This window comes from Tenrec ecaudatus, chromosome 4, assembly GCF_050624435.1.
Source record: "Tenrec ecaudatus isolate mTenEca1 chromosome 4, mTenEca1.hap1, whole genome shotgun sequence".
In the NCBI taxonomy this organism is placed as follows: domain Eukaryota; kingdom Metazoa; phylum Chordata; class Mammalia; order Afrosoricida; family Tenrecidae; genus Tenrec; species Tenrec ecaudatus.
Genome location: NC_134533.1, coordinates 67,161,655 through 67,305,833, shown reverse-complemented (window position 1 = coordinate 67,305,833; position 144,179 = coordinate 67,161,655). Strand labels below are relative to the sequence as shown.

The following is a 144,179-nucleotide window of genomic DNA, read 5'->3' as shown; positions in this document are numbered from 1 at the left end:
AATAATTTTTATGTTGTATGTGGCCATTTATTTCTTGGCTATTTAGTTATATGTAATTTGTAATGATTATAAGAATATTAGTTTCTTCATAATTGTAACTTAAAATACTCTTAGAACAAAATAATATAAGGTATCCTATTTTTTCTTAGTTTTCAAAATTGTGTTGGTTTTCTATGAAATTTTGTATTTTCTTTTTTAATTTTAATCATTTTATTAGGGGCTCATACAACACTTATCACAATCCATACATCAATTGTGTAAAGCACATTTGCAATTCATTGCCCTCATAATTCTCAAAACATTTGCTCTCTACTTAAGCCCCTGGCATCAGGTCCTCATTTTTTCCCCTCCCTCCCCGCTCCTCCCTTCCTCATAATTTATAAATTATTATTTTGTTATATCTTGCCCTGTACAACGTCTCCCTTCACCCAATTTTCTGTTGTCCATTCCCCAGGGAGGAGGTCACATGTAGATCCTTGTAATCACTTCTCTCTTTCCAACCCACACTCGCTCTTCCCTTCCAGTGTCACCATTCACACCCTTGGCCCTGGAGGGTTCATCTGTCCTGGATTCCCTGTGTTTCTGGTTCCTATCTGTACCAGTGTACATCTTCTGGTCTAGTCAGAATTTCAAGGTAGAATTCGGATCATGATAGTGGGGTTGGGTGCGGAGGAAGAATTAGGAACTAGAGAAAAGTTGTATTTTTCATCATTGCACTTTGTCTGGCTCATCTCATCCCCTAGACCCATCTGCAAGGGGATCGCCAGTGGCTGCCAAATGGGCTTGAGTCTCCACTAGGCTCTCCCCACCTCATTCACTATGGTAAGATTTTTTTTTCTGATGATGCCTTATACGTGATCCCTTCGACACCTCGTGATCACACAGGCTGGTGTGCTTTTTCCATGTGGACTAGCTGCTTCTGAGCTAACTGTCCACTTGTTTACCCTGAAGCTTTTATGACCCCAGACACTATATCTTTTGATAGCCTGGAACCATCAGCTTTCTTCACCACATTTGCTTATTCACCCGCTTTGTCTTCAGCGGTTGTTTCGGGAAGGTGAGCATCATAGAATGCCAATTTAATAAAAGAAAATAGTCTTGCATTGAGGGAGTACTTGAGTGGAGGCCAAATGTTCTTCCGCTACCTTAATACTAAACCTATAAATATAGACAGACATATAGATCTATTTCCCCATCCTCATATATAAATATATTTGCTTATGTACATGTCTTTATCTAGACCTATATAAATGCCTCCCAGCTCTTTCCTCGATTTCCCTTGACTTTCCTCCTGTCCCACTATCATGCTCAGTCCCCACCAAGGTTTTAGAAATTCCTCTTGGTTACATTACCCTTGATCATGCCTTAGCAGGCCTCCCACACCCATCTCACCACCAATTTAGATCACTTGTTGTTCCCTTGTTCCTACGTTTGGTAACACCACTTCTTTTCCCCTTACCTCCCCTATTCCATGTCCCACTTGAACTGTTGGTCCTGTTGTTTTCTCATACAGATTGTCCATCCAGCCTATCTTATTTAGACATACCTGTGGAGATAATAACATGCACACAAAAAAGACAGAGCAAAACCAAGCAACAATATACAACAAAACAATAACAAACCACTGACAAAAAAACAAACAAAAACATTACAAAACACAAGAAAGAAGCACTTGTAGTTAGTTCAAGGATTGTTTGTTGGCCTTTAGGAGGGTTTTCCAGTCCAGTCTGTTGGGGAACCATGCCCTGGCCCCAAAGTCCACCTTCAGCATTCCCTGGGGACCTTGCCGCTCCATTCCCTTGCTTTTCCACTGCACTTCCCCAGTGCATTGCCCTGGTGTGGCGGGTTCAGATTGGGCGCAATTCCCACACAGTGTCTTCGATGCTGTCCCCCGCAGCGCCATGGGTCAGTGAGGGGCGTCATGTCTCCTAGTAGGGCTGGCCATATGGTACTCTCTTTGGACAGGCCGCTCTAATTGAGGTCATCGTTGTCAAGGCCTGGTGGGCCAGGATGTGCGCCACTGTCTCCTCCTCCCACTTCATCTGCTCCCATATGCTCTGATCAGATATGTCACTCTCCCGGAGCTGCAGATACAATACAGTTCTTTGAAATAAATTCTTCTGTGGGGAGGGGCAGGCATCTACTTAGTATTTGAGACTGGGGCTAGCCCCCAGACCTCTCCACTGGTTCCCTACTCCATGCCGGAATGTTGCATTCATACCTTGGAGCGCTGGGTTGTAGTCTGGTCCCTCTTTCCATGTGGAGATATAAACAATACCCTCCCCGGGGTGGGTTAACGCCCCCTGTGACCCCGCTACTCATTTCTTCCTTATTTTCATCATTTTGTATTTTCATATACATTTTATAGGCATATGTGACACTTATAAAAAATTTAATTTTATCTTGATTTTGTTGAATATATAACTAATTTAAAGAGAATAGTGTGCCATGAAATATTTAAAATTTCAAAATGTAATCTAAAATTTTTCTCAATTTATTATGGCATTATTCTATGAAATCTTTATACTGTTCTATATAGGTTTTAGTATACTTCTCCTGTCTATATTATCTTATAGTTATTAAAGAAAATTTAGTAATGAACATCTTATTTTGAATTTTTTATTAGATAATTTTATTGTGGACTCATACAACTTTTGTCACAATCCACACATACATCCATTGTGTCAAGTACTCCTGTACATTTGTTTCCTTTGTCATTCTCAAGGCCCTGGTATCCATTCCTCTTTTTCCCTTCCTCCCCACTATCCTCCCCCCACACCCATGACCCCTTGATAATTATAAATTATTATTATTTTGTCATATTTTACGTCATCCAATGTCCCCCTACACCCACTTCTCCACTGTCCATCCTCCAGGGAGGAGATTATATGTAGATCCTTGTAATCAGTTCACCCCTTCTCCCCGACCTTCTCTCCTCCCTTCTGGCATCGCCATTTTCACCACTGATCCTGAGGGGTTCATCTCTCCTGGATTCCCTGTGTTTTCAGTTCCTATCTGTCCCAATGTACATCCTCTGGTTTAGCTGGGTTTTTGTCGTGTTTTCTTTTTAAAAAAATAATTTTATTGGGGGCTCATACAACTCATCACAATCCATCCATCCATCCATTGTGTCAAGCACATTTGCACATATGTTGCAATAATCATTCTCAAAACATTTGCTTTCTACTTGAGCCCTTGGTATCAACTCCTCATTTTCACCCAACTCTCCCATCCCCCATGAACCCTTGATAATTTATAAATTATTGTAAGGTAGAATTGGTATCATGATAGTGGTGGGATAGGGACAGCGAAGAGGGTGTAGGAGGTCTGGCAGGGCTGGATCAAGGACAATGTAGCCAAGAGGAATTCCTGGAACTCAAATGAAAGCTGAACATGATAGTGGGACAAGAAAAAGTAAAAAGAAACAGAGGAAATAACTAGGAGGCAAAGGGCATATACAGAGATCTAAATACAAGCATATACGTATATAAACATATTTATATATGACAAGGGGGAATAGACCTATGTACATATATTTATAGGTTTATTATTGAGAAACAGATGGACAGTGGGCCCCTACAAGTACTCCCTCAATGCAAGCACACTGTGTTCTAATAATTCAGCAGTCTGAGATGCTCAGTTTCCCAACATGATTGCTTTACAACAAAGCAAACGTGGTGAAGAAAGTTGATGGTGCCCGGCTATCAAAAGTTATAGAGATCCTAAAGGTTTGAAGATGAACAGGTGGTCATCTAGCTGAGAAACAATAAAGCCACCATGGAAGAATCACACCAGCTGTTGTGATAACAGGGTGTTGAAACATACAACTTTCCTATAGTTCTTACTTTGATTTTAAGTTGTTTTCTTACCCATGAAATGAAACCTTCCTAATGAGTTTTTGAGAGATTGAGGAAATCCTGACATATCCTCTGAAAGCACTGCTATTCCAGCTGATCCTGACAGAAGCTGGTATGCAACATTGTAAATTGGTCTTTTCCAGTTAGAAAAGACTACTGTATCAAATAATCATCATGTAATAGCTTAATCTTTCATTAAATTTTGACAGTTCTCATGGTATCTTTGTTGGAAGGAGATATTCTCAGGATCTTTCTATCTCGGTAACGATTAAATTTTAGGTCACCAAGAATATCTTTTTGATTCACACTCAGTAGCCATTGGTTAGGCTAAAATTATAGAATAATATTTTAAAATTTTGGTGACGTCTCCAATCCACTGAGATGCTTCCTTTTTTTATTCACACATAAGCATTTTCATATTGTTTATTGGATTCAGAAATAATTGACTTTAGTAATAATACTAGACAAAGTAATACAATTATTAATTTGAGATAATAAAAATTTTATTTATAACAATTGTAAGTTGACTTTGAGCCACTTGTTTCAGGAAATAGAGGCTCCCTCTGCATATGGTGTTTATAGAATGACTGCTAGTGATACACCATTATTATTTTCCTTTCTTAACTTTCAGTTTAATTTGGTTCTGATATTTTTGACAATACACAATTATTTTCTGTGTTTTAATTTTGAAAATATTATTGCTTGGAGGTTTTTAACTTGAATGTCTTGTTGTTAATGACTAGTATATTGAAACACATGTTACTTTTTGCATATTGAGCTTGATTTAATATATTTTATACGCAACTTTCTATATTTTCTTGTATTCTTTAGGATGTTCTATGTTGATGATCACATAATATTTTAATAAAAACAGTATACCTATTAGTTTCCAATGTGATCGCTATTTTATTGCTTTGTTGAAATTAACGGGACCTCCAATATAATGTTGAATAATATAACAGAAGACACTCTTCACTTGTTCTTCAATTGGCAAAAGCCTTCCCCCACAGCATCCTACATCTCTACAGGATTTGATATGCCAGTGGTTACTGACCAAAGACACACGATGAACTTTGAACTAAAGCTATTTTTTTCTAGTCATCTTCCAGCCAAATAGTACACTAATTTATAAATGAATCAATATTATTAATGACTGGAGTAGCTCTTTGAACACTTAAAGACATGGGGAACATTTCCCCAAATCAAGGATAAGAAGTCAAGGAAGAGAACAGAACTAGATTAGTGGAAACAGAAACAAATAGGATGGAAATAATCAGATTTTTATTTGTAGATTATACTTAGTTTTATTGTTGTTATTAGGTGATGTTGACTCAGCTACGCCTCATTGTAATTCCATGTACAACAGAAGAAACACCACCTGGTCCTGTAACCTCATCACAATTGCTGTTTTCTGTGAGATCTTGGTTGCAGCACTACGTCAATCATCTCATGATGGGTCTTCCTCTTTCACTGACCTTCAACTTTACCAAGCATGGTGTCTTTTTCCTGGGACTAGTACTTTCTTATGTACAAAGATAAAGTCTCACCATACTTGCTTCCTAGTAACATTCTAGCTGCACTTCTTTCAAAACAGATTTGTTTGTTCTCCTGGAAGACCCTGGTACTTGCAAAATTCTTCACTAACGTCTTCAATCAAATATATCAATTCTTCTTTGGTCGTCATATTCACTGTTTGATTTTCACATGCATATGAGATTGGAAATACTATGTATGACCTGGGGCAGGCATACCTTATTCCTTAAAGTGACATCTTTGTTCTTCAGTGCTTGACAGAGGTCTTTGGTAACACATTTGTCCAATGCAATACGTCATTTAATTTCTGGTCAGCTTTAATGAATACTGACTCCAGAATTAAATAAAATTCTGAAAACTTTGGTCTTTTCTCAGTTCATCATGGTGTCTACTGATGCAGTCTGTAAAAATTGTATGAAATGGCACCAACCAATTTACATAGAATAGTTGAAATCAAATCTGCTGTGCGGTATGAGCTTCATGTAAAACACAATAAAATGAAGAATATTATTGTTTAAAGTATTGGGCATGATTTCATCACATTCAAAATATATATCACAGGTACATTTTGAAAGGAAAGGAGAAGTCTGAATAGAAGGTAGGGAGACAGTGAACAGTAAGTTGGAGGGAAGCGTTTTAAGAGATGCAGCAACTTACCCATAGCTCAGTGTGCTAGAGACTTTGAAATATTCATTGTACTGATCCACCCCAATAACATTGTTAACTTTATAAAAATAATCAAAAGAAAATTAAAATGGGAAGAGTGATGCTGGAGGAAACTCAAATATCAATTGTAGTAATAAGAAACTAATTAAGTTATATAAACATATTTAAGTAGACCTGAAGTTATACAGGGACACTTGATTTAAATGGGCTTTACATGTTTTCAAACGTGGTCACAAGAAATACCTTGGCTTATGCAATAAAACTTGGGTGTAAGATGTAATTTTCAGTAGAAAAGAAATGGAGAAGAAAAAGTGGACAAGGCGTGGATATTTCTAGAAGTGTAGCAATTATTCAGGGCATTCAGTTGTGTGGATAAACCCATGAGGGCTGCCATTAAACCTTATGAGTCTCTCAGGGTTTAGTCCAGTGGATGGGAACATCAATCCATGTCCTTAACCCCTCCTCCTTTCCACACCCCCATTAGGAAACATTAAAACAGGGCTGGCAGTTTGCTTCTCCTATTTGAGCTCAGGAAATGAAACCTGGGTCCCTGAATGCCAGAAACCTTGCTGTAAGTGTACTGGATGATGACTACACTGCCGTGTGCTCTGTTAGACATCTGTAAAGAGGGCAGTGTCCGGATTGTAGAGATAGAAAGCAGTGTGACAAACTATAGGCAAATACGTCACACTGTGATATTGACAAAGGATCCTAAGAGCTGCCAAATCTCTTCCATTCCATGGCTTTACCAGTGTGCTGTTACAGAATTCACAAGTAGGAGGAAGAAAGACAGAACAAAACATGAGGAACTGAGACTGGACTTTCAGGAGGAAAATAATTTGATGACTGGAAAGCATATGAAGATCTGCAAATATAGCTCAGGCATCTGGTGAGAACAAAGGGAGCTCGTGACCACCATTGTGGACTTAATTTTACAATTAACAAGTGCACTCCCAGGATGTGGGGTCACTAGCTTCTGTAACAACACTCTCTCTATGCCTCTTACCTGGCACTCAGGTAGATATTACATTCCACATGCCACCCCACCATGACGGTAAGTCTCACATTTCAGTGCTCATCTCTAAGGTTATATATGCTACTTATGACTTATTTACAGCAAGAAAAAAGTTTACCCCATTAGAGTCAGTTTTCTGTAATTGAGAGTAAATGAGAATAAGAGTGCACGATTGATGCCTACTGGTTTGGTTGGGTTGTCGGTAAGCATTGGGAAGTTTCAGCAAAGTTTTGGAATTGATATTCCATGGGAGAAAGCTGGGACTGTCTATTTCCATATGATTAACACTCTTGGAAGCGGTATGGAACACTTCTCTGTCTGAATCAGAGCTGCTATGAGTCAAAATCACTTCCACGGCAGTGGATGGTTCGTGGACTGACTGTCCTAAATGTATGTCACCACATTTAGTGTAATCTTCCTCAGTTAATACATTCCTTTCTCACTTCATTTCCCCCTTGAAATTTATCAACATTTAGCAGATTTTTTTTGTATTGTGAACATGCCTGATCACGTTCAATGAGTAATAAGTTGACTGATCACTTGCATGTATTGAAAACAATTTTATTAAAAAGTCTAGAGAAGGACGCTTGTTCACCTTCAAACCTTTAATACCCCAGACACTATCTAGCTCAGAAGCAAAAAAGCCCACATGGAAGAAGCACACCAGCTAGTGCGATCACGAGGTGCCAAAGAGACCAGGTATAAGGCATCATGCAAAAAAAAAAGATTTATATATATGTATATGTATATGTGTGTGTGTATATATGTGGATATATATGTGTATGTATGTGTGTGTGTGTGTGTGTATACCATATTGAATGAAGGGGGAAGTGCAGAGTGGAGACCCAAGGCCCAAGTGTCGGCCACTGGAGATACCCTCACAGAGGGGTTTAGGAGAGGAGATGGGTCAGTCAGGGTGCGAGGTAGTACTGATGATGAACACAGCTTTTCCCCCAGATCCTGGATGCTTCCTCCCCCCAACTACCATGATCCAAATTTTACCTTGCAGGACTGGATAGGGCAGAGGTTGTACACTGGTGCATATGGGAGCTGGAGGCACAGAGAATCCAGGGTGGACGTTACCTTCAGGACCAAGGGTGTTAGGGGCGATGCTGGGAGAGTGGTGGGTGAGTGGTTTGGAAAGGGGGAACGATTACAAGGATCCACAGGTGACCTCCACCTTGGGAGATGGACGGCAGAGAAGGGGGCGAAGGGAGACTCCGGATAGGGCAAGATATGACAAAATAACAATCTGTAAATTACCAAGGGCACATGAGGGAGGGGGGAGAGGGGAGGGAGGGGGAAAAAAAGAGGACCTGATGCAAAGGGCTTAAGTGGAGAACAAATGCTTTGAGAATGATTGGGGCAGGGAATGTGCGGATATGCTTTATACAATTGATGTATGTATATGTATGGATTGTGATAAGAGTTGTATGAGCCCCTAATAAAATATAAAAAAAGAAAGAAAATGATTAGGGCAAAGAATGTACAGCTGTGCTTTATACAATTGATGTGTGTATATGTATGGATTGTGATAAGAGTTGTATGAGCCCCTAATAAAATGTTTAAAACAAAAACAAAAAAAAGACTAGAGAAGAATTAAATAACAGAACCCGATTCTTTACAGAATCACAAATATTCCTAAATAAATGGCTTTGGAACTTACAAATGACAAAATGTGCAATTTTTATGGTTTTGGTCCCAGAAGACCTTTTAAAGAATGTATAATAGGCCAAGGTTTGAGAAAGTTTATATGCCATTTAAATTGGGAAGTTATTACATTTTAATATTTACTCTCATCAATAACTGTTTTGAATCATTTCTTGAACCCTCCAGTGTCACCTCTTCTCTTTTCTGTCTAGTTTTCTTGGGAAGCTTTACTGTAGTCTATTAATCATTGATTGTAATTTAATGGATGTTTATATATCAGTTCAAAATCTGTTTCAAATTTTTATAAATACCTATCTTTTAGTTAGAACCAATGAAACCAAATGGCCAAATCTTTGGACGGATGGAATTGAAGACATTGGTGTCCATATGGCTTGGCTGCTCAATCTTCCATTTTTCTATATCCTTTATTTTCACATTGAGCTGCAAACTCTAAGGCTGGCAGCTGAAAACCAATTGTTGCTCTGAAAGAAAAAGAGGAAGCTGTCTTCACACATGAAGATTTATTCTTGTTGGAGCTTTTATGAAGTCACCTTTCGGAAGAGTTGACTAGCTGTCAGTAAGTGTGGTTATTGTTTTCGAGTGATTTGTGGTCTGGGAACGAGTCTTCATCTCTGTACATTGCTATTGTTCATTCTCTTGCCTCCGAGGAGTGCCTTTCCTCCAAGAAATTTGTAATATATCTTGAATTTCAACTGGTTACTCTGCTATTTTTAGCTCACAGCTGAATGTGAGAATTTTAGCTGCTAGAATTATCAGAAATATCAGAGAGCTTTGACAAAGAAAAGTCAATATAACCTAAACTTGAAATTTTTTCCTCAAGTCTTTATCAGTCTAGCCAAATTTATATGATACAACTTACATAATACAGGTACATAAATACCTTTTGCTTTTCATATCAATTTGTTGGCATCTGAGTATTTGCTGGTCCAAATTGACATTTCTTAGTTCAAGAGGATTTGGATCAATAGATTACTAGAGAAGAGCAGAAATTAAGGTAATGCAGAGATTCATCAAACTGATTAAAATTCAATTCCCAAGTAAAAGGAAACATCTAATTTTTGGTCAACAGGTCTTAGAGGGAAGTCCCAGAAAAGCCAGCAAGTGATGTCTTAAGCAGGTGGTTTTGCTGACTATAAACACAGTCTGCTTGCCACGTAACCTGAATATTATTGTAACATGGTGCTGGTGGGTGTTTTCTTTGAAGTGATGTGTATATATGAATTTTTATCATCATTATTTGTGAGATGGATAATATGATCACAGAGATCAACCAAAATAAAAACAAATATACAGATTGATGATGAAGAGTGAAATTTGAAGAGGCAGAGCTGAACTGAGTGAAAGACATCTTTGTCTGTATCAGAAGACCCCAGGATATCATGTTCATTTCCAATTTTACTGTCTTCATGCCCTCTGTGTTGACTCTAGTAGGAATCCCAGGGCTGGAGTCTGTGCAGTGCTGGATTGGGATCCCATTCTTTGCCATGTATCTCACTGCAATGATTGGAAACTTCTTGCTGCTGACTGTCATAAAATCAGAACGCAGCCTCCATGAGCCTATGTACATCTTCCTCGGCATGCTCGGAACCACCGATATTGGACTTGCTACAAGCATTATACCCAAGATGCTTGGAGTGTTCTGGTTTCATATGCCAGAAATTTATTTTGACTCTTGCTTGCTTCAAATGTGGTTTATACACACTTTTCAGTGCATTGAGTCAGGCATCCTGCTTGCTATGGCTTTCGATCGTTACATTGCCATCTGTTACCCTCTGAGGCATGCCACCATCTTAACCTTCCGGCTGGTCATCCAAATAGGTACTGCAGTAACTCTCAGGGCTGCTGCCCTCGTCACCCCCTGCATAATACTGATAAAGAGCCGCCTTAAATATTATCACACAACTGTTATCTCGCACTCCTACTGTGAGCATATGGCGATTGTGAAGCTTGCTGCAGGAAATATTTGGATCAACAAGATCTGTGGTTTATTTGTAGCCTTTGCAGTTGCAGGATTTGACGTCATATTCATTTCCTTGTCCTATATCCAGATATTGACCACCGTTTTACGTCTGCCCCAGAAGGCAGCTAGGTTTAAAGCATTTGATACTTGTGTCACCCACATTTGTGTCTTCCTCCAGTTCTATCTCCTAGCCTTCTTCTCCTTCTTTACACACAGGTTTGGTTCCCATATCCCCCCTTATATCCACATTCTCTTTTCCAGCATTTACTTGCTGGTCCCTCCATTTCTTAATCCACTTGTCTATGGTTTAAAGACAAGACAGATACGCAGTCATGTAGTGAAAATGTTGAATGTTTAACAACTAGGCTCATTAATATGTTCACAATTTCTTTCAGCAATAATAATCATCTGTCAATAAATTCATAAAAAACTTTTACATTATCTGTGATGCTTGGGTTTTCTATTTAATTAGCTCTTGAAATGTATCAGCATCAAATGTGTTTTCCAGACCAACATAACTAATGACTATTCCTCAAATATATGTGGATTGTCCCTGAGTGATGAAAGTTAGGGGTGTAAAAAGAGGTAGCAACATAATAAATGCACACATGGTTCCAGTCTCCTCTTACATTTTTAGTTCCTGGATAAGTTTCTTCCTCCAAGTATTCTTCATCACAAAGATCCATGAATCTCCCTCAATGCAAGAACTCTTTATTCTAATAACCTGGCATTCCATGATACTCACCTTCCCAACACGATTGCTGAAGACAGAAATGGGTGCATAAGCAAATGTGGTGAAGAAATATGGTGTTACCTGGCTATCAAAATGTCTTACAGGCTTGAAGATAAACAAGCAGCCATCTAGCTGATAAGCAACAAAGCCCACATGGAAGAAGCACACCAGCCTGTGTGATCATGAGGTACCTATTAGATTAGGTGTCAGGCATCAAATCCTAGAACAAAATATCATATTGATGTAAATGAGTGGGAGGGAGCAGTGAAGACCAAAATCCCATCTGCAGAGAATTGGACAATCCCTCACAGAAGGGTTACCAGAAACAGACAAGCAAGTAAGTTTGCAGTACAATACCAACAAATCAAACAATTTCCTCTAATTTTTTAATGCTTCCTCTCCTCCACTATCATGACCCCAATTCTACTTTACAAATCCAGTTAGACCATATGCTGTACACTGGTACAGATCAGAGCTCACAACACAGAGAATACAGGACAGATAAACTCCTCAGGACCAATAATGAGAGTAGTGATATCAAGAGGGTAGGAAGAATGTGGGGGGAGAAGTGGGGAATAATCAATTATAACCCCCACCCAACCCCAGGGAGACAAACAACAGAAACATGGTTGAAGGGAGATAGCGGTCAGTGTAAGACATGAAAAAAATAGAAATTTATAAATTATCAAGGGTTCTTGAAGGAAGGAGGGTGGGGCAGGGAAGAAAGAAACGAGGAGTTGATACTAAGGGCACAAGTAGAAATAAAATGTCTTCAAAATGATGATGCCAACATTTGTACAAATGGGCTTGGCATAGATGTATGTGTGGATTGTGATAAGAATTGTAAAAGCCCCCAATAAAATCATTAAAATTTCTTGAATTATGCATCCTTTATATTTAAATTAAATGCACCCAAAGTACTTGTTCTGAGTACTTGTTCTGGAGCTCAGAAGACAAGTTGCTAATATGATTTCTTTCTTTGTTATTAATATCTCAATCATTTTGGAAAAAAGCAGATAAATGTTGTCTTTAATATATTCTTATTCCTATATGCTTTATTAATCTGATGAGAAATATAAAGTATAAACATTTAGAAGCATTTCCACAGTTATTCAAGAACTTCAAACACACAATGTCTGAACAATCAGTTGTTCTGTCTTTGACATCAATATTGTTTTATCCTACCTCTAATGTTTAATTGCTTATCTAATTCAACAAATGTTATCAGATGCCTACAATATTATAGATATTATGCTAGAGATTCATGATCTCTGGTATATCCTATTCAATACCCTTAGTTAATGAGTTTGTGGATATTAGTTCCTGAGAGAGAGAAAAAATAATGTAGAGGCATGCACAAGATGTGGGATATACAAAGACTAATTCACTGGTTTCAAACTGAGAGTAATATTCCATGGTGTGGATATACCAGAGAATTTTTTATCCATTCTTATACTGATGGGAATTTGGCTGTTTGTTGCTTTTTGCTATAGGAAACTGTGCTGTACTAATCAGGGACAGACTAAGTTTGCTCGTGTTCTACAGTTTTTAATCTTTTGGCATAAGCCTGACTTTTTTTCTTTATTAAAATTTAAGATTTAATTTAAATACAATAAAATTTATTCTAAAGTGCCCAAGTCATTGCATCACTTGATCCACCAGCTTCAAGCTCAAGCTGCAATCTATAGCAATCAAATTACATTATAGTGTAACTGAAAACTATGGTGTAATCAATATGACAAGTAAGCTTAATCATTACTGTCATGGTTATTGTCTCTGCCCACAATTTGTTTTTGTTACTTCCAGAAAGCTATGTGACAGAATGGGATAGAATATTTTCATTATTGTCATAAGTAGAAAAATATCAGATAAGGAACAGTTGATAAGTAAAGAACTGTTGTTTTGTAGTTACTATCAATTTGACCCGGACTCATAGTGATCTCATGTATTACAAAAGGAAAGTGATTTGAACTGAGCACTCTGTACTGCTGTGTGGACTAACCAGTTTTATATATTCCTTCTTGCTGTATAAATCTATGTATCTATCTATCTAAAATCATAAGTGTCCTGGTTTTGTTTCTTTAGAGAGCCATGCCTAACACAACTACATTAAATATAGCATATGTAAGAGGCTGAGGTTCTGAAATATATACACTATTCTTTAAATAACAGCATGCTTTTGGAAACCTATAACAAATGTTTGATATCAATAGAATCACAGTGTTATAGAATATTGTTGTTGAATGGCTTTGTGTCAATTTCAACTCAAAGCAGCTCCATGAGATACAATGCAACTGCTCTGTAGGGCTTTCTTAGCTATAAATTTTTATGGCAATAAAACTCAGGGTCTTTTCCCTGTGGTGCTAATAGGTGGATTCAAAAAGCCCATTTTTGGTTAGCAACAACATGCAACATTTTCACCACCAGCTTTCCTGACGGATATGAATGTTCGTAGGTATTGTTCTTAAGTTCAAGCTAAGATTTAGGGCGGGCCCCCAAACCATTCCTAGATCTATGCTTTTGTTTTCTTTCTTTCATTTTAATTTAATCTTATGTGTTATATCTTTCCATAATGTAATCACATCAAACAGAATTGTACAATTGCTTCCATCATCGGTCACCAAACATATTTTTTCATTCCTGGACTCCTTGACATCATCCCCACTCTCTCAAATTCTGCCCCCACCCCCAAACCCTTGTTCAATTTTCTTTCCCTATAGGTTCAATGTCCTTGGTTTTCATTAACTAACAAACAAACAAAAATTACCTGTAATCAAAAGGGGGTCTTCCAATCGTGTTTAGGGAGTTACACCCTAATATGAATAATTATAAGCAAAACATAACTGAATGTCTATCACAAGATTTCCAGAATAATACATATCTTAATATAGCATACAGGGCATTGATGTAGCCTTGAAGAAGACCTGTGTTTCCATCAACCTGCAGTACACCATTCTTGGTACTGCTGTCTTCTACTTCCTCAGGCACCATCTATTTGCTAAATAAGCCGTCAGGTCCCAAGGGAGTCTGATGTAGAGTCCAGTTCACCCAGTGGAGTTTCTGCACGGGTCTCAGCAATGCAGCTTCTAGAGCATGCCGTGCACCCAAAGATACAGAGTTCAATGTCTCAGCAGTCCAACACACCCGCCCTGGGTTTCTGGGGCTCCCTCAGTTGCCCTAGTTCAATATAGCCCAGCTGCTGCACACCACTAAAGACACTCCCCACTAATGTCTCCCAAAGCATCCTCACTCATTCCTCCCCTGACCTGGAGGGCAGCCTCTCTTTCTTCCCCACAACAGACAAGCACTTACATTCCCCAAACGTGACAGTTCCCTCTCCCCTCTCCTGTGCAGCCCGCCCCATCAATAAGCCTCATCCCTCTGTCAGGGCGGCCTTCCTTGCTCCATATCCACATGACAACCACTCAGCAACCCCCTTCCCTCTCCAAACCATTTGATCGCAGCTGTCTTGAGGAGTCCTCTAGCCACGTGAGCTACACTGTACTTTCCAGGATCAGGTGGTGTGTGGTTTATTGGCACTAGTCCGGCTCTTTACAAGGCTGTCTGATCCTCAGCTAGAAAGCCTGCAGCCTGCAAGTTCAAGTAATGTATGTACTGTATGTATGCAACAGCTGTGTGGGAAAGCAGATCTCAATGTAACCTCAAGCTCTAGCAACACAATCCACAATCCACAGGTTGGCTTGGCCATAGGTAGTGTAACACACAGGTTGAGGCAGAGAACTAGCATGCTGTTCTGATCACCAGAGAGCAAGAGAGACAGGAGTGAGCCTTACAGTTCTATTTATCTCTTTGCCCTCCAATCAGTGACCTGATTTATCCCACAGGTTCCTACAGGTCAGGTTGGCACAACAAACCTAACTATCACAGTAATCAATCTATTTCCCTGTTTTATGTACATCTCTGTAGCTACCAGCTGAAAGGTTGGCAGCTTGAATCCACCCAAAGGTGCCTTAAAAGAACAGCCTGGTAATCTTATTCTGAAAGGCCATAATCATGAGAGACATCAGTTCTATTTCCATGCAGTTCAACTTTGCAATGTGTAGGGTCCCTATGAGATGGAACTGACTCCGTGCAAAGAGCTTTCTCTTTAGGAATTTACCTGTGTGGGTAGCCAACCTACTTTGAATCATTTACAGACTTTTCTCAAATAAATGTCCCATCTAGAGCTAATTGAAGAGCCATCGTGACTCAGCGCTTAAAGCACATGGCTGCTAACTAAAAGGTCAGTGATTAAACACCACGAATTTACTTGGTAATAAGGCAGAGCAATTTGCTTCCATAACAATTTACAGCCTTGAAAACTCCTTGGGGAAATTCTAGGCACAGGTCAGCTCTGAGTTGGAATTGACTAGAGGGCACACAAGAACAAAATGGCCGATTTTAAGCTATGATTAAATAGAATTGGGAAGAGATGCAAAGAATTAGCTCTTTAAGAAAGTATGAGTTGACACAAGCACCTCACTGAATTCATTTCTCGGTTGTTGTTGATAAAGTCCATCTTGTCACCTCCCCCAGAGGGAGGTCCCATTTAATGTAAAACTAAATGAAGAATTGCTCAGTCTTGCTCCATTCTCACAATTGTTGCCATACTTTTTTTGTATTGGACAACTCTCTTTTACTTTCCTTTTTCAAAAAAAAACCCCCCTTTATTAGAAGTTCTTAAATATACAATTACAATCCATAGTTCCATTAGATCAATCAAAGTTGTAAAATTGCTTCCATACTCATTTTCAATACATTTTCCTTCTTCTTGAACTCCTTGGTAAACCCCTTCCCCAGCCCTACCGCCGCCATCTTCCCATGCCCCCAGGGAACCACTACTCCCATTACTGTTTCTGAGGGGTATATCTATCTTGGATTCCATGCATCGAAAAATCTGAATTGTGCCAATGTACATACGCAGGTTGAGCAAAATTAGTGAGGTTTCACTAAGGCCATCATGGGAGGAGGAAATTTTAAAGAACTAGAGGAGAGTTATGTGTTTTATCATTGCTCTACTGTACCCTGGATATATCGTACCTCTGTGTGCCCCTTCATGAGGGACTGTCTAATTGTCTTACAGGTGCCATTGGGTCTCCACTTTGCCTTTGCTCCTTCACATACATTTTATTGCTTGTTTTCTAACTTCTGATATCTATTCCCGTCAACACCTCATTAATCATACAGGTTGGTATGCTCCTTCCATGTGGGTTGTAGTACTTCCTTGCTAGATGGCCGCTTGTTTAACTTCAAGCCTTTAAGACCCAAGATGCTATATCTTTTCACAGCAGACATCATAAGCTTTCTTCACCACATATGCTTATGTCTTAAGCAATCTTGTCAAGAAGGTGAGTATCATACATTACCACATTATTAGAATAAACAATACTTGTACTGAAGTAGGATATAAATAGAGGCACAAGTGTCCATCTTCTTCATATATATACACACACAAACATAAATACATATATTTTAATATATATTTATGCCTATATATAATTTTTACTTCTTTGTTGTTCTTTTTATTTCTTTTTTATTTCCCCCATCCCCACTATCATGTTCACCCATCATTAACCTTTCAACAGTTCCTCATGGGTATGTCTCAATTGATCAAAAGTCACCACGGACCCTACACGTTCCTCTTGATCAAGTTTAGATCCCTTGCTATTCCCCTGGCCCTGGCATTGTGGCTCACCATTCCCCTCCCTCATCTCCTCCTTTCACATGACCTCTCCCACCTCTCACGCCCCCATTGATCCCATTGCTGTCTCCTTGGTATTGCTTGTCCTGGTTATGTTATATAGATAGTGATAATACAAACTAACAAACAGATAAATACTTCCTCGTCTAACTGCTTAACTTTGTGAGCAGCCTGCAACCGGTTTAAATGAGGAACCAAGTACTGTCCCCAAATCAGAAGTCAAATTTTGGGATTCCTCCAAGACAATTGTTGCTATTCTTGAGCCTATTGCAGCCACTGTCTCCATCCACCTCATTGAGAGTCTTCCTCTTGTTATTCTTCATTCATAAGCTATTATGTTTTTCTAAGGCTGTATATAATTCTATGTAAGTTTAATAAAAACTGCTATATTAAAATTTTGAAGGTCTATTTTAGTTATTTTATTTGGGCTCATACAACTCTTATCACAATCCATACACATATCAATTTGTAAATAGCAATTTTGTACATTCATTTCCTTCATCATTCTCAAAACATTTGCTCTCTATTTCAACCATTGGCAACAGCTCCTCATTTTTCCCCTCTCCCGCATGAACCATTGATAATTTATAAATTATTATGTTGTCATATCTTACACTGTCTGATGTCTCCCTTCACCCACATTTCTGTTGTCCCTCCCCCAGGGAGGAGGTTATATGTAGTTCCTTGTAATTGCTTCCCCATTCTACCCCACCCACCCTCTACCCTCCCTGTATTGCTACTCAGACCACTGATCCTGAAGTGATAACTGTCCTGGATTCCCTGTGTTTCCACTTCTTCTCCGTACCAGTGTACATCCTCTGGTCTACCCAGATTTGTAAGGCAGAATTGGATCATGATTGGGAGAGGAGGGGGAGGAAGACCCTAGGAACTAGAGGAAGTTGTATGTTTCATCTTTGCTACACTGCATCTTGACTGGCTTGTCTACTTCCCATGATCCTTCTGTAAGGGAATGTCCAGTTCCTTACAGATGGGTCTTGACTCATCTCCAATCTGCACTCCCCCTCCTTCACAATGATTTGGTTTTCTAATAAGATAAATGATTTTGCTTTATCTTTTTAAGAAGTCCTGTGTCTGTTTAAAATGACAGTCTGTGGTATAATAGGTGTAAAATAAATTATTTTAAAGGAGTGTGAGAAAAAATGTGGAAAGTGTAATTTTTAACTCAGAACCAACGGCACAGGACAAAGGAGTCTGATTCATGCGTTCTTTTAGCTGCAATGATCATGGTCAAACTTTTTTTTTCTTGTATTATGCTGAATATAGGCAAATAATTTACTGTATATTTTAAATGAAAACTTTAAATACATTTTCTAATTATATCTGTTCCAAAAATTTCAGTTACATGCTAAGAGGGGGCAGTGGATATAGGCGTTGTGATTGATATTATAATTTTTGAAAATATATATCAGTATACCAGAAGCCCGAAAATGGTAGATGATCTTTGGGGAGAGCTTGTTAAGATACAAGAATGATTTGTGTCACCCAAGATCATGTGGAAAAAGAGATAAGTTACAGATGATTGAGACCCTGGGATGCAGTCAGCCCTTTTATGGATAAATAAGAAACAGTTTTACTGAAATCAAGTTACACATGTGCTCCTTTTGTATTCTGTCAGCTTCTGTCTATCTGATCTATAAGAATATCTCATTATACCTTTATGAGCCCTGATGGCTTATTATTATGGTAAATCAATGTCAGTAATTTGTTCTGTGGTAAGGTGGGACACTGTAATCTCTGAGGTGTTTTAAGAAGGAAGCAAATTTTGAATTCTAGTTTGCTTATCACAGGTGGACCTAATGAGTATCAGGGAATGATGAAAATTAATCCCAGAAGAACGTCACAGACTCCAAAACACTCGTTTTTGATTGCCTGAAACATCCAAGGAAGGAAAATCACACTTTATGATGTATACCTACATTTGCATTGGTAATCCCTGGTAAATCTTTGAGATAAGGATTTTGCGCTTAATGTGAGAAAATATTTTATTGGTTCTCTGTTGTTTGGTTCATTGCTCTTGGTCTATCTCAACTCCAGATGACCTCACGATTGCAAAATAGAACTGTTTGAGGAAGGTTTTAAGATTCTAAACTTTAAAAACCTGATAACTCAGTCTGTCTTTCTTGGAGCCTATCAGACTCCAAACATATCAGCTAGAATTTGAACATTTGACCATTTGTACCCTGTAGATTTCATCAATAATTCATACTCCATGTAAGCCAATATGATATCAGGTGGCAAAAAAACAACAGAATCCTACAGTAGCTCCTACAGTAGTTCAACTTCAGGAAAGACTGTGTCTCATATTATTTTATGCCCCTGCAGAATAATTCTAGGACATGTAATATAATCCTGGGTGATAAATATTAAAGGTAAGTTGAAAAATAATAAGACATTTAGAAAATGATATCCGAGTTAATAAATTAATGAAAAGATCATTTTTAAAAGGCTCAGAAATTTCACAAGCTTCAGCTAAAATGACTCAGAGGAAAAATAATTGTCTCATCAAATATATGGTTATATCTTAGAATGAAGAACACACATTTTTTATTAACAGCTGGCATTATTAACCAATTAATCCATCTCATGATCACTATATTATTGAAATGGATTATTTTATTTAGTTAAAAAATCATCCTGTAATGTATTTAGCTCTATCTTATTTTACCAGTATACTTGTAACCTTATTTTACTAATGAGGACATCGATGCCCATTGCAGTTTTATAACTGGTTTAAGAAAATACAAATCGTGACAATGGCAGTTCCAGGATTTCAACTCTGTCTGGCTTGAGACTTGTATCATGAACCAATAGAATCCATGACCGATGACTATCACTGGATCTTCCTGAGAAAAAAAGAGGAAGGCCATTGGGATTCCATGTAGAGTTTCCAGTCTGACATGTGCAGCTGCCTGTAAGGGGCAGACATTCACAGAATAACAGAGTTCTGTGTCACTAGAGTGTCTGAGACAGAGGCTGCATGATAAATATTACAGATGGTAAAAAGAGAAGAGACTTTAATTTTGCACATAGTGCACATTGGCTGCCCTTTAAAATCTGTAAGATAGTTATTATGAGAATCATAGTGGAGTTGCAGGCAGCTCTACTCCCTTAGATTTCATTGGTATAAAGAAGATGAAAATGTCCAGGCTACTTGTCATGACTCATTTATTTCAAAGTTTGAATAGAGTGTTCCTCCACCTTGTAAATATATATATGTGTGTGTCTCCACAATTTTCCCCCCTATTTGATATTTGTCACTCAGTTCTAAGATCCTCAGTCCAAGAAGAATCTGTCTCACATCTCAATTTCTTTCAGTCTAAGTCACTTCACCCACAGATTTGAGTCTTTGCGAATCCTCCAGTGTCGCCCCACAACCACCCATTGCTGTAGGCGCACTCCCTCCCCAGAGCACCTGGATAGGATTGCGGAGACTGTGACTCTTTTTAGGAGAGAAAGCTTCATCTTTCCCACCAAAGAAGCTATGGGTTTAACCCACAGCCCCAAGCAGACTCCTTGATATTGCTGTATTGTTTCATAAGATAGCCTTACACACATCTCAACAGCTTTCTAACAAGTTCCCTAAAATCTGGTCTTGATGTCCTTTACACCATCTACCTGATCACATTTGTTAATATATTTCCTTCCTTTGTAGACATTTGGTATGGCTTAAGTGATGCATTATAATTATAGACTCCGTGCCTTTGGCTGTATCCTCTTTCAGAGGGTGTTCTCTCCAGTACTAATGGTCTGGATGAGGATGCGATTAAGACCTGACTTTAGTAGAAGATGTGAACAAATCACACCCTTTATGTCCTGAGGGACTTCTTTAAGAATGCAAGAACAGAAGGTGTGGCTTTGGACTCCACCCTTTGTTTTCCTGAGATGGTGTATAAATGCTGTGTCAACCTTACAGTTCTGACACACCACCTGAAAAGCCACAATTCTATTTCCTGTTTGAACCTGATAGAAGCAAAGAGACCTGTGACTTTTGCATATTTTTGACTTTTGGCTCCAACCCTGCATTTTTTGCTTGGTTCTGTGTGACATTAGGATTTCAGACTGAACAGAAAACAACCTCGTGAGACACATCCGTAAAGCTTTGTGAGTGTCTATGGGGCATTATACAAAATCCAGAGATATAAGGGAATTTTCTCTAGGAGGAGTAAGGGGTGGGATGTGGGCAGAATAGTATGTTGGAAGATTTGGACATTTGGGAAACTAATCTCCAATTGCTTGGGAATAATCTATATTAATTCCTGTAACACAAATTATTACCACACTCTTTCCACAAATTTGTGATTTTTTTGGCTTAGAAAAGCAACTTAATACACAGTTTCCTTTAATTTTCTTTCATGGCTAGAGGGTTAACAGAATAGCACTTAGCCCTTTGTCACTAGGATTTTCCGCTACATAGAACGGCAAAATTGGGTTTCCAAGGCTGCAAATCTCTACAGAGCAAACAGCTACATCGTTCATTTGTGGAACATTTGATGACTTGGAATGACTGACCCATCAGTTAACAGATGAGTGCTTAAGCAATGTGCCACCAGGGCATGTCTCCTTTCACTAAAGGGACAACAACCCATGCATTCCTATCCAACTGAGTTTTCTGCCCCTATGAGGTGTCCTGTGGCATCGTGGGTCATGCATGGAGGAGCTCACTGAAAAGAAGGTGTTAGAATCCCCCAGCAATTGAGCAGGAGAATGGAAACACTGTCTTCTCCCTTAGAGATTAAAGTCTCAGAGACGCAAGGCAGTAATCTTACTCTCCAGGAACACGCTGAGTCAGAATTGGCTCACTGGCAGTGGGGTTGGGTTGTTTGATAGAGGCCACAAGATACAGGGGGCAGGAACCAACTACTGTTTAAAAGCCCATCATGACACACCTTCCTCGAGGTGACAATTTGAGATGATACAGATCCTTTGAACATCACAAGTTCGATGAGTACTACTGGCACCCAGTGAGCAGGGCCATAAACAAAATCAAACAAAAGCCTGCTATTGAATAGGTACCAAGCAATGCCAAGTAGTTTGTAAATCACAAATGATCTGTCTAGCCTCAAATGCCAATCATTTAGAAGATGAGAAAAATCTTTCCTCATATAATATCAGTTAGGTTTCCAGGAATTGAACATGGAAAAATACTTGGAAGAAAAATATTGTTTTCTTCTCATCTTTTAGGCTGCAGTATAATTTAAAAGTGTATAAAGGAGAGTCTAAAATGGTCTGTTAGACTGAAGACATGGTTTTCTATTTATTATTCAGGTGGTTTCTTCCTGGAGTCCTGTCTGAGCTTTCATTTTCTGAGTATGTACCGACATGCCCCTATGGCGGGTCTGCTTGTGTGCTGTCCCTCACGTGTTCTCCAGGCATACGATTGCTCTGGATGCTGCAACACAGAGTGCAAGCCTCACAACTGTGAAAATGGAGCATCCGGCATAGGGTCTTTATGACTTTTAGCCCGAGGAAAGCATTCAGTTTAGCAAAATGTTATTCTAATGAAGTCACCTAGGTTGTTAATAATGTATGGATGCTATGCTATTGGAAGGTGGTAAGTCCTCAGGTAACTATCGTGTAATGTACAAATGCCACAGGTGCATATGAAATCTATTGGAGGAAATGCAAAGCACAACTGAGAGAAGTTTACTTATTCTTCTCTTCTGATTTTGATTCCATTGGATATTTTATCACATTCGATGAGTTCTTTATATATAGTCTAGGTTTATTGTAATTCTTAAAGCATATTAACTCTTTATAAAATTACTTATCCTAATTCTAAGTGGTAGATATTACAGATTAAAATTCTGGTTCCCCAAAGTATATATTACCTTTGCAAATCAGACATCTCAGTATTATATTATTAACTTCCATTTTTGACCTGATCTAACTATCCTGTGTTCTAAATCCTAACTTCTATCATATCAATAAGGCAGAATTAGAGGTAGTTTTTAGTCATGTGGGATATAATATTTAAGAACAAGTTGTATCTCCAGTCATTCTCTTATAAGAAATGAAAGAGGCCAAACAATGGAGCAGATAATGAGGGAGCTCAGTACCTCAAGAAAGAAGATCAGTCTTGGGACTTGTGTTGAGAACTGCCTACCTCCAAGGGAATATTGATGTCAAGACACATGTAGATTCTCAAGAAATGCTAGGCCCACAGATGTTGAAAGTAGTCAAAGACATTTCCTCAAATCCAACAGAGAGAGAGGAAAGCTTTATTTTTTGAGCTGACACACTGAGGTATATATTCTAAATTTTGAGAGAATAATTTTATATTTGTTAGAACAATAATTTCATGATATTTCTGTAATAGTTCTAGATAACTATGATAGGGAATAAAAATAATATAACTAATGCTTAAAGGGCATGAGATGAATAACATCTGCCAGGACAGTTATTATGGCAGAAAAGGGCCATCAAATAGATTTTATTTTGATCATTAAAAGTGCCTAAAGGTACAATATGAACCCAGACTTCTGGCTGCTCAATGTCATTTTGGAAAGAAAATAGAAAACTAGAAGAATCTTTGGGGAATAAGAAATAATTTGCTCACAATCTAATTAAATTATTTGTGTCTAAAATAAATTATTCTCTTTTATTTTTTAACACCCTCAAGTCTTCACAGGGTTTAGTGAATGAAACAGCAATATCAAGATTTGATTCTACTGACCAAATCACCATGTTCACAATCAATGGCTCAGTCTTCATGCCCCCTGTGCTAACACTAATTGGAATCCCTGGCTTGGAGTCAGTACAGTGTTGGATTGGCATTCCATTTTCTGTCATGTACATCATTGCTGTGGTTGGGAATTCCATCATCATAGCTTTAATCAAATGTGAAAGCAGCCTCCATAAACCCATGTACATATTCTTGGCTATGTTGGGGGCCACAGATATGGGCCTTAGCACTTGCATTCTTCCCAAAATGCTGGGCATTTTCTGGTTTCATTTGCCAGAAATTTATTTTGAAGCCTGTCTGCTGCAAATGTGGCTTATTCATTCATTTCAGGCCATTGAATCTGGTATCCTACTTGCCATGGCCCTTGACCGTTACGTGGCCATTTGTGACCCATTGAGACATTCCACCATCTTCTCACAACAGCTACTGACTCAAATAGGAGTTGGCGTGGCACTCAGGGCTGCCGTTCTTGTAGCACCATCCATAGTGCTCATCAAATGTCGTCTCACGCTGTACAAAACGACAATTATCGCTCACTCTTACTGTGAGCATATGGCCCTTGTGAAGCTCGCCGTGGAAGATATCCGAGTCAATAAGGTTTATGGCTTATTTGTTGCCTTCAGCATCCTAGGCTTTGACATCATCTTCATCACCTTATCCTATGTTCAGATCTTCATCACTGTCTTTGAACTGCCCCAGAAGGAGGCAAGACTCAAAGCCTTCAACACATGCATTGCCCACATTTGTGTCTTCCTTCAGTTCTACCTTCTTGCGTTCTTTTCTTTCTTCACACATCGGTTTGGTTCGCACGTACCACCTTATGTTCATATTCTTTTGTCAAATCTTTACCTACTAGTTCCACCATTTCTCAACCCGATAGTGTATGGGATGAAGACAAGAGAAATCCGTGACCATGTCCTGAAAATGTTTTCTTCTAAAAGCACTTCTTGATCACCAGTGTGCCTTTAGGAAAAATAATTTTTTCTAAGGAATAATCTATTCATAGAGAAAAGGCATACCTTCCACAACTATGCACTTTGGGGAAAAATGATTTGAACTAAATCTCAGGTGCCTTTCATTCAAGGAGACATTGAAGATGTCATCATATACCCAATGCTCTTTCTTGTATAAGCTAATCACGAATAGAAGTCCTCTATGATAGAATTCACTACCATATTGTTCTCATTTTGGCCTGTCCCTATATACCAGTAGTTACTTATCACTTAGTTCTATATTGAAAAGAAAACTGTAACACAGAAGTAGCATATTCGTAGAAGTAAAGTAACATATTCATAGAAGTAGCATAATGTAGAAGCAACATATTCAGCAGAAAATAGAAAAAAGATGAGAATTTATTATTTCATTTTATTAATTTATTGAAACTGTTTAATAAAAATATCACAATTACTGCAACAATGTTTTCTACTTTTCTTCATATATAATTAATGTAAACATCAGTAAAATAAGTTTTATAAAGGTAATATTAATATAACAATTTCCAGGTGAATAAAATAATCATTACTACCTTTCAAAACTAGAAGTTACTGCATAGTGCAAACAGTTAAGCACTGGGTACTAAAAAAAAAAACGGAAATTCAAACCCATGCAGAAGCACCCCAGAACAAAGGCATGGAAATTTACTTCTGAAAAGCCACATACTTGAAAAGCCTATTGGACGTGGTTTCACTCTGACACACACAAAGGGTGTTACCATGAGTTTAAAGTTGATTCAAAGACTACTGGTATCTGGTTTGAGTACCAGAAAGCATATAAGTTTACTATTATTTCTGAAACTCCTGGCTTCTCCGGAGATAATTACTATATCATTTCCTTGAATTTCACCGTGTAACCTTGCTAACCTTGCATCAGTAAACTTAGTAGATTGTTCGGTTTATGAATTTATATAATTGGTTCCATGCAACTTAAGTTTGTTTTCTTTCTATTTAGTTATATTAGTGATGTAAGTTTATTCATTGTTAATGATTAATAATGTGCCATGGTACAGATATACATTTAATATTTATGTAATCAACCACAGTTTGTTTACTTTATGTATTGTTCTCTGGCAGTCTATGCAATTATGTCAAACCATGTCTTAATACCAGTATTATCCTCACTTGATGAGAAAATAAACTGCATTCTATCAGTAAATTTATGTGACTTAGTTAGCTTTATGTTGTCATATCTATATAACTAAATAGTATATGTCATATCCATATAACTAAATAGTATTAAAAACAGTTACCAGCATTCCATACCATATAATTTTCTTACATAATGATGTCAGGACTAGACTTCATTGAGACGCTGATTACATGAGTATCAGAATAGAAAAATATTATATAGACTTTTCAATAACTGATTTTTAAAAATTAATTTTTGAGAATTCTGGTAATATTTTGGACACCAGTTGAGTGTGTTACAGATTTTCCCTACTCAGCTTCTAATTTTTTCAGTAATATCGACATCATCACAAGTACACTCTTAATAAAATGAAAAAGCAAACCATAGACTACGAAATCAGGCATAAGGAAAATATCAGTCAAATTACACGACTTGAATTTAAATTTTCTATATATTTATATACTCGTAATTGTGTATATTCACCTACATATTTATATCTACATATGCTGTAGATATTCATATAGGTGTAATATATATATATTTATATTAATATCCAATTTCCTACATATAAAATTTATATATGTGTTTAAAAATACAATAATAAAATTAAAAATTTAAAATATAGCTCAAGTTAAAAACTCAATAATAAACTTAAAATTAAAAATTAAGCTCATTGTTATTGCATTAAGGCCAACCCCCTTTATTTCCTGTAGAAGTGAGTGATCTATGTGTTATAATTTTTAAAGGTGCTCATCACAAGATTATTTTGTTCCATATTTTGACAGGTGAGCTTGAATTACTGATGTTATGATTTCTCTTCTGGGTGTAAATCATTTTTATCAGCCAGTGACCTTAAAATTTCAACAACCAAGTGAAAATGAGCAAAATTATTGATCAGATATTTTATGAAAGATAAATTACTAAGACACCCAACAAGAACAAATACATTATTTTGGTGAATGAAACAATCTGAATACCTCATACATATTTTATGACTCCATTTATGTGATGTTTTACAACAGGAAAATCTCGTCTATAATGGAGGAAATGTCGATTTTCCACTAGAGAGTGATAAGTAGCAGACATTGACTGAAAACACCCCTGAAGGAAAAACTTTGTGGAGTAGTGGGAATGTTCTGTATCTTCATAGAATTCTAGGGGACATAGCTGCATTGCACATCAAAGTAGAAGATCAAGATTGACACATTTCACAGCTATAAATCATTCTTCAGAATCAATGCGTACACTCCAATTTGGAATCCCAGATATTATATTTGATTTTCCCAATTAGGTTAGTTAGCATCTGGGACTGGCCTAGTTATTTCTAGGTTAGCCTCAAATTATTTCTTCCAGTTCATGCTTGTTGATGTCTGAGCTCATTTTTCAGATAGTTTTTCAATAATCAGTTTTCCTTAAGAAAATGATGAGGTTTGACACATGGCAACAATTTCAATAATGCTCATTCACTACAGCAAACTTATGTCTGTAGAGTGAAGCCATGCAACAAAAAACAAAGAAAATAGGAAATGCTGTTGGTCTAAAGATGCCAATTATTGGGTGAGGTAGTTTATTGTGAAAACCTACTCAATAAACACATGTGGGGTTAATTGAAGGGTGGAGGGATAAATGGCTCCGTGAGCCTCGGTTTTCTAGTTCTCGGGTCTCCTGCTTTCTGATGGTCAGACCAGGGTGCAGCTGCCTGAGCCGTTTCCCTGCTTCAGCTTTCGAGGTTCACTTCCTGCAAGACATCCCCAAGGAGAAGCCACATGGACATACCATGATGCAACCCTGGGTGCTGAAGCAGCCGTGTGGAGACTCTGTCAGAGCTGAGATGCTTATAAGTTCACTGATTCGGCTTTCCTCCTGCAGTCAGCAACATAGTGTGTGTTTTGTGAGATGGGGGAGGACTTTTTGGATTGTTGTCAGACATAGGGATTAATGTTTTACTTGTGGGCTTGCGCAGCACTGGGTTGGGATGTTTTCTTGATGTGCACTTAACCTTTATATAAAACTTTTTCATATATATATATATATATATATGAGTTTCTGTGGATTTGTTTCTCTAACGTTCCCATACTAACACATTGGTCAACCTCAGAAACAAGAGATTTGAACCAAAATAAATTTTCTTCAGAATTTATTACCTTCAGATAACTGTCAACTGCTTCTTCTTAACCTGGACTGTTTCAGCTTTAAACCCAAAGCAGTCTTTCAGTCCCTTTAATCTGGAACATGTGTGTTTAAGGTAACATCCAGTTTACTTAGTGGGGTTTCCAAATGGAATCTTTCTGATGTGACTTATGAAAACTGGTATACTCTTAGAAAAGCCAAAATCTCAAACCAAAGCGGTCTATAGTATGAGGGTTAGGTTGCAAAGGTTGGAATATAAATTATGTCAAAAATACATGCTAAGCCTTCTACTATAAAGTGGCTTCTCCCATGGAGCATCTATGTGAGGGATATTAAGCATTTTCCCCAGAGTGGCTGCCCTTTCCTTCTTACCAAACCACATTCTCTGAGATTGACAAGTCCCTCCCATTGTGGATTCAGTCACTTAAGTTTCCAATATGTATAACTGAACAGTCTATGTGTTTTAGTCTAAAAATCTCTCATATAAATTTATATATTTATAAGCTCTCATATATATTATTTATATAAAGGAATATTTATATATATATATATTCCTCCCTCACTAGTATTTAAAATTCTATACCATTGGCTAGATTAATTATATTATTATTAGAATCATCAAATACATTATGGAGATTACTTATATATTTCTGAAGAATTTGGACAAATTGACTTTAAAGTGGACCAAGGATAAATTTCAGTATTAGGTTTACATATGAATTTGGAATATGTAACCATAGGCCCTACTCTAAGAACAAGTCATTCTTATGATGTAGCTCTGCTTGATACTCTCCCTCATAAAGTGATTGTTGAAGATATGGGTGCTGTAGGAAACCAGATGGGCCTGTTTATCAGAAAGAATAGGGTCTACATTCCTAAAGTCTTGTCTTAAAGGAAGCAACCATCTAAAGCAGATGTTAGCTAAGTTCATACAGAAGGCAATGCACCAGCCAGTGTGATCTACCATTTGTCAATGATAAAATTCATTGTCCATTAATTATTCTCAAAATATGGTTTTTTGTTTTTCATTTTAATCATAGCCTTTTGCATTTTAATAATGAATCCATGATCAAAAAAGAAGTGTATTCGAGGCAACATTCTGAGTGTTCAGCTTTTAGAAATTCATTTAAAGATTTCTCGTGTCGATTAAATCTCCCTTGAATTCCCTTTGACCAAAGATGTGAGAATTGTGTGCTCCAACAGAACCTATCCCCTTGAAAATCCCAGGGAGAGGAAATCGCCCTTACTGGTTTACCTGGGTGTGTTCTTGATGGATATCACTAATAGTGGGGAGGGGGTGTGGAGGTGTCTGGAAATCACAAACATGCATATCTGCAAAAATTATTCCAATTAATCCTCACATATTTGTCATTCAAGAAGGTGTATAATGAATAATTAATTATGCAACACTAAGAGCAATAACAACTTGTATACATTGTTGAGACATAAAATGATATTACTCTTAAAAAAGCAACCTCCATAATTGATTAAAGAGATAAAGAAACTTTTTAATGATAATATCTCAAAGTATTAATATATTCTTTCATTTTTAAGTTATGTCTTTAAACATAGAACATTTTCTGTAGTATCCTTTAGCTCTAAATATTATAGATAATCGAGGATGGGGGTGAATGACTTTAGGGAATTTCACAGGACCATGTGTGACATCAATATTCTCAAGCTGCTCAATATCTGTTATTCTGGTACATCCCACTTTTTAAGATCTATTTTTTTATTTTATAGAAGACCTTGGTGAAGTAGTGATTACTAGTTGGGGTAATAACTGCAAGGTCAGCAGTTTGAAACCACCAGCTGCTCCCAGGAAGAAAAACAAGGTTTCTCCTCTCCTAAAGAGTTACTTCTCCGAAACTCACAGGGTTATTTCTACTCTGTCCTACTCGGTTGCTATGAGAACAGGGGGTCCCTTCTGTATTTTGATGATTTTCAAAAATTAATTTGCCTGTGTTTCAAGTTTATCCTAAAATACTTATTGATGTACAAATATAAAATCAGAAATACCAACATTAGCCACAAAGCCATTATGTGATGCAAACAACTATATGGTGCAAAGTATTGGATAATTTGCATCAGAAAGAATGTAAGAATTAAATGGAGATTGAAAAGAAAAAAATTACAAAAACTTTTTTTATAGAAAGCACAAATGGTTACCAAATATTAATTGAGAAAATAATCAAACTGCAACTTTACTTTTGGGAATTAAGTATTATAGTTGAAAACCGTCTGGACAGAAATATTGACTTGCAATTAGAAACTACCTACTTTACATATCAGGGGTGCAGTCATTTTTGTCTTATGCAGCTTTTTGTTATCAACACCTTCGGAGGACTTTGTTATCTGAATGCTGAAGTGTGATCCATGTTGAGAGCTGCAGTGTTTAAGATAAAAGTCCTTACCACTTTCAGTGAGCAAGGTTGTGTCATTTGCATACCAGATTCAAGAGTCTCCGCTATCCATAATGTGTTCTTCTGACGGTAGAGTTTGAGATACATATGCTTAGTATATAGATTGGGAAAATGTGGGGGAAAGGAAACAGTCAAGACACGCACCTTTCCTGATTTTAAATCAGGCATTATCTTCATATTTTGTTTGAATGGCTGACTCATTCTACATACCGTTTGCACATGTGTACAGCTAAGTGTTATGAAATACGTATTCTTCTCAAATTTAACTTTAATTTGTTATAATCCCACCATTACAATGCTTCTGACTAGTCAATATAAGACAGGTAGACATTTTCTATTACTCTCTGCTTTCAGTCAAGATTCATCTGACATGAGCAATGATATCCCTTATACCATTTCCTCTTCAAAATCGGGACTGGATGTCTGGCAGCCCCTTGACGTATTGCTGCAACAATTTTTAAATAATCTATAGCAAAATTTTACTTGCTTTTGATACTAGTGGTAGTATTTAATACATTCTACATTTTATTGCTTGGATCACTTCTCTTGGGAATAGTCACAAATATGGATCTCTTCCAATTGTGCCATCAAGCGGCTTTCTTCCAAATTTCTGGCATAGAGGAGAAAGCACTTCTAATCCTTTATCCATTTATTGAAACTCTCAACTGGTTCTTCCAATTACTCAAACATTATTTATTGCCAGTACTATAGCTTGAAATTCTTCCTACACTATGATTCATTCTCAAACATTGTCCACCTTCTGAAATGGTTGAAAAAGGACTGACTTATCTTGGTGTGGTGACTCTAGATATTCCTGTCATTTTTATTTTCTGGATGCTTTCGGCATCCTTCAACATCTTCCTCATAAGTCCTTCGATATGTCAACTTACGGCTTGAATTTCTTTTTCAACTTGTTGAGCAAGCTCTTCCCTAACACCTGTGCTAATTAAAAAGATCATGATGAATACAAGTCAAACTGTTCCTGAAGTTGTCAATTATTTTATTTTATTTGGATGCACAAGCAATGTACATGAATGTGGCAGTCAAGAAATCAAAGGGTTTAATTATGTTGGTAAAATCTGCCAAAGGCCTATTAAAAGTGTTAAAGGGCAACTGGGTCACTTTGAGGTCTAAGACACAGTTAATCAAATCCTTGGTGTTTTCCATTGCCCAAACTTGGGCAAAATCTAGATAATGAATAAAGAAAATGGAAAAAATAGAATTAATGCATTTAAACTATAATGTTGGAGAACAACATTGAATATATCAGAGACTTCATGAAGAACAAACAAATCTGGTGTAAGAGAGGAACACTACAATGTTTTTGAGCCTGAGGATGGCAAAACTTTTTCTGGCATATTTTAAATATGCTATCGAGAGGGACCTGCTCTTAGAGAAGGACATCATCTTTAGTAAAATACGGATGTCATAATATCAAATAATTAAAATATTCAAATTATTATATGATGGCAATACAAAAATTAATAACAGAAATAAAATGATCATGTCTGAAAGTTCCAGTATAATAATCTGAGAATTTAGTAGGTGCCATGACAAAGCGCCTGCAACTTGTGTGACCCAAATGAAGCTTGAACCAAAGCACTCTTTTTGAGTTTTGCTGGGCACACACCACACCACTTCCACCACCACCACCTCCACCACCACCACCAACACCACCATCACTATCACCACTACCACCACCTCCACCACCACCACCATCACCACCACCTCCACCACCACCACCACCACTATCACCACTACCACCGCCTCCACCACCACCACCACCACCACCACCACCTCCACCACCTCCACCACCATCATCACCACCACCTCCACCACCACCACCACACCACCACCATCTCCAGTCAAGAAAGTCTGTCTCTGAGCAAATATTACTGGTTCCAAGAAGTAAGTGCTAAAATCATCCATATGCAGAATCCTGCACCATATAAAAAAAGGTTGGAGTGGAAAATGACCAAGAGAAGAGTAATAGAGATATATGTGCATTATACTAGTGAAACTTATAAAAATATGAAATCAAAGAGCTAGTGAAAGAGAAAATAACATTAAGTGAAAATGCTAAGTATTATTTTGCTGACGGGGAGGAAAAAGGTTCTCCTAGAGATAAAGTATAAGCATGCCTCTCTTTGTCATTTTTAGGGGTGTCGATTAGGAGTCCTCAAGTTGGTTTCCACTCATGGTGATCCTATAAACAACAAACAAAACCCTGCCTGGTCCTGCCCCATCCTCACAATCGTTTTAATGTTTGAGTCCACTTTGCAGCCACTGTGTCAATCCATCTTGTCAAGGGTCTTCCTCTTTGGGGCCATCGTCTACTTTACTAAGCATGATATTCTTTTCCAGGAACTGATCTCTCTCAAAGCATATCCAAAGTATGTGAGACAAATCTGTGCTCCTTGCTTTTAAGGAGCATTCTGACCATACATCTTCCACAACAGATTTTTTTTGGGGGTGGGGGGGGAGTCGATGATAATTCCTTATTCTTTGCCAGCACCATGATTTCATGCTCTTATTGTTCTTTGGTCTTTATTTTTCAATGTCAAACTTTCACATGCATAGGAGGCGATTGAAAATATGATGGTGTCTTAGTCCTTAAGGTAGCATCCTTGCTCTACAGAACGTTAAAGGCAGTCACCAAATACAATATACCCTTTGATCTCTTGACTGCTGATTCCATGAGAATTGATTGGTCATCCAAGCAAAACAAGTTCTTTGGCCGTGTCAACCCTTTCTCCCTTTCATTTGACAGGTCCAGTGATGAGGGATTGGGTTTTCTTTATATTGAGCTATAATGCATGGGGAAGGCTGCAACCCTTCATGTTCATCAGCAGATGTTTCATGTCCTCACTATCAGCATTTCGCAGGTCGTTAATAAGTCTTCCACCCATTCTGATGCTACGTTCTTCTTCTTCTAATTCAGATTGTCTGATCATTGCACAACATACCGCTTGAATAAGTCTGCTGAGAGCTACAACCCTGACACACTTTTGTCTTGATTTTTGCAGTATTTTCTTGCTCTATTTGTATAACTGCTTCTTGATCCACGAACAGGTTATTATCTTTAACATATACTTGAGCAAGGTAAGTCCCGACATTTTCTATAGAACCACTCCTATTGAGGTCAAAGAGCAATGGAGATGCTTACACTTGTTCTAGGCTGCACTCCATGATGAACACCATCTAAGAAGAAATACATTGGACTCACTAAGAACAAGGAAAGCTTTGTCCTTATAAGTCTTAGTTAAGAGCCTTCATTTTTAGAATGCTCTTCCTCAAAATGAATGCTGATGCTATAAATGACAGAAATGCATTCTTCAAAATGTTTTATTATGGCATTAATGACATATTTGAATTAATCTTTATGTGTTTTTGTAATGCAGGGAATTATTTAATATTGTTCTTCTAGCTATAGGCTTTGTTACTCCCATCAAATGAGTTTGTTTTCCAGATGGGTCTGGGTAAAATTAACTGTGTACAATTGGCTATCTAGAAGTAGAAATAGAGACAACATTTCCAGCAAGAGTGGAAGCAGAAGTGAAGTGAGTCTTTTGGACCTTGAGATAACAGTTTATTCAGCCGCTTGATCCAGGAGAAAACTGTGCTACAAAGGGATGGCAAAGGAGGAACAGCTGTTCACTGGGCAAGTAAAGTAGAGCATTTCTGAGCAAGAAGCTGTCTTGTGCAGTGGTATGCCTCTGGGACCTCAATGGAGGGCTGAGATGCTGACCATGAAAAAGAGTACCTTTGACTTGAGATTTATAGTTGCTTGGAGTTGCCTCAAGGCAGAGGCCAGAACAAAAAGCGGAGAGTTAGAGAGAGTGGCCTGCCTGCCAGCATAGCGGAGGCAACATTATCCTGATCGAACAACTCTGTCCTGGGCATTGCTTCCCTGAACTGTGTAACCTGTTAAAGTACTCCACAAAACCCATAACCATGAGTTCTGCCTGTGAATTCTGTGTGACCATTGCCGTGACTTGAAAAATGCAACTGAAAAGTAGAGAGTGCTGTGGAGGAGCAGGTAGTGCTGGAACAGGTAAAGAAGGTTGGAGGCTGGGGGCAGGTCTAACCTTCTCCTCATAAGAATTGGTCTTGGGCAGCTGATGCTGATGATGTTTATTCCTCTTGGTGGAACTGCGGTAGGTAAGTGCCTTCCCCCGTCTCTAATAATCATAAAGATAACTAACATGCAATATGAAGTTTAAAATTATAAAAGTAGCATAAATATAATTTCCTAAATAATCAGTAAAACTATTCAAGTTAGTTTGCCCAAAGTATAAAGATTATGAATTAATCCTATTTGTAGATGATAAAATTTTAAATGAACAAATAAAAGTCCCAAACCTGTGTATTTTCATTAGAATCTATATTAAATATATTAAGGCGTAGGAAAACTTAGATTAAACTACAAATTAAATGTTATTAATACTAAAGAAATCCTTAAGATTAAGGACTTGTTGAAAATGTCTATCACTACCTTTTTATAGGAAGGAATAATCCCTTTCATTCCCTCTCTTTATATAATGTTTTATTGATTTTTAATTGGGAGTAATACATATACCATATCATTGCATAGTTAAATCACATCAAGCAGTATTTCAAAATTGCTATCACAATCAGTTTCCAAACCTTCATTCCTTCTTGAACTCCTTGACCAGCCCTATTCCCCACCCCATACTACCACCATTCGACGCCGCCCTGAGACCCATATTCCACTTGCTGTCCCTATGGGTTCATCAATCCTGTCTTTCACATACCAAAAGAGATAAAACCTACTATTTCTAAGTGGGTAATACATCAACTCTGATTAACTCATTTCCTTTCCCCTCATAGTTTTTGAAGCTTACTATTGCCCTGACCTTTTACCCTCTTCCAACTTTTAACACGCTGTCTCCTTTTCATCACAGAAGTGCCATCTAAAAGTTATTTGGGGTCTTCAGGGATGGCCAGGAGTAACATAAGAAAGGGGAATTATATATATGACTTCCCTTTCCTGAAACAGCCTGAAATAATGCTTTAATATTTTTCAGGCATTAGCTAGAGCCCAGTTCTACACATCCCCCGGTGCCCCTTGCTGCGGGGTTTACTGTTATGGTGTGAGAAGGAAAGGGATTCTAATGTCTGGTGCCCTGAGAGACACTATATCTTTATTTGACTGAGAGAACATCCTTCAATATTGGCCAAACTAGGAGAGGAATCAAGTCCCATGACAATTGATGAACAATATAATCTTGAGAAAAGGTGACTGATCCTCTGTTCACAGCGTACATGTCTGCAGCTGGGAGTAGTCTCTCAGGATTTTCCAGAGCTGATGAAATTCTGATCAAAAGGGGAAATTATGGACAAAACACGAACCAGAAAAGAGAATGAAATTCCCTTCCACCTGTGAAACACACAACTGCTGCTTCTCAATTCTGAGTGAGTGCAGACTTTGAAATGGGACCCAAATCAGGTGCAGGTGAAATGATAAATTTTGCAGTGAAAGCACATGTAAAGCTCATACGATTAGACATAGAAAAACTCAAAATCATAAACATAAGAGAACTAATTATTTTTTTGTGGAGTCTGCTATGAAATTCTCGGGATGTTAATTCAGGAGCAGATGTGATGGACCAGACAGTCTGCCTGGGAAGCCTCCCTGGTGAAAGGCAGTTACTTCGTTGTCAGGAGAAAGAAAAGGATAAAAAAGTGCGAGAACCTTCAATCCTTGTGCTTTTAAATCTGAAAATATGGGAGAGGACCCTAAGTATTTGTGGAAAAATTCAACTATCTTTAATTCTGTTCTTCTGAGACCTTCGTGAAGCTCTATCGCATGGTCAGAAAGGAGAAGCATTGCTTGACAGGAAGCTTTAGCTCAATTTAATTGAGGTCCTTCTGGAGATGAAAATGAATAGAGGTGTAGGCATGGAAAATCTATAGGACTACTTATAGCAGATGTCAGGAGTTACAGTACAATATTGTGTTTAAGGAGAAGGATTTGGTTGAAACATCTCCAAAGTTTTCAGTTTTGAAATTCATAGGAATTCAGGTCATTGGGAGTGAGAAATCCTAGTGTAATGTTGTGGATGATGATTTGTGGAGAATATTTTAGATATAGTTAAAACAAAACCACATAAGGGTCCTATAGGTATGCTTGAGTTAGATGTAAATAATTAATCAATTAGGTAATCATCTATGTTTTAATATTTTAAAAGTAAGTTTTCATTGATACATACTTTAATGAAACCTGCCAATTAATTTTATCTTTATGCTAGTACATAGGTCTACTAGAAAGTACTAAATATTTGTATCACAATTAAAATATGATTTGGAACTATTTCCTAGAGGAATCCCAGTCTTCATATCTTTTGTGTCGCTTTTCCCATAAGCCATGAATTTATAACTTCCTACTTTTCTTCTACCGTAGGTAGAGTTGATATCTAGATAAAGATTCTCCATTGAGACAGATTTCCAATGGGGATTCACACTTCCCAAACCATTCACCTATCCTTAACCTCTACAAAGGTATCATGGAGCACTATCGTTTTCACTGTTCTGGAAGAAACAGATCAGTTCTCCTCTTCTGAAAGATGTATAATTGAGTTCACTTAACTTTAACAACTACCGAAAATATCTTAGCTCTGTTCTGGCACTCCATCTTTATAGAAAAAGACATGTCTGAGGACCTTGAATATAAAGACAGTCATTGAAGCCCGTGTCTCTTGATTCTGACCTACTTGGGTAGGACACCAGAATTATATACAACTCAATACTTCTGAAAATGTGGTATAGCTATGTGGCATGAACATTCTTTGTGAGGAGAGGGGATTTTCATGGGAGTCACAGCCCTGGAAACAGGCGTTCTACTAACTAACTTACATCAGTGAAGTGCTGATTTATGGTCCGGTGAAATTACTAGAAAGGTGGGGATAAAAGCATGGGGGAGTTTAAAATTAAAGCTCTATCTCTTAAGTCTGGTTCTTGAATAATATTTTTCCTTCATTTCCATGAACAGGTTAGAAACAGAAAGAAAGTGGAACGAGAGAGTAAAGAGAACACCACTAAACACGCTGATCACATTGATATCATCAAAGAGATCTTTTCCAATATTATTTTTACATAACTTAAATTACTAAGTGTATGTAGGTAACCTTGCCAAAGTAAACACTAGTGAAACTTTAAGTAGTCTCCATAATTATATGATCTCATTCATTAAAACAATGAAGAAATATTGATGTTTATTCTGCTAATTCTGTTCTCAAATTAACTTTGTGATTCAGTCAGAATAGGATATACACCATCACAGAGTATCATATATTTTACACATTTTCCCTAAAGAAGATCCCTGGATTGCCATGCCTATTCCCAATGACACTGCAATTATGGCGCCTATACTGACATTTGTAGGAATACCTGGCCTAGAATCTGTGCAGTGTTGGATTGGGATTCCATTCTATGCTATGTATCTCATTGCTTTGATTGGAAATACTCTACTTGTGATCATCATCAAATCTGAACGCACCCTCCATGAGCCCATGTACATCTTCTTGGCCATGCTAGGTGCCACAGACATTGCTCTGAGCACCAGTCTTGTACCCAAGATGCTTGGAATTTTCTGGTTTCATTTGCCAGATATCTATTTTGATGCATGTCTCCTTCAGATGTGGCTCATCCACACATTTCAGGGCATTGAATCAGGTGTCTTGCTGGCCATGGCTCTCGACCGCTATGTGGCTATCTGTCACCCCCTTAGACATGCTACCATATTCACTCCTCTATTCGTGACGCATATTGGAATTGGGATGACATTGCAGCCTGCCATCCTCGTAATCCCATGCCTTCTGCTCATAAAGTGTCGCCTGAAGCTATACCTAACCAAAATAATATCCCATACTTACTGTGAACGCATGGCTGTTTTGAAGCTTGCCACTGAAGATATTTTTATCAATAAGTTCTATGGTCTCTTTGGTGCTTTCATTGTTGGTGGGTTTGACTTCATTTCAATCACCCTTTCCTATATCCAGATATTTATCACGGTTGCTCACCTGCCCCAAAGAAAGGCTCGTCTTAAGGCATTCAATACATGTATTCCCCACATGTGTGTCTTCTCCCAGTTCTACCTCCTTGCTTTCTTCTCTTTTTTTACTCACAGATCTGGATCTCATATCCCATCACACATACATATTACTTTATCCATTCTTTATCTAGTAGTTCCACCTTTCTTCAACCCTTTGGTCTATGGGGTGAAGACCAAGCAGATTAGAGATCAGGTAACAAAAATGTTCTGTTCCAAAGTCCAGGTTTGACATTTCATTGAAATTGTCCCATCTATGATTTAAATGGCTCATCTAGTGACCCTATGTGATCTGACTCTCCCATCAGTATTGGTGGGTATAACTATGATATTAAATATTAAATGAATCAAAGCATTTTAAGGAATTCTAAAGGCAATTGACTTCTGAATGATAAAAACAGTGATACCTGTTAAATTTTACTGACATGTAAGCAGTAATAAGATTCTAAACAATGGTTTTCTAAATTTACGTTTTATGTTATTCCTGCATTATAAAACAATAACCAAAAGAAAGGTTTGTACGTCTCAAAAAATACTAAGTAGATATTTTACAGGCTGGGGTCATTGCTATATTGCTTTCCTAATGATTTTTCTTTTAATTTGAAGAAAATTAATATTATTTGCCTTAAGTTTCTTGAATAAACTTCATTTGTAAGACTCTCATATTTGAGGACAAGTACACTAGTTATTGCCAAAATACTTTTGGGGGCCAAAAATATTCTATAGAAAATACAGATATAAACTTGCTATGGAAAGTCTTTGAGAATGCATTTCTTCTCGGGCACTGTGGAGGATGTATGACTTCTGAAGTCAAACAGAGCTGTTCTCAAAACTTTATTTTACCTCCTGGATATGCTGTGCCTTTGGAAAACAGTTTATGGACAAAATTCAGTGTTCTCTACTCTGAAGTATGGATAAAATAAAATAAGCCTTATAAGGAAACAGAATTAGTGTTTACTGTAAATCATTGTCAAAGATTTGTATAATTTTTCCCATTGGACTTCATGACTTACAGTAATTCAATATGGATAAAATATTATCACTGCCATTATCCCTATAGTTGTTCCCATCATGAAAATCACCATGCTTGAGGAAAAGTTTGATATAAATATTAGGCCTCTACTTTTATATCGTTTACTAATGTCACCATTGGATATTTCACAAAAAATATAAATTGAAGATTTTTTTTACTGACATATTCTTTGGCAAATTTTATAAAAAGGTATTTCATGTTCAATTAGAAGTAGTTTAAATTCTGTAGTATTAACAGATGCAGTGAAATATATATCTTTATTTCCATGTTTGTGTATTTCTTCATTTGTGTGAGTATTGTCCATTTTTATTGTACTTTCTATTGGAATATTTTATTTATTGTCATACTACATGCGATTATATTTGTAGTTACAGAATAAATAAACGTTATATTGTTTTCTAGTATATCACAAAAAGCATTTACCTAGGGTTATATATAATATTACCCTACAAAAAATCAAAGTTCATAAATAATTTAGTACTGGAACAGTGAGCTTTAAAACCACAAAATGCATCATAATTTCTCTAGGAATATCTCTGGTATACCTGATACTTCTCACAATTTTTGCATTTCATGTATAAAGACAACATGTGTAAAGCTGGTATTATTGTTTTCCAAGTAAATATTTGGGAAAATTTACCTATTTGGCCTAGGGTAGAAAGAAGTACATATAATATAAACTTTTTTTTAAAATTTACTTTACTAATTCAACTTTAGGCAAGTTTTGACATAGGGTATATTTAAGCTTTTAGGTTAAATTTATTACTTGGATGTGATTTATCATAAATAAACTGGGGTTTAAATGTGAACATACACTAGGCAGGGAAAAAAGAGTAAGCCAAAATACATTACTATAAAGTCATAGAAAGCTTTATTAAACAAACATCAAAATATATAGCAATTGCTCCATCTAGGTGTGTACTCTCCTGAAATAAGGATTTCTAGCTCTTACCCTTCTTGAAGAATTCCATACTCTTCAATTTATACCATTTCCAAATGACATTTTGACATTCTTATGGATTCAAGTCTTGTTCCTTTTAAACGTTGATTATGGGGAGCAAAAATATATCCAACAGGGCAAGATTGGGCCTGTTGTGTGGATAGGCTAATTCTTCCTAATGAAATTATTATAGGTCCGAACTTGGTCCCCTGGAAGAATGAGCAGAAGCATTGTCATGAAGAAATTAGAAAATTCTCAGAGTATTATTCCTGGCTTTTTGCTCACCAATGCAGGTCTCAATTTAAAACAAAAAGAGAAAGCCTGCTTCTTCTTAAGACGTTCCCGTGGTTGTCCTAATAAAAAATCTACCTGGACGGTCCGAAGGAATTTTAAAAGGATATACCATAACTTTCTAAATGGACCACTCTGCCTTAAATTCCACTGGCCTGAAAGAGGCCCACAGAACCCACTGTTTGATTGGATCTTGCTCTCTGGAAGGAATGGGTCAATTGGATGGGAGTTTACTGCTAGCGGGGGGTTAAAGGCAGTTTGAAACAAAAAGGAGGTCCTCCCTCGTGTGAAAGTGGCTTACTACAGTAGTATGCATCAGTACTTCATGTCTTTTCAGAGTTCCATTGGATGGATAAACTGGGGTCGTCTCTTGCTTCTAATTGAATTGTGATCAATCTAAACTTCTCCACCATCTCTCTTCTGTCTACATTTGAAAAAGGATTCCAAATGGTCAGAAAGAGCATCAGACAAATAGAGGGAATTCCAATATTTTATGCCTCACACATTTCATTACAATTTCATTCTCATTCTATGGAAGTTATCACACATACATAGTCAAAAGCTATTCAACTTTTATTTCTAACTCTGCTATATATTTCAAAATAAAATACATTGTTTCTGGTTTCCTCATGAAAACATGGCATAATAAGACTTTCTGCTAAAGATTTGTTTTCTCTACTTCCTATTATTTGTCCAAATCTTATTTGTCCATTTTGTAATTATAGATTAAATTATTTTTATTAATAAACTATCAACTCATTTATAAGGAGAATGATAAAAGATTGAGATTTTCAAGGATTTCACTTTATTTGGATGTACAATTAACATTCATGGAATTCCATTTAAAAAATTCATTTATATAATATGTATGATACAGCTGGACAATGAATGAGAAAGAATTGATGCAGTGTATCTGTGGTGTTGGTGAAGAATACTGACAATACCAAGGACTTCCAGAAGACCAAAAAAAATCTCTTTGAAGGAAGTTTACTGAGGATACTCTGTGGAAATGAGAAAGGTGATGCTTCTCTCATGCACTTTGGATATGTTGTAAGGAGAAGCCAGTCCCTGGAAAAGGACATCATTCTTGCTAAAGTAAGGGGTGAATTGAAAAAGAAGATGATCCTTTATGACATACTTTGACATACTGGCGACAATACTAAGCTTAATCTTCTCCAAAAATGTGAGGATGGCATAGAACAGGGTGGCGTTTTCCTTTTGTCTTATACATGAGGACGCTGTGAGTGGGAGCCAACTCAGTAGGAATGACAAAATCCACAGCTCTTTTCTTAGTCCTCCTCTCTTTTCAGATACTGCTGGTTCTTACAGAATTACCTGATATTTGGGACCTAAACAGGTTGTTAAATGAGGAGTCATCACTCTAGAAGTTCCAAAGTTTCCTACCACATGGAGACTTTATCACCAACATAATAAGTCATATTATTTACCCAAAAAAAGGGGGAGACCCCTCCGATATTCTACTGGATTTTTATTGAATAATACCTAAGAACATTCAAATCATCAGGGGAACTGGTGGTGCAAAGGTTACACTCAGTTACTAACCAAAATTTGACAGTTTACTTCTACCTAGCCACTCTACCAGATAAATAACCTTAGTTTTATTTCCTAAACAATGGTAGCTATGAAAACTTAGAACACAGTTCTGCTAACTCCCATGGTGCTGCTCTGAGTTGACATGGACACGGTGGCCCAACAGCAACCTTCTAGTACATTGTGATTTTATTTTTTTTTTGGTATTCAAACTTTTTTTCCCTTCAATTTTCCAAATGCATGCTGGAACGTGAAGAATACGGGATACATTTCAGAACCTCAGACCTCACTTCAGTCTCTTATGTACTGTAAGTTCAAAGAAATCAGTCCTAGAAAATTTTGTTGCGTGTGTGTGTAGTTACTAGCTGAAAGATTGACAGTTTGAACGTACACATAGATTTCTAAGAATAGCCTGGTAATCTGCTCTTGAAAGGTCATAATCATGAGAGACCCATGACACTCGGTTCTACTCGGTCCCTGTGAGATGGATTTGACTAAAGGGCAAAGAACGTTCTGTTTTGGTTATTACCTGAGAGGGTAGCCACCCTCCTTTAAATCATTTACAGACTTTCCTAAAGTAAAGACTCCATCCAGGGCTAATTGAAGAGCCACGATGTCTCAGTGCTTAAAGTACTTGGCTTCTAACCAAAAGTTCAGCCATCCCAAACCACCAAACTCCACTTCGAAAAAAGACTTGGAAGTTTGCTTGCATAAAAATGCACATCTTTGAAACCGCTTTGGGGCACTTCTATGCACAGGCTCACTATGAGTTGGAATGGAGCAGAGAGCAGATGTTAAGCTGGGAACATGAGGTCACTAAACAGAATTGGGAAGAAATGCAAAAAGTCAACTGTTCTCAGAGTATGAGTTGATGGAAGCACATTGCTACCCTCACTCCTAGGTTGTGGCTGTTAGGCCCATTTTGTCAGCTCCCCTGCAGAGTGACCCCGTGTACAACAGAAGGAAACATTGCCCAGTACTGCTCCATCTGCGTAATTTTTGCTACGTTTGACCCAATGATTGTAGACACTGTCTCCATCCATATTGTTGAGGGTCTTCCTCATTTTAATCTTTACTTCTATTTCATTATTTTCAAATCCATTAATGAGAATGCAGAAGATCTAATGTTTAAGCCCCAAACCAAGGGCACAGGACAAAAGAGCATAATTCTTACTGAAATCACCTTTTGTTTTTTCCCGACAGATCCAAGTAATTGTTCTTGTCAGACATTTTCTTGCATTATGCTGAATTTAAGAGAATAATTTACTTCAGTTTACTTTTTCCATCAAAACCTTACATTCCTTTTCTAAATAAACACAGTCTGACAACACTAGTTTCCAGTAAGCAGGACAGTTGATATAGACATTGTGATTGTTATTATAATTTTTAAAAATATGTATTAGTTTCTCAGAAGTCTGAACATAACAGGGAGACTTTGGGGAGAGCTTGTTGAGGAAGAGCTGAGTAATCACAGCTCAAGTAGATGAAGCTCAGAGAGTAACAGGTGACTGAGGCCCTGGGGTGTACTTTTCAAAGCCAGCCCCCTTATGGATAACCCAGAAATCAATGCTTATCTTGCTGATGTTAAATTACATTAATGCTTATTTTGTTTTTCTGTCAGTATGTTTACACTGCTTTGTGTGAACATCTAAATAGGCCTTTATAAACCCTGATTACTTATTCGTTTTATAAATAAATGTCAATGACTTCTTCTTTGTTATATTCAGACACTGTCAGCTATGAGGTATTTTGAAAGGAAACTGTTCCCATTATACCATGGGGATGCAACGGAAAGCAGGGATGGGGACAAGCTCAGGGTTGCAGGGCATCCAGTCTGTGGGCTAGAGAGGTCAGACATCCTGATAGAGAGCCTGTCGGGTGCCCTTGAACCCTACACCATCCTCTCTAGGCATGTACCTTGAAGATCACTTCGCTGGAGGGCACCTCACATCACCTGGGATCAAATTGTTAAGGGAGGGAAAGGGGATGTTGTCTACTAAGTGGCTGTTATGCCAAGCTCTAATGAGGTGCCTCTGGACAGGTAGACACCCACGGGGATGAGGGATACTGATGGGAAAGTCAAATTAGGAGACGGGAAAGGGAACAAGTAATTTTGGGGGAAGGCAAATTCACGGCTGTTGGTAGGGAAATGGAAGGACTGAGCACTAGGTGAGGGAAGAATGGCTGAAAATGCTTTGGGGAACCCTAAAAAGGGGAGGAGTGTCCTTGGTGGTATGCTGTGAATGGGACACATTGACCTGGGCTTCTGCCTACATCCTGGGGATCCAGGCCAGGTGCCGTGGCATGCTGGGACATTGAATCCTGGATCTTCATGGTGTATGGCATGCTTCAGAGGCTGCATCAGTGAGAGTCAATGTAGAAACTCCACTGGGTGAACTGGACTCTTCCACAGACATACGTGTAAGCTGAGAGTTAAGACTAAAAATTCCTATAATCTGAGGAAGCAGAAGACAGAAGTATCAAAACCATTTAGCTGTTGTTAGGTAGATAATCGTGGTCTTGCTACATCTATGGCCTCTATGCTGTATTAAGATATATATTATTCCAGAAAACTTGTGACTATATTCTCAATGAATATTATTGTAAATTTTCCCTGACAGCAAATTTCCTTTGTTTGTGTAAACCGCATCCAGCCATGGAATATTTACAAATATACATTTGAATAATTCAGTTACTGCAATATAAAATTAACCTACATAGGCCCAATATCCCTCTCTTAACAGGGTTTTGAACATTCGTACCAGGGGCCAATCAATGGCAATATTAAGGAAAGATCTTTATGCTGCAGGGAGAGGATCAAAAGGACTCTCGACCATAGCAACGTTTTGAAAGGGAGCCCAAGGCAGATGAATGATAGTCGATCCAGGGATGGGATTGGGGCTTCCACTAGCTTCTAGCTTCAGTTTTAGAACAATTAGTTCTTACATCATGGCCCACTCGATACTCACGCTTAGGATGGAAACACAGAAGGTACCAGCACTACAGCAAAGTGTGGTGAAGAAATTAGATGGTGCCTGGCTATCAGATAAAATAGCATCTGGGGTCTTGAGGGCTTGTTTCCAAACAAGCAATCATCTAAGTGAGATGTAAACTAAGTGTGTTAGTTGGGTACACAAGAGAAACAAATCCATGGACACACATATGTGGATAAGAACAAGATTTACATGCAAGAGGAATTGAACATTGAGAAAACATCCCAACCCAGGCCAGCCCAAGGCCATAAGTCTGATATTAAACAATATGTCTGATAGCAATCTATAAAGTCCTCTTCAGGTTCATGAAACACATGCAATGAAGCCAGATGCAGGCTGATCACAAGCCAGTGGGTAGAAAATCTTTGAGTCCAGTGGCATTGAAAGCATCTCAGCACTGGCAGAGGTCTCGCTGTGGCTTCTCTGACTTCCAAGGGCTGGTTGCATTCATGTGGCTTGTTTCCTACAATGTCTCCCAGGGAGTAGCAGTGAGAGAATGGTGTCTTCCACCTCCCAGGAGGTAGTAAGAGATTCCCAGCATTCTCAGAAGGCCATGCCTACACAGAAGTCTCATTGGCTATCTCCAGATTGATAGCCTATACTTCACCCCTACACTCTTAATCCTTAAATTGACACCAGATTAGGTGACCACTACACTAAATCCACATGGAAAAAGAATACCAACACTGGTCACCAAAGGATTGTAAAACATACAATCTGAAGTCAAAGTAGGGACTAGTCAGAGCCTAGCGTGCGCGTAACTGGTTTGCTGAAGGCTCTGGGTGACTGTGGGATCCCAAGACAACCTCATGGAATCTACTTAGGAAATTAACCTCCGGTGAGTTCCCTGTATCCATAATGGAGCAATGGGATGGTTACCAGAGTGCATGGAGAGATGTCTACAGAGGATCAAAATGATAATCCCACTTGAATGGTTAAAACTTTGCCAGTGGGTCCCCCTCGGATGAATGTTAGGACTGATATAGCTTTCAAACGTGTTCTGCATTTTTTGTTTGTCCTTATAGCGGTTTATCTCGAAGGTGTTTTTCCATTGGCGTGATCCTTGAACTTTTGTTATATGATTTTCTGTATTTCATTATATGAAGTTGATGAAGGATTGATGATCCTATAGAGACAGCAAGTAGAATAGGGGTTCTTGGGGTTACAGTGGTGGGATGAGTTTTCTTCTCCTATGAAGATTCACAGTGTCTAATTCTGGACCCAATCTAAGAAAAATTATTTCTAATGACTGACATAGCCATGCTCGATGCTCATCCTCATGAAGAGATCACTGAAGATGTGGATGCAAAGTGTAGTGAAGAAAACCAGATGGTGAACGACTATCAGAAAGAATAGTGTCTGGAGTCAAAAAAAACTGGTCTTAAAACAAGCAGTTATCTAAGTGAGGCACTGATTAGGTACACATAGAAAAAACACAATAGCCTGGGTGACCCAAGAATTGTAAATAATAATATCCAAATCTGAAGGACGGACTGGTATCAGAGTTTAAATTGAGAAGACCTAGATTGCAGAAAGCTCTGGCTGACAGTGGAAGATGAAAATCCCTCTGCAAGGTCCTCACATGAATTAGCCCTCTGGTGAATCCCCTCTGACAGCCGTCCAAGGACAGGTGTAGCACTGCTATCAGTAGGAGAGCGAGAAGTCGACTATGGCGGCTCTAGTTAGATTACAATGTGAGGCTTTGTCATTTGATCTCACCTTTGACCCATTCTCAAGTTATTCCAAATTTTAATATTTTCTACTTTATTTGATTGAGGTTTTTCTCTATTTTGTTCAGTCACTAGTGTTGGATTTTTGGTTTGTTAGCCTCCTGTCTATGTTTTGTATGATTTGTATGTATTCTATGATTGATTATTAAATCCAGGAGAGGTAGACTTTTAGAGAACGTAACTGGATTGATCGTTGCTTAGGAGCATGGTAGGGAAGAATGGGGAAAATGGCGAGTTAAAATGAGTACATGAAGGAAATGTTCTGAAATTAATTGTGGTGATGATTGTGTAAATCTTCTTAATATTTTTATACATTAGATTGGATGATTCCTTCAAGCCCTTAGAACCAAGATGCTATATCATTTGATAGCCGGGCACCATCAGTTTTCTTCACCACATTTGCTTATTCACCCGCTTGGTCTTCAGATGTTGTGTCAGGAAGGTGAGAATAATACAATGACAATTTAATAGAAGTAAGTATTCTCCCATTGAAGGAGTACTTGAGTGGAAGCCAATGTCCTTCTGCTACCTTAATACTAAATCTATAAATATATGTACATAGATCTATTTCCCCATCCACTTACATAAATATATTTGCGTATGTGCACGTCTTTTTCTAGACCTATATAATTGCCCATTGCCTCCCAGCTCTTTCCTCTATTTCCTTTGACTTTCCTCCTGTCCCACTATCATGCTCAGTCCTCACAAAGGTTTCAGCAATTCCCCTTTGTTACATTACCATTGATCGTGTCCTAAAAGTCCTCCCACACCCTCCTCACCACCAATTTGGATCACTTGTTTTCCCCTTGTTCTTGGGTTTATTAACCCTACTACCTTTTCCCCCACCTCCTCCTCTCCCTTGTTCCCCCCGTAACTGTCAGCCCTGTTGTTTTCTCCTTCATATTTTTCATCCAGCCTATCTTATTTAGACAGACCTGTGGAGATAATAACATGCACAAAAACAAGACAGAGCAAAACCAAGCAACAATATACAACAAAACAATAACAAACCAATGACAAAAACATTACAAAACACAACAAGAAGGACGTACTTGTAGTTAGTTCAAGGATTGTTTGTTGGCCTTTAGGAGTGTTTTCCAGTCCAGTCTGTTGGGGCACCATGCCCTGACCCCAAAGTCCACCTTCAGCATTCCCTGAGGACATCACCACTCCATTCCCTTGCTATTCTATTTCACCCCCTTAGTGTTTTGCCATGGTGTGGTGGGATCAGATCAGGGGCAATTCCCACAATGTGTCTCCGGTGTTATCCCTTATAGGGCTATGGGTCAGTGAGGGGCATAATGGCTCATAGTGGGGCTGTCCATGTGGCCCTCTCTGTGGACTGGCTGTTCTAATCAGGAACATCGTCCTCATGGCTTGGTGGGCCACGATGTGCTTCACTCTCTCCTCGTCCCCCTTCCTCTGCACCCATGTGCTTTGATCAGATATGTCCGTCTCCCAGAGCTGTAGATTCAATGCCATTCTTTGAAATCATTTCTTCTGGGAGTAGGGGCAGTTGACCATATAGTTTGGATTGGGGCCGGCCCCTCAGACTTCTCCACTGGTTCCCTACTCCATGCCCCATGTTGCATTCACATCTTGGAGCACTGGGTTGAAGTCTGGTCGCTCTTTCCCTGTGGAGATATAATCAATATGCTCCCGTTGGGTGGGTGAGTGCCCTGTGCCCTGCTACCCATTTCTTTGTCATTATTATATTTTTCCCCTTTCCAAATCTCATTTTAATTTGTCCACCATGTGTATGCCTGTATTTGGTCTGGTCCCTGCCATATGACCTTGTCCTCACCCCAGTAATGTTTGTATACAGTAGCTTTTTCCCTATGCCCCCTTTGCATTTTTTTTAAGCTTACCTAAACTGACTCATGTTGTACTTGTCCTTTTGTGCTTGGCTTACTTCGCTTAACATGATTTTCTCCAGTTCTTCCCATGCAGTGATATGCTTCATACGTTCATCTAGCCCAGAAGCAACAAAGCCCACATGGAAGAAGCACAGCAGGCTGTGTGATCACAAGGTGCCGAAGAGATCAGTTATCTGGCATCAAATAAAAAAAATCATATCATTGTGTGCTCACCTACATGATATGATCACTGAAGACAATGGGTGCATAAGCAAATGTGGCAAAGAATGCTGATGGTTCCCGGCTATCAAAAGATATAGCTCCTGGAACTTTAAAGGCTTGAAGGTAAACACATCGCCATCTAGCTCAGAAGCAACAAAGCCCACATGGAAGGAAGCACACCAGCCAGTGTGATCATGAGGTGTTGAAGGGATCAGGTATTAAGCATCATCAGAACAAAAAAATCTTACCATAGTATATGAGGTGGGGAGTGCGGAGTAGAGACCCAAAGCCTATTTATAGACTACTGGACATCCCCTTAGAGAAGGGATTCAGGGAGGAGATGAGCCAGTCAGGGTGCAATGTAGCAACGATGAAAAATACAACTTTCCTCTAATTCTTAAATGCATCCTCCCTTGCCTCCCCTTACTGTCATGATCCCAATTCTACCTTGAAAGTCTGTCTAGCCCAGAGGAGGGACACTGGTACATATAGGAACTGAACACACAAGGAATCCAGGGCGAATGATCCTTTCAGGACCAGTGGTGTGAGTGGTGATACTGGGATGGTAGAAGGAGGGTGGGTTGGAAAGGGGAAACCGATTACAAGGATCTACATATGACCTCCTCCCTGTGGGACGGAAAACAGAAAAGTAGGTGAAGGGAGACATTGGACAGGGCAAGATATGACAAAATAATAATTTCTAAATTATCAAGGGTTCATGGGTGAGGCGAGAGCGGGGAGGGAGGGGAAAAAGGAGGACCTGATGCTGCCAGGGGCTTAAGCAGAGTGCAAATGTTTTGAGAATGATGAGGGCAATGACTGTAAAAATGTGCTTTACACAATTGATGTATGTATGGATCAGGATAAGACTTGTACTAGCCCCTAATAAAACATTTTTAATTGTATGATATATGATATATATGCAATAAAACTATTTTAAAAAGTAAATGTGAAATTGAAGTTAATTTATGAGTATATGTATTTTAAATGTGATTATATTTTTTGCGTGTGTGACACTTGTTTTTTTCTAATTACACTTACAGATGAAAGCTAATATTGAATCATTAAAGAATGGACTGGACCAAAAGTCAACAAAACTATGTTCTCTGGGCCAAAGCTATCCCACTGCCTGTTTTTATTAATTGTTTTATTTGGTCACGGCCATACTCATTCAACAAAGTCTGAAATATTTACTATTTTAGTCTTAATGGATACAATTTGCTAGCCCCTGTACTGCATTCCCTTTGTAGGAGCAAGAAGATTCTTGGGATGGAACAAATGTGAGTAGGGTTGGAAGAGCAAGGTATCTGTTTAATGTGTAGAAAATGTATTATTTTTATTCTCATATAATATGAACAAAATGGGTTGAATCAAGTGCATGGAAATTTTGTTTCTCCTGTCTTTTTATATGTGTATTTGAACTTCTGAACCCGAGCAGTAACTAAGAAGATGGTCAAATGGCAATAGTCACCTGGTTTGTGTACAGCTGGTCATTGGTTTATGGTGTTCTATGTTTAGTTTTGTTTTCCTTTTTAACCAAGTGATTGTTTACATTTTTATTTTTTCACAAAAGTAAAAAACTGAAGTAAAAAATAAAGGTTGGCAGTGTCAGAAACTCACAGGGGCAGTTCTACCCTGTCCTATATGAGGGTAAATCATAAAGTATCATAGAAGCCTTTATTAAACCACAAACTCAAACTTTAAAGTTATCATTTCTCAACATATCCTCCATTTAGGTCTACGCACTTCTGAAGGTAGTATTTCCATCGCTTTAGCTCTTCCCAGAATTATTGTACAATTTTCAATTTATAGTACACCAGAATGATGGTTTAGGCATTGTCAAGGCACTTAAATTTGATTTCTTCTGCATAACCTTTGAATATGGGGAAGAAAAAGATGTCTTAAAGGGGCAATAGCATTACTATAGGTGGTTGGGGTCTGGAACAGCAATGAAATTCTCATAGCATTGCCCTTACTAACTGTAGATAGTCAACCAGTGCATTATAGTGATAATGAAACAATTCTTCAGTATAAATTTTCAGAACTTCTTCTCACCATGTAGCTCTTAATTCTCTTAAAACTACTTCATAATAAGCTTCTGTGGGAAAAAAATGAATTAAAAAGAAAAGAGCTATTGTGATCATCCTGTGTCCTTCAAGAAATCTGCTAGCATCATTCTTTTGAGGTCCCCCAAGGCAGTTATCATATTTCTCTGTTGACCACATTGTCTGTAATGTAACTGGTCCAGAGGATCTCCTTGGTAGTCAGTTCTTTCAGTGGACATTTTTGAAGGCACCCCAATGAGCCTGTCAAGTACATCTCTGAGAGAGTTTGTCTGAAGTCATCCACTGATAGCCAAGAAATACTTCGAATTTTTATACGTGGAGCAAATCCTGGCAAGTAAAAATTGGAGCCCTATTATCAATATTTTTTGCCCATCCTTGTATTTTATATAACACAAAAACAGTTTTTAAAAAGAGAAAGTGTATGTCACATATACACTAAATTTTCTAAAATTAAATGAGAGTGAATTATTTTGTGAAATCATTTGTTTACTGTTTTACATTTGCACATGCACATATGGATGTATATATATACATATATGTGGATGCATCTACATATATACACACATACCTGGGTATGTCAACCACAGTGAGAATCTTTGTCCCTGTCTTGGCTAGTATCCAGCTAAATGTTTTGAGAATAAACATTGTAATTTCCCCTTGAGGGATCTTGCCCCACTCCACTCAGCTGAGCTCATCTAAGCAGAGGGAGCATCTATACCTATAAGCCATTTGGGAGGAGACAGCAATAAAGGTGACTGAGGTGCTTCTTCTCAGCATCCTTGGGGAGGACTCTGGGCTCAGCCGCATGCCCAATGTATACTGACTGATGTGGGCTTGCGCTACCTTGGTAAGTTGACTGTGCGCATCTCTTTTCAGTACTGTTTTCCTCACTTTGGTCGCCTGAAGTTAGTCATGGTGGGCATATTTAAACCGCAGAAACTGACAAGTTTGACATAGCAGGATATTTCTATTTAGAGAATCAATTGTTAAACATTTAATAACATAACTTTGGTTATACCTTACCGAAAAATATGGCCTAAAAATGGGAAGATGATTTCTTCCTTAGCCATCATCTCTATTCCACAACCCTATCACTGTCTTCTCACTTTAGCACCCAAATCTCTGCTGTGGATGAGTGAAATGATAATGTCAATGAATTTATTCTCCGAAAAAGCTCTCTAGCCCCATTTCCCACTTTCATCATCACTATTGCTTTGTGAAATCCTAATGGATTTGGTGTTATTCTCAGCCCTTCAGGTAATAGGAACATACTTTGATCCCCTTACAAAAGTGATAGACACTGTTTTTATCTTCCGTCCTAGCAAGTAGAGAAGGACTAACTGATAAAAGGAGCCTTAAGCATCTCACAAATTACTTTCATGGTTTAAACTATTGCCTTCATTTTAGTCTCATCATGTATTGAACACTTACTATGCTAAAAATATAATGATAATCCATTTACATATACTTATATTTTCTTATTTCACAGTTAATGTAGTTATACAAAACCCTAATATCTCAGATAATTTAAGGGGCCCCTCCAAGATCACAAATCCATGGTAAGAATTGATGTTTATTTCTAACTGCTGTAGTTCCATTGCTTTGCTACTGATTTTCTTCTTATAAAAACTATACAGGTAACCAAATCCCATCATCCTCATAAAACCATGACATCTGTGCTTGTTATCAGTGCCTTTCACTATCAAAAAGGGTTACGTTTTAAATCTCTATCAATTCCGTCTGAATTTGGCATGTAGCCTCACCAGCAATACTCTTCTACGCATCTCATTTATCTAGCTTCATCTTCATGAACTTGTTTTACATCGACCCTTAACCCAGAAATGTTTTCTTTCCCTTTTCTAAAGAAAATGTCTTAAATATGACTTCCAGGAACTCAGAGATTGATAATAGAAACTGATATTTTTGTCCCTCCTTTCCTATATGCGTCCCAGTGTCTTCTGATGAAGGGCCATGAGACCTTTTAACATTTCTATGGAGTTTACACCTGCAACGTTCACTCTTGTTGGCATTCCAGGCCTGGAGGCAGAGCATATCTGGATCGCTGTCCCCTTCTGCCTAATGTACAGTATCATCTTCCTGGGAAATGGCATGATTCTTCACATCATCCGAACTGACTCTGCTTTGCACCAACCCATGTACTTCTTTCTTGCCATGCTGGCTTTTGTTGAGTTAGGTGTCTCCATCTCCACCTTGCCCACAGTGTTAGGCATCTTCCTTTTGGGCATTACTAAGGTTAGTTTTGATGGTTGTCTGCTCCAGATGTTTTCCATGCACTCGTTCACCCTCATGGAGTCAGGTGTGCTTCTGGCCATGTCTGTCGATCGCTTTGTGGCCATTTACAGCCCTCTACGCTACACAACCATCTTGACAATCCCCCGCATCATGGGAATGGGTGCCGCTATTGCCCTGAGAAGTGTGATGCTCATGCTCCCGCTGCCCATTCTCTTGAAGCGTCTGCCTTTCTGTGGCCACAACGTCCTCACGCACTCGTATTGCCTCCACTCAGATTTGATTAAATTGCCTTGTGGAGACACTCGCCTTAATAGCATCCTGGGTCTGTTTGTTATTACCTTCACCTCTGGGCCAGACTCACTACTCATTATGGTTTCATATGTGCTAATTCTTCACACAGTACTGAGAATAGCTTTTGGCACAGGGAGGTGGAGGGCACTCAGTACATGTGTGTCACACATTTGTGCGGTTCTAGTGTACTACGTGCCCCTGGTCAGCCTCTCCCTGCTACACCGCTTTGGACGACACTCACCCCCACTCCTGAAGACTGTTATGGCTAATGCCTATCTTTTTTTCCCACCTGTAATCAATCCCGTCGTCTATAGCATCAAAACCAAAGAAATCCGCAGTAGCATCGTTCGCGCACTATCCAGAAGGAGGAATAGGGTTTAGCTGAGACAGCTATCCTAAGAAACAGTAACTTGGATCAGACTGAATATCCGGATTTGCATTTCATGGAAAAGGTGTGTGTGTGGGGGGGGGGTGCGGGGGGGCAAGAGGTAACCTATACCACAATGCCATTTTTAGTAAGGAGTCTTGGTGGTGTACTGGCTGGGCATTGAGCTGCGGTCCAGGTGGTTGGCAGTTTGAAACTACCACCAGCGCTGCAGGAGGAAGACTGGGCTTGCTACAGCTAACAGTTACCTACTGTCAGAAACCACAGGGAGTCACTAAGAGTCAGCACTGGCTCCATGGAAGTGAGTTTGGAAAAGCTTCAGCAGATGGAAAAACAACAGAGCACCAGCTCCTCCTCCTCTCACCCATTAGAATGGAGCATGCCATTACTGTGAGGGGAATCCAGAAGAACATATGTCATTTGTCTCAAGTCTTTTAATATTTAGCTCTCACATTCCTTCCGTGAAATGCAAAACAATCTCTGGGGTGGTTTTTCCCCCAACAACATGTGATTTAGTAAGTGAAAAGACTCCAGACACAAATGAATAGATATCATATTGTTTCATTTATATGAAATTATAGAGTAAATATGAACTAATCTGAGATAGAAATAGTCAGAACAGTGGTTATTTTTCAGGATACAGAGGTAGGAGAATGGGAAGGAAAAGGAGCAAATTTATGGAAAGGTGAAAATGCTCTGTGTTATGTTAGGTGAATAAATTACATGATTATATTGATTTGTCGAGTTGGTTTATCTGTAATCTCTTCATCTCAATGTATGTGAATACTAGATAAGTGTTCTAAATGATAACAGCAATTCGTGGGATCGGGTTCTGTGTAAAACAATAGACTGTAGAAAACTGGCATGTCAATAGTTGTTGAAGCTAGACGGTGGACACAGGGACATTCATTACACTGCTCTGTCTGCTTTGTATATGTTAACCAGTATGTATAATAAAAATCAACAGAAAGTTCTAGAAATGGATTTGATGCCTGCCTTGGTAGAATATGTACCATGCATAGAATTTATATAATTTGGTCAGGAAAATGTTCTGACCTTGACAAGAAACCAAGGAGCCCTTATGCAGTTGGCTGAACCACAAAGATGGCGGCTCAGACTCACCAGCCACTCCATGAGAAGCTGAAGCGATCTGCTCCCTTAGAGATTTAGTCAGAACCAACTTGATTAAAATGAATTTGGATTTGGGGGTGTTAGGAAATGTAATAACTCAATGATAAGAAAAAAGTTGGTCTGAGCACCCACTGAAGGGTGCAGAACTAAAGTCTTGGAAAGAATTTGGAACTCTCCCCTCTCCTCCGTAAAATAAACAGCTCCCTGACCAAAAAAAAAAAAAAGATCGTTGTGTGTCATCAAGTGAATTCTCACGCACACTGACCCTAAGTGATCTGAAAAACACCAGTGTCCTAATCGGATCATGAGGTTGATTCAAGACTAGACATGTGCTTTTAATGTGCAATCATTCTCTAACTACTAATAATGTTTAGTCTTTCACCCTGTGCTACATCTCACTGTGTGTCCTTTTTTATTTAAGTGAAATAACTCTTCAAACCCTTGGCATACTTTCACAAAATATTGTATTTTATCCAGAGTTGCTAATATATTTGTACTAGGAGGCTTTTAAAAGTTTATGGAAAAATGAAATTAAGCAGTAATGACATTTTTCTAAAAGAATTTTGAGTTTTATATATCTGGATATAAGCAATTTACATATTAATTGCACACACATTTTCTCCAAGCCTATGACTTTAATTATATTTCTTGAATAAAATACTGGGATGTATAGATGTGTTTAATTTTGATGAGATTCAATTTATGTATTTTGTATATTTCTAAGAAATCTTCACATAATGAAAGGTCATAATAGTTCTAACATTTAACAATTAAAAGCATGAGTTATCATAATAATGTTTTAATCCATTTAAAATTAATTTTGGGGTATGATTCCAAGAAATAATATTTTTAAAATATGAATACTAGCCACTCTTCCAACTTATAAAAATCGCTCTTCTTTTTCAATTAAATTGCCTTGAAAATTTTTTAGAATAATTTTTATGTTGTATGTGGCCATTTATTTCTTGGCTATTTAGTTATATGTAATTTGTAATGATTATAAGAATATTAGTTTCTTCATAATTGTAACTTAAAATAGTCTTAGAACAAAATAATATAAGGTATCCTATTTTTTCTTAGTTTCAAAATTGTGTTGGTTTTCTATGAAATTTTGTATTTTCTTTTTTTAATTTTAATCATTTTATTAGGGGCTCATACAACACTTATCACAATCCATACATCAATTGTGTAAAGCACATTTGCAATTCATTGCCCTCATAATTCTCAAAACATTTGCTCTCCACTTAAGCACCTAGCATCAGGTCCTCCTTTTTTCCCCTCCCTCCCCACTCCTCCCTTCCTCATAATTTATAAATTATTATTTTGTTATATCTTGCCCTGTACAACGTCTCCCTTCACCCAATTTTCTGTTGTCCGTTCCCCAGGGAGGAGGTCACATGTAGATCCTTGTAATCACTTCTCTCTTTCCAATCCACACTCGCTCTTCCCTCCCAGTGTCACCATTCACACCCTTGGCCCTGGAGGGTTCATCCGTCCTGGATTCCCTGTGTTTCTGGTTCCTATCTGTACCAGTGTACATCTTCTGGTCTAGTCAGAATTTCAAGGTAGAATTCGGATCATGATAGTGGGGCTGGGTGCGGAGGAAGAATTAGGAACTTGAGGAAAGTTGTATTTTTCATCATTGCACTTTGTCTGGCTCATCTCATCCCCTAGACCCATCTGCAAGGGGATCGCCAGTGGCTGCCAAATGGGCTTGCGTCTCCACTAGGCTCTCCCCACCTCATTCACTATGGTAAGATTTTTTTTTTCTGATGATGCCTTATACGTGATCCCTTCGACACCTCGTGATCACACAGGCTGGTGTGCTTTTTCCATGTGGACTTAGCTGCTTCTGAGCTAACTGTCCACTTGTTTACCCTGAAGCTTTTATGACCCCAGACACTATATCTTTTGATAGCCTGGAACCATCAGCTTTCTTCACCACATTTGCTTATTCACCCACTTTGTCTTCAGAGGTTGTTTCGGGAAGGTGAGCATCATAGAATGCCAATTTAATAAAAGAAAATAGTCTTGCATTGAGGGAGTACTTGAGTGAAGGCCAAATGTTCTTCCGCTACCTTAATACTAAACCTATAAATATAGACAGACATATAGATCTATTTCCCCATCCTCATATATAAATATATTTGCTTATGTACATGTCTTTATCTAGACTTATATAAATGCCTCCCAGCTCTTTCCTCGATTTCCCTTGACTTTCCTCCTGTCCCACTATCATGCTCAGTCCCCACCAAGGTTTTAGCAATTCCTCTTGGTTACATTACCCTTGATCATGCCTTAGCAGGCCTCCCACACCCATCTCACCACCAATTTAGATCACTTGTTGTTCCCTTGTTCCTACGTTTGGTAACACCACTTCCTTTCCCCTTACCTCCCCTATTCCATGTCCCACTTGAACTGTTGGTCCTGTTGTTTTCTCATACAGATTGTCCATCCAGCCTATCTTATTTAGACATACCTGTGGAGATAATAACATGCACACAAAAAAGACAGAGCAAAACCAAGCAACAATATACAACAAAACAATAACAAACCACTGACAAAAAAACAAACAAAAACATTACAAAACACAAGAAAGAAGCACTTGTAGTTAGTTCAAGGATTGTTTGTTGGCCTTTAGGAGGGTTTTCCAGTCCAGTCTGTTGGGGAACCATGCCCTGGCCCCAAAGTCCACCTTCAGCATTCCCTGGGGACCTTGCCGCTCCATTCCCTTGCTTTTCCACTGCACTTCCCCAGTGCATTGCCCTGGTGTGGCGGGTTCAGATTGGGCGCAATTCCCACACAGTGTCTTCGATGCTGTCCCCCGCAGCGCCATGGGTCAGTGAGGGGGCGTCATGTCTCCTAGTAGGGCTGGCCATATGGTACTCTCTTTGGACAGGCCGCTCTAATTGAGGTCATCGTTGTCAAGGCCTGGTGGGCCAGGATGTGCGCCACTGTCTCCTTCTCCCACTTCATCTGCTCCCATATGCTCTGATCAGATATGTCACTCTCCCGGAGCTGCAGATACAATACAGTTCTTTGAAATAAATTCTTCTGTGGGGAGGGGCAGGCATCTACTTAGTATTTGAGACTGGGGCTAGCCCCCAGACCTCTCCACTGGTTCCCTACTCCATGCCAGAATGTTGCATTCATACCTTGGAGCGCTGGGTTGTAGTCTGGTCCCTCTTTCCATGTGGAGATATAAACAATACCCTCCCCGGGGTGGGTTAACGCCCCCTGTGACCCCGCTACTCATTTCTTCCTTATTTTCATCATTTTGTATTTTCATATACATTTTATAGGCATATGTGACACTTATAAAAAATTTAATTTTATCTTGATTTTGTTGAATATATAACTAATTTAAAGAGAATAGTGTGCCATGAAATATTTAAAATTTCAAAATGTAATCTAAAATTTTTCTCAATTTATTATGGCATTATTCTATGAAATCTTTATACTGTTCTATATAGGTTTTAGTATACTTCTCCTGTCTATATTATCTTATAGTTATTAAAGAAAATTTAGTAATGAACATCTTATTTTGAATTTTTTATTAGATAATTTTATTGTGGACTCATACAACTTTTGTCACAATCCACACATACATCCATTGTGTCAAGTACTCCTGTACATTTGTTTCCTTTGTCATTCTCAAGGCCCTGGTATCCATTCCTCTTTTTCCCTTCCTCCCCACTATCCTCCCCCCACACCCATGACCCCTTGATAATTATAAATTATTATTATTTTGTCATATTTTACGTCATCCAATGTCCCCCTACACCCACTTCTCCACTGTCCATCCTCCAGGGAGGAGATTATATGTAGATCCTTGTAATCAGTTCACCCCTTCTCCCCGACCTTCTCTCCTCCCTTCTGGCATCGTCATTTTCACCACTGATCCTGAGGGGTTCATCTCTCCTGGATTCCCTGTGTTTTCAGTTCCTATCTGTCCCAATGTACATCCTCTGGTTTAGCTGGGTTTTTGTCTTGTTTTCTTTTAAAAAAAATAATTTTATTGGGGGCTCATACAACTCATCACAATCCATCCATCCATCCATTGTGTCAAGCACATTTGCACATATGTTGCAATAATCATTCTCAAAACATTTGCTTTCTACTTGAGCCCTTGGTATCAACTCCTCATTTTCACCCAACTCTCCCATCCCCCATGAACCCTTGATAATTTATAAATTATTGTAAGGTAGAATTGGTATCATGATAGTGGTGGGATAGGGACAGCGAAGAGGGTGTAGGAGGTCTGGCAGGGCTGGATCAAGGACAATGTAGCCAAGAGGAATTCCTGGAACTCAAATGAAAGCTGAACATGATAGTGGGACAAGAAAAAGTAAAAAGAAACAGAGGAAATAACTAGGAGGCAAAGGGCATATACAGAGATCTAAATACAAGCATATACGTATATAAACATATTTATATATGACAAGGGGGAATAGACCTATGTACATATATTTATAGGTTTATTATTGAGAAACAGATGGACAGTGGGCCCCTACAAGTACTCCCTCAATGCAAGCACACTGTGTTCTAATAATTCAGCAGTCTGAGATGCTCAGTTTCCCAACATGATTGCTTTACAACAAAGCAAACGTGGTGAAGAAAGTTGTTGGTGCCCGGCTATCAAAAGTTATAGAAATCCTAAAGGTTTGAAGATGAACAGGTGGTCATCTAGCTGAGAAACAATAAAGCCACCATGGAAGAATCACACCAGCTGTTGTGATAACAGGGTGTTGAAACATACAACTTTCCTATAGTTCTTACTTTGATTTTAAGTTGTTTTCTTACCCATGAAATGAAACCTTCCTAATGAGTTTTTGAGAGATTGAGGAAATCCTGACATATCCTCTGAAAGCACTGCTATTCCAGCTGATCCTGACAGAAGCTGGTATGCAACATTGTAAATTTGTCTTTTCCAGTTAGAAAAGACTACTGTATCAAATAATCATCATGTAATAGCTTAATCTTTCATTAAATGTTGACAGTTCTCATGGTATCTTTGGTGGAAGGAGATATTCTCAGGATCTTTCTATCTCGGTAACGATTAAATTTTAGGTCACCAAGAATATCTTTTTGATTCACACTCAGTAGCCATTGGTTAGGCTAAAATTCTAGAATAATATTTTAAAATTTTGGTGACGTCTCCAATCCACTGAGATGCTCCCTTTTTTTATTCACACATAAGCATTTTCATATTGTTTATTGGATTCAGAAATAATAGTCTTTAGTAATAGTACTAGACAAAGTAATACAATTATTAATTTGAGTTAATAAAAATTTTATTTATAACAATTGTAAGTCGACTTTGAGCCACTTGTTTCTAGAAATAAAGGCTCCCTCTGCATATGGTGTTTATAGAATGACTGCTAGTGATACACCATTATTATTTTCCTTTCTTAACTTTCAGTTTAATTTGGTTCTGATATTTTTGACAATACACAATTATTTTCTGTGTTTTAATTTTGAAAATATTATTGCTTGGAGGTTTTTAACTTGAATGTCTTGTTGTTAATGACTAGTATATTGAAACACAAGTTACTTTTTGCATATTGAGCTTGATTTAATATATTTTATATGCGACTTTCTGTATTTTCTTGTATTCTTTAGGATGTTCTATGTTGATGATCACATAATATTTTAATAAAAACAGTATACCTATTAGTTTCCAATGTGATCACTATTTTATTGCTTTGTGGAATTTAACGGGACCTCCAATATAATGTTGAATAATATAACAGAAGACACTCTTCACTTGTTCTTCAATTGGCAAAAGCCTTCCCCCACAGCATCCTACATCTCTACAGGATTTGATATGCCAGTGGTTACTGACCAAAGACACACGATGAACTTTGAACTAAAGCTATTTTTTTCTAGTCATCTTCCAGCCAAATAGTACACTAATTTATAAATGAATCAATATTATTAAAGACTGGAGTAGCTCTTTGAACACTTAAATACATGGGGAACATTTCCCCAAATCAAGTATAAGAAGTCAAGGAAGAGAACAGAACTAGAGTAGTGGAAACAGAAACAAATAGGATGGAAATAATCAGATTTTTATTTGTAGATTATACTTAGTTTTATTGTTGTTATTAGGTGATGTTGACTCAGCTACGCCTCATTGTAATTCCATGTACAACAGAAGAAACACCACCTGTTCCTGTAACCTCATCACAATTGCTGTTTGCTGTGAGATCTTGGTTGCAGCACTACGTCAATCATCTCATGATGGGTCTTCCTCTTTCACTGACCTTCAACTTTACCAAGCATGGTGTCTTTTTCCTGGGACTAGTACTTTCTTATGTACAAAGATAAAGTCTCACCATACTTGCTTCCTAGTAACATTCTAGCTGCACTTCTTTCAAAACAGATTTGTTTGTTCTCCTGGAAGACCCTGGTACTTGCAAAATTCTTCACTAACGTCTTCAATCAAATATATCAATTCTTCTTTGGTCGTCATATTCACTGTTTGATTTTCACATGCATATGAGATTGGAAATACTATGTATGACCTGGGGCAGGCATACCTTATTCCTTAAAGTGACATCTTTGTTCTTCAGTGCTTGACAGAGGTCTTTGGTAACACATTTGTCCAATGCAATACGTCATTTAATTTCTGGTCAGCTTTAATGAATACTGACTAAAGAATTAAATAAAATTCTGAAAACTTTGGTCTTTTCTCAGTTCATCATGGTGTCTACTGATGCAGTCTGTAAAAATTGTATGAAATGGCACCAACCAATTTACATAGAATAGTTGAAATCAAATCTGCTGTGCGGTATGAGCTTCATGTAAAACACAATAAAATGAAGAATATTATTGTTTAAAGTATTGGGCATGATTTCATCACATTCAAAATATATATCACAGGTACATTTTGAAAGGAAAGGAGAAGTCTGAATAGAAGGTAGGGAGACAGTGAACAGTAAGTTGGAGGGAAGCATTTTAAGAGATGCAGCAATTTACCCATAGCTCAGTGTGCTAGAGACTTTGAAATATTCATTGTACTGATCCACCCCAATAACATTGTTAACTTTATAAAAATAATCAAAAGAAAATTAAAATGGGAAGAGTGATGCTGGAGGAAACTCAAATATCAATTGTAGTAATAAGAAACTAATTAAGTTATATAAACATATTTAAGTAGACCTGAAGTTATACAGGGACACTTGATTTAAATGGGCTTTACATGTTTTCAAACGTGGTCACAAGAAATACCTTGGCTTATGCAATAAAACTTGGGTGTAAGATGTAATTTTCAGTAGAAAAGAAATGGAGAAGAAAAAGTGGACAAGGCGTGGATATTTCTAGAAGTGTAGCAATTATTCAGGGCATTCAGTTGTGTGGATAAACCCATGAGGGCTGCCATTAAACCTTATGAGTCTCTCAGGGTTTAGTCCAGTGGATGGGAACATCAATCCATGTCCTTAACCCCTCCTCCTTTCCACACCCCCATTAGGAAACATTAAAACAGGGCTGGCAGTTTGCTTCTCCTATTTGAGCTCAGGAAATGAAACCTGGGTCCCTGAATGCCAGAAACCTTGCTGTAAGTGTACTGGATGATGACTACACTGCCGTGTGCTCTGTTAGACATCTGTAAAGAGGGCAGTGTCCGGATTGTAGAGATAGAAAGCAGTGTGACAAACTATAGGCAAATACGTCACACTGTGATATTGACAAAGGATCCTAAGAGCTGCCAAATCTCTTCCATTCCATGGCTTTACCAGTGTGCTGTTACAGAATTCACAAGTAGGAGGAAGAAAGACAGAACAAAACATGAGGAACTGAGACTGGACTTTCAGGAGGAAAATAATTTGATGACTGGAAAGCATATGAAGATCTGCAAATATAGCTCAGGCATCTGGTGAGAACAAAGGGAGCTCGTGACCACCATTGTGGACTTAATTTTACAATTAACAAGTGCACTCCCAGGATGTGGGGTCACTAGCTTCTGTAACAACACTCTCTCTATGCCTCTTACCTGGCACTCAGGTAGATATTACATTCCACATGCCACCCCACCATGACGGTAAGTCTCACATTTCAGTGCTCATCTCTAAGGTTATATATGCTACTTATGACTTATTTACAGCAAGAAAAAAGTTTACCCCATTAGAGTCAGTTTTCTGTAATTGAGAGTAAATGAGAATAAGAGTGCACGATTGATGCCTACTGGTTTGGTTGGGTTGTCGGTAAGCATTGGGAAGTTTCAGCAAAGTTTTGGAATTGATATTCCATGGGAGAAAGCTGGGACTGTCTATTTCCATATGATTAACACTCTTGGAAGCGGTATGGAACACTTCTCTGTCTGAATCAGAGCTGCTATGAGTCAAAATCACTTCCACGGCAGTGGATGGTTCGTGGACTGACTGTCCTAAATGTATGTCACCACATTTAGTGTAATCTTCCTCAGTTAATACATTCCTTTCTCACTTCATTTCCCCCTTGAAATTTATCAACATTTAGCAGATTTTTTTTGTATTGTGAACATGCCTGATCACGTTCAATGAGTAATAAGTTGACTGATCACTTGCATGTATTGAAAACAATTTTATTAAAAAGTCTAGAGAAGGACGCTTGTTCACCTTCAAACCTTTAATACCCCAGACACTATCTAGCTCAGAAGCAAAAAAGCCCACATGGAAGAAGCACACCAGCTAGTGTGATCACGAGGTGCCAAAGAGACCAGGTATAAGGCATCATGCAAAAAAAAAAGATTTATATATATGTATATGTATATGTGTGTGTGTATATATGTGGATATATATGTGTATGTATGTGTGTGTGTGTGTGTGTATACCATATTGAATGAAGGGGGAAGTGCAGAGTGGAGACCCAAGGCCCAAGTGTCGGCCACTGGAGATACCCTCACAGAGGGGTTTAGGAGAGGAGATGGGTCAGTCAGGGTGCGAGGTAGTACTGATGATGAACACAGCTTTTCCCCCAGATCCTGGATGCTTCCTCCCCCCAACTACCATGATCCAAATTTTACCTTGCAGGACTGGATAGGGCAGAGGTTGTACACTGGTGCATATGGGAGCTGGAGGCACAGAGAATCCAGGGTGGACGTTACCTTCAGGACCAAGGGTGTTAGGGGCGATGCTGGGAGAGTGGTGGGTGAGTGGTTTGGAAAGGGGGAACGATTACAAGGATCCACAGGTGACCTCCACCTTGGGAGATGGACGGCAGAGAAGGGGGCGAAGGGAGACTCCGGATAGGGCAAGATATGACAAAATAACAATCTATAAATTACCAAGGGCACATGAGGGAGGGGGGAGAGTGGAGGGAGGGGGAAAAAAAGAGGACCTGATGCAAAGGGCTTAAGTGGAGAACAAATGCTTTGAGAATGATTGGGGCAGGGAATGTGCGGATATGCTTTATACAATTGATGTATGTATATATATGGATTGTGATAAGAGTTGTATGAGCCCCTAATAAAATATAAAAAAAGAAAGAAAATGATTAGGGCAAAGAATGTACAGCTGTGCTTTATACAATTGATGTGTGTATATGTATGGATTGTGATAAGAGTTGTATGAGCCCCTAATAAAATGTTTAAAACAAAAACAAAAAAAAGACTAGAGAAGAATTAAATAACAGAACCCGATTCTTTACAGAATCACAAATATTCCTAAATAAATGGCTTTGGAACTTACAAATGACAAAATGTGCAATTTTTATGGTTTTGGTCCCAGAAGACCTTTTAAAGAATGTATAATAGGCCAAGGTTTGAGAAAGTTTATATGCCATTTAAATTGGGAAGTTATTACATTTTAATATTTACTCTCATCAATAACTGTTTTGAATCATTTCTTGAACCCTCCAGTGTCAGCTCTTCTCTTTTCTGTCTAGTTTTCTTGGGAAGCTTTACTGTAGTCTATTAATCATTGATTGTAATTTAATGGATGTTTATATATCAGTTCAAAATCTGTTTCAAATTTTTATAAATACCTATCTTTTAGTTAGAACCAATGAAACCAAATGGCCAAATCTTTGGACGGATGGAATTGAAGACATTGGTGTCCATATGGCTTGGCTGCTCAATCTTCCATTTTTCTATATCCTTTATTTTCACATTGAGCTGCAAACTCTAAGGCTGGCAGCTGAAAACCAATTGTTGCTCTGAAAGAAAAAGAGGAAGCAGTCTTCACACATGAAGATTTATTCTTGTTGGAGCTTTTATGAAGTCACCTTTCGGAAGAGTTGACTAGCTGTCAGTAAGTGTGGTTATTGTTTTCGAGTGATTTGTGGTCTGGGAACGAGTCTTCATCTCTGTACATTGCTATTGTTCATTCTCTTGCCTCCGAGGAGTGCCTTTCCTCCAAGAAATTTGTAATATATCTTGAATTTCAACTGGTTACTCTGCTATTTTTAGCTCACAGCTGAATGTGAGAATTTTAGCTGCTAGAATTATCAGAAATATCAGAGAGCTTTGACAAAGAAAAGTCAATATAACCTAAACTTGAAATTTTTTCCTCAAGTCTTTATCAGTCTAGCCAAATTTATATGATACAACTTACATAATACAGGTACATAAATACCTTTTGCTTTTCATATCAATTTGTTGGCATCTGAGTATTTGCTGGTCCAAATTGACATTTCTTAGTTCAAGAGGATTTGGATCAATAGATTACTAGAGAAGAGCAGAAATTAAGGTAATGCAGAGATTCATCAAACTGATTAAATTTCAATTCCCAAGTAAAAGGAAACATCTAATTTTTGGTCAACAGGTCTTAGAGGGAAGTCCCAGAAAAGCCAGCAAGTGATGTCTTAAGCAGGTGGTTTTGCTGACTATAAACACAGTCTGCTTGCCATGTAACCTGAATATTATTGTAACATGGTGCTGGTGGGTGTTTTCTTTGAAGTGATGTGTATATATGAATTTTTATCATCATTATTTGTGAGATGGATAATATGATCACAGAGATCAACCAAAATAAAAACAAATATACAGATTGATGATGAAGAGTGAAATTTGAAGAGGCAGAGCTGAACTGAGTGAAAGACATCTTTGTCTGTATCAGAAGACCCCAGGATATCATGTTCATTTCCAATTTTACTGTCTTCATGCCCTCTGTGTTGACTCTAGTAGGAATCCCAGGGCTGGAGTCTGTGCAGTGCTGGATTGGGATCCCATTCTTTGCCATGTATCTCACTGCAATGATTGGAAACTTCTTGCTGCTGACTGTCATAAAATCAGAACGCAGCCTCCATGAGCCTATGTACATCTTCCTCGGCATGCTCGGAACCACGGATATTGGACTTGCTACAAGCATTATACCCAAGATGCTTGGAGTGTTTTGGTTTCATATGCCAGAAATTTATTTTGACTCTTGCTTGCTTCAAATGTGGTTTATACACACTTTTCAGTGCATTGAGTCAGGCATCCTGCTTGCTATGGCTTTCGATCGTTACATTGCCATCTGTTACCCTCTGAGGCATGCCACCATCTTAACCTTCCGGCTGGTCATCCAAATAGGTACTGCAGTAACTCTCAGGGCTGCTGCCCTCGTCACCCCCTGCATAATACTGATAAAGAGCCGCCTTAAATATTATCACACAACTGTTATCTCGCACTCCTACTGTGAGCATATGGCGATTGTGAAGCTTGCTGCAGGAAATATTTGGATCAACAAGATCTGTGGTTTATTTGTAGCCTTTGCAGTTGCAGGATTTGACGTCATATTCATTTCCTTGTCCTATATCCAGATATTGACCACCGTTTTACGTCTGCCCCAGAAGGCAGCTAGGTTTAAAGCATTTGATACTTGTGTCACCCACATTTGTGTCTTCCTCCAGTTCTATCTCCTAGCCTTCTTCTCCTTCTTTACACACAGGTTTGGTTCCCATATCCCCCCTTATATCCACATTCTCTTTTCCAGCATTTACTTGCTGGTCCCTCCATTTCTTAATCCACTTGTCTATGGTTTAAAGACAAGACAGATACGCAGTCATGTAGTGAAAATGTTGAATGTTTAACAACTAGGCTCATTAATATGTTCACAATTTCTTTCAGCAATAATAATCATCTGTCAATAAATTCATAAAAAACTTTTACATTATCTGTGATGCTTGGGTTTTCTATTTAATTAGCTCTTGAAATGTATCAGCATCAAATGTGTTTTCCAGACCAACATAACTAATGACTATTCCTCAAATATATGTGGATTGTCCCTGAGTGATGAAAGTTAGGGGTGTAAAAAGAGGTAGCAACATAATAAATGCACACATGGTTCCAGTCTCGTCTTACATTTTTAGTTCCTGGATAAGTTTCTTCCTCCAAGTATTCTTCATCACAAAGATCCATGAATCTCCCTCAATGCAAGAACTCTTTATTCTAATAACCTGGCATTCCATGATACTCACCTTCCCAACACGATTGCTGAAGACAGAAATGGGTGCATAAGCAAATGTGGTGAAGAAATATGGTGTTACCTGGCTATCAAAATGTCTTACAGGCTTGAAGATAAACAAGCAGCCATCTAGCTGATAAGCAACAAAGCCCACATGGAAGAAGCACACCAGCCTGTGTGATCATGAGGTACCTATTAGATTAGGTGTCAGGCATCAAATCCTAGAACAAAATATCATATTGATGTAAATGAGTGGGAGGGAGCAGTGAAGACCAAAATCCCATCTGCAGAGAATTGGACAATCCCTCACAGAAGGGTTACCAGAAACAGACAAGCAAGTAAGTTTGCAGTACAATACCAACAAATCAAACAATTTCCTCTAATTTTTTAATGCTTCCTCTCCTCCACTATCATGACCCCAATTCTACTTTACAAATCCAGTTAGACCATATCCTGTACACTGGTACAGATCAGAGCTCACAACACAGAGAATACAGGACAGATAAACTCCTCAGGACCAATAATGAGAGTAGTGATATCAAGAGGGTAGGAAGAATGTGGGGGGAGAAGTGGGGAATAATCAATTATAACCCCCACCCAACCCCAGGGAGACAAACAACAGAAACATGGTTGAAGGGAGATAGCGGTCAGTGTAAGACATGAAAAAAATAGAAATTTATAAATTATCAAGGGTTCTTGAAGGAAGGAGGGTGGGGCAGGGAAGAAAGAAACGAGGAGTTGATACTAAGGGCACAAGTAGAAATAAAATGTCTTCAAAATGATGATGCCAACATTTGTACAAATGGGCTTGGCATAGATGTATGTGTGGATTGTGATAAGAATTGTAAAAGCCCCCAATAAAATCATTAAAATTTATTGAATTATGCATCCTTTATATTTAAATTAAATGCACCCAAAGTACTTGTTCTGAGTACTTGTTCTGGAGCTCAGAAGACAAGTTGCTAATATGATTTCTTTCTTTGTTATTAATATCTCAATCATTTTGGAAAAAAGCAGATAAATGTTGTCTTTAATATATTCTTATTCCTATATGCTTTATTAATCTGATGAGAAATATAAAGTATAAACATTTAGAAGCATTTCCACAGTTATTCAAGAACTTCAAACACACAATGTCTGAACAATCAGTTGTTCTGTCTTTGACATCAATATTGTTTTATCCTACCTCTAATGTTTAATTGCTTATCTAATTCAACAAATTTTATCAGATGCCTACAATATTATAGATATTATGCTAGAGATTCATGATCTCTGGTATATCCTATTCAATACCCTTAGTTAATGAGTTTGTGGATATTAGTTCCTGAGAGAGAGAAAAAATAATGTAGAGGCATGCACAAGATGTGGGATATACAAAGACTAATTCACTGGTTTCAAACTGAGAGTAGTATTCCATGGTGTGGATATACCAGAGAATTTTTTATCCATTCTTATACTGATGGGAATTTGGCTGTTTGTTGCTTTTTGCTATAGGAAACTGTGCTGTACTAATCAGGGACAGACTAAGTTTGCTCGTGTTCTACAGTTTTTAATCTTTTGGCATAACCCTGACTTGTTTTCTTTATTAAAATTTAAGATTTAATTTAAATACAATAAAATTTATTCTAAAGTGCCCAAGTCATTGCATCACTTGATCCACCAGCTTCAAGCTCAAGCTGCAATCTATAGCAATCAAATTACATTATAGTGTAACTGAAAACTATGGTGTAATCAATATGACAAGTAAGCTTAATCATTACTGTCATGGTTATTGTCTCTGCCCACAATTTGTTTTTGTTACTTCCAGAAAGCTATGTGACAGAATGGGATAGAATATTTTCATTATTGTCATAAGTAGAAAAATATCAGATAAGGAACAGTTGATAAGTAAAGAACTGTTGTTTTGTAGTTACTATCAATTTGACCCGGACTCATAGTGATCTCATGTACTACAAAAGGAAAGTGATTTGAACTGAGCACTCTGTACTGCTGTGTGGACTAACCAGTTTTATATATTCCTTCTTGCTGTATAAATCTATGTATCTATCTATCTAAAAGCATAAGTGTCCTGGTTTTGTTTCTTTAGAGAGCCATGCCTAACACAACTACATTAAATATAGCATATGTAAGAGGCTGAGGTTCTGAAATATATACACTATTCTTTAAATAACAACATGCTTTTGGAAACCTATAACAAATGTTTGATATCAATAGAATCACAGTGTTATAGAATATTGTTGTTGAATGGCTTTGTGTCAATTTCAACTCAAAGCAGCTCCATGAGATACAATGCAACTGCTCTGTAGGGCTTTATTAGCTATAAATTTTTATGGCAATAAAACTCAGGGTCTTTTCCCTGTGGTGCTAATAGGTGGATTCAAAAAGCCCATTTTTGGTTAGCAACAACATGCAACATTTTCACCACCAGCTTTCCTGACGGATATGAATGTTCGTAGGTATTGTTCTTAAGTTCGAGCTAAGATTTAGGGCGGGCCCCCAAACCATTCCTAGATCTATGCTTTTGTTTTCTTTCTTTCATTTTAATTTAATCTTATGTGTTATATCTTTCCAAAATGTAATCACATCAAACAGAATTGTACAATTGCTTCCATCATCGGTCACCAAACATATTTTTTCATTCCTGGACTCCTTGACATCATCCCCACTCTCTCAAATTCTGCCCCCACCCCCAAACCCTTGTTCAATTTTCTTTCCCTATAGGTTCAATGTCCTTGGTTTTCATTAACTAACAAACAAACAAAAATTACCTGTAATCAAAAGGGGGTCTTCCAATCGTGTTTAGGGAGTTACACCCTAATATGAATAATTATAAGCAAAACATAACTGAATGTCTATCACAAGATTTCCAGAATAATACATATCTTAATATAGCATACAGGGCATTGATGTAGCCTTGAAGAAGACCTGTGTTTCCATCAACCTGCAGTACACCATTCTTGGTACTGCTGTCTTCTACTTCCTCAGGCACCATCTATTTGCTAAATAAGCCGTCAGGTCCCAAGGGAGTCTGATGTAGAGTCCAGTTCACCCAGTGGAGTTTCTGCACGGGTCTCAGCAATGCAGCTTCTAGAGCATGCCGTGCACCCAAAGATACAGAGTTCAATGTCTCAGCAGTCCAACACACCCGCCCTGGGTTTCTGGGGCTCCCTCAGTTGCCCTAGTTCAATATAGCCCAGCTGCTGCACACCACTAAAGACACTCCCCACTAATGTCTCCCAAAGCATCCTCACTCATTCCTCCCCTGACCTGGAGGGCAGCCTCTCTTTCTTCCCCACAACAGACAAGCACTTACATTCCCCAAACGTGACAGTTCCCTCTCCCCTCTCCTGTGCAGCCCGCCCCATCAATAAGCCTCATCCCTCTGTCAGGGCGGCCTTCCTTGCTCCATATCCACATGACAACCACTCAGCAACCCCCTTCCCTCTCCAAACCATTTGATCGCAGCTGTCTTGAGGAGTCCTCTAGCCACGTGAGCTACACTGTACTTTCCAGGATCAGGTGGTGTGTGGTTTATTGGCACTACTCCGGCTCTTTACAAGGCTGTCTGATCCTCAGCTAGAAAGCCTGCAGCCTGCAAGTTCAAGTAATGTATGTACTGTATGTATGCAACAGCTGTGTGGGAAAGCAGATCTCAATGTAACCTCAAGCTCTAGCAACACAATCCACAATCCACAGGTTGGCTTGGCCATAGGTAGTGTAACACACAGGTTGAGGCAGAGAACTAGCATGCTGTTCTGATCACCAGAGAGCAAGAGAGACAGGAGTGAGCCTTACAGTTCTATTTATCTCTTTGCCCTCCAATCAGTGACCTGATTTATCCCACAGGTTCCTACAGGTCAGGTTGGCACAACAAACCTAACTATCACAGTAATCAATCTATTTCCCTGTTTTATGTACATCTCTGTAGCTACCAGCTGAAAGGTTGGCAGCTTGAATCCACCCAAAGGTGCCTTAAAAGAACAGCCTGGTAATCTTATTCTGAAAGGCCATAATCATGAGAGACATCAGTTCTATTTCCATGCAGTTCAACTTTGCAATGTGTAGGGTCCCTATGAGATGGAACTGACTCCGTGCAAAGAGCTTTCTCTTTAGGAATTTACCTGTGTGGGTAGCCAACCTACTTTGAATCATTTACAGACTTTTCTCAAATAAATGTCCCATCTAGAGCTAATTGAAGAGCCATCGTGACTCAGCGCTTAAAGCACATGGCTGCTAACTAAAAGGTCAGTGATTAAACACCACGAATTTACTTGGTAATAAGGCAGAGCAATTTGCTTCCATAACAATTTACAGCCTTGAAAACTCCTTGGGGAAATTCTAGGCACAGGTCAGCTCTGAGTTGGAATTGACTAGAGGGCACACAAGAACAAAATGGCCGATTTTAAGCTATGATTAAATAGAATTGGGAAGAGATGCAAAGAATTAGCTCTTTAAGAAAGTATGAGTTGACACAAGCACCTCACTGAATTCATTTCTCGGTTGTTGTTGATAAAGTCCATCTTGTCACCTCCCCCAGAGGGAGGTCCCATTTAATGTAAAACTAAATGAAGAATTGCTCAGTCTTGCTCCATTCTCACAATTGTTGCCATACTTTTTTTGTATTGGACAACTCTCTTTTACTTTCCTTTTTCAAAAAAAAACCCCCCTTTATTAGAAGTTCTTAAATATACAATTACAATCCATAGTTCCATTAGATCAATCAAAGTTGTAAAATTGCTTCCATACTCATTTTCAATACATTTTCCTTCTTCTTGAACTCCTTGGTAAACCCCTTCCCCAGCCCTACCGCCGCCATCTTCCCATGCCCCCAGGGAACCACTACTCCCATTACTGTTTCTGAGGGGTATATCTATCTTGGATTCCATGCATCGAAAAATCTGAATTGTGCCAATGTACATACGCAGGTTGAGCAAAATTAGTGAGGTTTCACTAAGGCCATCATGGGAGGAGGAAATTTTAAAGAACTAGAGGAGAGTTATGTGTTTTATCATTGCTCTACTGTACCCTGGATATATCGTACCTCTGTGTGCCCCTTCATGAGGGACTGTCTAATTGTCTTACAGGTGCCATTGGGTCTCCACTTTGCCTTTGCTCCTTCACATACATTTTATTGCTTGTTTTCTAACTTCTGATATCTATTCCCGTCAACACCTCATTAATCATACAGGTTGGTATGCTCCTTCCATGTGGGTTGTAGTACTTCCTTGCTAGATGGCCGCTTGTTTAACTTCAAGCCTTTAAGACCCAAGATGCTATATCTTTTCACAGCAGACATCATAAGCTTTCTTCACCACATATGCTTATGTCTTAAGCAATCTTGTCAAGAAGGTGAGTATCATACATTACCACATTATTAGAATAAACAATACTTGTACTGAAGTAGGATATAAATAGAGGCACAAGTGTCCATCTTCTTCATATATATACACACACAAACATAAATACATATATTTTAATATATATTTATGCCTATATATAATTTTTACTTCTTTGTTGTTCTTTTTATTTCTTTTTTATTTCCCCCATCCCCACTATCATGTTCACCCATCATTAACCTTTCAACAGTTCCTCATGGGTATGTCTCAATTGATCAAAAGTCACCACGGACCCTACACGTTCCTCTTGATCAAGTTTAGATCCCTTGCTATTCCCCTGGCCCTGGCATTGTGGCTCACCATTCCCCTCCCTCATCTCCTCCTTTCACATGACCTCTCCCACCTCTCACGCCCCCCATTGATCCCATTGCTGTCTCCTTGGTATTGCTTGTCCTGGTTATGTTATATAGATAGTGATAATACAAACTAACAAACAGATAAATACTTCCTCGTCTAACTGCTTAACTTTGTGAGCAGCCTGCAACCGGTTTAAATGAGGAACCAAGTACTGTCCCCAAATCAGAAGTCAAATTTTGGGATTCCTCCAAGACAATTGTTGCTATTCTTGAGCCTATTGCAGCCACTGTCTCCATCCACCTCATTGAGAGTCTTCCTCTTGTTATTCTTCATTCATAAGCTATTATGTTTTTCTAAGGCTGTATATAATTCTATGTAAGTTTAATAAAAACTGCTATATTAAAATTTTGAAGGTCTATTTTAGTTATTTTATTTGGGCTCATACAACTCTTATCACATTCCATACACATATCAATTTGTAAATAGCAATTTTGTACATTCATTTCCTTCATCATTCTCAAAACATTTGCTCTCTATTTCAACCATTGGCAACAGCTCCTCATTTTTCCCCTCTCCCGCATGAACCATTGATAATTTATAAATTATTATGTTGTCATATCTTACACTGTCTGATGTCTCCCTTCACCCACATTTCTGTTGTCCGTCCCCCAGGGAGGAGGTTATATGTAGTTCCTTGTAATTGGTTCCCCATTCTACCCCACCCACCCTCTACCCTCCCTGTATTGCTACTCAGACCACTGATCCTGAAGTGATAACTGTCCTGGATTCCCTGTGTTTCCACTTCTTCTCCGTACCAGTGTACATCCTCTGGTCTACCCAGATTTGTAAGGCAGAATTGGATCATGATTGGGAGAGGAGGGGGAGGAAGACCCTAGGAACTAGAGGAAGTTGTATGTTTCATCTTTGCTACACTGCATCTTGACTGGCTTGTCTACTTCCCATGATCCTTCTGTAAGGGAATGTCCAGTTCCTTACAGATGGGTTTTGACTCATCTCCAATCTGCACTCCCCCTCCTTCACAATGATTTGGTTTTCTAATAAGATAAATGATTTTGCTTTATCTTTTTAAGAAGTCCTGTGTCTGTTTAAAATGACAGTCTGTGGTATAATAGGTGTAAAATAAATTATTTTAAAGGAGTGTGAGAAAAAATGTGGAAAGTGTAATTTTTAACTCAGAACCAACGGCACAGGACAAAGGAGTCTGATTCATGCGTTCTTTTAGCTGCAATGATCATGGTCAAACTTTTTTTTTCTTGTATTATGCTGAATATAGGCAAATAATTTACTGTATATTGTAAATGAAAACTTTAAATACATTTTCTAATTATATCTGTTCCAAAAATTTCAGTTACATGCTAAGAGGGGGCAGTGGATATAGGCGTTGTGATTGATATTATAATTTTTGAAAATACATATCAGTATACCAGAAGCCCGAAAATGGTAGATGCTCTTTGGGGAGAGCTTGTTAAGATACAAGAATGATTTGTGTCACCCAAGATCATGTGGAAAAAGAGATAAGTTACAGATGATTGAGACCCTCGGATGCAGTCAGCCCTTTTATGGATAAATAAGAAACAGTTTTACTGAAATCAAGTTACACATGTGCTCCTTTTGTATTCTGTCAGCTTCTGTGTATCTGATCTATAAGAATATCTCATTATACCTTTATGAGCCCTGATGGCTTATTATTATGGTAAATCAATGTCAGTAATTTGTTCTGTGGTAAGGTGGGACACTGTAATCTCTGAGGTGTTTTAAGAAGGAAGCAAATTTTGAATTCTAGTTTGCTTATCACAGGTGGACCTAATGAGTATCAGGGAATGATGAAAATTAATCCCAGAAGAACGTCACAGACTCCAAAACACTCGTTTTTGATTGCCTGAAACATCCAAGAAAGGAAAATCACACTTTATGATGTATACCTACATTTGCATTGGTAATCCCTGGTAAATCTTTGAGATAAGGATTTTGCGCTTAATGTGAGAAAATATTTTATTGGTTCTCTGTTGTTTGGTTCATTGCTCTTGGTCTATCTCAACTCCAGATGACCTCACGATTGCAAAATAGAACTGTTTGAGGAAGGTTTTAAGATTCTAAACTTTAAAAACCTGATAACTCAGTCTGTCTTTCTTGGAGCCTATCAGACTCCAAACATATCAGCTAGAATTTGAACATTTGACCATTTGTACCCTGTAGATTTCATCAATAATTCATACTCCATGTAAGCCAATATGATATCAGGTGGCAAAAAAACAACAGAATCCTACAGTAGCTCCTACAGTAGTTCAACTTCAGGAAAGACTGTGTCTCATATTATTTTATGCCCCTGCAGAATAATTCTAGGACATGTAATAAAATCCTGGGTGATAAATATTAAAGGTAAGTTGAAAAATAATAAGACATTTAGAAAATGATATCCGAGTTAATAAATTAATGAAAAGATCATTTTTAAAAGGCTCAGAAATTTCACAAGCTTCAGCTAAAATGACTCAGAGGAAAAATAATTGTCTCATCAAATATATGGTTATATCTTAGAATGAAGAACACACATTTTTTATTAACAGCTGGCATTATTAACCAATTAATCCATCTCATGATCACTATATTATTGAAATGGATTATTTTATTTAGTTAAAAAATCATCCTGTAATGTATTTAGCTCTATCTTATTTTACCAGTATACTTGTAACCTTATTTTACTAATGAGGACATCGATGCCCATTGCAGTTTTATAACTGGTTTAAGAAAATACAAATCGTGACAATGGCAGTTCCAGAAATTCAACTCTGTCTGGCTTGAGACTTGTATCATGAACCAATAGAATCCATGACCGATGACTATCACTGGATCTTCCTGAGAAAAAAAGAGGAAGGCCATTGGGATTCCATGTAGAGTTTCCAGTCTGACATGTGCAGCTGCCTGTAAGGGGCAGACATTCACAGAATAACAGAGTTCTGTGTCACTAGAGTGTCTGAGACAGAGGCTGCATGATAAATATTACAGATGGTAAAAAGAGAAGAGACTTTAATTTTGCACATAGTGCACATTGGCTGCCCTTTAAAATCTGTAAGATAGTTATTATGAGAATCATAGTGGAGTTGCAGGCAGCTCTACTCCCTTAGATTTCATTGGTATAAAGAAGATGAAAATGTCCAGGCTACTTGTCATGACTCATTTATTTCAAAGTTTGAATAGAGTGTTCCTCCACCTTGTAAATATATATATGTGTGTGTCTCCACAATTTTCCCCCCTATTTGATATTTGTCACTCAGTTCTAAGATCCTCAGTCCAAGAAGAATCTGTCTCACATCTCAATTTCTTTCAGTCTAAGTCACTTCACCCACAGATTTGAGTCTTTGCGAATCCTCCAGTGTCGCCCCACAACCACCCATTGCTGTAGGCGCACTCCCTCCCCAGAGCACCTGGATAGGATTGCGGAGACTGTGACTCTTTTTAGGAGAGAAAGCTTCATCTTTCCCACCAAAGAAGCTATGGGTTTAACCCACAGCCCCAAGCAGACTCCTTGATATTGCTGTATTGTTTCATAAGATAGCCTTACACACATCTCAACAGCTTTCTAACAAGTTCCCTAAAATCTGGTCTTGATGTCCTTTACACCATCTACCTGATCACATTTGTTAATATATTTCCTTCCTTTGTAGACATTTGGTATGGCTTAAGTGATGCATTATAATTATAGACTCCGTGCCTTTGGCTGTATCCTCTTTCAGAGGGTGTTCTCTCCAGTACTAATGGTCTGGATGAGGATGCGATTAAGACCTGACTTTAGTAGAAGATGTGAACAAATCACACCCTTTATGTCCTGAGGGACTTCTTTAAGAATGCAAGAACAGAAGGTGTGGCTTTGGACTCCACCCTTTGTTTTCCTGAGATGGTGTATAAATGCTGTGTCAACCTTACAGTTCTGACACACCACCTGAAAAGCCACAATTCTATTTCCTGTTTGAACCTGATAGAAGCAAAGAGACCTGTGACTTTTGCATATTTTTGACTTTTGGCTCCAACCCTGCATTTTTTGCTTGGTTCTGTGTGACATTAGGATTTCAGACTGAACAGAAAACAACCTCGTGAGACACATCCGTAAAGCTTTGTGAGTGTCTGTGGGGCATTATACAAAATCCAGAGATATAAGGGAATTTTCTCTAGGAGGAGTAAGGGGTGGGATGTGGGCAGAATAGTATGTTGGAAGATTTGGACATTTGGGAAACTAATCTCCAATTGCTTGGGAATAATCTATATTAATTCCTGTAACACAAATTATTACCACACTCTTTCCACAAATTTGTGATTTTTTTGGCTTAGAAAAGCAACTTAATACACAGTTTCCTTTAATTTTCTTTCGTGGCTAGAGGGTTAACAGAATAGCACTTAGCCCTTTGTCACTAGGATTTTCCGCTACATAGAACGGCAAAATTGGGTTTCCAAGGCTGCAAATCTCTACAGAGCAAACAGCTACATCGTTCATTTGTGGAACATTTGATGACTTGGAATGACTGACCCATCAGTTAACAGATGAGTGCTTGAGCAATGTGCCACCAGGGCATGTCTCCTTTCACTAAAGGGACAACAACCCATGCATTCCTATCCAACTGAGTTTTCTGCCCCTATGAGGTGTCCTGTGGCATCGTGGGTCATGCATGGAGGAGCTCACTGAAAAGAAGGTGTTAGAATCCCCCAGCAATTGAGCAGGAGAATGGAAACACTGTCTTCTCCCTTAGAGATTAAAGTCTCAGAGACGCAAGGCAGTAATCTTACTCTCCAGGAACACGCTGAGTCAGAATTGGCTCACTGGCAGTGGGGTTGGGTTGTTTGATAGAGGCCACAAGATACAGGGGGCAGGAACCAACTACTGTTTAAAAGCCCATCATGACACACCTTCCTCGAGGTGACAATTTGAGATGATACAGATCCTTTGAACATCACAAGTTCGATGAGTACTACTGGCACCCAGTGAGCAGGGCCATAAACAAAATCAAACAAAAGCCTGCTATTGAATAGGTACCAAGCAATGCTGAGTAGTTTGTAAATCACAAATGATCTGTCTAGCCTCAAATGCCAATCATTTAGAAGATGAGAAAAATCTTTCCTCATATAATATCAGTTAGGTTTCCAGGAATTGAAGATGGAAAAATACTTGGAAGAAAAATATTGTTTTCTTCTCATCTTTTAGGCTGCAGTATAATTTAAAAGTGTATAAAGGAGAGTCTAAAATGGTCTGTTAGACTGAAGACATGGTTTTCTATTTATTATTCAGGTGGTTTCTTCCTGGAGTCCTGTCTGAGCTTTCATTTTCTGAGTATGTACCGACATGCCCCTATGGCGGGTCTGCTTGTGTGCTGTCCCTCACGTGTTCTCCAGGCATACGATTGCTCTGGATGCTGCAACACAGAGTGCAAGCCTCACAACTGTGAAAATGGAGCATCCGGCATAGGGTCTTTATGACTTTTAGCCCGAGGAAAGCATTCAGTTTAGCAAAATGTTATTCTAATGAAGTCACCTAGGTTGTTGATAATGTATGGATGCTATGCTATTGGAAGGTGGTAAGTCCTCAGGTAACTATCGTGTAATGTACAAATGCCACAGGTGCATATGAAATCTATTGGAGGAAATGCAAAGCACAACTGAGAGAAGTTTACTTATTCTTCTCTTCTGATTTTGATTCCATTGGATATTTTATCACATTCGATGAGTTCTTTATATATAGTCTAGGTTTATTGTAATTCTTAAAGCATATTAACTCTTTATAAAATTACTTATCCTAATTCTAAGTGGTAGATATTACAGATTAAAATTCTGGTTCCCCAAAGTATATATTACCTTTGCAAATCAGACATCTCAGTATTATATTATTAACTTCCATTTTTGACCTGATCTAACTATCCTGTGTTCTAAATCCTAACTTCTATCATATCAATAAGGCAGAATTAGAGGTAGTTTTTAGTCAGGTGGGATATAATATTTAAGAACAAGTTGTATCTCCAGTCATTCTCTTATAAGAAATGAAAGAGGCCAAACAATGGAGCAGATAATGAGGGAGCTCAGTACCTCAAGAAAGAAGATCAGTCTTGGGACTTGTGTTGAGAACTGCCTACCTCCCAGGGAATATTGATGTCAAGACACATGTAGATTCTCAAGAAATGCTAGGCCCACAGATGTTGAAAGTAGTCAAAGACATTTCCTCAAATCCAACAGAGAGAGAGGAAAGCTTTATTTTTGAGCTGACACACTGAGGTATATATTCTAAATTTTGAGAGAATAATTTTATATTTGTTAGAACAATAATTTCATGATATTTCTGTAATAGTTCTAGATAACTATGATAGGGAATAAAAATAATATAACTAATGCTTAAAGGGCATGAGATGAATAACATCTGCCAGGACAGTTATTATGGCAGAAAGGGGCCATCAAATAGATTTTATTTTGATCATTAAAAGTGCCTAAAGGTACAATATGAACCCAGACTTCTGGCTGCTCAATGTCATTTTGGAAAGAAAATAGAAAACTAGAAGAATCTTTGGGGAATAATGAATAATTTGCTCACAATCTAATTAAATTATTTGTGTCTAAAATAAATTATTTTCTTTTATTTTTTAACACCCTCAAGTCTTCACAGGGTCTAGTGAATGAAACAGCAATATCAAGATTTGATTCTACTGACCAAATCACCATGTTCACAATCAATGGCTCAGTCTTCATGCCCCCTGTGCTAACACTAATTGGAATCCCTGGCTTGGAGTCAGTACAGTGTTGGATTGGCATTCCATTTTCTGTCATGTACATCATTGCTGTGGTTGGGAATTCCATCATCATAGCTTTAATCAAATGTGAAAGCAGCCTCCATAAACCCATGTACATATTCTTGGCTATGTTGGGTGCCACAGATATGGGCCTTAGCACTTGCATTCTTCCCAAAATGCTGGGCATTTTCTGGTTTCATTTGCCAGAAATTTATTTTGAAGCCTGTCTGCTGCAAATGTGGCTTATTCATTCATTTCAGGCCATTGAATCTGGTATCCTACTTGCCATGGCCCTTGACCGTTACGTGGCCATTTGTGACCCATTGAGACATTCCACCATCTTCTCACAACAGCTACTGACTCAAATAGGAGTTGGCGTGGCACTCAGGGCTGCCGTTCTTGTAGCACCATCCATAGTGCTCATCAAATGTCGTCTCACGCTGTACAAAACGACAATTATCGCTCACTCTTACTGTGAGCATATGGCCCTTGTGAAGCTCGCCGTGGAAGATATCCGAGTCAATAAGGTTTATGGCTTATTTGTTGCCTTCAGCATCCTAGGCTTTGACATCATCTTCATCACCTTATCCTATGTTCAGATCTTCATCACTGTCTTTGAACTGCCCCAGAAGGAGGCAAGACTCAAAGCCTTCAACACATGCATTGCCCACATTTGTGTCTTCCTTCAGTTCTACCTTCTTGCGTTCTTTTCTTTCTTCACACATCGGTTTGGTTCGCACGTACCACCTTATGTTCATATTCTTTTGTCAAATCTTTACCTACTAGTTCCACCATTTCTCAACCCGATAGTGTATGGGATGAAGACAAGAGAAATCCGTGACCATGTCCTGAAAATGTTTTCTTCTAAAAGCACTTCTTGATCACCAGTGTGCCTTTAGGAAAAATAATTTTTTCTAAGGAATAATCTATTCATAGAGAAAAGGTATACCTTCCACAACTATGCACTTTGGGGAAAAATGATTTGAACTAAATCTCAGGTGCCTTTCATTCAAGGAGACATTGAAGATGTCATAATATACCCAATGCTCTTTCTTGTATAAGCTAATCACGAATAGAAGTCCTCTATGATAGAATTCACTACCATATTGTTCTCATTTTGGCCTGTCCCTATATACCAGTAGTTACTTATCACTTAGTTCTATATTGAAAAGAAAACTGTAACACAGAAGTAGCATATTCGTAGAAGTAAAGTAACATATTCATAGAAGTAGCATAATGTAGAAGCAACATATTCAGCAGAAAATAGAAAAAAGATGAGAATTTATGATTTCATTTTATTAATTTATTGAAACTGTTTAATAAAAATATCACAATTACTGCAACAATGTTTTCTACTTTTCTTCATATATAATTAATGTAAACATCAGTAAAATAAGTTTTATAAAGGTAATATTAATATAACAATTTCCAGGTGAATAAAATAATCATTACTACCTTTCAAAACTAGAAGTTACTGCATAGTGCAAACAGTTAAGCACTGGGTACTAAAAAAAAAACGGAAATTCAAACCCATGCAGAAGCACCCCAGAACAAAGGCATGGAAATTTACTTCTGAAAAGCCACATACTTGAAAAGCCTATTGGACGTGGTTTCACTCTGACACACACAAAGGGTGTTACCATGAGTTTAAAGTTGATTCAAAGACTACTGGTATCTGGTTTGAGTACCAGAAAGCATATAAGTTTACTATTATTTCTGAAACTCCTGGCTTCTCCGGAGATAATTACTATATCATTTCCTTGAATTTCACCGTGTAACCTTGCTAACCTTGCATCAGTAAACTTAGTAGATTGTTCGGTTTATGAATTTATATAATTGGTTCCATGCAACTTAAGTTTGTTTTCTTTCTATTTAGTTATATTAGTGATGTAAGTTTATTCATTGTTAATGATTAATAATGTGCCATGGTACAGATATACATTTAATATTTATGTAATCAACCACAGTTTGTTTACTTTATGTATTGTTCTCTGGCAGTCTATGCAATTATGTCAAACCATGTCTTAATACCAGTATTATCCTCACTTGATGAGAAAATAAACTGCATTCTATCAGTAAATTTATGTGACTTAGTTAGCTTTATGTTGTCATATCTATATAACTAAATAGTATATGTCATATCCATATAACTAAATAGTATTAAAAACAGTTACCAGCATTCCATACCATATAATTTTCTTACATAATGATGTCAGGACTAGACTTCATTGAGACGCTGATTACATGAGTATCAGAATAGAAAAATATTATATAGACTTTTCAATAACTGATTTTTAAAAATTAATTTTTGAGAATTCTTGTAATATTTTGGACACCAGTTGAGTGTGTTACAGATTTTCCCTACTCAGCTTCTAATTTTTTCAGTAATATCGACATCATCACAAGTACACTCTTAATAAAATGAAAAAGCAATCCATAGACTACGAAATCAGGCATAAGGAAAATATCAGTCAAATTACACGACTTGAATTTAAATTTTCTATATATTTATATACTCGTAATTGTGTATATTCACCTACATATTTATATCTACATATGCTGTAGATATTCATATAGGTGTAATATATATATATATATTTATATTAATATCCAATTTCCTACATATAAAATTTATATATGTGTTTAAAAATACAATAATAAAATTAAAAATTTATAAAAATATAGCTCAAGTTAAAAACTCAATAATAAACTTAAAATTAAAAATTAAGCTCATTGTTATTGCATTAAGGCCAACCCCCTTTATTTCCTGTAGAAGTGAGTGATCTATGTGTTATAATTTTTAAAGGTGCTCATCACAAGATTATTTTGTTCCATATTTTGACAGGTGAGCTTGAATTACTGATGTTATGATTTCTCTTCTGGGTGTAAATCATTTTTATCAGCCAGTGACCTTAAAATTTCAACAACCAAGTGAAAATGAGCAAAATTATTGATCAGATATTTTATGAAAGATAAATTACTAAGACACCCAACAAGAACAAATACATTATTTTGGTGAATGAAACAATCTGAATACCTCATACATATTTTATGACTCCATTTATGTGATGTTTTACAACAGGAAAATCTCGTCTATAATGGAGGAAATGTCGATTTTCCACTAGAGAGTGATAAGTAGCAGACATTGACTGAAAACACCCCTGAAGGAAAAACTTTGTGGAGTAGTGGGAATGTTCTGTATCTTCATAGAATTCTAGGGGACATAGCTGCATTGCACATCAAAGTAGAAGATCAAGATTGACACATTTCACAGCTATAAATCATTCTTCAGAATCAATGCGTACACTCCAATTTGGAATCCCAGATATTATATTTGATTTTCCCAATTAGGTTAGTTAGCATCTGGGACTGGCCTAGTTATTTCTAGGTCAGCCTCAAATTATTTCTTCCAGTTCATGCTTGTTGATGTCTGAGCTCATTTTTCAGATAGTTTTTCAATAATCAGTTTTCCTTAAGAAAATGATGAGGTTTGACACACGGCAACAATTTCAATAATGCTCATTCACTACAGCAAACTTATGTCTGTAGAGTGAAGCCATGCAACAAAAAACAAAGAAAATAGGAAATGCTGTTGGTCTAAAGATGCCAATTATTGGGTGAGGTAGTTTATTGTGAAAACCTACTCAATAAACACATGTGGGGTTAATTGAAGGGTGGAGGGATAAATGGCTCCGTGAGCCTCGGTTTTCTAGTTCTCGGGTCTCCTGCTTTCTGATGGTCAGACCAGGTTGCAGCTGCCTGAGCCGTTTCCCTGCTTCAGCTTTCGAGGTTCACTTCCTGCAAGACATCCCCAAGGAGAAGCCACATGGACATACCATGATGCAACCCTGGGTGCTGAAGCAGCCGTGTGGAGACTCTGTCAGAGCTGAGATGCTTATAAGTTCACTGATTCGGCTTTCCTCCTGCAGTCAGCAACATAGTGTGTGTTTTGTGAGATGGGGGAGGACTTTGTGGACTGTTGTCAGACATAGGGATTAATGTTTTACTTGTGGGCTTGCGCAGCACTGGGTTGGGATGTTTTCTTGATGTGCACTTAACCTTTATATAAAACTTTTTCATATATATATATATATGAATTTCTGTGGATTTGTTTCTCTAACGTTCCCATACTAACACATTGGTCAACCTCAAAAACAAGAGATTTGAACCAAAATAAATTTTCTTCAGAATTTATTACCTTCAGATAACTGTCAACTGCTTCTTCTTAACCTGGACTGTTTCAGCTTTAAACCCAAAGCAGTCTTTCAGTCCCTTTAATCTGGAACATGTGTGTTTAAGGTAACATCCAGTTTACTTAGTGGGGTTTCCAAATGGAATCTTTCTGATGTGACTTATGAAAATTGGTATACTCTTAGAAAAGCCAAAATCTCAAACCAAAGCGGTCTATAGTATGAGGGTTAGGTTGCAAAGGTTGGAATATAAATTATGTCAAAAATACATGCTAAGCCTTCTACTATAAAGTGGCTTCTCCCATGGAGCATCTATGTGAGGGATATTAAGCATTTTCCCCAGAGTGGCTGCCCTTTCCTTCTTACCAAACCACATTCTCTGAGATTGACAAGTCCCTCCCATTGTGGATTCAGTCACTTAAGTTTCCAATATGTATAACTGAACAGTCTATGTGTTTTAGTCTAAAAATCTCTCATATAAATTTATATATTTATAAGCTCTCATATATATTATTTATATAAAGGAATATATATATATATATATATTCCTCCCTCACTAGTATTTAAAATTCTATACCATTGGCTAGATTAATTATATTATTATTAGAATCATCAAATACATTATGGAGATTACTTATATATTTCTGAAGAATTTGGACAAATTGACTTTAAAGTGGACCAAGGATAAATTTCAGTATTAGGTTTACATATGAATTTGGAATATGTAACCATAGGCCCTACTCTAAGAACAAGTCATTCTTATGATGTAGCTCTGCTTGATACTCTCCCTCATAAAGTGATTGTTGAAGATATGGGTGTTGTTGGAAACCAGATGGGCCTGCTTATCAGAAAGAATAGGGTCTACATTCCTAACGTCTTGTCTTAAAGGAAGCAACCATCTAAAGCAGATGTTAGCTAAGTTCATATAGAAGGCAATGCACCAGCCAGTGTGATCTACCACTTGTCAATGATAAAATTCATTGTCCATTAATTATTCTCAAAATATGGTTTTTTGTTTTTCATTTTAATCATAGCCTTTTGCATTTTAATAATGAATCCATGATCAAAAAAGAAGTGTATTCGAGGCAACATTCTGAGTGTTCAGCTTTTAGAAATTCATTTAAAGATTTCTCGTGTCGATTAAATCTCCCTTGAATTCCCTTTGACCAAAGATGTGAGAATTGTGTGCTCCAACAGAACCTATCCCCTTGAAAATCCCAGGGAGAGGAAATCGCCCTTACTGGTTTACCTGGGTGTGTTCTTGATGGATATCACTAATAGTGGGGAGGGGGTGTGGAGGTGTCTGGAAATCACAAACATGCATATCTGCAAAAATTATTCCAATTAATCCTCACATATTTGTCATTCAAGAAGGTGTATAATGAATAATTAATTATGCAACACTAAGAGCAATAACAAATTGTATACATTGTTGAGACATAAAATGATATTACTCTTAAAAAAGCAACCTCCATAATTGATTAAAGAGATAAAGAAACTTTTTAATGATAATATCTCAAAGTATTAATATATTCTTTCATTTTTAAGTTATGTCTTTAAACATAGAACACTTTCTGTAGTATCCTTTAGCTCTAAATATTATAGATAATCGAGGATGGGGGTGAATGACTTTAGGGAATTTCACAGGACCATGTGTGACATCAATATTCTCAAGCTGCTCAATATCTGTTATTCTGGTACATCCCACTTTTTAAGATCTATTTTTTTATTTTATAGAAGACCTTGGTGAAGTAGTGATTACTAGTTGGGGTAATAACTGCAAGGTCAGCAGTTTGAAACCACCAGCTGCTCCCAGGAAGAAAAACAAGGTTTCTCCTCTCCTAAAGAGTTACTTCTCCGAAACTCACAGGGTTATTTCTACTCTGTCCTACTCGGTTGCTATGAGAACAGGGGGTCCCTTCTGTATTTTGATGATTTTCAAAAATTAATTTGCCTGTGTTTCAAGTTTATCCTAAAATACTTATTGATGTACAAATATAAAATCAGAAATACCAACATTAGCCACAAAGCCATTATGTGATGCAAACAACTATATGGTGCAAAGTATTGGATAATTTGCATCAGAAAGAATGTAAGAATTAAATGGAGATTGAAAAGAAAAAAATTACAAAAACTTTTTTTATAGAAAGCACAAATGGTTACCAAATATTAATTGAGAAAATAATCAAACTGCAACTTTACTTTTGGGAATTAAGTATTATAGTTGAAAACCGTCTGGACAGAAATATTGACTTGCAATTAGAAACTACCTACTTTACATATCAGGGGTGCAGTCATTTTTGTCTTATGCAGCTTTTTGTTATCAACACCTTCGGAGGACTTTGTTATCTGAATGCTGAAGTGTGATCCATGTTGAGAGCTACAGTGTTTAAGATAAAAGTCCTTACCACTTTCAGTGAGCAAGGTTGTGTCATTTGCATACCAGAATCAAGAGTCTCCGCTATCCATAATGTGTTCTTCTGACGGTAGAGTTTGAGATACATATGCTTAGTATATAGATTGGGAAAATGTGGGGGAAAGGAAACAGTCAAGACACGCACCTTTCCTGATTTTAAATCAGGCATTATCTTCATATTTTGTTTGAATGGCTGACTCATTCTACATACCGGTTGCACATGTGTACAGCTAAGTGTTATAAAATACGTATTCTTCTCAAATTTAACTTTAATTTGTTATAATCCCACCATTACAATGCTTCTGACTAGTCAATATAAGACAGGTAGACATTTTCTATTACTCTCTGCTTTCAGTCAAGATTCATCTGACATGAGCAATGATATCCCTTATACCATTTCCTCTTCAAAATCGGGACTGGATGTCTGGCAGCCCCTTGACGTATTGCTGCAACAATTTTTAAATAATCTATAGCAAAATTTTACTTGCTTTTGATACTAGTGGTAGTATTTAATACATTCTACATTTTATTGCTTGGATCACTTCTCTTGGGAATAGTCACAAATATGGATCTCTTCCAATTGTGCCATCAAGCGGCTTTCTTCCAAATTTCTGGCATAGAGGAGAAAGCACTTCTAATCCTTTATCCATTTATTGAAACTCTCAACTGGTTCTTCCAATTACTCAAACATTATTTATTGCCAGTACTATAGCTTGAAATTCTTCCTACACTATGATTCATTCTCAAACATTGTCCACCTTCTGAAATGGTTGAAAAAGGACTGACTTATCTTGGTGTGGTGACTCTAGATATTCCTGTCATTTTTATTTTCTGGATGCTTTCGGCATCCTTCAACATCTTCCTCATAAGTCCTTAGATATGTCAACTTACAGCTTGAATTTCTTTTTCAACTTGTTGAGCAAGCTCTTCCCTAACACCTGTGCTAATTAAAAAGATCATGATGAATACAAGTCAAACTGTTCGTGAAGTTGTCAATTATTTTATTTTATTTGGATGCACAAGCAATGTACATGAATGTGGCAGTCAAGAAATCAAAGGGTTTAATTATGTTGGTAAAATCTGCCAAAGGCCTATTAAAAGTGTTAAAGGGCAACTGGGTCACTTTGAGGTCTAAGACACAGTTAATCAAATCCTTGGTGTTTTCCATTGCCCAAACTTGGGCAAAATCTAGATAATGAATAAAGAAAATGGAAAAAATAGAATTAATGCATTTAAACTATAATGTTGGAGAACAACATTGAATATATCAGAGACTTCATGAAGAACAAACAAATCTGGTGTAAGAGAGGAACACTAGAATGTTTTTGAGCCTGAGGATGGCAAAACTTTTTATGGCATATTTTAAATATGCTATCGAGAGGGACCTGCTCTTAGAGAAGGACATCATCTTTAGTAAAATACGGATGTCATAATATCAAATAATTAAAATATTCAAATTATTATATGATGGCAATACAAAAATAAATAACAGAATTAAAATGATCATGTCTGAAAGTTCCAGTATAATAATCTGAGAATTTAGTAGGTGCCATGACAAAGCGCCTGCAACTTGTGTGACCCAAATGAAGCTTGAACCAAAGCACTCTTTTTGAGTTTTGCGGGGCACACACACACCACTTCCACCACCACCACCTCCACCACCACCACCAACACCACCATCACTATCACCACTACCACCACCTCCACCACCACCACCATCACCACCACCTCCACCACCACCACCACCACTATCACCACTACCACCGCCTCCACCACCACCACCACCACCACCTCCACCACTTCCACCACCATCATCACCACCACCTCCACCACCACCACCACACCACCACCATCTCCAGTCAAGAAAGTCTGTCTCTGAGCAAATATTACTGGTTCCAAGAAGTAAGTGCTAAAATCATCCATATGCAGAATCCTGCACCATATAAAAAAAGGTTGGAGTGGAAAATGACCAAGAGAAGAGTAATAGAGATATATGTGCATTATACTAGTGAAACTTATAAAAATATGAAATCAAAGAGCTAGTGAAAGAGAAAATAACATTAAGTGAAAATGCTAAGTATTATTTTGCTGACGGGGAGGATAAAGGTTCTCCTAGAGATAAAGTATAAGCATGCCTCTCTTTGTCATTTTTAGGGGTGTCGATTAGGAGTCCTCAAGTTGGTTTCCACTCATGGTGATCCTATAAACAACAAACAAAACCCTGCCTGGTCCTGCGCCATCCTCACAATCGTTTTAATGTTTGAGTCCACTTTGCAGCCACTGTGTCAATCCATCTTGTCAAGGGTCTTCCTCTTTGGGGCCATCGTCTACTTTACTAAGCATGATATTCTTTTCCAGGAACTGATCTCTCTCAAAGCATATCCAAAGTATGTGAGACAAATCTGTGCTCCTTGCTTTTAAGGAGCATTCTGACCATACATCTTCCACAACAGATTTTTTTGGGGGGGTGGGGGGGGAGTCGATGATAATTCCTTATTCTTTGCCAGCACCATGATTTCATGCTCTTATTGTTCTTTGGTCTTTATTTTTCAATGTCAAACTTTCACATGCATAGGAGGCGATTGAAAATATGATGGTTTCTTAGTCCTTAAGGTAGCATCCTTGCTCCACAGAACGTTAAAGGCAGTCACCAAATACAATATACCCTTTGATCTCTTGACTGCTGATTCCATGAGAATTGATTGGTCATCCAAGCAAAACAAGTTCTTTGACCGTGTCAACCCTTTCTCCCTTTCATTTGACAGGTCCAGTGATGAGGGTTTGGGTTTTCTTTATATTGAGCTATAATGCATAGGGAAGGCTGCAACCCTTCATGTTCATCAGCAGATGTTTCATGTCCTCACTATCAGCATTTCGCAGGTCGTTAATAAGTCTTCCACCCATTCTGATGCTACGTTCTTCTTCTTCTAATTCAGATTGTCTGATCATTGCACAACATACCGCTTGAATAAGTCTGCTGAGAGCTACAACCCTGACACACTTTTGTCTTGATTTTTGCAGTATTTTCTTGCTCTATTTGTATAACTGCTTCTTGATCCATGAACAGGTTATTATCTTTAACATATACTTGAGCAAGGTAAGTCCCGACATTTTCTATGGAACCACTCCTATTGAGGTCAAAGAGCAATGGAGATGTTTACACTTGTTCTAGGCTGCACTCCATGATGAACACCATCTAAGAAGAAATACATTGGACTCACTAAGAACAAGGAAAGCTTTGTCCTTATAAGTCTTAGTTAAGAGCCTTCATTTTTAGAATGCTCTTCCTCAAAATGAATGCTGATGCTATAAATGACAGAAATGCATTCTTCAAAATGTTTTATTATGGCATTAATGAGATTTGAATTAATCTTTATGTGTTTTTGTAATGCAGGGAATTATTTAATATTGTTCTTCTAGCTATAGGCTTTGTTACTCCCATCAAATGAGTTTGTTTTCCAGATGGGTCTGGGTAAAATTAACTGTGTACAATTGGCTATCTAGAAGTAGAAATAGAGACAACATTTCCAGCAAGAGTGGAAGCAGAAGTGAAGTGAGTCTTTTGGACCTTGAGATAACAGTTTATTCAGCCGCTTGATCCAGGAGACAACTGTGCTACAAAGGGATGGCAAAGGAGGAACAGCTGTTCACTGGGCAAGTAAAGTAGAGCATTTCTGAGCAAGAAGCTGTCTTGTGCAGTGGTATGCCTCTGGGACCTCAATGGAGGGCTGAGATGCTGACCATGAAAAAGAGTACCTTTGACTTGAGATTTATAGTTGCTTGGAGTTGCCTCAAGGCAGAGGCTAGACAAAAAGCTAAGAGTTAGAGAGAGTGGCCTGCCTGCCAGCATAGCGGAGGCAACATTATCCTGACCGAACAACTCTGTCCTGGGCATTGCTTCCCTGAACTGTGTAACCTGTTAAAGTACTCCACAAAACCCATAACCATGAGTTCTGCCTGTGAATTCTGTGTGACCATTGCCGTGACTTGAAAAATGCAACTGAAAAGTAGAGAGTGCTGTGGAGGAGCAGGTAGTGCTGGAACAGGTAAAGAAGGTTGGAGGCTGGGGGCAGGTCTAACCTTCTCCTCATAAGAATTGGTCTTGGGCAGCTGATGCTGATGATGTTTATTCCTCTTGGTGGAACTGCGGTAGGTAAGTGCCTTCCCCCGTCTCTAATAATCATAAAGATAACTAACATGCAATAGGAAGTTTAAAATTATAAAAGTAGCATAAATATAATTTCCTAAATAATCAGTAAAACTATTCAAGTTAGTTTGCCCAAAGTATAAAGATTATGAATTAATCCTATTTGTAGATGATAAAATTTTAAATGAACAAATAAAAGCCCCAAACCTGTGTATTTTCATTAGAATCTATATTAAATATATTAAGGCGTAGGAAAACTTAGGTTAAACTACAAATTAAATGTTATTAATACTAAAGAAATCCTTAAGATTAAGGACTTGTTGAAAATGTCTATCACTACCTTTTTATAGGAAGGAATAATCCCTTTCGTTCCCTCTCTTTATATAATGTTTTTATTGATTTTTAATTGGGAGTAATACATATACCATATCATTGCATAGTTGAATCACATCAAGCAGTATTTCAAAATTGCTATCACAATCAGTTTCCAAACCTTCATTCCTTCTTGAACTCCTTGACCAGCCCTATTACCCACCCCATACTACCACCATTCGACCCCGCCCTGAGACCCATATTCCACTTGCTGTCCCTATGGGTTCATCAATCCTGTCTTTCACATACCAAAAGAGATAAAACCTACTATTTCTAAGTGGGTAATACATCAACTCTGATTAGCTCATTTCCTTTCCCCTCATAGTTTTTGAAGCTTACTATTGCCCTGACCTTTTACCCTCTTCCAACTTTTAACACGCTGTCTCCTTTTCATCACAGAAGTGCCATCTAAAAGTTATTTGGGGTCTTCAGGGATGGCCAAGAGTAACATAAGAAAGGGGAATTATATATGTGACTTCCCTTTCCTGAAACAGCCTGAAATAATGCTTTAAAATTTTTCAGGCATTAGCTAGAGCCCGGTTCTACACATCCCCCGGTGCCCCTTGCTGTGGGGTTTACTGTTATGGTGTGAGAAGGAAAGGGATTCTAATCTCTGGTGCCCTGAGAGACACTATTTCTTTATTTGACTGAGAGAACATTCTTCAATATTGGCCAAACTAGGAGAGGAATCAAGTCCCATGACAATTGATGAACAATATAATCTTGAGAAAAGGTGACTGATCCTCTGTTCACAGCGTACATGTCTGCAGCTGGGAGTAGTCTCTCAGGATTTTCCAGAGCTGATGAAATTCTGATAAAAAGGGGAAATTATGGACAAAACACGAACCAGCAAAGAGAATGAAATTCCCTTCCACCTGTGAAACACACAACTGCTGCTTCTCAATTCTGAGTGAGTGCAGACTTTGAAATAGGACCCAAATCAGGTGCAGGTGAAATGATAAATTTTGCAGTGAAAGCACATGTAAAGCTCATACGATTAGACATAGAAAAACTCAAAATCATAAACATAAGAGAACTAATTTTTTTTTGTGGAGTCTGCTATGAAATTCTCGGGATGTTAATTCAGGAGCAGATGTGATGGACCAGACAGTCTGCCTGGGAAGCCTCCCTGGTGAAAGGCAGTTACTTCGTTGTCAGGAGAAAGAAAAGGATAAAAAAGTGCGAGAACCTTCAATCCTTGTGCTTTTAAATCTGAAAATATGGGAGAGGACCCTAAGTATTTGTAGAAAAATTCAACTATCTTTAATTCTGTTCTTCTGAGACCTTCGTGAAGCTCTATCGCATGGTCAGAAAGGAGAAGCATTGCTTGACAGGAAGCTTTAGCTCAATTTAATTGAGGTCCTTCTGGAGATGAAAATGAATAGAGGTGTAGGCATGGAAAATCTATAGGACTACTTATAGCAGATGTCAGGAGTTACAGTACAATATTGTGTTTAAGGAGAAGGATTTGGTTGAAACATCTCCAAAGTTTTCAGTTTTGAAATTCATAGGAATTCAGGTCATTGGGAGTGAGAAATCCTAGTGTAATGTTGTGGATGATGATTTGTGGAGAATATTTTAGATATAGTTAAAACAAAACCACATAAGGGTCCTATAGGTATGCTTGAGTTAGATGTAAATAATTAATCAATTAGGTAATCATCTATGTTTTAATATTTTAAAAGTAAGTTTTCACTGATACATACTTTAATGAAACCTGCCAATTAATTTTATCTTTATGCTAGTACATAGGTCTACTAGAAAGTACTAAATATTTGTATCACAATTAAAATATGATTTGGAACTATTTCCTAGAGGAATCCCAGTCTTCATATCTTTTGTGTCGCTTTTCCCATAAGCCATGAATTTATAACTTCCTACTTTTCTTCTACCGTAGGTAGAGTTGATATCTAGATAAAGATTCTCCATTGAGACAGATTTCCAATGGGGATTCACACTTCCCAAACCATTCACCTATCCTTAACCTCTACAAAGGTATCATGGAGCACTATCGTTTTCACTGTTCTGGAAGAAACAGATCAGTTCTCCTCTTCTGAAAGATGTATAATTGAGTTCACTTAACTTTAACAACTACCGAAAATATCTTAGCTCTGTTCTGGCACTCCATCTTTATAGAAAAAGACATGTCTGAGGACCTTGAATATAAAGACAGTCATTGAAGCCCATGTCTCTTGATTCTGACCTACTTGGGTAGGACACCAGAATTATATACAACTCAATACTTATGAAAATGTGGTATAGCTATGTGGCATGAACATTCTTTGTGAGGAGAGGGGGTTTTCATGGGAGTCACAGCCCTGGAAACAGGCATTCTACTAACTAACTTACATCAGTGAAGTGCTGATTTATGGTCCGTTGAAATTACTAGAAAGGTGGGGATAAAAGCATGGGGGAGTTTAAAATTAAAGCTCTATCTCTTAAGTCTGGTTCTTGAATAATATTTTTCCTTCATTTCCATGAACAGGTTAGAAACAGAAAGAAAGTGGAACGAGAGAGTAAAGAGAACACCACTAAACACGCTGATCACATTGATATCATCAAAGAGATCTTTTCCAATATTATTTTTACATAACTTAAATTACTAAGTGTATGTAGGTAACCTTGCCAAAGTAAACACTAGTGAAACTTTAAGTAGTCTCCATAATTATATGATCTCATTCATTAAAACAATGAAGAAATATTGATGTTTATTCTGCTAATTCTGTTCTCAAATTAACTTTGTGATTCAGTCAGAATAGGATATACACCATCACAGAGTATCATATATTTTACACATTTTCCCTAAAGAAGATCCCTGGATTGCCATGCCTATTCCCAATGACACTGCAATTATGGCACCTATACTGACATTTGTAGGAATACCTGGCCTAGAATCTGTGCAGTGTTGGATTGGGATTCCATTCTGTGCTATGTATCTCATTGCTTTGATTGGAAATACTCTACTTGTGATCATCATCAAATCTGAACGCACCCTCCATGAGCCCATGTACATCTTCTTGGCCATGCTAGGTGCCACAGACATTGCTCTGAGCACCAGTCTTGTACCCAAGATGCTTGGAATTTTCTGGTTTCATTTGCCAGATATCTATTTTGATGCATGTCTCCTTCAGATGTGGCTCATCCACACATTTCAGGGCATTGAATCAGGTGTCTTGCTGGCCATGGCTCTCGACCGCTATGTGGCTATCTGTCACCCCCTTAGACATGCTACCATATTCACTCCTCTATTCGTGACGCATATTGGAATTGGGATGACATTGCAGCCTGCCATCCTCGTAATCCCATGCCTTCTGCTCATAAAGTGTCGCCTGAAGCTATACCTAACCAAAATAATATCCCATACTTACTGTGAACGCATGGCTGTTTTGAAGCTTGCCACTGAAGATATTTTTATCAATAAGTTCTATGGTCTCTTTGGTGCTTTCATTGTTGGTGGGTTTGACTTCATTTCAATCACCCTTTCCTATATCCAGATATTTGTCACGGTTGCTCACCTGCCCCAAAGAAAGGCTCGTCTTAAGGCATTCAATACATGTATTCCCCACATGTGTGTCTTCTCCCAGTTCTACCTCCTTGCTTTCTTCTCTTTTTTTACTCACAGATCTGGATCTCATATCCCATCACACATACATATTACTTTATCCATCCTTTATCTACTAGTTCCACCTTTCTTCAACCCTTTGGTCTATGGGGTGAAGACCAAGCAGATTAGAGATCAGGTAACAAAAATGTTCTGTTCCAAAGTCCAGGTTTGACATTTCATTGAAATTGTCCCATCTATGATTTAAATGGCTCATCTAGTGACCCTATGTGATCTGACTCTCCCATCAGTATTGGTGGGTATAACTATGATATTAAATATTAAATGAATCAAAGCATTTTAAGGAATTCTAAAGGCTATTGACTTCTGAATGATAAAAACAGTGATACCTGTTAAATTTTACTGACATGTAAGCAGTAATAAGATTCTAAACAATGGTTTTCTAAATTTACGTTTTATGTTATTCCTGCATTATAAAACAATAACCAAAAGAAAGGTTTGTACGTCTCAAAAAATACTAAGTAGATATTTTACAGGCTGGGGTCATTGCTATATTGCTTTCCTAATGATTTTTCTTTTAATTTGAAGAAAATTAATATTATTTGCCTTAAGTTTCTTGAATAAACTTCATTTGTAAGACTCTCATATTTGAGGACAAGTACACTAGTTATTGCCAAAATACTTTTGGGGGCCAAAAATATTCTATAGAAAATACAGATATAAACTTGCTATGGAAAGTCTTTGAGAATGCATTTCTTCTCGGGCACTGTGGAGGATGTATGACTTCTGAAGTCAAACAAAGCTGTTCTCAAAACTTTATTTTACCTCCTGGATATGCTGTGCCTTTGGAAAACAGTTTATGGACAAAATTCAGTGTTCTCTACTCTGAAGTATGGATAAAATAAAATAAGCCTTATAAGGAAACAGAATTAGTGTTTACTGTAAATCATTGTCAAAGATTTGTATAATTTTTCCCATTGGACTTCATGACTTACAGTAATTCAATATGGATAAAATATTATCACTGCCATTATCCCTATAGTTGTTCCCATCATGAAAATCACCATGCTTGAGGAAAAGTTTGATATAAATATTAGGCCTCTACTTTTATATCGTTTACTAATGTCACCATTGGATATTTCACAAAAAATATAAATTGAAGATTTTTTTTACTGACATATTCTTTGGCAAATTTTATAAAAAGGTATTTCATGTTCAATTAGAAGTAGTTTAAATTCTGTAGTATTAACAGATGCAGTGAAATATATATCTTTATTTCCATGTTTGTGTATTTCTTCATTTGTGTGAGTATTGTCCATTTTTATTGTACTTTCTATTGGAATATTTTATTTATTGTCATACTACATGCGATTATATTTGTAGTTACAGAATAAATAAACGTTATATTATTTTCTAGTATATCACAAAAAGCATTTACCTAGGGTTATATATAATATTACCCTACAAAAAATCAAAGTTCATAAATAATTTAGTACTGGAACAGTGAGCTTTAAAACCACAAAATGCATCATAATTTCTCTAGGAATATCTCTGGTATACCTGATACTTCTCACAATTTTTGCATTTCATGTATAAAGACAACATGTGTAAAGCTGGTATTATTGTTTTCCAAGTAAATATTTGGGAAAATTTACCTATTTGGCCTAGGGTAGAAAGAAGTACATATAATATAAACTTTTTTTTAAAATTTACTTTACTAATTCAACTTTAGGCAAGTTTTGACATAGGGTATATTTAAGCTTTTAGGTTAAATTTATTACTTGGATGTGATTTATCATAAATAAACTGGGGTTTAAATGTGAACATACACTAGGCAGGGAAAAAAGAGTAAGCCAAAATACTTTACTATAAAGTCATAGAAAGCTTTATTAAACAAACATCAAAATATATAGCAATTGCTCCATCTAGGTGTGTACTCTCCTGAAATAAGGATTTCTAGCTCTTACCCTTCTTGAAGAATTCCATACTCTTCAATTTATACCATTTCCAAATGACATTTTGACATTCTTATGGATTCAAGTCTTGTTCCTTTTAAACGTTGATTATGGGGAGCAAAAATATATCCAACAGGGCAAGATTGGGCCTGTTGTGTGGATAGGCTAATTCTTCCTAATGAAATTATTATAGGTCCGAACTTAGTACCTTGGAAGAATGAGCAGAAGCACTGTCATGAAGAAATAAGAAAATTCTCAGAGTATTATTCCTGGCTTTTTGCTCACCAATGCAGTTCTCAATTTAAAACAAAAAGAGAAAGCCTGCTTCTTCTTAAGACGTTCCCATGGTTGTCCTAATAAAAAATCTACCTGAACGGTCCGAAGGAATTTTAAAAGGAGATACCTAACTTTCTAAATGGACCACTCTGCCTTAAATTCCACTGGCCTGAAAGAGGCCCACAGAACCCACTGTTTGATTGGATCTTGCTCTCTGGAATTGATGGGTCAATTGGATGGGAGTTTACTGCTAGCGGGGGTTAAAGGCAGTTTGAAACAAAATGGAGTTCCTCCCTCCTGTGAAAGTGGCTTACTACAGTAGTATGCATCAGTACTTCATGTCTTTTCAGAGTTCCATTGGATGGATAAACTGGGGTCGTCTCTTGCTTCTAATTGAATTGTGATTAATCTAAACTTCTCCACCATCTCTCTTCGGTCTGCACTTGAAAAAGGATTCCAAATGGTCAGAAAGAGCATCAGACAAATAGAGGGAATTCCAATATTTTATGCCTCACACATTTCATTACAATTTCATTCTCATTCTATGGAAGTTATCACACATACATAGTCAATAGCTATTCAACTTTTATTTCTAACTCTGCTATATATTTCAAAATAAAATACATTGTTTCTGGTTTCCTCATGAAAACATGGCATAATAAGACTTTCTGCTAAAGATTTGTTTTCTCTACTTCCTATTATTTGTCCAAATCTTATTTGTCTATTTTGTAATTATAGATTAAATTATTTTTATTAATAAACTATCAACTCATTTATAAGGAGAATGATAAAAGATTGAGATTTTCAAGGATTTCACTTTATTTGGATGTACAATTAACATTCATGGAATTCCATTTAAAAAATTCATTTATATAATATGTATGATACAGCTGGACAATGAATGAGAAAGAATTGATGCAGTGTATCTGTGGTGTTGGTGAAGAATACTGACAATACCAAGGACTTCCAGAAGACCAAAAAAAATCTGTTTGAAGGAAGTTTACTGAGGATACTCTGTGGAAATGAGAAAGGTGATGCTTCTCTCATGCACTTTGGATATGTTGTAAGGAGAAGCCAGTCCCTGGAAAAGGACATCATTCTTGCTAAAGTAAGGGGTGAATTGAAAAAGAAGATGATCCTTTATGACATACTTTGACATACTGGCGACAATACTAAGCTCAATCTTCTCCATAAATGTGAGGATGGCATAGAACAGGGTGGCGTTTTCCTTTTGTCTTATACATGAGGACGCTGTGAGTGGGAGCCAACTCAGTAGGAATGACAAAATCCACAGCTCTTTTCTTAGTCCTCCTCTCTTTTCAGATACTGCTGGTTCTTACAGAATTACCTGATATTTGGGACCTAAACAGGTTGTTAAATGAGGAGTCATCACTCTAGAAGTTCCAAAGTTTCCTACCACATGGAGACTTTATCACCAACATAATGAGTCATATTATTTACCCAAAAAAAGGGGGAGACCCCTCCGATATGCTACTGGATTTTTATTGAATAATACCTAAGAACATTCAAATCATCAGGGGACTGATGGTGCAAAGGTTACACTCAGTTACTAACCAAAATTTGACAGTTTACTTCTACCTAGCCACTCTACCAGATAAATAACCTTAGTTTTATTTCCTAAACAATGGTAGCTATGAAAACTTAGAACACAGTTCTGCTAACTCCCATGGTGCTGCTCTGAGTTGACATGGACACGGTGGCACCCAACAGCAACCTTCTAGTACATTGTGATTTTATTTTTTTTTTTGGTATTCAAACTTTTTTTCCCTTCAATTTTCCAAATGCATGCTGGAATGTGAAGAATACGGGATACATTTCAGAACCTCAGACCTCACTTCAGTCTCTTATGTACTGTAAGTTCAAAGAAATCAGTCTTAGAAAATTTTGTTGCGTGTGTGTGTAGTTACTAGCTGAAAGATTGACAGTTTGAACGTACACATAGATTTCTAAGAATAGCCTGGTAATCTGCTCTTGAAAGGTCATAATCATGAGAGACCCATGACACTCGGTTCTACTCGGTCCCTGTGAGATGGAGTTGACTAAAGGGCAAAGAACGTTCTGTTTTGGTTATTACCTGAGAGGGTAGCCACCCTCCTTTAAATCATTTACAGACTTTCCTAAAGTAAAGACTCCATCCAGGGCTAATTGAAGAGCCACGATGTCTCAGTGCTTAAAGTACTTGGCTTCTAACCAAAAGTTCAGCCATCCAAACCACCAAACTCTACTTCGAAAAAAGACTTGGAAGTTTGCTTGCATAAAAATGCACATCTTTGAAACCGCTTTGGGGCACTTCTATGCACAGGCTCACTATGAGTTGGAATGGAGCAGAGAGCAGATGTTAAGCTGGGAACATGAGGTCACTAAACAGAATTGGGAAGAAATGCAAAAAGTCAACTGTTCTCAGAGTATGAGTTGATGGAAGCACATTGCTACCCTCACTCCTAGGTTGTGGCTGTTAGGCCCGTTTTGTCAGCTCCCCTGCAGAGTGACCCCGTGTACAACAGAAGGAAACATTGCCCAGTACTGCTCCATCTGCGTAATTTTTGCTACGTTTGACCCAATGATTGTAGACACTGTCTCCATCCATATTGTTGAGGGTCTTCCTCATTTTAATCTTTACTTCTATTTCATTATTTTCAAATCCATTAATGAGAATGCAGAAGATCTAATGTTTAAGCCCCAAACCAAGGGCACAGGACAAAAGAGCATAATTCTTACTGAAATCACCTTTTTTTTTTCCCGACAGATCCAAGTAATTGTTCTTGTCAGACATTTTCTTGCATTATGCTGAATTTAAGAGAATAATTTACTTCAGTTTACTTTTTGCATCAAAACCTTACATTCCTTTTCTAAATAAACACAGTCTGACAACACTAGTTTCCAGTAAGCAGGACAGTTGATATAGACATTGTGATTGTTATTATAATTTTTAAAAATATGTATTAGTTTCTCAGAAGTCTGAACATAACAGGGAGACTTTGGGGAGAGCTTGTTGAGGAAGAGCTGAGTAATCACAGCTCAAGTAGATGAAGCTCAGAGAGTAACAGGTGACTGAGGCCCTGGGGTGTACTTTTCAAAGCCAGCCCCCTTATGGATAACCCAGAAATCAATGCTTATCTTGCTGATGTTAAATTACATTAATGCTTATTTTGTTTTTCTGTCAGTATGTTTACACTGCTTTGTGTGAACATCTAAATAGGCCTTTATAAACCCTGATTACTTATTCGTTTTATAAATAAATGTCAATGACTTCTTCTTTGTTATATTCAGACACTGTCAGCTATGAGGTATTTTGAAAGGAAACTGTTCCCATTATACCATGGGGATGCAATGGAAAGCAGGGATGGGGACAAGCTCAGGGTTGCAGGGCATCCAGTCTGTGGGCTAGAGATGTCAGACATCCTGATAGAGAGCCTGTCGGGTGCCCTTGAACCCTCCACCATCCTCTCTAGGCATGTACCTTGAAGATCACTTCGCTGGAGGGCACCTCACATCACCTGGGATCAAATTGTTAAGGGAGGGAAAGGGGATGTTGTCTACTAAGTGGCTGTTATGCCAAGCTCTAATGAGGTGCCTCTGGACAGGTAGACATCCACGGGGATGAGGGATACTGATGGGAAAGTCAAATTAGGAGACGGGAAAGGGAACAAGTAATTTTGGGGGAAGGCAAATTCACGGCTGTTGGTAGGGAAATGGAAGGACTGAGCACTAGGTGAGGGAAGAATGGCTGAAAATGCTTTGGGGAACCCTAAAAAGGGGAGGAGTGTCCTTGGTGGTATGCTGTGAATGGGACACATTGACCTGGGCTTCTGCCTACATCCTGGGGATCCAGGCCAGGTGCCGTGGCATGCTGGGACATTGAATCCTGGATCTTCATGGTGTATGGCATGCTTCAGAGGCTGCATCAGTGAGAGTCAATGTAGAAACTCCACTGGGTGAACTGGACTCTTCCACAGACATACGTGTAAGCTGAGAGTGAAGAATAAAAATTCCTATAATTTGAGGAAGCAGAAGACAGCAGTATCAAAACCATTTAGCTGTTGTTAGGTAGATAATCGTGGTCTTGCTACATCAATGGCCTCTATGCTGTATTAAGATATATATTATTCCAGAAAACTTGTGACTATATTCTCAATGAATATTATTGTAAATTTTCCCTGACAACCAATTCCCATTGTTTGTGTAAACAGCATCCAGCCATGGAATATTTACAAATATACATTTGAATAATTCAGTTACTGCAATATAAAATTAACCTACATAGGCTCAATATCCCTCTCTTAACAGGGTTTTGAACATTCGTACCAGGGGCCAATCAATGGCAATATTAAGGAAAGATCTTTATGCTGCAGGGAGAGGATCAAAAGGACTCTCCACCATAGCAACGTTTTGAAAGGGAGCCCAAGGCAGATGAATGAACGTCGATCCAGGGATGGGATTGGGGCTTCCACTAGCTTCTAGCTTCAGTTTTAGAACAATTAGTTCTTACGTCATGGCCCACTCGATACTCGTTCTCAGGATGGAAACACAGAAGGTACCAGCACTAGAGCAAAGTGTGGTGAAGAAATTAGATGGTGCCTGGCTATCAGATAAAATAGCATCTGGGGTCTTGAGGGCTTGTTTCCAAACAAGCAATCATCTAAGTGAGATGTAAACTAAGTGTGTTAGTTGGGTACACAAGAGAAACAAATCCATGGACACACATATGTGGATAAGAACAAGATTTACATGCAAGAGGAATTGAACATTGAGAAAACATCCCAACCCAGGCCAGCCCAAGGCTATAAGTCTGATATTAAACAATATGTCCGATAGCAATCTATAAAGTCCTCTTCAGGTTCATGAAACACATGCAATGAAGCCAGATGCAGGCTGATCACAAGCCAGTGGGTAGAAAATCTTTGAGTCCAGTGGCATTGAAAGCATCTCAGCACTGGCAGAGGTCTCGCTGTGGCTTCTCTGACTTCCAAGGGCTGGTTGCATTCATGTGGCTTGTTTCCTACAATGTCTCCCAGGGAGTAGCAGTGAGAGAATGGTGTCTTCCACCTCCCAGGAGGTAGTAAGAGATTCCCAGCATTCTCAGAAGGCCATGCCTACACAGAAGTCTCATTGGCTATCTCCAGATTGATAGCCTATACTTCACCCCTACACTCTTAATCCTTAAATTGACACCAGATTAGGTGACCACTACACTAAATCCACATGGAAAAAGAATACCAACACTGGTCACCAAAGGATTGTAAAACATACAATCTGAAGTCAAAGTAGGGACTAGTCAGAGCCTAGCGTGCGCGTAAATGGTTTGCTGAAGGCTCTGGGTGACTGTGGGATCCCAAGACAACCTCATGGAATCTACTTAGGAAATTAACCTCCGGTGAGTTCCCTGTATCCATAATGGAGCAATGGGATGGTTACCAGAGTGCATGGAGAGATGTCTACAGAGGATCAAAATGATAATCCCACTTGAATGGTTAAAACTTTGCCAGTGGGTCCCCCTCGGATGAATGTTAGGACTGATATAGCTTTCAAACGTGTTCTGCATTTTTTGTTTGTCCTTATACCGGTTTATCTCGAAGGTGTTTTTCCATTGGCGTGATCCTTGAACTTTTGTTATATGATTTTCTGTATTTCATTATATGAAGTTGATGAAGGATTGATGATCCTATAGAGACAGCAAGTAGAATAGGGGTTCTTGGGGTTACAGTGGTGGGATGAGTTTTCTTCTCCTATGAAGATTCACAGTGTCTAATTCTGGACCCAATCTAAGAAAAATTATTTCTAATGACTGACATAGCCATGCTCATCCTCATGAAGAGATCACTGAAGATGTGGATGCAAAGTGTAGTGAAGAAAACCAGATGGTGAACGACTATCAGAAAGAATAGTGTCTGGAGTCAAAAAAAACTGGTCTTAAAACAAGCAGTTATCTAAGTGAGGCACTGATTAGGTACACATAGAAAAAACACAATAGCCTGGGTGACCCAAGAATTGTAAATAATAATATCCAAATCTGAAGGACGGACTGGTATCAGAGTTTAAATTGAGAAGACCTAGATTGCAGAAAGCTCTGGCTGACAGTGAAAGATGAAAATCCCTCTGCAAGGTCCTCACATGAATTAGCCCTCTGGTGAATCCCCTCTGACAGCCGTCCAAGGACAGGTGTAGCACTGCTATCAGTAGGAGAGCGAGAAGTCGACTATGGCGGCTCTAGTTAGATTACAATGTGAGGCTTTGTCATTTGATCTCACCTTTGACCCATTCTCAAGTTATTCCAAATTTTAATATTTTCTATTTTATTTGATTGAGGTTTATCTCTATTTTGTTCAGTCACTAGTGTTGGATTTTTGGTTTGTTCGCCTCCTGTCTATGTTTTGTATGATTTGTATGTATTCTATGATTGATTATTAAATCCAGGAGAGGTAGACTTTTAGAGAACGTAACTGGATTGATCGTTGCTTAGGAGCATGGTAGGGAAGAATGGGGAAAATGGCGAGTTAAAATGAGTACATGAAGGAAATGTTCTGAAATTAATTGTGGTGATGATTGTGTAAATCTTCTTAATATTTTTATACATTAGATTGGATGATTCCTTCAAGCCCTTAGAACCAAGATGCTATATCATTTGATAGCCGGGCACCATCAGTTTTCTTCACCATATTTGCTTATTCACCCGCTTGGTCTTCAGATGTTGTGTCAGGAAGGTGAGAATAATACAATGACAATTTAATAGAAGTAAGTATTCTCCCATTGAAGGAGTACTTGAGTGGAAGCCAATGTCCTTCTGCTACCTTAATACTAAATCTATAAATATATGTACATAGATCTATTTCCCCATCCACTTACATAAATATATTTGCGTATGTGCACGTCTTTTTCTAGACCTATATAATTGCCCATTGCCTCCCAGCTCTTTCCTCTATTTCCTTTGACTTTCCTCCTGTCCCACTATCATGCTCAGTCCTCACAAAGGTTTCAGCAATTCCCCTTTGTTACATTACCATTGATCGTGTCCTAAAAGTCCTCCCACACCCTCCTCACCACCAATTTGGATCACTTGTTTTCCCCTTGTTCTTGGGTTTATTAACCCTACTATCTTTTCCCCCACCTCCTCCTCTCCCTTGATCCCCCCGTAACTGTCAGCCCTGTTGTTTTCTCCTTCATATTTTTCATCCAGCCTATCTTATTTAGACAGACCTGTGGAGATAATAACATGCACAAAAACAAGACAGAGCAAAACCAAGCAACAATATACAACAAAACAATAACAAACCAATGACAAAAACATTACAAAACACAACAAGAAGGACGTACTTGTAGTTAGTTCAAGGATTGTTTGTTGGCCTTTAGGAGTGTTTTCCAGTCCAGTCTGTTGGGGCACCATGCCCTGACCCCAAAGTCCACCTTCAGCATTCCCTGGGGACATCACTACTCCATTCCCTTGCTATTCTATTTCACCCCCTTAGTGTTTTGCCATGGTGTGGTGGGATCAGATCAGGGGCAATTCCCACAATGTGTCTCCGGTGTTATCCCTTATAGGGCTATGGGTCAGTGAGGGGCATAATGGCTCATAGTGGGGCTGGCCATGTGGCCCTCTCTGTGGACTGGCTGTTCTAATCAGCAACATCGTCCTCATGGCTTGGTGGGCCACGATGTGCTTCACTCTCTCCTCGTCCCCCTTCCTCTGCACCCATGTGCTTTGATCAGATATGTCCCTCTCCCAGAGCTGTAGATTCAATGCCATTCTTTGAAATCATTTCTTCTGGGAGTAGGGGCAGTTGACCATATAGTTTGGATTGGGGCCGGCCCCTCAGACTTCTCCACTGGTTCCCTACTCCATGCCCCATGTTGCATTCACATCTTGGAGCACTGGGTTGAAGTCTGGTCCCTCTTTCCCTGTGGAGATATAATCAATATTCTCCCGTTGGGTGGGTGAGTGCCCTGTGCCCTGCTACCCATTTCTTTGTCATTATTATATTTTTCCCCTTTCCAAATCTCATTTTAATTTGTCCACCATGTGTATGCCTGTATTTGGTCTGGTCCCTGCCATATGACCTTGTCCTCACCCCAGTAATGTTTGTATACAGTAGCTTTTTCCCTATGCCCCCTTTGCATTTTTTTTAAGCTTACCTAAACTGACTCATGTTGTACTTGTCCTTTTGTGCTTGGCTTACTTCGCTTAACATGATTTTCTCCAGTTCTTCCCATGCAGTGATATGCTTCATACGTTCATCTAGCCCAGAAGCAACAAAGCCCACATGGAAGAAGCACAGCAGGCTGTGTGATCACAAGGTGCCGAAGAGATCAGTTATCTGGCATCAAATAAAAAAAATCATATCATTGTGTGCTCACCTACATGATATGATCACTGAAGACAATGGGTGCATAAGCAAATGTGGCAAAGAATGCTGATGGTTCCCGGCTATCAAAAGATATAGCTCCTGGAGCTTTAAAGGCTTGAAGGTAAACACATCGCCATCTAGCTCAGAAGCAACAAAGCCCACATGGAAGGAAGCACACCAGCCAGTGTGATCATGAGGTGTTGAAGGGATCAGGTATTAAGCATCATCAGAACAAAAAAATCTTACCATAGTATATGAGGTGGGGAGTGCGGATTAGAGACCCAAAGCCTATTTATAGACTACTGGACATCCCCTTAGAGAAGGGATTCAGGGAGGAGATGAGCCAGTCAGGGTGCAATGTAGCAACGATGAAAAATACAACTTTCCTCTAATTCTTAAATGCATCCTCCCTTGCCTCCCCTTACTGTCATGATCCCAATTCTACCTTGAAAGTCTGTCTAGCCCAGAGGAGGGACACTGGTACATATAGGAACTGAACACACAAGGAATCCAGGGCGAATGATCCCTTCAGGACCAGTGGTGTGTGTGGTGATACTGGGATGGTAGAAGGAGGGTGGGTTGGAAAGGGGAAACCAATTACAAGGATCAACATATGACCTCCTCCCTGTGGGACAGAAAACAGAAAAGTAGGTGAAGGGAGACATTGGACAGGGCAAGATATGACAAAATAATAATTTCTAAATTATCAAGGGTTCATGGGTGAGGCGGGAGCGGGGAGGGAGGGGGAAAAGGAGCACCTGATGCTGCCAGGGGCTTGGGTGGAGTGCAAATGTTTTGGGAATGATGAGGGCAATGACTGTAAAAATGTGCTTTACACAATTGATGTATGTATGGATCAGGATAAGACTTGTACTAGCCCCTAATAAAACATTTTAATTGTATGATATATGATATCTATGCAATAAAACTAGTTTAAAAAGTAAATGTGAAAGTGAAGTTAATTTATGAGTATATGTATTTTAAATGTGATTATATTTTTTGCGTGTGTGACACTTGTTTTTTTCTAATTACACTTACAGATGAAAGCTAATATTGAATCATTAAAGAATGGACTGGACCAAAAGTCAACAAAACTATGTTCTCTGGGCCAAAGCTATCCCACTGCCTGTTTTATTAATTGTTTATTTGGTCATGGCCATACTCATTCAACAAAGTCTGAAATATTGACTATTTGAGTCTTAATGGATACAATTTGCTAGCCCCTGTACTGCATTCCCTTTGTAGAAGCAAGAAGATTCTTGGGATGGAACAAATGTGAGTAGGGTTGGAAGAGCAAGGCATCTGTTTAATGTGTAGAAAATGTATTACTTTTATTCTCATATAATGTGAACAAATTGGTTGAATCAAGTGCATGGAAATTTTGTTTCTCCTGTCTTTTTATATGTGTATTTGAACTTCTGAACCCGAGCAGTGACTAAGAAGATGGTCAAATGGCAATAGTCACCTGGTTTGTGTACAGCTGATCATTGGTTTACGGTGTTCTATGTTTGGTTTTGTTTTCCTTTTTAACCAAGTGATTGTTTACATTTTTATTTTTTCACAAAAGTAAAAAATAAAGGTTGGCAGTGTCAGAAACTCACAGGGGCAGTTCTACCCTGTCCTATATGAGGGTAAATCATAAAGTATCATAGAAGCCTTTAGTAAACCACAAACTCAAACTTTAAAGTTATCATTTCTCAACATATCCTCCATTTAGGTCTATGCACTTCTGAAGGTAGTATTTCCATTGCTTTAGCTCTTCCCAGAATTATTGTACAATTTTCACTTTATAGCACGCCAGAATGATGGTTTAGGCATTATCAAGGCACTCAAATTTGATTTCTTCTGCATAACCTTTGAATTTGGGGAAGAAAAAGATGTCTTAAAGGGGCAATAGCATTACTATAGGTGGTTGGGGTCTGGAACAGCAATGAAATTCTCATAGCATTGCCCTTACTAACTGTAGATAGTCAACCAGTGCATTATAGTGATAACAGAACAATTCTTCAGTATAAATTTTCAGAACTTCTTCTCACCATGTAGCTCTTAATTCTCTTAAAACTACTTCATAATAAGCTTCTGTGGGAAAAAATGAATTAAAAAGAAAAAAAGCTCTGTGATCATCCTTTGTCCTTCAAGAAATTTGCTAGCATCATTCTTTTGAGGTCCCCCAAGGCAGTTATCATATTTCTCTGTTGACCACATTGTCTGTAATGTAACTGGTCCAGAGGATCTCCTTGGTAGTCAGTTCTTTCAGTGGACATTTTTGAAGGCACCCCAATGAGCCTGTCAAGTACATCTCTGAGAGAGTTTGTCTGCAGTCATCCACTGATAGCCAAGAAATACTTCGAATTTTTATATGTGGAGCAAATCCTGGCAAGTAAAAATTGGAGCCCTAGTATCAATACTTTTGCCCATCCTTGTATTTTATATAACACAAAAACCAAGTTTTTAAAAAGAGAAAGTGTATGTCACATATACACTAAATTTTCTAAAATTAAATGAGAGTGAATAATTTTGTGAAATCATTTGTTTACTGTTTTACATTTGAACATGCACATATGGATGTATATATATACATAAATGTGGATGCATCTACATATATACACGCATACCTGGGTATGTCAATCACAGTGAGAATCTTTGTCCCTGTCTTGGCTAGTATCCAGCTAAATGTTTTGAGAATAAAAATCCTAATTTCCCCTTGAGGGATCTTGCCCCACTCCACTCAGCTGAGCTCATCTAAGCAGAGGGAGCATCTATACCTATAAGCCATTTGGGAGGAGACAGCAATAAAGGTGACTGAGGTGCTTCTTCTCAGCATCCTTTGGGAGGACTCTGGGCTCAGCTGCATGCCCAATGTATACTGACTGATGTGGGCTTGCGCTACCTTGGTAAGTTGACTGTGCGCATCTCTTTTCAGTACTGTTTTCCTCACTTTGGTACCCTGAAGTTAGTCATGGTGGGCATATTTAAACCACAGAAACTGACACTTTGACATAGCAGGGTATTTCTATTTAGAGAATCAATTGTTAAACATTTAATAACATAACTTTGGTTATACCTTACCGAAAGATATGGCCTAAAAATGGGAAGAAGATTTCTTCCTTAGCCATCATCTCTATTCCACAGCCTGATCACTGTCTTCTCACTTTAGCATCCAAATCTCTGCTGTGGATGAGTGAAAGGATAATGTCAATGAATTTATTCCAAGAAAAAGCTCTCTAGCCCCATTTCCCACCTTCACCATCACTTTGGCTTTGTGAAATCCTAATGGATTTGGTGTTATTCTCAGCCCTTCAGGTAATAGGAACATACTTCGATCCCCTTACAAAAGTGATAGACACTGTTTTTATCTTCCGTCGTAGCAAGTAGAGAAGGACTAACTGATAAAAGGAGCCTTAAGCATCTCACAAATTACTTTCATGGTTTAAACTATTGCCTTCATTTTAGTCTCATCATATATTGAACACTTACTATGCTAAAAATATAATGATAATCCATTTACATATACTTATATTTTCTTATTTCACAGTTAATGTAGTTATACAAAACCCTAATATCTCAGATAATTTAAGGGGCCCCTCCAAGATCACAAATCCATGGTAAGAATTGATGTTTATTTCTAACTGCTGTAGTTCCATTGCTTTGCTACTGATTTTCTTCTTATAAAAACTATACAGGTAACCAAATCCCGTCATCCTCATAAAACCATGACATCTGTGCTTTTATCAGTGCTTTCACTATCAAAAAGGGTTACGTTTTAAATCTCTATCAATTCCGTCTGAATTTGGCATGTAGCTTCACCAGCAATACTCTTCTATGTGTCTCATTTATCTAGCTTCATCTTCATGAACTTGTTTTACATCGACCCTTACCCCAGAAATGTTTTCTTTCCCTTTACTAAAGAATATGTCTTAAATATAACTGCCAGGAACTCAGAAATTGATAATAGAAACTGATATTTTTGTCCCTCCTTTCCTATATGCTTCCCAGTGTCTTCTGATGAAGTGCCATGAGACCTTTTAACAGTTCTATGGAGTTTACACCTGCAACGTTCACTCTTGTTGGCATTCCAGGCATGGAGGCAGAACATATCTGGATCGCTATCCCCTTCTGCCTAATGTACAGTATCATCTTCCGGGAAATGGCATGATTCTTCACATCATCCGAACTGACGCTGCTTTGCACCAACCCATGTACTTCTTTCTTGCCATGCTGGCTTTTGTTGAGTTAGGTGTCTCCATCTCCACCTTGCCCACAGTGTTAGGCATCTTCCTTTTGGGCATTACTAAGGTTAGTTTTGATGGTTGTCTGCTCCAGATGTTTTCCATGCACTCATTCACCCTCATGGAGTCAGGTGTGCTTCTGGCCATGTCTGTCGATCGCTTTGTGGCCATTTACAGCCCTCTACGCTACACAACCATCTTGACAATCCCCCGCATCACGGGGATGGGTGTCGCTATTGCCCTGAGAAGTGTGATGCTCATGCTCCCGCTGCCCATTCTCTTGAAGCGTCTGCCTTTCTGTGGCCACAACGTCCTCACGCACTCGTATTGCCTCCACTCAGATTTGATTAAATTGCCTTGTGGAGACACTCGCCTTAATAGCATCCTGGGTCTGTTTGTTATTACCTTCACCTCTGGGCCAGACTCACTACTCATTATGGTTTCATATGTGCTAATTCTTCACACAGTACTGAGAATAGCTTGTGGCACAGGGAGGTGGAGGGCACTCAGTACATGTGTGTCACACATTTGTGCGGTTCTAGTGTACTACGTGCCCCTGGTCAGCCTCTCCCTGCTACACCGCTTTGGACGACACTCACCCCCACTCCTGAAGACTGTTATGGCTAATGCCTATCTTTTTTTCCCACCTGTAATCAATCCCGTCGTCTATAGCATCAAAACCAAAGAAATCCGCAGTAGCATCGTTCGCGCACTATCCAGAAGGAGGAATAGGGTTTAGCTGAGACAGCTATCCTAAGAAACAGTAACTTGGATCAGACTGAATATCCGGATTTGCATTTCATGGAAAAGGTGTGTGTGTGTGGGGGGGGGGGGGGAGAGGTAACCTATACCACAATGCCATTTTTAGTAAGGAGTCTTGGTGGTGTACTGGCTGGGCATTGAGCTGCGGTCCAGGTGGTTGGCAGTTTGAAACTACCACCAGCGCTGCAGGAGGAAGACTGGGCTTGCTACAGCTAACAGTTACCTACTGTCTCAGAAACCACAGGGAGTCACTAAGAGTCAGCACTGGCTCCATGGACGTGAGTTTGGAAAAGCTTCAACAGATGGAAAAACAACAGAGCACCAGCTCCTCCTCCTCTCATCCATTAGAATGGAGAATGCCATTACTGTGAGGGGAATCCAGAAGAACATATGTCATTTGTCTCAAGTCTTTTTATATTTAGCTCTCATTTTCCTTCCGTGAAATGCAAAACAATCTCTGGGGTGGTTTTTCTCCCAACAACATGTGATTTAGTAAGTGAAAAGACTCCAGGCACAAATGAATAGGTATCATATTGTTTCATTTATATGAAATTATAGAGTAAATATGAACTAATCTGAGATAAAAATAGTCAGAACAGTGGTTATTTTTTGGGGTACAGAGGCAGGAGAATAGGAAGGAAAAGGAGCAAATTTATGGAAAGGTGAAAATGCTCTGTGTTATGTTAGGTGAATAAATTACATGATTATATTGATTTGTCGAGTTGGTTTATCTGTAATCTCTTCATCTCAATGTATGTGAATACTAGATAAGTGTTCTAAATGATAACAGCAATTCGTGGGAACGGGTTCTGTGTAAAAATACAGACTGTAGAAAACTGGCATGTCAATAGTTGTTGAAGCTAGACGGTGGACACAGGGACATTCATTACACTGCTCTGTCTGCTTTGTATATGTTAACCAGTATGTATAATAAAAATCAACAGAAAGTTCTAGAAATGGAGTTGATGTCTGCCTTGGTAGAATATGTACCATGCATAGAATTTATATAATTTGGTCAGAAAAATGTTCTGACCTTGACAAGAAACCAAGGAGCCCTTATGCAGTTGGCTGAACCACAAAGATGGTGGCTCAGACTCACCAGCCACTCCATGAGAAGCTGAAGCGATCTGCTCCCTTAGAGATTTAGTCAGAACCAACTTGATTAAAATGAGTTTGGACTTGGGGGTGTTAGGAAATGTAATAGTTCCATGATATGAAAAAAAAAGTTGGTCTGAGCACCCACTAAAGGGTGCAGAACTGAAGTCTTGGAAAGAATTTGGAACTCTCCCCTCTCCTCCGTAAAATAAACAGCTCCCTGGGCAAAAAAAAGATCGTTGCGTGTCATCAAGTGAATTCTCACGCACACTGACCCTAAGTGATCTGAAAAACACCAGTGTCCTAATCGGATCATGAGGTTGATTCAAGACTAGACATGTGCTTTTAATGTGCAATCATTCTCTAACTACTAATAATGTTTAGTCTTTCACCCTGTGCTACATCTCACTGTGTGTCCTTTTTTATTTAAGTGAAATAACTCTTCAAACCCTTGGCATACTTTCACAAAATATTGTATTTTATCCAGAGTTGCTAATATATTTGTACTAGGAGGCTTTTAAAAGTTTATGGAAAAATGAAATTAAGCAGTAATGACATTTTTCTAAAAGCATTTTGAACTTTATATATCTGGATATAAGCAATTTACATATTAATTTCACATGCATTTTCTCCAAGTCTATGACTTTAATTATATTTCTTGAATAAAATATTGGGAAAAAGAGATGTGTTTAATTTTGATGAAATTCAATTTATCAATTTATGTATTTTGTATATTTCTAAGCTATCTTCACATAATGAAAGGTCATAAGTAGTTCTAACATTTAGAAATTAAAAATATGAGTTCTCATAATAATGTTTTAATCCATTGAAAATAAATTTTGGGGTATGATTCCAAGATTATTATTTTTAAAATATGAATACTAGCCATTCTTCAAATTTATAAAAAATTGGTCTTCTTTTTCAATTAAATTGCCTTGAAAATTGTTTAGAATAATTTTTATGTTATATGTGGCCATTTATTTCTTGACTAATTACATATAATTTGTTAATGATTATGAAAACATTAGTTTCTTCATAATTGTAACTTAAAATAGTCTTAGAACAAGATAGTATAAGGTATCCTAGTTTTTTCTTAGTTTTTGAAATTATTTTGGTTTTCTATGAAATTTTGTATTTTCTTTTTTAAATTTTAATCATTTTATTAGGGGCTCATACAATTCTTATCACAATACATAAATACATCAATTCTGTAAAGCACATTTGTTCATTCATTGCCCTCATAATTCTCAAAACAATTGCTGTCCACTTAAGCCCCTGGCATCAGGTACTCCTTTTTTCCCCTCTCTCCCCGCTCCTCCCTCCCTTATAATTTATAAATTATTATTTTGCTATATCTTGCCCTGTACAACGTCTCCCTTCACCCACTTTTCTATTGTCCGTTCCCCAGGGAGGAGGTCACATGTAGATCCTTGTAATCAGTTTCCTCTTTCCAACCCACTCTCGCTCTACCCTCCCAGTATCACCATTCACACCATTGGTCCTGGAGGGTTCATCCGCCCTGGATTCCCTGTGTTTCCAGTTCCAATCTGTACCAGTGTACATCCTCTCGTCTAGGCAGACTTTCAAGGTAGAATTCGGATCATGATAGTGGGGGTGGGTGGGGAGGAAGAATTTGGGAACTAGAAGAAAGTTGTATTTTTCATTTTGCTACATTGCACCTTGTCTGGCTCATCTCATCCCCTAGACCCCTCTGCAAGGGGATCACCAGTGGCCACCAAATTGGCTTTGAGTCTCCACTAGGCTCTCCCCACCTCATTCACTATGGTAAGATTTTTTTATTCTGATGATGCCTTATACCTGATCCCTTGGACACCTCGTGATTTCACAGGCTGGTGTTCTTTTTCCATGTGGACTTTGATGCTTCTGAGCTAACTGGCCGCTTGTTTACCCTGAAACTTTTATGACCTCAGATGCTATATCTTTTGATAGCTGGGCACCATCAGGTTTCTTCCACATTTGCATATTCACCTGCTTTGTCTTCAGCGGTTGTGTCAGGAAGGTGAGAGTCATAGAATGCCAATTTAATAAAAGAAAGTATCCTTGCATTGAGAGAGTACTTGAGTGGAGGCCCAATGTCGTTCCGCTACCTTAATACTAAACCTATAAGTATAGACATATAGATCTATTTCCCCATCCTCATATATAAATATATTTGCTTATGTACATGTCTTTTTCTAGACCTATATAAATGCCCTTTGCCTCACACCCCTTTCCTCTATTTCCCTTGACTTTCCTCCTGTCCCACTATCATTCTCAGTCCCCATCAAGGTTTTAGCAATTCCTCTTGGTTACATTACCCTTGATCATGTCCTAACAGGCCTCCCACACCCACCTCACCACCAATTTGGTTCACTTGTTGTTCCCTTGTTCCTGGGTTTGGTAACACCACTTCTTTTCCCCTCACCTCCCCTATCCCATGTCCCCCCTGAACTGTTGGTCCTGTTGTTTCCTCCTCCAGATTCTTCTACCAGCATATCTTATTTAGACAGACCTGTGGAGATAATAACATGCACAAAAACAAGACAGAGCAAAACCAAGCAACAATATACAACAAAACAATAACAAACCAATGACAAAAAAAGACAACATTACAAAACACAACAAGAAAGAAGAACTTGTAGTAAGTTCAATTGTTTGTTGGCCTTTAGGAGGGTTTTCCAGTCTAGTCTGTTGGGGATCCATCCCCTGACCCCAAAGTCCACCTTCAGCATTCCCTGGGGAACTTGCTGCTCCATTCCCTTGCTGTTCCACTGCACTCCCCGAGTGTTTTGCCCTGGTGTGGTGGGTCAGATTGGGTGCAATTCCCACACAGTGTCTTCGATGCTGTCCCCCACAGGGCCACGGGTCAGTGAGGGGCATCATGTCTCCTACTGGGGCTGGCCATATGGTTCTCTCTGTGGACAGGCCGCTCTAATTGAGGTCATCGTTGTCAAGGCCTGGTGGGCCAGGATGTGCGCCACTGTCTCCTCCTCCCACTTCATCTGCTCCCTTGTGCTCTGATCAGATATGTCCCTCTCCCGGAGCTGCAGATACAATACAGTTCTTTGAAATAAATTCTTCTGGGGGGAGGGGCAGGCATCCACTTAGTATTTGAGACTAGGGCCAGCCCCCAGAACTCTCCACTGGTTCCCTTCTCCACCCCGGAATGTTGCATTCACACATTGGGGCGCTGGGTTGAAGTCTGGTACCTCTTTCCATGTAGAGATATAAACAATACCCTCCCCTTGGGTGGGTTAGCGCCCCCTGTGACCCCGCTAATCATTTTTTCCTTATTTTCATCATTTTGTATTTTCATATACATTTTATAGGTATATGTGACACTTAAAATTTTTTTAACTGTATCTTAATTTTGTTGAATATATAACTAACTTAAAGAGTATTGGGTACCAGGAAATATTTAAAATTTCAAAATTAACCTAAAATTTTTCTCAATTTATTATGGAATTATTTGATGAAATCTTTATACAGTTCTATATATTTTTCTTATAGTTATTAAAGAAAATTTAGTAACAAACATCTTATTTTGATTTTTTTATTAAATAATTTTATTGCGGGCTCATACAACTCTTGTCACAATCCACACATACAACCATTGTGTCAAGCACTCCTGTATATTTGTTTCCCTCATCATTCTCAAGGCCCTGGTATCCATTCCTCTTTTTCCCTCCCTCCCCACTATGCCTCCCCCTACACCCATGAACCCTTGAAAATTATAAATTATTATTAATTTGTCATATTTTATACCATCCAATGCCCTCTTCACCCACTTCTCCACTATCCATTCCACAGGGAGGAGGTTATATGTATATCCTTGTAATCTGTTCACCCCTCCTCCCCCACCTCTCTCCACCCTTCTGGTATCACCATTTTCACCACTGGTACTGAGGGGTTCGTCTGTCCTGGATTCCCTGTGTTTCCAGTTCCTATCTGTACCAATATACATCCTCTAGTTTAGCCTGGTTTTTCTTTTGTTTCTTTTTTAAAAAAAAATAATTTTATTGGGGGCTCATACATCCATCCATTGTGTCAAGCAAATTTGTACATATGTTGCCATCATCATTCTCAAAACATTTGCTTTCTACTTGAGCCCTTGGTATCAGCTCTTCATTTTCACCCACTCCCCATCCCCCAGAGCCCTTGATAATTTATAAATTATTGTAAGGCAGAATTGGGGTCATGATAGTGGTGGGGTAGGGACAGCGAAGAGGGTGTAGGAGGTCTGGCAGGGCTGGATCAAGGACAATGTAGACAAGAGGAATTCCTGAAACCCAAATGAAGGCTGAACATGATAGTGGGACAAGACAAAAGTAAAAAGAAACAGAGGAAAGGACTAGGAGGCAAAGGTCATCTACAGAGATCTAAATACAAGCATATATATATGTAAATGTATTTATATATGACGAGGGGAAAATAGACCTATGAACATATATTTATAGGTTTATTATTGAGGAAACAGATGGACAGTGGACCCCTAAAAGTACTCCCTCAATGCAAGCACACTTTGTTCTAATAATTCAGCAGCCTGAGATGCTCAATGTCCCAACATGATTGCTTTAAAACAAAGTGGGTGCGTAAGCTAATGTGGTGAAGAAAGTTGACGGTACCCGGCTATCAAAAGTTATAGAGGTCCTAAAGGTTTGAAGATGAACAGGTGGTCATCTAGCTGAGAAACAATAAAGCCACCATGGAAGAAACACACCAGCTTGTGAGATCACAGGGTGTTGAAACATACAATTTTCCTATAGTTCTTACTTTGATTTTAAGTTGTTTTCTTACCCATGAAATGAAACCTTCCTAATGAGTTTTTGAGAGATTGAGGAAATCCCGACCTATCCTCTGAAAGCACTGCTATTCCAGCTGATCCTGACAGAAGCTGGTATGCAACATTGTAAATTGGTCTTTTCCAGTTAGAAAAGACTACTGTATCAAATAATCATCATGTAATAGCTTAATCTTTCATTAAATGTTGACAGTTCTCATGGTATCTTTGTTGGAAGGAGATATTCTCAGGATCTTTCTATCTCGGTAACGATTAAATTTTAGGTCACCAAGAATATCTTTTTGATTCACACTCAGTAGCCATTGGTTAGGCTAAAATTCTAGAATAATATTTTAAAATTTTGGTGACGTCTCCAATCCACTGAGATGCTTCCTTTTTTTATTCACACATAAGCATTTTCATATTGTTTATTGGATTCAGAAATAATAGTCTTTAGTAATAATACTAGACAAAGTAATACAATTATTAATTTGAGATAATAAAAATTTTATTTATAACAATTGTAAGTTGACTTTGAGCCACTTGTTTCAGGAAATAGAGGCTCCCTCTGCATATGGTGTTTATAGAATGACTGCTAGGGATACACCATTATTACTTTCCTTTCTTAACTTTCAGTTTAATTTGGTTCTGATATTTTTGACAATACACAATTATTTTCTGTGTTTTAATTTTGAAAATATTATTGCTTGGAGGTTTTTAACTTGAATGTCTTATTAATGACTAGTATATTGAAACAAGTCACTTTTTGTATATTGAGCTTGATTTAATATATGTCGTATGCGACTTTCTATATTCTCTTGTATTCTTTAGGATGTTCTATGTTGATGATCACATAATATTTGAATAAAAACAGTATACCTATTAGTGACTAGTATATAGAAACACAAATTACTTTTTGCATATTGAGCTTGATTTAATATATGTTGCATGCTACTGTCTGTATTTTCTTGTATTCTTTAGGATGTTCTATGTTGATGATCACATAATATTTGAATAAAAACGGTATACCTATTAGTTTCCAATGTGATAGCTATTTTATTGCTTTGTTGAATTTAACGGGACCTCCAATATAATGTTGAATAATATAACAGAAGACACTCTTCACTTGTTCTTCAATTGGCAAAAGCCTTCTCCCACAGCATCCTACATCTCTACAGAATTTGATATACCAGTGTTTACTGACTAAAGACACACGATGAACTTTGAACTAAAGCTATTTTTTTTCTAGTCATCTTTCAGCCAAATAGTACACTAATTTATAAATAAATCAATATTATTAATGACTGGGATAGCCCTTTAAACACTTAAGAACATGGGGAACATTTCCCTAAATCAAAGTTAAGAAGTCAAGGAAGAGAACAGAACTAGATTAGTGGAAACAGAAACAAATAGGATGGAAATATACAGATTTTTATTTGTAGATTATACTTAGTTTTATTGTTGTTATTAGGTGATGTTGAGTCAGCTATGCCTCACAGTAATCCCATGTACAACAGAAGAAACACTACCTCGTCCTGTAACCTCATCACAATTGCTGTTCGATGTAGATCTTTGTTGCAGCACTATGTCAATCATCTCATGATGGGTCTCCCTCTTTCACTGACCTTCAACTTTACCAAACATGGTCTCATTTTTCAGGGACTAGTCCTGTCTTATGTGCAAAGATAAAGTCTCACCATCCTTGCTTCCTAGTAACACTCTAGCTGCACTTCTTTCAAAACAGATTTGTTTGTTCTCCTGGAAGACCCTGGTACTTGCAAAATTCTTCACCAATGTCTTCAATCAAAGATATCAATTCTTCTTCGGTTCATGCTCACTGTTCAATTTTCACATGCATATGAGATTGGAAAACTATGACCTGCGGCAGGCATACCTGAGTCCTTAAAGAGACACCTTTGTTCTTAAATGCTTGTCAGAGATCTTTGGTAATGCATTTGTCCAATGCCACACGTCATTTAATTTCTTGTCGGCTTTAATGAATACTGACTCCAGAATTAAATACAACTCTGAAAACTTTGGTCTCTTCTCAGTTCATCATGATGATGTCTACTGATGCAACATGTCAAAATTGTATAAAATTTATATAAAATAGTTTAAATCCGATCTACTATGCTATGTGAGCTTCATGTAAAACATGATAAAATGAGGAATATTATTGTTTAAAGCACTGGGCATGATTGCATCACATATAAAATATATATCACATGTACATTTTGAAGGAAAGGAGAAGTCTGGATAGAAGGTAGGGAGACAGTGAACAGTAAGTTGGAGGGAAGAGTATTAAGAGATGCAGCAACCTATCCATAGCACAGTATGATAGAGACTTTGAAATATTCATTAGTACTGATCCCCCCAATAACATGGTCAACTTTATAAAAATAATCAAAAGAAAATTAAAATGGGAAGAGTGATGCTGGAGGAAACTGAAATATCAATTGTGGTGATAAGAAAGTAATTAAGTTATAAAAATATATTTAAGCAGACCTGAAATTATACAGGGACATTTGATTTAAATGGGCTTTACATGTTTTCAAACGTGGTCACAAGAAAGTACCTTGACTTATGCAATAAAACTTGGGTGTAAGATGTAATTTGCAGTAGAAAAGAAATTGAGAAGAAAAAGAGGACAAGGCGTGGAGATTTCTAGAAGTATAGCAATTATTCAGGGCTTTCAGTTGTGTGGATAAACCCTTGAGGGCTGCCATTAAACTTTCTGAGTCTCTCAGGGTTTAGTCAAGTGGATGGGAAATCCATCAATCCATGTCCTTAACCCCTCCTCCTTTCCACACCCCCATTAGGAAACATTAAAACAGGCGCTGGCAGTTTGCTTCTCCTATTTGAGCTCAGAAAATGAAACCTGGGTCCCTGAATGCCAGAAACCTTGCTGTAAGTGTGCTGGATGATGACTACACTGCCGTGTGCTCTGTTAGACATCTGTAAACAGGGCGGTGTCTGGATTGTAGAGATAAAAAGCAGTGTGACAGACTATCGACAAATACGTCACAGTGTGATATTTACAAAGGATCCTAAGAGCTGCCAAATCTCTTCCATTCCATGGCTTTACCAGTGTGCTGTTACAGAATTCACAAGTAGGAGGAAGAAAGACAGAACAAAACATATGAGGAACTGAGACTGGACTTTCAGGAGGAAAATGATTTGATGACTGGAAAGCATATGAAGATCTGCAAATACACCTCAGGCATCTGGTGAGAACAAAGGGAGCTCGTGACCACCATTGTGGACTTAATTTTACAATTAACAAGTGCACTCCCATGATGTGGGGTCACTAGCTTCTGTAACAACACTCTCTCTATGCCTCTTACCTGGCACTCAGGTAGATATTACATTCCACATGCCACCCCACCATGATGGTAAGTCTCACATTTCAGTGCTCATCTCTAAGGTTATATATGCTACTTATGACTTATTTAGAGCAAGAAAAAAGTTTACCCCATTAGAGTCAGTTTTCTGTAATTGAGAGTAAATGAGAATAAGAGTGCACGATTGATTGCCTACTGGTTTGGTTGGGTTGTCGGTAAGCATTGGGAAGTTTCAGCAAAGTTTTGGAATTGATATTCCATGGAAGAAAGCTGGGACTGTCTATTTCCATATGATTAACACTCTTGGAAGCGGTATGGAACACTTCTCTGTCTGAATCAGAGCTGCTATGGGTCAAAATCAATTCCACGGCAGTGGACGGTTCGTGGACTGACTGTCCTAAATGTACGTCACCACATTTAGTGTAATCTTCCTCAGTTAATACATTCCTTTCTCACTTCCTTTCAACCATGAAATTTATCAACATTTAGCAGAATGTTTTTTTTGTATTGTGAACATGCCTGATCACATTCAATGAGTAATAAGCTGACTGATCACTTGCATGTATTCAAAACAATTTTATTAAGAAGTCTAGAGAAAAATTAAATAACAGAACCCGATTCTTTACAGAATTACAAATATTCTTTAATATATGGCTTTAGAACTTACAAAGGACAAAATGTGCAATTTTTATGGTTTTGGTCCCAGAAGACTTTTTAAAGAATGTATAATAGGCCAAGGTTTGAGAAAGTTTATATGCCTATTAAATTGGGAAGTAATTACATTTTAATATTTACTCTCATCAACAACTGTTTTGAATCATTTCTTGAACCCTCCAGTGTCACCTCTTCTCTTTTCTGCCTAGTTTTCTTGGGAAGCTTTAATGTAGTCTATTAATCACTGATTGTAATTTAATGGATGTTTATATATCAGTTCAAAATTTGTATCAAATTCTTATAAATACCTATCTTTTAGTTAGAATCAATGAAACCAAATGGCTAAATCTTTGGACGGATGGAATTGAAGACATGGGTGTCTATATGGCTAAGTTGCTCAATATTCCATTTTTCTATATCCTTTGTTTCCACATTGAGCTGTAAACTCTCAGGCTGGCAGCTAAAAACAATTGTTGCTCTGAAAGAGAAAGAGGAAGCTGTCTTCACACATGAAGATTTATTCTTGTTGGAACTCTTATGAATTCGCCATGAGGAAGAGTTGACTAGCTGTCAGTAAGTGTGGTTATTGTTTTCGTGTTGTTTGTGGTCTAGGAATGAGTCTTCATCTATGTATGTTGCTACTGCTCATTCTCTTGCTTCCCAGGAGTTCCTTTCCTCTAAGAAATTTGTACTATTTTTATTTAAAATTTGTAATATCTTGAATTTCAACTGGATACTCTGCTATTTTTAGCTCACAGTTGAATGTAAGAATTTTAGCTGTTAGAACTATCAGAAACAGCAGAGAGCTTGAATGAGGAAAAGTCAATATAACCTAAACTTGAAATTTTTCCTCAAGTCTTTATCATTCTAACCAAATTTATATGATACAACTTACATAATACAGGTACATAAATACCTTTTGCTTTTCATATCAATTTGTTGGCATCTGAGTATTTGCTGGTCCAAATTGACATTTCTTAGTTCAAGAGGATTTGGATCAATAGATTACTAGAGAAGAGCAGGAATTTAGGTAATGCAGATTTTCTTCAAACTGATTAAAATTCAATTCCCAAGTAAAAGGAAACATCTAATTTTTGGTCAACAGGTCTTAGAGGGAAGTCACAGAAAAGTCAAAGTGACGTCTTAAGCAGGTGGTTTTGCTGACTATAAACACAGTATGCTTGCCATGTAACCAGAATATTATTGTGACATGAAGCTGGTGGATGTTTTCTTTGAAGTGATGTGTATATATGAATTTCCTATCGTCAATATTTGTGAGATGGATAATATGATCACAGAGATCTACCAAAATAAAAACAAATATACAGATTGATGATGAAGAGTGAAATTTGAAGAGGCAGAGCTGAACTGAGTGAAAGACATCTTTGTCTGTATCAGAAGACCCCAGGATATCATGTTCATTTCCAATTTTACTGTCTTCATGCCCTCTGTGTTGACTCTAGTAGGAATCCCAGGGCTGGAGTCTGTGCAGTGCTGGATTGGGATCCCATTCTTTGTCATGTATCTCATGGCAATGATAGGAAACTTCTTGCTGCTGACCATCATACAATCACAACGCAGCCTCCATGAGCCTATGTACATGTTCCTCGGCATGCTCGGAACCACCGATATTGGACTTGCTACAAGCATTATACCCAAGATGCTTGGAGTATTCTGGTTTCATATGACAGAAATTTATTTTGACTCATGTTTGCTTCAAATGTGGTTTATACACACTTTTCAGTGCATTGAGTCAGGCATCCTGCTTGCTATGGCTTTTGATCGTTACATCGCCATCTGTTACCCTCTGAGGCATGCCACCATCTTAACCTTCCGGCTGGTCATCCAAATAGGTACTGCAGTAACTCTCAGGGCTGCTGTCCTTGTCACCCCCTGCATAATACTGGTAAAGAGCTGGCTTAAATATTATTACACAACTGTCATCTCGCACTCCTACTGTGAGCATATGGCAATTGTGAAGCTTGCTGCAGGAAATACTTGGGTCAACAAGATCTGTGGTTTGTTTGCGGCCTTTGCAGTTGGAGGGTTTGATGTCATATTCATTTCCCTGTCCTACATCCAGATATTGACCACCGTTTTACGTCTGCCCCAGAAGGAAGCTAGGTTTAAAGCATTTGATACTTGTATCACCCACATTTGTGTCTTCCTCCAGTTCTATCTCCTAGCCTTCTTCTCCTTCTTTACACACAGGTTTGGTTCTCATATCCCCCCTTATATCCACATTCTCTTTTCCAGCATTTACTTGCTGGTCCCTCCATTTCTTAATCCACTTGTCTATGGTTTAAAGACAAGACAGATACGCAGTCATGTAGTGAAAATGTTGAATGTTTAACAACTAGGCTCATTAATATGTTCACAATTTCTTTCAGCAATAATAATCATCTGTCAATAAATTCATTAAAAACGTTTACATTATCTGTGATGCTTGGGTTTTCTATTTAATTAGCTCTTGAAATGTATCAGCATCAAATGTGTTTTCCAGACCAACATAACTAATGACTCAAATATATGTGGATTGTCATAATAATCCTCACATATAATCCTCAAATATATGTGGATTGTCCCTGAGTGATGAGAGTTAGGGGTGTAAAAAGAGGTAGCAACATAATAAATGCACACATGGTTCCAGTCTCCTCTTACATTTTTAGTTCCTGGATAAGTTTCTTCCTCCAAGTATTCTTCATCACAAAGATCCATTGATCTCCCTCAATGCAAGAACTCTTTATTCTAATAACCTGGCATTCCATGATGCTCACCTTCCCAACACAATTGCTGAAGACAGAAATGGGTGAGTAAGCAAATGTGGTGAAGAAATATGATGTTACCTGGCTATCAAAATGTCTTACAGACTTGAAGATAAACAAGCAGCCATCTAGCTGATAAGCAACAAAGCCCACATGGAAAAAGCACAGCAGCCTGTGTGATCATGAGGTACCTATTAGATTAGGTATCAGGCATCAAATCCTAGAACAAAATATCATATTGATGTAAATGAGTGGGAGGGAGCAGTGAAGACCAAAATCCCATCTGCAGAGAATTGGACAATCCCTCACAGAAGGGTTACCAGGACAGACAAGCAAGTACGTTTGCAGTACAATACCAACAAATCAAACAATTTCCTCTAATTTTTTAATGCTTCCTCTCCTCCACTATCATGACCCCAATTCTGCTTTACAAATCCAGTTAGACCATATCATGTACACTGGTACAGATCAGAGCTCACAACATGGAGAATACAGGACAGATAAACTCCTCAGGACCAATAATGAGAGTAGTGATATCAAGAGGGTAGGAAGAATGTGGGGGGAGAAGTGGGGAATAATCAATTATAACCCCCACCCAACCCCAGGGAGACAAACAACAGAAACATGGTTGAAGGGAGATACCGGTCAGTGTAAGACATGAAAAAAAATAGAAATTTATAAATTATCAAGGGTTCTGGAAGGAAGGAGGTTGGGGCAGGGAAGAAAGAAACGAGGAGTTTATACTAAGGGCACAAGTAGAAATAAAATGTCTTCAAAATGATGATGCCAACATTTGTACAAATGGGCTTGGCATAGATGTATGTGTGGATTGTGATAAGAATTGTAAAAGCCCCCAGTAAAATCATTAAAATTTCTTGAATTATGCATTCTTTATATTTAAATTAAATGCACCCAAAATACTTGTTCTGATTACTTGTTCGGGAGTTCAGAAGACAAGTTGCTAATATGATTTCTTTCTTTGTTATTAATATCTCAATCATTTTGGAAAAAAGCAGATAAAAGTTGTCTTTAATATATTCTTATTCCTATATGCTTTATTAATCTGATGAGAAATATAAAGTATAAACATTTAGAAGCATTTCCACAGTTATTCAAGAACTTCAAACACACAATGTCTGAACAATCAGTTGTTCTGTCTTTGACATCAATATTGTTTTATCCTACCTCTAATGTTTAATTGCTTATCTAATTCAACAAATGTTATCAGATGCCTACAATATTATAGATATTATGCTAGAGATTCATGATCTCTGGTATATCCTATTCAATTCCCTTAGTTAATGAGTTTGTGGATATTAGTTCCTGAGAGAGAGAAAAAAAAATGTAGAGGCATGCACAAGATGTGGGATATACAAAGACTAATTCACTGGTTTCAAACTGAGTATTCCATGGTGTGGATGTACCAGAGAATTTTTTATCCATTCTTATACTGATTGGAATTTGGCTGTTTGTTGCTTTTTGCTATAGGAAACTGTGCTGTACTAATCAGGGACAGACTAAGTTTGCTCATGTTCTACAGTTTTTAATCTTTGGGCATAAGCCTGATTTTTTTCTTTATTAAAATTTAAGATTTAATTTAAATACAATAAAATTTATTCTAAAGTGCCCAAGTCATTGCATCACTTGATCCACCAGCTTCAAGCTCAAGCTGCAATCTATAGCAATCAAATTATATTATGGTGTAACTGAAAACTATGGTGTAATCAATATGACAAGTAAGCTTAACCATTACTGTCATGGTTATTGTCTCTGCCCACAATTTGTTTTTGTTACTTCCAGAAAGCTATGTGACAGAATGGGATAGAATATTTTCATTATTGTCATAAGTAGAAAAATATCAGATAAGGAACAATTGATAAAAAAAACTGTTGTTTTGTAGTTACTATCAATTTGACCCGGACTCATAGTGATCTCATGTACTACAAAAGGAAAGTGATTTGAACTGAGCACTCTGTACTGCTGTGTGGACTAAACAGTTTTATATATTCCTTCTTGCTGTATAAATCTATGTATCTATCTATCTAAAATCATAAGTGTCCTGGTTTTGTTTCTTTAGAGAGCCATGCCTAACACAACTACATTAAATATAGCATATGTAAGAGGCTGAGGTTCTGAAATATATACACTATTCTTTAAATAACAGCATGCTTTTGGAAACCTATAACAAATGTTTGATATCAAAAGAATCACAGTGTTATAGAATATTGTTGTTGAATGGCTTTGTGTCAATTTCAACTCAAAGCAGCTCCATGAGATACAATGCAACTGCTCTGTAGGGCTTTCTTAGCTATAAATTTTTATGGCAATAAAACTCAGGGTCTTTTCCCTGTGGTGCTAATAGGTGGATTCAAAAAGCCCATTTTTGGTTAGCAACAACATGCAACATTTTCACCACGAGCTTTCCTGACGGATATGAATGTTCGTAGGTATTGTTCTTAAGTTCGAGCTAAGATTTAGGGCGGGCCCCCAAACCATTCCTAGATCTATGCTTTTGTTTTCTTTCTTTCATTTTAATTTAATCTTATGTGTTATATCTTTCCATAATGTAATCACATCAAACAGAATTGTACAATTACTTCCATCATCGGTCACCAAACATATTTTTTCATTCCTGGACTCCTTGACATCATCCCCACTCTCTCAAATTCTGCCCCCACCCCCAAACCCTTGTTCAATTTTCTTTCCCTATAGGTTCAATGTCCTTGGTTTTCATTAACTAACAAACAAACAAAAATTACCTGTAATCAAAAGGGGGTCTTCCAATCGTGTTTAGGGAGTTACACCCTAATATGAATAATTATAAGCAAAACATAACTGAATGTCTATCACAAGATTTCCAGAATAATACATATCTTAATATATCATACAGGGCATTGATGTAGCCTTGAAGAAGACCTGTGTTTCCATCAATCTGCAGTACACCATTCTTGGTACTGCTGTCTTCTACTTCCTCAGGCACCATCTATTTGCTAAATAAGCCGTCAGGTCCCAAGGGAGTCTGATGTAGAGTCCAGTTCACCCAGTGGAGTTTCTGCACGGGTCTCAGCAATGCAGCTTCTGGAGCATGCCGTGCACCCAAAGATACAGAGTTCAATGTCTCAGCAGTCCAACACACCCGCCCTGGGTTTCTGGGACTCCCTCAGTTGCCCTAGTTCAATAAGGCCCAGCTGCTGCACACCACTAAAGACACTCCCCACTAATGTCTCCCAAAGCATCCTCACTCATTCCTCCCCTGACCTGGAGGGCAGCCTCTCTTTCTTCCCCACAACAGACAAGCACTTACATTCCCCAAACGTGACAGTTCCCTCTCCCCTCTCCTGTGCAGCCCGCCCCATCAATAAGCCTCATCCCTCTGTCAGGGCGGCCCTCCTTGCTCCATATCCACATGACAACCACTCAGCAACCCCCTTCCCTCTCCAAACCATTTGATCGCAGCTGTCTTGAGGAGTCCTCCAGCCAAGTGAGCTACACTACTTTCCAGGATCAGATGGTGTGTGGTTTCTTGGCACTAGTCCGGCTCTTTGCAAGACTGTCTGATCCTCAGCTAGAAAGCCTGCAGCCTGCAAGTTCAAGTAATGTATGTATTGTATGTATGCAACAGCTGTGTGGGGAAGCAGATCTCAAAGTAACCTCAAGCTCTAGCAACACAATCCACAATCCACAGGTTGGCTTGGCCATAGGTAGTGTAACACACAGGTTGAGGCAGAGAACTAGCATGCTGTTCTGATCACCAGAGAGCAAGAGAGACAGGAGTGAGCCTTACAGTTCTATTTATCTCTTTGCCCTCCAATCAGTGACCTGATTTATCCCACAGGTTCCTACAGGTCAGGTTGGCACAACAAACCTAACTATCACAGTAATCAATCTATTTCCCTGTTTTATGTACATCTCTGTAGCTACCAGCTGAAAGGTTGGCAGCTTGAATCCACCCAAAGGTGCCTTAAAAGAACAGCCTGGTAATCTTATTCTGAAAGGCCATAATCATGAGAGACATCAGTTCTATTTCCATGCAGTTCAACTTTGCAATGTGTAGGGTCCCTATGAGATGGAACTGACTCCGTGCAAAGAGCTTTCTCTTTAGGAATTTACCTGTGTGGGTAGCCAACCTACTTTGAATCATTTACAGACTTTTCTCAAATAAATGTCCCATCTAGAGCTAATTGAAGAGCCATCGTGACTCAGCGCTTAAAGCACATGGCTGCTAACTAAAAGGTCAGTGATTAAACACCACGAATTTACTTGGTAATAAGGCAGAGCAATTTGCTTCCATAACAATTTACAGCCTTGAAAACTCCTTGGGGAAATTCTAGGCACAGGTCAGCTCTGAGTTGGAATTGACTAGAGGGCACACAAGAACAAAATGGCCGATTTTAAGCTATGATTAAATAGAATTGGGAAGAGATGCAAAGAATTAGCTCTTTAAGAAAGTATGAGTTGACACAAGCACCTCACTGAATTCATTTCTCGGTTGTTGTTGAGAAAGTCCATCTTGTCACCTCCCCTAGAGGGAGGTGCCATTTAATGTAAAACGAAATGAAGAATTGCTCAGTCTTGCTCCATTCTCACAATTGTTGCCATACTTTTTTTGTATTGGACAACTCTCTTTTACTTTCCTTTTTTTTCCCTTTTTTTTAAAAAAAACCCTTTATTAAAAAAAACCCTTTATTCTTACAATACAATTATAATCCATAGTTCCATTAGATCAATCAAAGTTGTAAAATTGCTTCCATACTCATTTTCAATACATTTTCCTTCTTCTTGAACTCCTTGGTAAACCCCTTCCCCAGCCCTACTGCTGCCATCTTCCCTTACCCCCAGGAAACCACTACTCCCATTACTGTTTCTGAGGGGTATATCTATCTTGGATTCCATGCATCGAAAGATCTGAATTGTGCCAATGTACATACGCAGGTCGAGCAAGATTAGTGAGGTAACACTAAGGCCATAATGGGAGGAGGAAATTTTAAAGAACTAGAGGAGAGTTATGTGTTTTATCATTGCTCTACTGTACCCTGGATATATCGTACCTCTGTGTGCCCCTTCTGTGAGGGACTGTCTAATTGTCTTACAGGTGCCATTGGGTCTCCACTTTGCCTTTGCTCCTTCACATACATTTTATTGCTTGTTTTCTAACTTCTGATACCTATTCCCGTCAACACCTCATTAATCATACAGGTTGGTATGCTCCTTTCATGTGGGTTCTAGTGCTTCCTTGCGAGATGGCCGCTTGTTTAACTTCAAGCCTTTAAGATCCAAGATGCTATATCTTTTCATAGCAGACATCATAAGCTTTCTTCACCACATATGCTTATGTCTTAAGCAATCTTGTCAGGAAGGTGAGTATCATACATTACCACATTTTTAGAATAAACAATACTTGTACTGAAGTAGAATATAAATTGAGGCACAAATGTCCATCTTCTTCATATATATACACACACAAACATAAATACATATATTTTAATATATATTTATACCTATATATAATTTTTACTTCCTTGTTGTTCTTTTTATTTCTTATTTCTTTTCCCCATCCCACTATCATGTTCACCCATCATTATCCTTTCAACAGTTCCTCATGGGTATGTCTCAATTGATCAAAAATCACCACGGACCCTACACGCTCCTCTTGATCAAGTTTAGATCCCTTGCTATTCCCCTGGCCCAGGCATTGTGGCTCACCATTCCCCTCCCTCATCTCCTCCTTTCACATGACCTCTCCCACCTCTCACGCCCCCATTGATCCCATTGCTGTCTCCTTGGCATTGCTTGTCCTGGTTATGTTATATAGATAGTGATAATACAAATTAACAAACAGATAAATACTTCCTCGTCTAACTGCTTAACTTTGTGAACAGCCTGCAAACAGTTTAAATGAGGAACCAAGTACTGTCCCCAAATCTGAAGTCAAATTTTGGGATTCCTCCAAGACAATTGTTGCTATTCTTGAGCCTATTGCAGCCACTGTCTCCATCCACCTCATTGAGAGTCTTCCTCTTGTTATTCTTCATTCATAAGCTATTATGTTTTTCTAAGGCTGTATATAATTCTATGTAAGTTTAATAAAACTGCTATATTAAAATTTTGAAGGTCTATTTTTAGTCATTTTATTTGGGTTCATACAACTTTTATCACAATTCATACACATGTCAATTTGTAAATAGCAATTTTGTATATTCATTTCCCTCATCATTCTCAAAACTATATTTAGCTGCAATGATCATGGTCAAACTTTTTTTTCTTGTATTATGCTGAATATAGGCAAATAATGTACTGTATATTTTACATGAAAAATTTAAATACATTTTCTAATTATATCTATTCCAAAAATGTCAGTTATATGCTAAGAGGGAGCAGTTGATATTGGCGTTGTGATTGATATTATAATTTTTGAAAATACATATCAGTATAGCAGAAGCCCGAACATGGTAGAGGCACTTTGGGGAGAGCTTGTTAAGATACAAGAATGATTTGTGTCACCCAAGATCATGTAGGAAAAGCGACAAGTTACAGATGATTGAGACCCTGGGATGCAGTCAGCCCTTTTATAGATAAATAAGAAACAGTTATACTGAAATCAAGTTACACACATGCTCCTTTTGTATTCTGTCAGCATCTGTCTATCTGATCTATAAGAATATCTCATTATACCTTTATGAGCCCTGATGGCTTATTATTATGGTAAATCAATGTCAGTAATTTGTTCTGTGGTAAGGTGGGACACTGTAATCTCTGAGGTGTTTTAAGAAGGAAGAAAATTTTGAATTCTAGTTTGCTTATCACAGGTGGACCTAATGAGTACCAGGGAATGATGAAAATTAATCCCAGAAGAACATCACAGACTCCAAAACACTCGTTTTTGATTGCCTGAAACATCCAAGAAAGGAAAATCACACTTTATGATATATACCTACATTTGCATTGGTAATCCCTGGTAAATCTTTGAGATAAGGATTTTGTGCTTAAAGTGAGAAAATATTTTATTGGTTCTCTGTTGTTTGGTTCATTGCTCTTGGTCTATTTCAACTCCTGATAACCTCATGTGTGCAAAATAGAACTGTTTGAGGAAGATTTTAAGATTCTAAACTTTAAAAACCTGATAACTCAGTCTGTCTTTCTTGGAGCGTATCAGACTCCAAACATTACATGTAGCATTTGAACATTTGACCATTTGTACCATGTAGGTTTCATCAATAATTCATACTCCATGTAAGCCATTATGATGTCAGGTGCCAAAAAAAAACAGAATCCTACAGTAGCTGAATGTTCAACTTCAGGAAAGACTGTGTCTCATATTATTTTATGCCCTTGCAGAATAATTCCAGGACATGTAATAAAATCCTGGGTGATAAATATTAAAGGTAAGTTGAAAAATAATAAGACATTTAGAAAATGATATCTGAGTTAATAAATTAATGAAAAGATCATTTTTTAAAGGCTCAGAAATTTCACAAGCTTCAGCTAAAATGACTCAGAGGAATAATAATTGTCTCATCAAATGTATCGTTATATCTTAGAATGAAGAACATACAATTTTATTAACAGCTGGCATTTACTAACCAATTAATTCATCTCATGATCACTATATTATTGAAATGGATTATTTTATTTAGTTAAAAAATCATCCTGTAATGTATTTAGCTCTATCTTATTTTACCAGTATACTTGTAACCTTATTTTACTAATGAGGACATTGATGCCCATTGCAGTTTTATAACTGGTTTAAGAAAATACAAATCGTGGCAATGGCAGTTCCAGGATTTCAACTCTGTCTGGCTTAAGACTTGTATCATGAACTAATAGAATCCATGACCAATGACTACCACTGGATCTTCCTGAGAAAAAAAGAGGAAGGCCATTGGGATTCTATGTAGAGTTTCCAGTCTGACATGTGCAGCTGCCTGTAAGGGGCAGACATCCACAGAATAACAGAGTTCTGTGTCACTAGAGTGTCTGAGACAGAGGCTGCGTGATAAATATTACAGATGGTACAAAGAGAAGAGACCTTAATTTTGCACATAGTGCACATTGGCTGCCCTTTAAAACCTGTAAAATAGTTATTATGAGATCATAGTGGAATTGTAGGCAGCACTACTACCTTAGATTTCATGGTATAAAGAAGATGAAAATTTCCAGGCTACTTGTCATGACTCATTTTTTTCAAAGTTTGAATAGAGTGTTCCTCCACCTTGTAAATATATATGTGTCTGTCTCCACAATGTTCCTCCCTATTTGACATTTGTCACTCAGTCCTAAGATCCTCAGTCCAAGAAGAATCTGTCTCACATCTCAATTTCTTTCAGTCTGAGTCATTTCACCCACAGATTTTGACTCTGCGAATCCTCCAGTGTCGCCCCACAACCACCCATTGCTGTAGACGCACTCCCTCCTCAGAGCACCTAGATGGGATTGCAGAGACTGTGACTCTTTTTTGGAGAGAAAGCTTCATCTTTCCCACCAAAGAAGCTATGGGTTTAACCCACAGCCCCAAGCAGACTCCTTGATATTGCTGTATTGTTTCATAAGATAGCCTTACACACATCTCAACAGCTTTCTAACAAGTTCCCTAAAATCTGGTCTTGATGTCCTTTACACGATCTACCTGATCGCATTTGTTAATATATTTCCTTCCTTTGTAGACATTTGGTATGGCTTAAGTGATGCATTATAATTCTAGACTCCGTGCCTTTGGCTTTATCCTCTTTCAGAGGGTGTTCTCTCCAGTACTAATGGTCTGAATGAGGATGCCATTAAGACCTGACTTTAGTAGAAGATGTGAACAAATCACACCCTTTATGTCTTGAGGGACATCTTTAAAAATGCAAGAACAGGTGTGGCTTTGGATTCCACCCTTTGTTTTCCTGAGATAGTGTATAAATGCTGGGTCAACCTTACAGTTCTGACACACCACCTGAAAAGCCACGATTCTATTTCCTGTTTGAACCTGATAGAAGCAAAGAGACCTGTGACTTTTGCATATTTTTGACTTTTGGCTCCAACCCTGCATTTTTTCCTTGGTTCTGTGTGACATTAGGATTTCAGACTGAACAGAAATCAACCTCGTGAGACACATCCGTAAAGCTTTGTGAGTGTCTGTGGGGCATTATACAAAATCCAGAGATATAAGGGAATTTTCTCTAGGAGGCGTAAGGGGGTGGGATGGGGGCAGAATAGTATGTTGCAAGATTTGGGCATTTGGGAAACTAATCTCCAATTGCTTGGGAATAATCTATATTATTTCCTGTAACACAAATTATTACCGTACTCCTTCCACAAATTTGTGATTGTTTGGCTTAGAAAATGAACTTAATACACAGTCTCCTTTAATTTCCTTTCGTGGCTAGAGGGTTAACAGAATAGCACTTAGCCCTTTGTCACTAGGATTTTCCGCTACATAGAACGGCAAAATTGGGTTTCCAAGGCTGCAAATCTCTACAGAGCAAACAGCTACATCGTTCATTTGTGGAACATTTGATGGCTTGGAATGACTGGCCCATCAGTTAACAGATGAGTGCTTCAGCAATGTGCCACCAGGGCACGTCTCCTTTCACTAAAGGGACAACAACCCATGCATTCCTATCCAACTGAGTTTTCATCCCCTATGAGGTGTCCTGTGGCATCGTGGGTCATGCGTGGAGGAGCTCACTGAAAAGAAGGTGTTAGAATCCCCCAGCAATTGAGCAGGAGAATGGAAACACTGTCTTCTCCCTTAGAGATTAATGTTGCAGAGACGCAAAGCAGTAATCCTACTCTCCAGGAACACGCTGAGACGGAATTGGTTCACTGCCAGTGGGTTTGGGTTGTGTGATAGAGGCCACAAGATACAGGGGGCAGGAACCAACTACTGTTTAAATCCCCATCACGACACACCTTCCTCGAGTGACAATTAGAGATGATACAGATTCTTTTGAACACACAAGTTCGATGAGTACTACTGGCACCCAGTGAGCAGGGTCATAAACAAAATCAAACAAAAGCCTGCTATTGAATAGGTACCAAGCAATGCCGAGTAGTTTGCAAATCACAAATGATCTGTCTAACTTCAAATGCCAATCATTTAGAAGATGAGAAAAATCTTTCCTCATAAAATATCAGTTAGGTTTCCAGGGAATTGAACGGGGAAAAATACTTGGAAGAAAAATATTGTTTTCTTCTCATCATCTTTTAGGCTGCAATATAATTTAAAAGTGTATTAAGGAGGGTCTAAAATGGTCTGTTAGACTGAAGACATGGTTTTCTATTTATTATTCAGGTGGTTTCTTCCTGGAGTCCTGTGAAAGCTTTCATTTTTTTTTTATTATGTACAGTGCATTCCTCCCTGTCAGGTCTGCTTGTGTGCTGTCACTCATGTGTTCTCCAGGCATACGATTGCTCTGGATGCTGCAACACAGAGTGCAAGCCTCACAACTGTGAAAATGGAGCTTCTGGCATAGGGTCTTTACGATTTTTAGCCTGAGGAAAGCATTCAGTTTAGCAAAATGTTATTCTAATAAAGTCATCTAGGTTGTTGATAATGTATGGATGCTATGCTATCGGAAGGTGGTAAGTCCTCAGGTAAGTATCATGTAAGGAATGAATGCCACAGGGTGCATATGAAATCTATTGGAGGAACTTCAAGGCACTACTGAGAGAAGTTTACTTATTCTTCTCTTCTGATTTTGATTCCATTGGATATTTTATCACATTCGATGAGTTCTTTATATATAGTCTAGGTTTATTGTAATTCTTAAAGCATATTAACTCTGTATAAAATTACTGATCCCAATTCTAAATGGTAGATGTTACAGATTAAAATTGTGATTCCCCAAAGTATATATTACCTTTGCAAATCAGACATCTCAGTATTATATTATTAACTTCCATTTTTTACCTGATCTAACTATCCTGTGTTCTAAATCCTAACTTCTATCATATTAATAAGGCAGTATTAGAGGTAGTTGTTTAATCAGGTGGGATATAATATTTAAGAACAAGTTGTATCTCCAGTCATTCTCTTATAAGAAATGAAAGAGGCCAAACAATGGAGCAGATAATGAGGGAGCTCAGTACCTCAAGAAAGAAGATCAGTCTTGGGACTTGTGTTGAGAACTGCCTAGCTCCCAGGGAACATTGATGTCAAGACACATGTAGATTCTCAAGAAATGCTAGGCCCACAGATGTTGAAAGTAGACAAAGACATTTCCTTAAATCCAACAGAGAGAGGAAAGCTTTATTTTTGAGCTGACACACTGAGGTATATATTCTAAACTTTGAGAGAATAATTTTATATTTGTTAGAACAATAATTTCATGATATTTCTGTAATAGTTCTAGATAACTATGATAGGGAATAAAAATAATATAAGTAGTGCTTAAAGGGCATGAGATGAATAATATCTGCCTGGATAGTTATTATGGGCAGAAAGAGGCCATCAAATAGATTTTATTTTACTCATAAAAAGTGCCTAAAGGTACAATATGAACCCAGACTTCTGGCTGCTCAGTGGCATTTTGGAAAGAAAATAGAAAACTAGAAGAATCTTTGGGGAATAAGAAATAATTTGCTCACAATCTAACTAAATTATTTGTGTCTAAAATAAATTATTCTCTTTTATTTTTTAACACGCTCAAGTCTTCACAGGGTCTAGTGAATGAAGCAGCAATATCAAGATTTGATTCTACTGACCAAACCACCATGTTCACAATCAATGGCTCAGTCTTCATGCCCCCTGTACTAACACTAGTTGGAATCCCTGGCCTGGAGTCAGTACAGTGTTGGATTGGCATTCCATTTTCTGTCATGTACATCATTGCTGTGGTTGGGAATTCCATCATCACAGCTTTAATCAAATGTGAAAGCAGCCTCCATAAACCCATGTACATATTCTTGGCTATGTTGGGGGCCACAGATATGGCCCTTAGCACTTGCATTATTCCCAAAATGCTGGGCATTTTCTGGTTTCATTTGCCAGAAATTTATTTTGAAGCCTGTCTGCTGCAAATGTGGCTTATTCATTCATTTCAGGCCATTGAATCTGGTGTCCTACTTGCCATGGCCCTTGACCGCTACGTGGCCATTTGTGACCCATTGAGACATTCCACCATCTTCTCACAACAGCTACTGACTCAAATAGGAGTTGGCGTGGCACTCAGGGCTGCCATTCTTGTAGCACCATGCATAGTGCTCATCAAATGTCGTCTCACGCTGTACAAAACGACAAATATCGCTCACTCTTACTGTGAGCCTATCGCCCTTGTGAAGCTCGCCGTGGAAGATATTTGTTGCCTTCAGCATCCTAGGCTTTGACATCATCTTCATCACCTTATCCTATGTTCAGATCTTCATCACTGTCTTTCAACTGCCCCAGAAGGAGGCAAGACTCAAAGCCTTCAACACATGCATTGCCCACATTTGTGTCTTCCTTCAGTTCTACCTTCTTGCGTTCTTTTCTTTCTTCACACATCGGTTTGGTTCGCACGTACCACCTTATGTTCATATTATTTTGTCAAATCTTTACCTGATAGTTCCACCATTTCTCAACCCGGTAGTGTATGGGATGAAGACAAAATAAATTCGTGACCATGTAATGAAAATGTTTTCTTCTTAAAGCACTTCTTGATCACCAGTGTGCCTTTAAGAAAAGTAATTTTTTTCTAAGTAACAATCTATGCATAGATAAAGGTATACCTTCCACAACTATGCACTTTTGCGGGGGGGGATGGGAATGATTTGAACTAATTCTAAGCTGCCTTTCATTCAAGGAGATATCCAAAAATTCATCATATACCCAATGCTCTTGCTTGTATAACCAAATCACGAATAGAAGTTCTCTATGATAGAATTCACTATGAGATTTTTCTCATTTTGGACTGTCCCTATATACCAGGAGTTACTTATTACTTAACTGTGAAAAGGAAATTGTAAAACACAGAATGTGGATATAAAGCATTCAGTAGAAAATAGAAATGAGTTGAGAATTAATTATTTCCTTTTATTAATTTATTGAAAATATTTAATAAAATCACAATTATTCCAACAATGTTTTCTACTTTTCTTCATATGTAATTAACATAAACCTAAGTAAAAATAAATTTTATAACGGTAATATTCATATAAGTAGTTCCAGGTGAAAAAAAATAATCGTTGCTATCTTTCAAAACTAGAACTCACTGCATAGTGCAAACCGATAAGCACTGGGTCCTTAATAAAAAGGAATTCAACCCCATCCAGAAGCACCCATAACAAAGGTGTGGACATTTACTTCTGAAAAGCCACAAACTTGAAAACCCTCTGGCGCATGATTTCACTCTGATACACACAGTGGGCTACCATGGTTAGAGTTGATTCAAAGACTATTGGTGGATGGTTTTAGTTTCAGAAAGCATATAAGTTTACTATTATTTCTGAAACTCCTGGCTTTTCCTGACATAATTACTATATTATTTCCTTGAATTTCACCATGCCACCTTGCATCAGTAAACAGTAGATTTGTTGGTTTATGAATATATATAATTGGTTCCATGCAACGTAATTTTGTTTGTTTTCTTTCTAGTTATATTAGTGATGTAAGTTTATTCATTGTTAATAATTTATAATGTGTCATGGTGTAAAATACATTGAATATTTATATAATCAACCACAGTTCAGTTTTTTTTTATTTTATGGGTTGCGCTCTGACAGTCTCTACAATTATGTGGAAACATTGTCTTGATACCAGTATTATCCTCATTTGATGAGAAAATAAACTGCATTCCATCAGTAAGTTTATGTGACTTAATTAGCTTTATACTGTCATATCCATATAACTAAATAGTATTAAAAACGGTTACCAGCATTCCATACCATATAATTCTCTTACATAATTGTGTCAAGACGTAGACATCACTAAGACTCAGAATGATTCCATGAGTATCATAATAGAAAAATACTATAGAGAATTTTCAATAACTGATTTTTTTAAATATCTGAGAATTCTGGTGAACTCTAATATTTTGAACACCAGTTGATTGTGTTAACTATTTGCACCACTCAGGTGCTATTTTTATCCATAATATTGACATCAATGCAAGTGCACTGTTAATAAAAAGAAAAATCAATCCATAGACCAGGAAATCAGCTGTAAAGCAAATATGGACAAACGATATGACTGAATTAAAATTTTGTATATATTTATATACCAGTAAGTGTATATATTCATCTACATATTTTACATTTACAGATTCTATAGATATTAATGTATGTGTAAAATCTATATATTTTATATTAATATCCAAATTCACTACATATAAAATAATATGCATATGTTTTAAAACTCAATAAAAAATAAAAAATCAAGTTCATTGCTATTGCATCAAGGCACCCTCAAGTATTTCCTGGAGTTGTGAGTGATTTCTATGCTGTAATTTTTAAAGGTGCTCATCCCAAGAATTTTTTCTCCCATAGAGGGACAGGTGAGTTTGAGTTACTGATGTGATGGTTTCTAATCTGGGTGTAAATCATTTTCATCAGCCTTAAAATTTCAACAACCCAGTTAAAATGAGTAAAATTATTGATGAGACAGTTTTTAAAAGATAATTTACTAAGACACACAATAACAAGAATAAATGCAATGTTATTTTGGTGGATGAAACAATCTGAACACCTCAGACATATTTTATGATCCCATTTATGTGATGTTTTGAAACAGGAAAATCTCATCTATAGTGAAGGAAATGTGGGTTTTCCATTAGAGAGTGATAAGTAGCAGGCATTGACTGGAAACAGACCCAAAGGGAAAACTTCCTGGAGTAATGGAAATGTTCTGTATCTCAATAGAATTGTAGGTGACATAGCTGTAATGCATATCCAAATAGAAGCTCAAGATGTACACATGTCACTGCTATAGATCATTCCTCAGAATCAAGGCAGTACGGACCAATTTGGAATCCCAGGTATTATATTCGCTCCTCACATTTCTGTTAGTTAGCATCTGGGAGCTGGCTAGTTACGACTATGTTAGCCTCAAAGTAGTTCTTCTTTGGCACCAGTTCATGATGGTTGATGTCTGAGTCCATTGTTCAGCTAGTTTTTCAATAATCTCATTAAAAGTTTTCCTTAAGAAAATGATGAGGGTTTGACACACTGCAAGCAAATTTTTAAAATCATTTTATTGGTGGCTCATTCAACTCTTCTCACAATCCATATATACATCAATTGTGTAAAGTACATTTGTACGTTCTATACCGTCATATTCTCCATGTAAGCACCTGGCATCAGTTCCTCATTATTTTCCCCTCCCTCCTGCTGCCCCCTCCCTCATAAACCCTTCCTAATTCATAAATTATTATTATTTTGTCATATCTTACACTGTCCAATGTCTGTAGATTCTTGTAATCAGTTCCCCCGCTCTATCCCACCCTCCCTCCACCCTCCTGGTATCATCACTCTCATCACTGGTCCTGAAGGGATCATCCATCCTAGATTACCTGTGTTTCCAGTTCCTATCTGTTCCAGTGTACATCCTCTGATCTAATCAGATTTTTTTCAGGTAGAATTGGGATCATGGTAGTGGGTGGGGAAGAAGCATTTAGGAACTAGAGGAAAGATGTATGTTTCATCATTGCTACACTCCATCTGCACTGACTCATCTTTCCCCCTCGACCCTGCTGTAAGGGGTTGTCCAGTTGCCTGAAGATGGGCTTTGTGTCCCTACCCCACATGCCCCCTCATTTACAATGATGTGATTTAATGTTCTTTGATGTCTGATACCTGATCCCTTCAACACCTCATGATCACAGAGGCTGGTGTGTTTCTTCATTGTGGACCTCCTTGCTTCTGAGCTAGATGGCCACTTGTTTACCTTCAAGCCTTTAAGATCCTAGATGCTATATCTTTTGATAGCTAGGCACCATCAGCTTTCTTCACACATTTGCTTATGCACCCATTGTCTTCAGCGATTATGTCAGGAAGGTGAGCATCATGGTATGCCATTTAAATAGAACAAAGTGTTCTTGCATTGAGGGAGTACTTGAGTGAAGGTCCAATGTCCATCTGCTACCTTAATACTAAACCTATAAATATATGCACATAGATATATTTCCCCAAATAATAATTTATAAATTATCAAGGGTTCATGGGGGCGGGCAGTATGAGGAGCTGATAGCAAAGGTTCAAGTAGAAAGGAAATATTTTGAGAATAATGATGGCACAAATGTACAAATGTGCTTGACACAATGGATGTGTTTATGAATTGTGAATAGAGTTATACAATTCCCCAATAAAATGATTTTAAAGATAATAATAAAAATAAAGAGATCAAAAGATATGTTACATTAAGTCAATCAGCTGCCCAAGGCCTCTTTATAGTATTGAAAAGCAAGGATATTACTTTCAGGATTAAGGTATACCTGACTCAGGCCATGGTCTTTTCCATTGTACCATAAGCATGTGAAAGTTGAACATTGGATAAAGACCAAAGAATAATTGATGCATTTGGCTAGTAGTGCTAGAGAAGAGTCTTGATAGTATCATGGACTGCATAAAGGACAAACTGATCTGTCTTGGAATGAGTTCACTCAGAGTGTTCCTTAGAGGCAAGGATGTAAAGACTTGGTCTTACATACTTTGGATATATTGTCAGAAGAGACCTTATGTCTCTGCAGAAGGACATAATTCTTGGTAAAATGGAGGGACAGTGAATAAGAGAAAGACCTCCACAAGATGGATGTATACAGTGGCTACAATAATGGGCTCAGGTATGGTAACAATTGTCAATATATAGAACCAAAACTAGAATAGTTCAGACCAGAGCAGTATTTCATACTGTTGTGCATGAGGCTGCTATGGCTTAACATTGACTCAGTGGCACCTTGCAACTACAAAACACTCTGATAAAGAGTTCAAGTCTTGGAAACCCATAGAGGCAGTTCTATCCTGCCCTGTAAGCTCACAATGAGAAGGCATAGACTCAGCCAATGGTAGTGAGTTTTTGAGACTAACCAAACAGCTTCCTTATATTTTCACGCTGACAAAACTATTTAAAAATATTAAACATATGATTACCTAGAACCTAATTTCTCACCAACACTTCATCTATTCTTGGTGCTATTCTGCGTATAAACTTCACCACCTTACATCATGGCTTAACAGCACTCGACTATAATGACAGAAGAATCCCTACTGACAGAGGTAAAGGTAGAGGCCAAGTTCTCGGTGCAAGAGATCTAATTAGACTAAGGAAATAATACAGAGATCTCATGGTTCTGATTTTTGCCTCTAGAAAGACTCCTGACAACAAGTGGTAGGCTTTGTCATAAAAAAAAAAATCTAGTGGCACACCTAGGAAAAAATTTATATCAAGAATGGGAGTTACACATTTGTAGATGTAGATAAATCAAATCCAATCTTAGTCTATGGGTCAGATATTAAGCTGGAGGCTTCTCCTGATTCATATAGCTACAAGGGCTGATGAACTAGGAAGCACCACAAGCTGATGGATAGAGAGCCCATGAATATAAAGCCAGTAGTCAACTGTTGACTGCTGTGATTGGCAGGCAATGTGGATGGAGGTCAACAAACTAGATACAAGATCAAGACCAGCAGACAGTCTTCCAATTGCATCATGGCCATAACTTGATTAAGGGAGTGAACTCCAAAATAACTACTGTCTGCATTATATTGTGTTTTTATATATGTATATATATTCATATAAACAACTCAGAGCCAGTATATCGATTCTTATTCACAGTGACCTCACCCCCCAAAATAAATTCACAGCCACTGTGTCCATTTCAACTCATTTGCGATCCATCCCCCAAAACAAACTCACTGACCATTTTGTGTCAATTCTTACTCATAATGACCCTATATAGAAAAGGTTTCTGGGCTGTAAATATTTACTGGAGGAGAAAGCATCAGATTTTTCCTGAGGAGTAGATGGTGGGTTTGAACTGCCCACCTTGTGGTTTGCAGTCCAATGCTTCCTTAATAGTGACACTTGGACTCATCCTAAGACAAGTATGTTGCTGAGAGAATTTTTCTCCACCCACCCATGCATGCCAGAGGCATGTCTAAAGAAAGCTTTATGTGCAGTAAACTTGTGCATGTATAAAATGGAGCCCCAAGATCAGTAATTTTTAGCTTATAGTGTGTTTATGTGTGTGTATGCTTCAAAGAGTTCAAGGAAAAACTCCTTAATCTTTTAATTTCAGTTTTATATGAACTTTTGAAAGCTCATTCTTGTGTGTGTGTGTGTTTAATTTTTATTTTCTTATCATGTCTTTCTCTTAAATGGTATCTCATCTCATGTTACATGGGATACTTTTCCTAAGACATTAAAATTATTTTTTAAAATGATAATCTTTGTAAGGGATTTACTACAAGTTCTCAATCTTCAGCATCTAGCTACAATATAGAAGTGATAGCATGGGAGACTAAGCGTGTGGGAAACTACTAGTCAGCATTGATAGGGTTACTCTGTGAATACCATAGAGTCTTGTATCTCCAAGGACTGGGGGAAGATTTATTAACCCATCCTTCGTTCTCTGAAAAGTGGAATGATTACCCATGGCAGAGGAATTATTCTATGAAGTGAGTAAGACCTCGGAAAAATAAAAATTGGAAGAATAGACAGAAATAGAGAAGGATGGTTTTAGAATAAAAAATAAGTAAATAGGAGGATTTAAGGAGGACATAAGGTCTGGCTCAGCATGCTGAAAGTTTCCCATTCAGCACAGGCAGTAATGTTCCCTGTCAACGTCTTCACCATTTGTGCCCATTCTGGTAGCATTCAAGTTGTATTCACATATGGGAGGCTTTTCATAGGATTGCTTAAGATTGCCTCTACTTCTACAGTGGCTGAAGTCTTTTAAGTCCATGGAGAAAATAGATGGTTATTTTCAGACATGATAGAGAAAGTAATCCAGATTAAAATTGAAATGATACCTGATAACTTTCAAAGTTTTTTTGTGTGTTTTGTTTTGTTTTTGCCAAGCACAAGAATTAGTTATTTTAATTTGACTGCACTTAAATCTCAGTGGTCTTATTTCACTTTATAAAAACTTAAGACTTTCAAGTTCACAAACTAGTTCCAAAAACTGTTTTTTCTTCTACCTTGGCAAGTGATGAAAGACCTCATATTGATTATGTGAATGTGTTTGAAATGATAGGATTAGATACAATATTATATCAAAACTAAGCAACACTACACAAGAACAAGCTGTAAAATAATAGACCATGCATTAAATGAATATATGAAATATTACTATAGAGACTTCAGCCTGCTGAAATGATTGCACATATGTCTAACCCGATACAATACCATCAATCTCATTCATGTTTCTTAATACTTCAAACTTTCCACTCACCTCATTTTCATTGTTTGCTTTGTATGTGTGTTTGTTTTTCAATTGGTACGATTAGTGCGACTCAAGACAAATGAAACAATCTAGACATCCTCTGGAAATATCATATGACACTCCATCTATCCTTTCTATAGCTGTCTCTGAGCAGATAAAAGAAGTAAAGAAAGTGGGATATGGATAAATTGTCTAAAGTCAGAGGAGCAATGATTTGGGTAGTGATAAACCAGGCAGTATGAGAGAAATATCAGGTCCTGTAAGTATCAGTTTAAAACTTAAATTATCATATGAACAGTCAGAAAGACAGGTGTCTCTAGAACTTACTTGTCTATGGATCTTTCATCTACTAGATAGCTGTGATTATTAAAGCTCCAAGAAAATATGTTACATTTAATTTTTGAGGAAACTGAAGGAGACTTGGGTATTTCAGTGTGTCAAAGTAGATTGTGCAAGATGGAAAGATGCCAATTTGATCGTTTCAGTAAAAATAATCATCTGACTATGGGATGTAAATTGTCCTAGTAGTATTTTGGTGAACATGGATGCTTTGAAAGTGATGGAGAAGTGGGATTTGGGGAGATAGCATATCTTTCTTTTTAGAGAGATTTTATTTTCATAATTTAAAAAAACACTGAAATCTAGTGGGGGCCAAAATATTTTCCTTTCTTTTTTTATCCATATACAGACCCTATGGTAAAAATCAATAAACTCAATTGATTTATTACATAAACTTTAAAAATGTTTTTATTTTATCTTGTTTTGATTTTTAAGCTTGGACTAAGGTTACTGGTTAAGTAATCTATTAATTTTCACTCTTATATAATTTCAATGTCAAAATTAAGCAAGTATAAGATTTTGAATTTTTTAACTAAAAGCCAGAGTAAATTGGACTTTCTTCAAATTGCATATTTTATTATTTTAAGATATTTCCCATTTTGATACCAAATATTTTGAATTCTACCTTAATCTGTACTCTCTGTTGATTTCAATTTTTTTCTTCAATAACTAAAGCTCAGGAGAAGACCTAGACTGTCACATACACACGCAAAGAAATTAAAAAGGGATCTCAGTCAAAGACCAAATTGATATTAGATTTGACTGTTTATAACGACCAGGCCGGTAATATCCATTATATATATGGAATTATGTTAGTAAATCAATAACTATGCTAACCAATACATATTTGCATTCTGCTTAGATGTATTATATGATATGCTAACATTATGAAGAAAACATGAAGATTGGGGAGATAAAGGGATTTCATGAAGGTCATAGCGGAGTCATGAGGGTGTGGAGATGGACTTGGAGGTAAAAGTGAGGCCAATAACCCTGGACAAGGAAGTTCCTAAAAATTATGCTAATAAAAGCACAGTCTTAAAGAAGTTATGCGTTATTTGTGTGTCCAATATCTTTGAAAAATGACTATCACATGCTTAGAAAAAGTACTGATGGGTCTACATATAAGAGAAAGAAAGTAGGCTCATTATAGGCTTGAAATGACTTTTGTACATAGTCAGAAATTTTTAGGAGTCAAGAAGGGATCGGTTTAGAGACAATAAATCCTGATGAGCTTTGTTTTGCTTTATTCTGACACAGATGCAATCTTTTTATTGTCCTTTCTGTAGTAGTGTGATCTTGGGACGGGATTGCGGTACAACAAGTCAACCCCATGACTTCCTCAAACTCCAGCAACTCCCTGTCCTCCACATTCTATCTCACAGGCATCCCTGGCTATGAGGAATTTCACCACTGGATTTCCATCCCAT

The 144,179-nt window shown here is 37.9% G+C and overlaps 9 protein-coding genes and 2 pseudogenes across 9 annotated transcripts in view; all 11 read left to right on the top strand.

Annotated features, from left to right (window-relative positions):
* The first annotated feature begins 10,121 nt into the window (after positions 1–10,121).
* LOC142446852 (olfactory receptor 52A1-like) lies at positions 10,122–12,703 on the top strand. Its single transcript, XM_075548587.1, has 2 exons — positions 10,122–11,047; positions 12,682–12,703. Exons 1-2 carry the CDS (start codon positions 10,122–10,124, stop codon positions 12,701–12,703), a joined length of 948 nt encoding a protein of 315 aa, XP_075404702.1.
* An 11,136-nt stretch (positions 12,704–23,839) lies between these two features.
* LOC142446851 (olfactory receptor 52A5-like) lies at positions 23,840–24,790 on the top strand. Its single transcript, XM_075548586.1, has one exon. The coding sequence runs from the start codon at positions 23,840–23,842 to the stop codon at positions 24,788–24,790; it is 951 nt and encodes a 316-aa protein (XP_075404701.1).
* Positions 24,791–29,714: 4,924 nt separating this feature from the next.
* LOC142445892 (olfactory receptor 52A4-like) lies at positions 29,715–38,776 on the top strand. The gene is given in 3 exon segments (XM_075547762.1): positions 29,715–29,796; positions 37,852–38,646; positions 38,649–38,776. Coding segments are annotated over 3 exon segments (1,005 nt in total).
* Positions 38,777–53,240: 14,464 nt separating this feature from the next.
* On the top strand, positions 53,241–54,194 carry LOC142446850 (olfactory receptor 51G2-like). Its single transcript, XM_075548585.1, has one exon. It carries the CDS (start codon positions 53,241–53,243, stop codon positions 54,192–54,194), a length of 954 nt encoding a protein of 317 aa, XP_075404700.1.
* Positions 54,195–66,384: 12,190 nt separating this feature from the next.
* On the top strand, positions 66,385–68,966 carry LOC142446849 (olfactory receptor 52A1-like). Its single transcript, XM_075548583.1, has 2 exons — positions 66,385–67,310; positions 68,945–68,966. The coding sequence occupies exons 1-2, from the start codon at positions 66,385–66,387 to the stop codon at positions 68,964–68,966; spliced, it is 948 nt and encodes a 315-aa protein (XP_075404698.1).
* Positions 68,967–80,102: 11,136 nt separating this feature from the next.
* LOC142446848 (olfactory receptor 52A5-like) lies at positions 80,103–81,053 on the top strand. The gene has a single exon (XM_075548582.1). It carries the CDS (start codon positions 80,103–80,105, stop codon positions 81,051–81,053), a length of 951 nt encoding a protein of 316 aa, XP_075404697.1.
* A 4,924-nt stretch (positions 81,054–85,977) lies between these two features.
* On the top strand, positions 85,978–95,030 carry LOC142445890 (olfactory receptor 52A4-like). Its single transcript, XM_075547761.1, is given in 3 exon segments — positions 85,978–86,059; positions 94,106–94,900; positions 94,903–95,030. Coding segments are annotated over 3 exon segments (1,005 nt in total).
* Positions 95,031–109,465: 14,435 nt separating this feature from the next.
* On the top strand, positions 109,466–110,418 carry LOC142446847 (olfactory receptor 51G2-like; annotated as a pseudogene).
* Positions 110,419–121,725: 11,307 nt separating this feature from the next.
* Positions 121,726–124,344, top strand: LOC142446846 (olfactory receptor 52A1-like). The gene is made up of 2 exons (XM_075548581.1): positions 121,726–122,651; positions 124,323–124,344. The coding sequence occupies exons 1-2, from the start codon at positions 121,726–121,728 to the stop codon at positions 124,342–124,344; spliced, it is 948 nt and encodes a 315-aa protein (XP_075404696.1).
* Positions 124,345–134,770: 10,426 nt separating this feature from the next.
* Positions 134,771–135,683, top strand: LOC142446845 (olfactory receptor 52A5-like; annotated as a pseudogene).
* Positions 135,684–144,082: 8,399 nt separating this feature from the next.
* LOC142446844 (olfactory receptor 51L1-like) overlaps positions 144,083–144,179 on the top strand; it is a 945-nt gene continuing 848 nt past the window's right edge. The window contains exon 1 of the mRNA XM_075548580.1: positions 144,083–144,179. This exon is cut by the window's right edge and continues 848 nt beyond it. Within this exon, the coding sequence (XP_075404695.1) occupies positions 144,083–144,179 (97 nt within the window).

Excerpts from the sequence above, each read along its gene's own strand:
- LOC142446852 (XM_075548587.1), top strand. The coding sequence starts at position 10,122 with ATGTTCATTTCCAATTTTACTGTCTTCATGCCCTCTGTGTTGACTCTA. Across the intron at positions 11,048-12,681 it reads CGCAGTCATGTAGTGAAAAT|ATATTATGCTAGAGATTCAT; the intron begins GTTGAATGTTTA and ends ACAATATTATAG.
- LOC142446851 (XM_075548586.1), top strand. The coding sequence starts at position 23,840 with ATGTTCACAATCAATGGCTCAGTCTTCATGCCCCCTGTGCTAACACTA.
- LOC142446850 (XM_075548585.1), top strand. The coding sequence starts at position 53,241 with ATGAGACCTTTTAACATTTCTATGGAGTTTACACCTGCAACGTTCACT.
- LOC142446849 (XM_075548583.1), top strand. The coding sequence starts at position 66,385 with ATGTTCATTTCCAATTTTACTGTCTTCATGCCCTCTGTGTTGACTCTA. Across the intron at positions 67,311-68,944 it reads CGCAGTCATGTAGTGAAAAT|ATATTATGCTAGAGATTCAT; the intron begins GTTGAATGTTTA and ends ACAATATTATAG.
- LOC142446848 (XM_075548582.1), top strand. The coding sequence starts at position 80,103 with ATGTTCACAATCAATGGCTCAGTCTTCATGCCCCCTGTGCTAACACTA.
- LOC142446846 (XM_075548581.1), top strand. The coding sequence starts at position 121,726 with ATGTTCATTTCCAATTTTACTGTCTTCATGCCCTCTGTGTTGACTCTA. Across the intron at positions 122,652-124,322 it reads CGCAGTCATGTAGTGAAAAT|ATATTATGCTAGAGATTCAT; the intron begins GTTGAATGTTTA and ends ACAATATTATAG.